At 41.9% G+C, this 144,179-nt stretch overlaps 1 protein-coding gene across 2 annotated transcripts; it reads right to left on the bottom strand.

Moving 5' to 3' along the window:
• Positions 1-57,428: 57,428 nt before the first annotated feature.
• Positions 57,429-108,437, bottom strand: LOC138788791 (protein Wnt-7a). 2 transcript variants are annotated; one of them, XM_069967072.1, is made up of 4 exons: positions 107,841-108,437; positions 96,152-96,378; positions 82,059-82,330; positions 57,429-58,471 (listed from the first exon to the last, which is right to left on the bottom strand). In XM_069967072.1, the coding sequence occupies exons 1-4, from the start codon at positions 107,909-107,911 to the stop codon at positions 57,992-57,994; spliced, it is 1,050 nt and encodes a 349-aa protein (XP_069823173.1). In that variant the 5' UTR covers positions 107,912-108,437; the 3' UTR covers positions 57,429-57,991. The 2 variants fall into 2 exon arrangements, with proteins under 2 accessions (XP_069823173.1, XP_069823174.1); XM_069967073.1 differs by lacking the exon at positions 107,841-108,437 and adding an exon at positions 104,150-104,216.
• Positions 108,438-144,179: the final 35,742 nt, after the last annotated feature.

Below are 144,179 nucleotides of genomic sequence, written 5' to 3'. Positions count from 1 at the left end.
ATGATATAAATTGAATGAAACAATGGGAATGCTACGTATATTTCATTTAAATTAACATTCAGGTATGTATTTTATTTCAGCCATGGACATAAAATGAGCATTTCTAGTAAAAACAATGCATCTCATTCATGGGACGCCAATTAGTCACTGGAAAAATACAACCCCTGTAATGTCATATCTCTTGTTTTTTAAATGTGTCACTGTGATTTAACATGGAACATATCGCCTGCCTGTATATGAAAACAGTACAACCAGCATGATAGCAAATAGCAGAATGATTCAGCTAATGGAATAACAGCATTTTCTATTTAGGAAAAATATAATCCAATGAAACACATAAATCATTTCAGCCCCTTGAAGAAAACAAAAGAAAACAATTTGTTTTGCACAAATGCATCATACATCGTGCAAGACTAAAATACACTACTTCTACACTTAAAATTACACTCACAAAATAGGATGTATACATGTGAGCCATGGAACTACATTTACTAAGTATTATAGCTAAAAGAAACTGGAATTCTTGCCCATAGCAGCAAACCATGGTGCAGCTTTTATTTCTCAAATACCTACAAATGTAGAAATTTAAAGCGACTCTGTACCCACAATCTGACCCCCCCCCCCCCCCCAAACCACTTGTACCTTCGGATAGCTGATTTTAATCCAAGACCTGTTCTGCCGTCCGTTCGGCAGGTGATGCAGTTATTGTCCTAAAAAAATACTTTTAAATTTGAAGCCCGTGCCAAACGGGAGTTTCTGTGCCCCAACTTTGCACCACCCCTCCCGTCCCTCCTCCCCACCCTATTCAGCATTAGGAATGCCACTGGAACATTTTTTACATGCTGAACACTCCACAGGTCCTTAATGATACAGCCCATGTGCCGGGCTGCCACAGGTGGGGAATAGGAGGCAATCTGCCTGGAGAATTCCTAATGATGAAGAGGGTGGGAAGGAGGGACAGAGAAGTTGTGCAAAGTTAGGGCACAGATACTCCCGTTTGGCACGGGGCTTTAAGTTTAAAAGTATTTTTTAGGAAAATACCTACATCACCTGCATCAACGGACCACAAGACAGATCTTGGATTAAAAGCAGTTATCCCAAGGTACAAGTGGTTGGGGGGGGCAGATTGTGGGTACAGAGTCTCTTTAAAAATACAAATAGGCAAAAAAGTTCAATTAGGTAGTGCCCACATGACCTACTGTATCAACATCTAGTCAACATTTTTATTTATTATAAGTAGTCTTGAGTGGACTGGCTAAACTGTTCGGGTTTGTCAACGTTCTCCGAACCCCAACTCTCTGCATTTGAATCCCAGCATCTGCTGCTTAACCCTATCAGTAAGCTATGCCATGCCAGTTATATTGGCCTATAGAGCCCTGTGCACCCTGTTCTTAACTGAGCCTTTTCCACAACTCTTGGTATACTTGGTCATGCACCACCCTTACCCTGCACTGTTCATAATATTATTTACTCCTTTCCACCCAACTGGTACTGCCTCTTCTCTCCTTCCATATCATTCATGCTGCATCAACCAATCCTTAGGTAATACAGGTGAAATGCTCATGACAGGATCTGCAGGTTTTGTACCTAGATTCTCCCAAAGTTTCATTCACCCACCATGTTGTAGCAAAGAATGAATAAAGTGATAGTCTACAAAGAGATCCTGTTTATGTTACATTAAAACATTTACATTTACAAGGATACTTAGAAACTTTGAGTTGTTACTGTCATTTAAAAATAAAATTGAGAAGTCATAGAGTAATGTCAAAGGTTTTGATGGGTTGAGGTACAGGTGCTGAGACCTCCACTGATTGTGAAAGCAGTCCTCATCTCTATCTTGGCTGCAGGCAGGAAATTGGCCCCACAGACTTCAGCCCCTATTCCATGGAATGATTATCGGCCGTATTCGGCCGTAACGAAATCGTTAATGTCGGCTGATCGATGCTGTCGTTTGTGTTTTAAACATGTTGAAAGACAAACGACTGTGATAGCAGCGATCTGCTACCATCGCTCCGTGGAATAGGAGCGGCGGCAGCAGACTGCCACTATCCTCTATGTGCTGCCCGGACAATCTAGTGATCACCCGGGCAGCCTCCCGTAGCTCTCCACGGCCCCTCTTGCACTCACCCGCTTGCTGCCGCCACATGTAATAGCGGTGGCAGCGAGTGGGGAACAAGGAGCAAACGAGCGCTAAGAGCTCCTCACAGTCGGCCCATGGAATAGGGCCTTTACTTTAGAAAAGAGAGGTGGGGAGAGAAGAGCTCAGCCACATTCTTCTGCTTGCTAAATGTAGCAATTGGTGGGTATCTCAGTACCCGGACCCCAAACAATTAAAGGTTTGGACAAATAATTTTTTTTTCTTTTACTGTTAGAGTTCACACTATGTATATTTGAGGCTGTATTTGGTCCTCATGTCAGGTCCTCATAGCAACCAAAACCAGGAGTGGATTGAAAACACAGAAAGGCTCTGTTCACATAATGTTGTAATTGAGTGGATGGCCGCCATATAACGGTAAATAACTTCCATTATTTCAATACAACAGCCATTGTTTTAAAATAACAGCACATATTTGCCATTAAATGACGGCCATCCACTCAATTACAACATTATGTGAACAGAGCCTTTCTGTGCTTTCAATCCACTCCTTGTTTTGTTTGCTATACAGCCTCAAATATACGTAGTGTGAACATAGCCTTACATTGTAAAGTGATATTCCAACACCTTAAGCGAATGTACCACTAGGTACATCACTTTGTGTTTTTTTTACATGAACAGAATGGCGCCGGCTAAGGGATGCCAGGGGCACATTCATTTTTTTGAGCCGCCTCCTTGTTCCCATGCACAGCACTGGTCTATTCCTGAGCACCGGACCAGCATGAAGCACTGGGGATGGGCCCACCGCCCCCAGTGCTGCAATCTTCCCTCCACTCTGGGATGCGGCTCCATTGATTCTATGGAGTTGCGTCACAGAGGGAGGGGGTTTCACCACACTGGGGGCTGGCGGGCCCACTCCCAGTGCTTCATGCTGGTCCCGGTTATCAGGAATAGACTGGCCCCAATGCATGGGAACCGAGCTTAGGTTCAAAAAAAGGACCGCACCACTGGCATCCCCGCACCAGCGCTACTCTGTTCATGTAAAAAAAACACAACGCAATGTACTTGGTGGTACATTGGCTTTAAAACTAACCCCCCAGTCTAGGGGACAAGCATCTGATTGTAGTGGGTCTGACCTTTTTGATATCTCCAGTGCTCTCATAGACCATGCATAAGGCATGTCCCGACCAACCACTCTATGCAGCAGGGAGAGTCAAGGCCTTATTATGGAGCTCATGACAGTCAAAGAGGTTTGACCTCAAATTATCAGACACTTCGATTATGCTATGGATAGGGTATACATTTTTAGGGCTGGAATACCCCTTTAACTACTTTGTGACTGCACAATTGTGGATTATACTGGTCATTCCATTTATAGCATTACAAACTGTGCAGAAAGGTTGTCGACTACCTCATCGGTAGATGTGATCTATTTGTCATTGAACTCCAGTAGAAAGTTAGCTATAAAATTAGAAACATTCAGCTATTTTTGGACCTCCCTGTAAGAGAAATGACGCCATGAGAGTGAACATAAATATGAGGAAAAGCCTTGATTGTAGATTCCAATTACAATCACATAAATGCCCCGATTAAGGTTCTTTCATGCAATCAGCGCTTTCTATCTCCTTATGTAAGTCATCACATATTATAATTAGTTAGGGCGTCTTCTAGTGTATTACCCCAAGCTGATATGCAGTGAGGACGGGATCTTGGCTCAACCATAGAGTTTAATCATTGGTTTTATTTAGTCATTTGAAAGAAACAAAATAACTTTGGCCAAAAATCTATTTTCTTGCATGAACAAGTGGAAAAAGTATTTGCATGATTAACAACAAACCACACACAACGCGCATTTTATGAACATATTACACAATTTCAATCTAATAATGTCCGTGAAATGTATGAGCTTCTTTGCCTACTGTAGTGAAGAAATGAAATGAAGGACAATGACAAAATCTTTGATAAGGTATCTTCAGGCTGGATTCACACTTGGTAAAAAAAAATGCCATATTTGCTGCATGATTTTTTGGGGATAAAAAACTCGGCAGCAAGATCTTAGCTTAGGAAAATAATATAAATAGCAATATCCAAAAGTTCTGGCTATTTTTTGGTAAGAAATAGTAGTCTTTTTGGTCCCCTATACTTTGAAAGGTGATAAAATGTCGATCTTTTCTTTTTTGTTTTTGTTGTGTGTTGGCACTAAACAGAAAAAAATTTACACAATAAGAGTAAATAAAATGTGGCACTCACCAAAAAGAAAAAAAACTTTAATCCATATACTGTAAGTTGTGGGTGGAGGCTGAACTTGGCAACAGGTCATATCACGCACCTCTGTGTGCTTTCTCTCGGCCCCTAATGTCATCTATGAGACTCCCACCTTAAAAGGATACAAACGCAAGAGTCACCTGACTCCCATATCCAATCATAGATAAGTGCTGTGCAAATAAAAATACCAAATGAAAAACCTCTTTAAAAACAATGTATCATCTTATGCTAAGTACTTTTCATCTAAGCTACAAACATATCAGATCTCTCATTTAGTCCGGGAGGACCCAACGCATCAACCCAAAGTATAACCTCTGTTTCCATATTCAGTAAGCGGGCATGACAATCATCACCTCCTGGTACGTTACCCACATGTCCCGTACTGATCCCCCATGCACACTACAAATAGTTGGATCTATTTCTATCTAGAGAACTTTGCCTGTCCACACTGACCTTAAATGCACAGAAAAACATTTTTATGTTAACATTTGTTTTTACCAATCTAGGAATGGTCACATCCACATAACACAGAGTAAGCCATGTGAATGAGAGCCTATAGCGTAACATGTTAGCAAGAGTTCCATGAGTGATGGCTTTACAGCACCTGTGATTTGGTAGTGCTGAGGGGATTGCTTTTTTTGTTGTTGCTTAATAGAAAGAAAAAACTTTTTTAGGAGACAAGGAAACACCAAAAAATTTAATTTTTGTTCCATTTGTGGGGTAGCAGGCTACTATTATTAGGCTGAAAAGGGGCAAAATCAATGGCCCATCCCACGCTCATTCTACTACAGTCATGGCCAAAAGTTTTGAGAATGCCCTTTGGTTTTTATGTGTGTTTGTCAGATATTTTTATCACATACAGAAATATAATTGCAATCATATTATGAGTAACAAAAGCTTATATTGACAGTTAGAATGAGTTAATGCAGCAAGTCAATATTTGTAGTGTTGACCCTTCTTCTTCAGGACCTCTGCAATTCTCCCTAGGATACTTTCAATCAACTTCTGGACCAAATCCTGACTGATAGCAGTCCATTCTTGCACAATCAATGCTTGCATTTTGTCAGAATTTGTTGTTTTTTTGTTTGTCCACCCGTCTCTTGATGATTGACCACAAGTTCTCAATGGTATTAAGATCTGGGGAGTTTCCAGGCCAAATCTCTATGTTTTGTTCCCTAAGCCATTTAGTTATCACCTTTGCTTTATGGCAAGGTGCTCCATCATGCTTGAAAAGGCATTATTGATCGTCAAACTGCTTTTGGACGGTTGGGAGAAGTTGTTCTTGTAGGACATTCTGGTACCATTCTTTATTCATGACTGTGTTTTTAGGCAAGACTGTGAGAGAGCCGATTCCCTTGGCTAAGATGCAACCCCACACATGAATGGTTTCCGGATGCTTTACAGTTAGAATGAGACAAGACTGGTGGTAGCACTCACCTCGTCTTCTCCGAATAAGCTGTTTTCTAGATGTCCCAAACAATCGGAAAGGGGATTCATCAGAGAAAATGACTTTACCCCAGTCCTCAGCAGTCCACTCCCTGTACCTTTTGCAGAATATCAGTCTGTCCCTGATGTTTTTTCTGGAGAGAAGTGGCTTCTTTGCTGCCCTCCTTGAGACCAGGCCTTGCTCCAAGAGTCTCCGCCTCACAGTGTGTGCAGATGCACTCACACCTGCCTGCTGCCATTCCTGAGCAAGCTCTGCACTGCTGTTAGCCCGATCCCGCAGCTGAAACACTTTTAAGAGACGGTCCTGGCACTTGCTGGTCTTTCTTGGGCACCCTGGAGCCTTTTTGGCAACAATAGAACCTCTCTCCTTGAAGTTCTTGATGATGCGACAGATTTTTGACGGAGGTGCAATCTCTTCCCTGTTAGGCCATTTTTGTGCAGTGCAATGATGCCTGCACGTGTTTCTTTAGAGATAACCATGGTTAACAAAAGAGAAACAATGATGCCAAGCACCAACCTCCTTTTAAAGGGGTAGTGCGGCAGTAAAGAATTATTGACAGAATAACACACATTACAAAGTTATACAACTTTGTAATGTATGTTATGTCTGTGAATGGCCCCCTTCCCGTGTCCCATTACCCCCACCCGTGTACCCGGAAGTGTGGTGCACTATACATACCTGCCGACTCGTCTCCGATCTTCAGTCTGCGATGTTGTCTTCGGACGGCCGGGCTGAATCCCTCCGAGCGTCCTGAGTGCCGGCCGCCCTCTTCAGCGTCATCAGATGCTCAGCCGCGATTGGCTGAGCACAGTTATGCTCAGCCAATCGGGGCTGAGCAGCCGATGAAGCGGCATAGGGCGGCCAGCACTCAGGACGCTCGGAGGAATTCGGCCCGGCCGTCCGAAGACGACATCGCAGACTGAAAATCGGAGACGAGTCGGCAGGTATGTATAGTGCACCACACTTCCGGGTACACGGGTGGGGGTAATGGGACACGGGAAGGGGGCCATTCACAGACATAACATACATTACAAAGTTGTATAACTTTGTAATGTGTGTTATTCTGTCAATAATTCTTTACCGCCGCACTACCCCTTTAAAGTGTCCAGTGGTGTCATTCTTACTTAACCCTTAGAGGACTGGGCCAATTTCAATTTTTGCATTTTCATTTTTCCCTCCTTGTGCTTAAAAGGCCGTAGCACTTGCATTTTTTCACCTAGAAACCCACATGAGCCCTTATTTTTGCACCACTAATTGTACTTTGCAATGACAGGCTGAATTTTTTCATAAAGTACTCTGCGAAACCAAAAAAAAATTCAATGTGTGGTGAAATTTGAAAAAAAAAAATCGCCGTTACGATTACAACGATATGTAACATGTATAACTTTTATTGTATCTGATGGCCTGTAAAAAATTCAAACCATTGTTAACAAATATATGTTCCTTAAAATCGCTCTATTCCCAGGCTTATAGCGCTTTTATCCTTTGGTCTATGGGGCTGTGTGAGGTGTCAGTTTGTGCGCCATGATGTGTTCTTTCTATCGTTACCTTGATTGGGCATATGCGACTTTTTGATCGATTTTTATTACAATTTTTCTGGATTTGATGCGACCCAAAATGTGCAATTTTGCACTTTGGGATTTTTTGTCACTTACGCCATTTACCGTGCGAGATCAGTAATGTGATTAATTAATAGTTTGGGCGATTAGGCACGCGGCGATACCAAACATGTTTATTTATTTATTTATTTTTATTTATAACATGGGAAAAGGGGGGTGATTCAAACTTTTATTAGGGGAGGGGGCTTTTTATTATTAACAACACTTTTTTTTTTCTTTTACACTTATACTAGAACCCCCCCTGGGGGATTTCTACGGGTACGTCCAGGGTCGCCTAGGGGTTAATCATGACAGATTGATTTCCAGCCCTGTCCTCATCAACACCCACACCTGTGTTAATGGAGCAATCACTGAAAGGATGTTAGCTGGTCCTTTTAAGGCAGGGCTGAAATAATGTAATATGAATGGAACCTGAATATGTCACCCACCATAGCTCATATTATCCTGTAGTTTTCCCCAGAGAAATGTAAAGGGATTGTCACATGACAGCAAAGCAGTGACAATTACCTGGGCATCCAGAAACAGAACAGGAAATTACTAGTGAACAGTAGTGACCATCAGTCATCCAGTGTAAGGACCTTGCTACATCACAGCTATGTTGCAGTGAATATGGCATTGGATGACTCTGGAATTTTCTCAAATAAAGCCTTAGGTTTGAGATCACTGGTAAGTAACCAACCCGGGGTAGGAAAAAAAAAAAGTAACCAACCCGGCCAGTTGCAGGGAGTGTGCTGACGGCATCCCTGACAACCTCCCGCAGCCGAGCGGCACAGGTGCTCGGCTTTGTATATATAGTTGGAGTCTCAGCCCCAATGACGCCCTGGGACTGGGACCCCAGCCTTCATAATTATACGCCCCATGTGTCTTTCCTTGCCTGCAATAAAGCCTTCTTGTGAGAGTGACTAAGCTGGCATTTATCCTGATTGTATTTCCTGGTTTCCTCATTCTGGTTTTGGCTCCCTGACTTTACCCCTGACTTCTGATTTTTTTTACCACACTGAGTGTTTCTTACCAACCCTGCCAGCTGACCTTGAGATATTGTGTTTGTTTGTTTGTCTTGTCCGCGTTTTGTGTTTCCAACTGCTCAGGATAGGGACTGTCGCCCAGTTATCTGCTGCTACTTAGGGCAGTTTTGGTAAGCAGGCAGGAACAGCGGGGCGGGTGAAGGTGCGAGGGTTTCACCTGTCCATTGTCTTTCAGTCCCATTCTAGTAATAACCCAAAATGTTCTAATTAGAGATGAGCAAACTTTCCAAAAGTTCGGTTTGAACAAACACAAATTATCGGCATTTAAATTCCTTTGCCTGGAGAAGGAGGATGCAGGCAGTATCCATGTTTTCCAGGCAGTTGTCGGGCTGCGTCAAACTTCTCCAGGCGGGGGTATTCAAATGCCGATTATTCGGGTTTGTGCAAACCAGAACTTTTAGCAAATCTGTATAATACATTTGAGATAATTTAGAGGTGATGCACCTTTAAATTTTTAAGAGTCACCTACTGTGCAGTGATTTGCTAGAACAATGATAAAGGGCAAATCACAGAAATCTTATGCTGACATCTGCAACCGTGGTGGTTTTAGCCGCAACTCAAGATGGCAAATAAGCTCCTTTACTCGTGGTTACAATTTGACGGATGAGTTGATGTATTGAAATACACAGCCAAGAGAGAAGATTGAAGTATAAACCTGTAACAGGTTAATTGCTGTTTGAGTGATCCGATCCATGCTTGACCCTATGCTGTTACATGGGATTTACTCCTCCACACTGGTTAAAAGAACGATTCAGGGACCTCTGTCCCGCTGCTTGTGTTACACATGTGTATTCTAAGTGTGTCTTGTAATCCTGTCCATTCGGCAGGAAAAAAAGACACAATTTTGATAGCAACAATCACACAAGTATCACTTGACAATTCTGTGGCACATTTTCTTTGGTAAAATAGCAGCAACAACAATGGCTCCTAGTAATAGCAAAATGACTCCTGTCCCTCGGGGACAGGTAAAGAATGCTATCTGGTCATATGATCTCATTTCTTTTAAGCTTTACACTAACCGCTGACATATCACATAAATGTCCCTTTTATTAGCTGCCAGAGATTGTCTGCCGTTTTGGGAATAACTTCCAGAACTCATGTCCACCTCCGAGCAAAGTGCTTCACTTATTCTATGTGAATTTTCCCTCTGTCTGTCGCCCCAGAACCCACTATTATAAACCAAGCTGTTCCAGTTCAATCAGGTAGCCTCAATTACACTGTCTATAAAAGGCCTTTGTTCAATTGGATGACTATGAAGAGTATTTAGCCCTGGCACAGAGCAGGCCAGGTTTTTATTTTTGCCAAACCAGTACCCCTCAGGTAGGTGATGTCCGGCAGGTACCACTTCTTGTTGCCTCATGCCTGTGCTGGCTTCTGCACTCCTCTCAAATCTGAGTGATATAAAAGACAAGTAATCTATTCAGTCTTGAGTGTCTCCTAATAATGACTTGGCCGGGATTCACAGTTATTTTAAAATTGTTATAATTGTCTTCCTGTCTTATCCCAAATGAATTAAAATAGTTGCTAAATTAAATACTGTAGATGTTGTGTTCCAGTTTTTTTTATAATAGACATGAATGTAAAAAGAAAAAAAAAAGTTAGAAAATATGAAAGTTTAAAAAATAAAAAGTAAAAGTAAAACATAACCACTTTAAAGTTTATACTGTACATATACATGATATAGTTCAAGGCACTCTTTACTGATATTTTACTGAGTATACATATAGTATTGTAACAAGGCAATGGGTGTGGACCCTCTGTGCTACCTGACCTGTTTGGCTTTGGGCCACTCTCAGGAGCCAAGTACCCATTATTAGTGTGGAGCGGACTTGCCGAATTGTTTGGTTTTGCACACAGGGTGCACAGTATATTACAGTATAGCCCGAAAAAAGATATATTGAAAACTGACTGGCACATAAACAATTAAAAAATTATCAAAAATATATACTTTATTAAATTTACAAATTCTACAAATATATAAAAAAGCAATATAAGCCCTAACCCATAAAAACATTAAAAACCCTTATACAGGAGTTGTTGTATGAAGCAACAACTACCACACCGTCCTGATACAATAATAGTGGTCTATACCCCTGAGGAAGTCCCGTAGGTGGAATCCATGGGGTTCCACACACCCCGCCCTCTCCCTGTCAGCTCTATATTGTGATATCTATGCCTCCCCATAGTATTCACATTAATTATTAGTAAAAGTAATTTTGTTTCCGCATTCTGTTATTTTTTTTGGAGAACATTGCCAAACCAAAACAGTTTGGCAAGTCCACTCAACATTACCCTTTAGGTTTTCCCCCTTTATCCCATCATGAGGGTAACAGACCATTATCCAATACTGGCCCTATCAAGGGTATCAGCTGGCCCAGCAGTGCAGAAAACACTAGAGTGATGCACCAGGAGGTTAGGCAATGCAAAGTCCAGGTGTAAATCTTAGGCAGGCAGCAAGTCAACATACTGTAGTCAGGAAAACAGACAAAACATGTGAAGCACAGGTGAGTAGGTACAGAACACGGAGGTCAGACAAAAGCAGTAGGTGACAAGAATAACAGAGTATATATTAGGGGTGCGCATGCTGAGGCTTCAAAAATAATCTTTAGCATAAAAATGATCAAGAAAGACTTAAAGGGGTTGTCCAACAATGAAACCTATTTGTTATCTAATGGTGCGTTTACACGAAACGATAATTGGCCCGATCGTACGATTAACGATGTCGGAGTAACGATTTTTTTTCATAACGATCAGCGTTTATACAGTACGATATAACGTACGGAAAATTCGTTTTGCAATCGTTTTGCGATCGCTTAAGCCTATCTCACACATTGGTTAAATCGGCGAACAACGATCTGCGAATTTTTTGCGAATGACAAACAACGATTTGATAACATGTTGAAAGATCAAAATGAACGATTTCTCGTTCGTCGTTTGATCGTTTGCTGCGTTTACACGTACGATTATTGTTCGAATTTGATTATTATCGTGCAAATTCGCACGATAATCGTTACGTGTAAACGCACCTTAACAAATATGCATTTATTGGTAAGTGACATATATTGGTAAATAAGACTTTACTACCTTTTGGGGGGTATCTTTCATGCTTTTCTTCTGCTTTGGATGCAAACTGTCTGCTTTGTCTGTCTTCGGCCCAATGCCCCAATGGGACATGTTATAGTCAAGAAAGTGTAGTGGGAGGGAGATAGAATTGGCTGAATTCCTGCTTAGAGGAAGTCCATTGCAGGTTGGACACCAGACAGAATATTGAGCTGTTGTCTTTTTAACAATCACTGTTTTTACCAGCCTGCTACAGTAGTTCACATTACTTTTTCCTTTTGCTCTTCCTAAACTGCTAGTACAATGCTTTGGTCACAACATCCCACAATGTGAAGACTGCTGTAATTACAGGACTTTATAACCTAACATCTACAGATACACAGAAAGCTTGAAACTCACTATTTAGATGTTCAAGTTGTTTTAGCAATGCTTGTGTAGTTATCTAGTGAAAGGCTATGTTCACACAATGTTCGTTTTACAGGTGTCTTTTTGTTCGACCTTCTTTTGGCATCAAAGTGACAGCTATCCAAAACGACGCACAAAAAACAATGTTATGTGAACATAGCCAAAGGATTTAATAATTCAAGACTCCTTTTACTCTTCAGCATAAAAAAAAGTTGAATGAAGCTACCAAACGAGAGTGCTTCATGCTAAAGGGGTATGCCAGAGACTTAAGATTTTTTTATTAATACATTGCTTTACTTTGTAATATAACTTTATTATAATAAATAATTTTTATTTTTTTTTTACTTTACCACTCAACTTCCATGAACAGGCAATGGTAAGGGGCAACACAGGACCCTCTGCTGCCACCAACATTCATGGCAGGAACTGCAGGACTGTTCTGATCAAGTGCTGCCGTACAGCACTAGTGATACAGAGCAGGGTAATTGGATTTTACAGGTACCAAGTACTGTATATTATTATGAGAATATACAGTACAAGGGGTGAGAGATGTGCCCATCACTATAGCAGAGTGCATCAGGCCCTCCAAAGCAATCAGTAATTACTATCCCCTAAGACAGCCCTGCAGTTCCTGATACAAATGTTGGTGGCAGCATGTTGGTGGTAAAGAAAAAAGTATATACTTATTTTATTAAAGTTAGATTACAGAGTAAAGCAATGTATAAATAGTAAAAAAAAAAATAATACTCCGGAGTACCTCTTTACCACTAAATTGGAAAACTCACCTTCAAGTGAATTTAACGTCAATATGACAGGTGGGTTTCTGTAGATAACATTGTTGGTGGTTATATTGTCCTCTCATTTTTGAAATTTTAATTTATTAAAATCCTCATTTAGATTTCATGTCCCGATTAATTTTACTATAATTAAAGGAAGTCAAATTGTGTAATGGCGTTTAGCGATAGTGATCTAAAATACTTAAGTGTAGGATTGGTAGATAACAGGTAGGATAACCTTGGGAATAGAATTCCTTGCAAGTTATTATCCACAACAGGAAACTGTACCACCAAAGGCTATAATTAAATTGAGAGCCAATTATAGAAAATCAGGACAGATCCCATTTGATATTCAAATGTTTGAAGTAATTTAAACATATAGTTCTCTTATATGTATAGTTAGTTAATTTCCACCCAACTTCCCTTTAGAAGAGTCTGTTCACATCAAAATGATGTTTTCCCTTATTACAGAAGCCATGGCTTCAATGGATTATAATAAATAATTTCACTGATTGTATTGATTTATAAAAGATAAATTGGTCTCCAGTAGATATTCCTCCTTTTTGTGCTATTTTTGAAAAAAAAAAAAAAAAAATCATACAACATATATAGCACTGCTAACCAAAAGAAATTGAGACTAGTTTCCATATATTATACTGTCTGCTACACACCACTCACTTCATTGACTCCATAACCTGCAGATTATAATCGAACACAGACATAGAATGCAAGGAAGTCAGGACTGGAAACACTTTGCAGGTATTTCAGGTTTCAGGTTCATTTCAGGTTTCGCCTCAGACAGCAGAAAACCTTGAACCGGCCTTGACTCCACTCATCATCTATGAAGAGAGCCAAGCACTGTAGTCAGGTATCATAAACATCCCTCTACTGGCAGTCGAGTATGTGTGCCACCTATCCATTCAGATGGTAACTTTAAGGGTCAGGTTCTTAAAATCAGAGAGGTCCCAGAAATCTGACCCTCTACAATCAGACATGTTTACTTATTTAAAGAAACATTTCCAGAAATATCCTACCTCCCCATTTGTAAATTGGTCAGCAATAACATTGTTAAAAACTTACTAAGCCCTTTGTGCAAATATTTTTTACAATCCATTTATATATTTCTACCCTCCACACAGAAGGCACACTGGAATTCAGAGAGTTCCATGGGAGGCTGAGTTATTGCCTGTTCAGCCAATCAGTGACTGGGGCAGTGGGCAATCACTCAGTCGGGCCGTGACATTGCTGCTGGAACTGCCGACTACGTAACGTACCCAGCTGAAGATGACAGCCAGTTTCCAGCTGAAGATGACAGCTGGCGGTAGTGAATGGGACCCCAGAGCAGCGCAACGAAGGCACAGGGATGGGTGAGATCACTTGTATGTTATTTTCTCACCCACCCCTGCCTGCTGATTTTAGTGTTTGTGGGACTTCCACTTTAAGGCCTATGTTGGCCTGACCACTAAGGGGTTAAACCCTTTTAAATCCAAAAGTCAACTTCACACATAATAGTTTACATGCTATGTAACCATATACATCAATCTGTAGAAGAGAAATATGTTCCCGTCCATCCTAACACTTCTGGCAAAAACAAAAGATTACGTCCACTTTCAGCACATTGACTTGTCACTATACGCGGCCGATCTTGTATCATGGAAGTGAAAATCCATGTGATGGCATCCAATTAGTCTCCTTTTTTGCCGTCTTTGCTTTGAAAACTTGGAAATACATGGAAGACGAATGTTCTCTGCTCAAGTAGTATGGGTAAAAAAATAGGTTTCTATTATTTTGTTTTCAACATGTTGTAATCAAATATGGGGCTCTCATGCCAACACTCATTTCTCAAATGTAACATTTTTCTGTTCAAAGAGGCTGTTCACAAACAGGGATTTGTATTACTATTGTACAACTTGCTACTTGTATGTTGTTCCAGAGATTCAGAAATCTCGGGTTCTAGGTAGAAAAGTTAAATACAGTATACCGCTTCCATCGGGACAATTCTAGTCCATATGTCCTAGAAGGACTGTATTGAGGTCATAGTGGGAAAAGGGGTTGCACTTTTTTTGTTTCTGCCATTGGGAAATGACAGTAGTCAGTATTCAGTACAGTAGTCGCCCTTTGGAGGCTACTTACACAGATATAAAGTCGTGGGGAATACAACAACACTTCTCCGCCATAATTACAATCCTATAGCCTATAGCCTGTCATTGCATTTAGCCTTTTATAGCCTTTTTTATTTCCTTTTATAGGTTTTTAGCCTTTTAATAGGCTTTTAGACTATTGGGCATTAGTTTGAATGATGGGAGGTTGGATTCACCTATTAAAATTGTAATATTCATATGATCATACAGTATTGTAATGCAGGACACACAGAAACAACTGTCTGCACGTTATTTATGGAACCACAATAATAATCTGGATTTTTACTGCCATCTTTATATTATTTGTTGATTATGAATGGGGAATTTAGTTGCTATTAATACACAATCATCCGCTCACTTACAATGAGATGTTTATTTGGAAAGTTTCATCATTGGATATACAGTTTAACATTTAACCCCAGTACCAATTAATTCTATGTTCTACAATCAAAATATTATTGCCATTGATAAATGATAAGTATTTGCATACCTTACTGCATGTGATGTCCATTATCATTTCATTTAGATCAGGATCCCGTATTTTCCACGTGCGCTGCTCTGTAGGAGACAGACATGTGTCGTGTTTTTGGAAGTGCCCACCATGGAAAGAGCCGACTGCCCTTCCTGTTTTAGCATCACATATAAATGAGTCATTGTCTCCACGTTTGACACACTCTGTATCGTGCAGATAATCCAGCTACGGAAAAATACATGACATGTGATCAATCTGCATAATCTCACCTAGTAGTAGTATAAATAATGTGACTCTAATTATACCTCAGTTACCAACACTGGACACATGCCGTAAAAGTAAAAAAAAAAAAAAAAAAAACACATGCAGGGAATATTACAATGAAGAAATATAAACTATCACTACCAGGCTATGTTCAAAAACTGCCAAAATGATGGCCGTTTTTATTGGACAGCCATCATTTAACAGCAAATAACGGCTGTTGAAATATAAATAATAGCCTTTGTTTTAAAATAACGGCCATTATTTGCCATGAAATGACAGCCGTCTAATAAAATGGCTATTAGCTATGGTATGCAATGTAGTATAGTTAGTTTCTTTACCAATAACTTTATGACTATGAGTTATCAGGATATGAGTAGGATATCAAGCCTCCTATACAATATGTGACTATGTGTTTTTGTTGTATTGTTGTTTTGTTTTAAAGTGTAGCTATAAAGTTATATGAAAAATGATTACAGTGCAGAATTGTGCACAATAAGCACTTTTTCAATGAACCTTTATTTACAAATCAGCATCTAACTACCCAAATAAAGCAACAATTGTCCATAATCCTAGGCATTCATAACTTTGCATTAGGATTTGTAGTCTCCTGCTCCATCTCCATAGTATCTGTAGACAGTCCAATACTGTAGAATCAAATTAAACTGGATCTTACACTGGCTATGAGTCCTCCTAATACACAGTTACAAGTGACTGGGAGCTGGGTTTTATTGTGGCAAAATTTTAAGTTCTTGTTGAGCTAATGATTTATTGCCCAATATCTGTTACTGGTTGCACAGGATTTAGACCATGGAGACCCACTTATTAGTCACCTAGAGGAGAGTCATTTTCTTTGTGACCTAAGGAAAAGTATCCTTGTTATATGTGCACCGGTTCAGACCTCAGTGGGCTTCTCCACTAAAGATGCGCTCGATCGTGATGCCTGTGATCCCGGGTGCATAGTTGTGATCCAGTGAATATGCGGCCAGGATATTCCAGGGAATTCCAGACTGATTCCCTGGAATATCCTGGCCGCATATTCCCGGGATCGCAACTATGCACCCGGGATCACAGGCATCATGATCGAGCAGACTGCTTTCAGACCAAAAGTCCGAAAGGTTCGCTCATCTCTATTCTCTGACAGTAAAATACAGCTGAGACAGTACTTTTGACCATGATTTAGTGTGTATATTTCCTACCAGTGTGAACGCTGTCTGATTTCCGCACTTATATACCAAGATTATAGTAATCAGAGAACTTCTAAGAGAATCTTACATTAGTACACCATATAGAAAAATATCTGTATCAAAGGCACAGGGCCAAAAAGAGAAAGGGTTTTAGCTATGAACTACACCATTAATAATAAAGAGCTGAACCACTCAATAAATACCAAACAATGGAATGCTTTATTATTTAAAAACATAAAAATATAAATGTTCAAATGTCCAAAATGCACATATAACAGAGCAAGGGCCTGCAATATATGTTTTTTCCTGTATTTCAGAATTGATATGTTTACTTATGTATCTTTGCTGCTCCACTATTGCACCTATACGAGAGCAGTGCTTTTTCCACCTCTAGCCCCCCCCCCCTTTGTGTGTTAGCAGTTGCAGACCATCATTCATGACATTTGAACATTTATATTTTTATATTTTCAAATATTAACGTTTTCAGTTGTTTAGTATTTATTGAGTAGTTCAGCTTTTTATTATTGGTGGTGTGATTCCAGCACTTGTTGTGTGGTGATTGACAGGTCCCATCACATCCATATTGTTTGTTAGCTCTAACTCGGTTGCAGACGGTTTAGACTAGAGTAGTGATGGACAGCTACCTTCTTCACTTATGTCCCTTCCCTGCTAGTCTGTGTTGTGTGTGATTTGAAGGTCAAAGTACTTGTCCAACCACGCCCTGGACCGGAACTCTGGCATCACCAAAGAAGTCCACTTTTGCCTGACTATTCTTTTTTGTATTTGTCTGTCTTGTCTCACTCCATATTCCCTAGTGAAGGGACTGTTGCCCAGTTGTCGTCGATAGTCTGGGATCCAGCTGGTAAGTAGCCAGGCACAATCTTAGGAGGCCTAGCACTAGGGCTCACACTGTATGGCCCTGTATTCCATTCAGGTCCTGGGTACCTTAAAACCCTTGTCTTGATAAAGATTAAACCCTTCAAGACTGAGCCCTTTGATGCACAAAAGTCCGAGTCAAATTAATACAATGTTCCTCCCCGCCTTCTAAGAGCCATAGCGCTTTTATTTTTCTACCTACAGGTGTAGTAGAAAAATTTTGATTGCTCTTTATTAATTTTTTTGTTATATATATGTCATGATGGTGCCTGAAAAGCCATCGGTGCCACCCTCTGTTGCGAAGATTCGACCTCTGCGCCAAAGACTGCGCTTTTGGCCATGATCCGTTCCTGGTTTTACTGTGTTCTCTGCTTGTGTCTTCTGTGTTCCGGTCCATGTTTTCTTAGTCCTCCCTGCACTTTTCTTGCTGTGGTCTGTTCACTGATTGTTTCTGCCTGTGTTCTGATTGACGGCTGACCTGGCCATTTAGCTGTCAGCACCTAGGTTTCTATCCACTATTTAATCCAGCCCTAGGCCTCAGTCCAGTGCCTGTGAAAGAGCTTTTAGCCTGGATCAAGCGTTTCTCTGTTTGCTAGCTTCTGGTATTTTGACCTTGTATTTTGTTTCCTGACTTTGCATACGGATCCTGATTTTGTACCTTAGCTGACCGGTTGTTGCTGACCCTTTTCTGCTGACCATTCTTTGTTAGGTTTGTTTGCCTTGTTCTGTCCTGTGTTGCACTTTATTCAGTGTAGGGAACGCCGCCCAGTTGCTCGCCGCCATCTTAGAGCGGATTGAGGCAAGTAGGTAGGGAGAGCTGGGGCAGTGCCAGTGCAGGGCTGCACTTGTCTTATTGTTTTCCCAGAACCCTACCTGACAATATAATTTAATAAAATCAGCAATCCTGGTGCGTTTTTTGTTTCCGTTTACACCATTCACTGTGCAGGAACAATAATGTTATTTTTTAATAAATTGGACAATTCCACACGCTACAAAATGTAATATGTAGGGATGGTCCGAACCTGCCGAGGTTTGGGTTCATACGAACCTGAACTCTCGGCAATGATTCCCGCTGTCTGCCCGCTCCATGCAGCGGGTGGATACAGCCGGAGGACCGCCTAGAAAACTAGGATACAGCCATAGCCATAGGCTGTATCCCAGTTTTCCAGGCGGTCCTCCGGCTGTACCCACGCTCACCACGGAGGTGGAAGACAGCGGGAATCATTGCCGAGAGTTCAGGTTCGTACGAACCCGAACCTCGGCAGCTTTGGACCATCCCTAGTAATATGTTTATTTATTTATATTTATATTTTTATAATGGGCAACGGGGTATTTTAAAATTTAATTGGGGAGGGGGGTTATAAGGGTTTTTTTTTACTTTAAAAAACTTTTTTATTACACTTTTTTTTACACTTTTATTCACTGTAAAATATGCAATCATTAGATTGCATATACTGATCTATGCTATGCCGTAGCATAGCATAGTTCAGTGTTATCGGCGATCTATGTATAGAGCCTGCCTCAGAGCAAACTCTACACATAGATCGCGGATCCGACAGGACTGAGGTAAGGAGCTTACCCCCGCCTGTTGGCACATGCGATCGGTCCCGATCACTCAGTGACAGATGCTTGATCTGTCACTGAGCACCTTAAACGCTGCGATCAATGTAGATTGCGGTGTTTAAAGGGTTAATGAGACTCAGCTTTGGGATCGCAGCTGACTCTCATTACCTGCGGCCCCAGAGACTGATGTGAGCGGGATCGCTCTCTCTGCAGCGCTCCCACTCACATCAATACCCCGTCAGTATACTGGCGGGAAGGGGTTAAGGTTACATACAAACGACTGACCTTTGGGCATACTTACCATAGAAACAGCTAATGAGGCTGTTGGGGCTCTTGAAGAAAGTGTGCCAGAGCTTGGTTGGTCCCATTCTATTTGCTACTGGTAGGAAATTGTGTAGGACTTCTCTCCCCAGGTAACAGCACTGTCAGCAAATAAAAGAATGTGAGTATTGACTTATGGCTCATGAAAAACAATGGGAAATAAACACCAGACCATCCTCTTAAGGGAAGCAAAATTAGATGATAACATAAGAGACCCATTTTGCTCCTTGTTATTGGCCCCTTTTCTTCTCTGTACTCCATATCATCTTTGGTAAAATAGAACTTTAGCTCCTCCATTGCATAGACAGCCATGATATATGATATTACTATATTATGGCATATTTTGCTGATATGTGATCCTGACAAAAATAAAGAAAAATAGTCCTGCTGTGTTGCGATGTCAATTAGTGGCCTAAAAGTTCTTAGACTTGTCCAGAATAAGGTAAAAATATTAAATTAATATCCTTTTTTTTAATTACTTACATAAGTCATATAATCGAAATGATTGAAACCTTTAAAGGGGTAGTCCACCAAAAAAATAATTCTTTCAAATCAACTGCTGCCATGAAGTGCCAGAGATTTGTAATTTTCTTCTATTAAAAAATCTCAAGCCTTCCAGTACTTATCAGCTGCTGTATGCCCAACAGGAAGTTGTATTATTTCCAGTCTGGAGAGCAGGAGAGGTTTTCTATAGGGATTTGCTCCTGCTTTGGACAGTTCCTGACATGGACAGTGGAGGCAACAGAGAGCACTGGGTCAGACAGGAAAAAAAACACCACTTCCTGCTGAACACACAGCAGCTGATAAGTACTGGAAGACTTAAGATTTTTTAATAGAAGAGAATTACAAATCTCTGGCACTTTATGGCACCAGTTTATTTGAAAGAAAACATTTTTTGGTGGACTACCCCTTTAAATATGTTACAGGACTAAATAAGGTTACAGAAGAAAGTGTTTTAAACCTCCCTGGGATAAACATATATCTATCCTAAGATAATAAGAAGAGAAATACTAAAAGGGCAGACTAGATGGACCCAGCGGTCTTTTTCTGACAACAATCTTCAATGTTTGTACAGTATGTTACCTATAATGTAGAGTGGCTTGCAAGAGAACACTGCACTCACCAGGGACAACAAACATTAACCCCTTAACGACAAAGGGCGTATACTTACGCCCTGTTGCCGTTAAGGACGTTCAGAGCCGGGCCGCGCGGCGACCCCGCTCTGAACTGCGGCGGTCCCGGGTGCCGCTTGTAGCCCGGGACCGCAGGTATTAGCGGGCATGGTCCGATCGCCGTGCCCGCTAATACAGTAATCAGATGCAGCTGTCAAACATGACAGCTGCATCCGATTACCGGATTCAGCCGTTCCCTGGTGTCTAGTGGAGGAGATCGCTCCTCCGGGATGTTATCCCGGAGGAGCAATCTCCGTTTCTGAAGCCGGCCGGGGACCGCTCCAAGATGGCGCTGTCCCCGGCTCGGCACTCATTTACTTCCGGCTGCAGCAGCCGGAAGTAAACGAGTGCCTATCTCATGGATCTCTATGAGAGATCAAAGCACTTATACTAGAAGTCCCCCAGGGGGGCTTCTAGTATAAGTGTAAAAGTAAAAAAAAAAGTGTCATTATTAATAAAAAGCCCCCTCCCCTAATAAAAGTCAGAATCACCCCCCTTTTCCCAGGTTATAAATAAAAGTAAATAAATAAATAAACATGTTTGGTATCGCCGCGTGCGTAATCGCCTGAACTATTAATTAATCACATTCCTGATCTCGCACGGTAAACTGCGTCAGCGAAAAAAAATCCCAAAGTGCAAAATTGCGCATTTTTGGTCGCATCAAATCCAGAAAATTTGTAATAAAAAGCGATCAAAAAGTCGTATATGCGCAATCAAGGTACCGATAGAAAGAACACATCATGGCGCAAAAAATGACACCTCACACAGCCCCATAGACCAAAGGATAAAAGTGCTATAAGCCTGGGAATGGAGCGATTTTATGTGACATATATTTGTTGACAATGGTTTGAATTTTTTACAGGCCATCAGATACAAGAAAAGTTATACATGTTACATACCGTTGTAATCGTAACGACTTGAGGAACATATATAACAAGTCAGTTTTACCCCAGCGCGAATGGCGTAAAAACACATTTCCCCCAAATAAACAAAATGCGTTTTTTTTTTTTAAATTTCACCACACTTTGAATTTTTTTCTGGTTTCGCAGTGTACTTTATGCAAAAATTCAGCCTGTCATTGCAAAGTACAATTAGTGACGCAAAAAATAAGGGCTCATGTGGGTCTCTTGGTGGAAAAAATGCAACTGCTATGGCCTTTTAAACACAAGGAGGAAAAAACTAAAACGCAAAAATCGAAATTGGCTCTGTCTTTAAGGGGTTAAACAAGCTCATCTTAGCATGTTCCTTACCTCCAAAAAAAAAAAAGAAACAATAAACTATTTGGTTTTTTCAGTTGTGGTCTGATAAGAAAAAAATGATTAAGTTTGTATGCTATAATTATACCTGCCACAGAATATGTCTCATAAAACAGGCATAATCTGCCGGTATAAGAACATCCAATTATGATCTATTGATGGGATGAAGAGAGGCATTTGTTAAAAGTGCAACTGATACATGCAGAATCTTTGGAGAGGAAAAAAAAAATCAAATAAAAAGTGGATTTTCATAATCTCTCCATGGAATAAAACTGACTACTGAAAATAATACATCATAGTGAGAATTTCATTAAGCTTCGGCCTGGCAACATAACAACAAACATTTTTGATGAAAAGTAGAAATCCCGGGGATGATGCTTCAGTCTTAAATCTGTATTTTAGTAATGTTGTAATACAGATACCATTTACAACCTCGAGTTTAGCTCAGGACAAGTCACATTCTTAAAAGAGTTGCACACTTTTAATAAAGAAACTAAGCAAGCGATATAATTTTTTTTATATACCCTTTTTTTTCTTACTGTATATACCCGAGTATCATGCTGCCTAAACCACAAGCCATCATGTTAGTTTTCAATGGCTTCTGCCCGCCCCACCATCTTTCTCCCTATACCCATGTAAAAATTTATCAATCATGGCCATGGGGTGGGGAGAAACCGCCAGAGAACTCAATGACTTTGGACAGCCGAATGTGATGAATAGAGATGAATGAACAGCGGAAAATCTTAGGTTCTATAGAACTCGAACCTTGTCGAACCTTCCGCATTTGATTCCCGATGCCTTCACAGTCCTTGGGGAATGAGGAGACCACCCGGGTACCGCCTGGAATTCCAGCATACAGACTATTACCTAGGCTGAAGCCCGAAATTCCAGGTGGTACCCGGGCTGTCTCCTCCTTCTACATGGACCGGGAAGGCATCATCAATGCGGAAGTTTCGACAAGGTTCGAGTTCTATAGAACCTAAGATTTTCCACTCTTCGATCATCTCTAGTGATGAAGGGTTCTCTTTAAGATTCATTTGTTGTGTGTTAAAAATGCCCAGAAAAAAGTTCCCTCTTTTGCATTTGATTATACCTTGAATACCTATTATAAGAGATTCTTCTAAGATTCTTCTTATTTAACTATATATTTTAATTTACTCCATATGATAAAACTAGTTAAAGACTTGTCCACAAAGTTCTTTTTCTTAAAAGAGGTAGACTAAGTTGACACTATGGGATTTTTCGGCCATCATTGCCGATGGCCATCAAAAAGATCTCCAATATTTGCTTGTGAACTTAGCTGTCTGTGGATGGATACCTTGCTTGGGTATTTCCCAGGTCAGGTGATGTTTGACTGTGGCTTGTTGGAAGGTGATTTCCTTGACTGGAGATCCCCCCCCCCCCCCCCCCCCCACACACACACACACACACACACACAGACACACACACACCCTTGGCTTGGTTGTTCTTTCAAGGTTGAAGGTCTGGCTAGTTCACTGACGTTGAGAAACGTGATTGTGTCTTTGCAGTATTTTTGCATATTTGCATACAATACATATCTATAGGCTCCAGCCTGACACAGAGGCTGGTCATACCGGAGGTCACCATTTCAGGATTTCACCCGCAATGAGTCACAATGAAGATCCATCATGTAAGAGTGGCTCCAATTCTGATAGAATCGGGACATGTATAACATCATTATAAAAATAATTCTATTATTTACATAGTGCTGCTGATTCTGTAGCGGTCAATAAAGAGGAAATGTTTGGCTGAACTAATTTTCCATGGCAATAGCAGCTGATCACTAGAGGTTCTGGGAGTCTCAACGTTGGTAATCAGTTGATTCCTATGTACTGTATCTGTATTAACCCCTTCAAGACACAGCCCATTGATGTTTCTCCCCGGCCTTTAAAGAGCCATAGCGCTTTTATTTTTCCACCTATAGGGCTGGTTGGGGGGGGGGGGGTCAATATTTGCACCATGATCCCTAGTTTTTATTAATATCATACTGATGTACCGGAAAATTTTGATCGCTTTTTATAATTTTTTTTCTGATATATAATTTTAAAACATTAGCAATCCTGTTTTGTTTTTTCCCCGTATACGCTGTTCACCGTGCAGGAGCAATAATGTTACATTTTAATAGATCCGACAATTCCACATGCTACGATATATAATATGTTTCTTTTTTATATATATATATTTTTATTTTTATAATGAGCAAGGGGGTATTTAAAATTTTTATTGGGAGGGAGGTTTATAAGGGTTTTGTAATGCTTTTAAAAAGCATTACACTTTCTTTTTTTCACTTTCAAACATGCAATCAATAGATTGCATATACTGATCTATGCTATACCATAGCATAGCATAGATTAGTGTTATAGGCGATCTATGCATAGAGCCTGCCTCAGAGCAGACTCTATGCATGGATGGCCGATCCGACAGGACAGAGGTAAGTGACTTACCCCCGCCTTTCGGTACTAGCGATCAGGACCCCCGCAGCTTGTCCTATCACTGAGTACCTTAAATGCCATGATCACTATAAATCGCAGTGTTTAAGGGGTGAATGACAAGCAGCTGCAGGATCGCTCCTGCTTGTCATTATGCTGGAATCCCTGGACACTGATGTGTGCAGGGCCGCTCTCACTGCAGCAGTCCCACACACATCAGTCAGCCCCTCAGTCAGGAACGTATATGTACATTCCTATTGCACGGGGTATGTGCAGTAGGAACGTATATATACGGATTGCTGATGTGAAGAGGTTAAAAGAGGGAGTGGTCTTTATAAGACAAGCCTTTAAAGGCTATAGACTAACATTCAGCACAGCCAAATGTTCCTGTGTTCTCTATGGGATGGGGTAACCTGCAGCCAAAGCGCTCTGACTGCAGCTTATTTCTCCCAAAACAAAGGGTGGGGTCGGGCAGTGATTTTCCATTATGCCCAACCCCTATCACCACCGACATCATCTGTTAGTGGTGGTTTGGGAGAGCCCCATACACCTTATACCGAGTGATCGGTATGGCTGATGAAAGTCTAAGATGTATGGGGACCTTTAGAGAAGCAATTTTTCTCACCTGAAGAAACTTCAAAACCGGTTTATGACTACATCAAAGTTGACCAGGCCATAGGAGAGCTTAGGCAGAAGAGCCATAATCAGCAGTAATGAATCAATTAAGCGTAGAACCTCATCTATAAAACCCCCACAGAGACACTGAGGTTTTTTTTCTGCATTTGGATGAAGAGACAGTTACTCTGTTATCTCCTCTTTGTTTTATTTTATTTTTGTTTTTTTCTATTCTTTATAGTCTGTAAATTCAGTACAAGATGCCTCTAGTAGCCATCTTTGCTGTACCGCGCTGGTTCTATACTATGCAGTGTTGCTAGTAAGAAACTTGGTGGGTATTAGTGTTCCCATTAGCCTAGCAGTGTTGTAGGCAAAGGATTTTTACAGTGAGGTTGGATCTTGTATCAAATTACCTTCCCACTGTCTGTGCTTCCTCATACATGCCGCGCGGGACCCGACAGTCCGTACCACTTGACCGGATGTAGGTACGGAGGACGGGAGGAGCGAGGAGTCGCTGCTATGCCACAGTGCTTCACTGGTAAGTCTGGAACAGTTGTGGGGGTGTAGCAAGATGGCGCTGAACCCGGAAGTGGTGCCGGATGTGACGTCAGACACTGTCTGTGCTTCTTCATACATGCCGCGCGGGACCCGACAGTCCGTACCACTTGACCGGATGTGACATTGCGCTAACCTCGGCCGAATGTGACGTTGCGCAAGCCTTGGCTGGCCGGATGTGTTGTTACGCAGGCCTCGGCCGCCTGGATGGGACGTTATGCGCAAGGTACGGAGGACGGGAGGAGCGAGGAGTCGCTGCTATGCCACAGTGCTTCACTGGTACAGTAAGTCCGGAACAGTTGCGGGGGTGTAGCAAGATGGCGCTGAACCCGGAAGTGGTGCCGGATGTGACGTCAGACGCCATTCAACCCGCGGCCATTTAAACCGGCTGCCCTGCTGCTCAGTGCAAGCACTCTGCCGGGCAGCCAGGGTTTCTGTTTGTAACAGTGGGTATCACTCCAGCAGGGGTTTTGTTGTTATTCCCAGGAGCCACAAGTGTAAACATAGACTGTGTAGTTCCTGCTCTCAGCCTTTACCAGATGACCTAGAGGGAGAGTTATGCACTGGATGTTCTGAGGAGTCAGCTGATCCATTTAAAGCACAAGCACAGTCCTTATTCTCTTGGTTCCAGGGGCAGCTGTCTACAATAATGTCTAATGCTCAGCCTCCTAAGAAAAAGAGAAAAGTGAATGCCAGGGAGAACTCTCCTGCTAGATCCTCTACCTCTGCTAGGCAAGCCGCCTCAAGCTCTTCTGATTCTGATTCTGATACTCCAGAAGATCTATTCTTATTCCATAAAGAAGACTTGTGGAGCCTGCTTAAATCTGACTATGGAGTCAGATAAGAGTATTAAAGGTAAAACGTCTAAAGATGCATTATACTACTTCCCAACGTCTGAGAAAAAAGTCTTTCCAGGCAAGAAAGAACCAGCAAAGTCCTTTCAGCACAAAAGTCAGTCGTCACCAAAGTTCAAAAAGAACTATAAATTCAGTAGATTTCGAAGTTACAAACCTAACCTAAAACAAAATTTGAGCTCCTTCAAAAGCAAGTCCAACACCAAAAAATCAGAAGCATGACACCAGGCCTCTCCCAGGTGTTGGAGCAAGATTCCAGAGATTTTTTTCCAGCATGTTCAAGCTCGGTGAACGATGCATGGGTTCTCTCTACAATTCAACGTTGTTACGCTATAGAACTAGAGACCATTCCGGGGGACAAGTTTTTCCTCAACACAAGAGAAGATACTCACCTTCTTCCCCTGGTAAACGACTTCATTCAAAAAGGGGCATTGAAGTGGGTCACTCACCTTCACCCCTCCGGTGGAGTGTACTCAAGAATATTTTCGCTCCCGAAACCAAACAACAAAAGGAGATAAGTGATCAATCTGACTTATCTGAACAGACACCTAGTAAACAAGAAATTCAAGATGGAAAACATCAAGGCTGTAGTTCCCATCTTGTCCCAGTTCGATTAAATGGTGACTCTAGACTTAACAGATGCCTATCTACATAACCTACATACTCACTGCCCACAGGAAGTACCTGAGGTTGGTTTTATAAGTCGGAGACCTGGAGACTTCAGTTCACTTGTCTTCCTTTCGGCCTCAGTTCTGCTCCGAGAGTTTTTACAAAGATAGCCATCGTCCTTACAGCTGTGCTACGCATGCAAGGCATATATATATAATGCCATACCTCGACGATTGGCTCCTGAAAGCCTCCTCCAGGTAAGAGCTATTGCTGCACCTCCAGATCACAACCAATCTCCTGCAATCTCAAGGTTTCATAATACATTTTCAGAAATCACGTCTGCCCCCGTCTCAGACTAATCAGTTCCTGGGTTTTGTGATCAATTCCTCATCAATGACTATTACTCTGTCACGAGAGAGAATAAAGAAAATCAAGAAAGAGGTATCCTAGCTGATTGCCAATCCTCAACTTTCTATCCGTTCGGCCATGAAAATACCGGGTTCTCTAACATCGACAATAGACGCAGTCCCAAGGGCAAGAGCACACGTCAGGCCGCTACAACACGAAATTCTGCACGGGTGGAACAGAGACCCATCCTCACTGGACAGACCTCTTATGATTTCTCCCCAAACCTGTCTGGGTCTCCAGTGGTGGCTGAAACCTGTTCATCTGACCAGGGGAGTATCTCTGCTTTAGACTCCGAAAGTTGTACTCATTACGGATGCATCTTCCTTCGGTTGGGGTGCCCATGCGTTGAGCAAATGGTCACCTTCGGAGAAGTGGATGCCTTCCAACCTCAGGGAGCTCAGAGCGGTCAAGCTGGCCATGTTTCACTTCAAAGATCTGCTCTACAAGAAAGACATCCTGATACAGTCAGACAATATGCCAACTGTTTACTATGTCAACAAACAGGGGGGCACAAGATCTCCTTCCCTCATCAAGGAATGCAAGGAGATATGTCAGTGGGCAGAGGCCAATGTAAGATCCCTGACAGCTGTGAACATCAAAGGATCTCTAAACCACAAGGCGGACATTTTATGCAGACAGACCCTTCTACCAGGAGAATGGTGTCTGGACATGGACATTTTCAATCAGGTCACTCTAAAGTTTGGGCTTCCCGAGTTGGATGTCTTCGCCACAAAGGAGAATAAAAGACTGAAGAACTTCTGCTCCCTCTGCCCCAATCATCATTTATGGGCAACGGACGGTCTGTCGATCTCCTGGGGGAACAGGTTCATTTACGCCTTTCCTCCTCCAGCCTTGATTCAGAAGACCTTGGGCAAAATCAGGAAGGAGAAAGTGTCAGCCATTGTGATTCTGCCATTCTGGCCACACAGGTCCTGGTCCACCCCGGCGATATCGATGGGCAACAACCAGCTGTGGGAGCTTCCCAAGGTTTCCCATCTTCTCTCTCAGAAGGACGTACATCACCCAGACCTCAAGAGGCTCAACTTGTTTGCTTGGAAAATGAATTGAGGCAAGAAGGCTTCTTGGAAACTGTAATTACTATCCTATCTAATGCAAATAAGGCATCTACAAATAGATCCTACAATAGGATTTGGAAAATCTTTAAATCCTTCGCCTCTTTCTCAGAAATAGATCTTCCATTTATTCTACAGTTTCTCCAGAATGGTCTGGAAAAAGGACTGAAATTGAATACCTTGAAAGTACATTTTATGGCAATCAATCACTTTCTTCAAGGAAAATTCACCAAACATCCTCTAGTGAAGAAGTTCTTTAGAGCAATAAATTAATTTACATCCTTACAACCATAACCATCCTGGGACCTGCAGATTGTACTAAAACACCTAGCCTTGCCACCTTTCGAACCTCTTGCTTCTGCAACATTGAAACATCTTTCTTGGAAAACCTGTTTTCTGGTCGCAATAACTCTGCGAGAAGGATGAGCGAATTACAAGCATTATCCTCTAGAGATGCATTTCTCAGAGATCTAGGAGATTCCTTGGCTCTAAGAACTCTTCCAGGCTTCGTACCCAAAGTGGCATCACCATTCAATATGCACCAAGAAATCATTCTTCCTTCCCTATCGTCGGATGAAGATCCATCTATACATCAGCTGGATGTCAGAAGGGTCGTACTATGTTATCTGTATCAAGTAAGGCCCTTTAGGGTCTAGGAAAATCTATTCATACAATTTTTCGGTAAAAATAAGGGTGAAAAGGCTGCGAAACCTACAATCTCCAGATGGCTGAAGGATGTCATTTCTTTTTGCTACCAACAAGAAGGGTTAGTACCTCCTTTGCAAGTTAAAGCTCATTCTACCTGATCCATGTCTACTTCGTGGGCAGAGTTCTCTAGAATACCATTGGAAGAAATATGTCAAGCTGCAACCTGGTCTTCGCCCTCGACATTCGTCAAGCATTAGCGACTCAGTATGTTAGAATCCTCAGCATTAGGCAAAAAAGTGCTAAGTGCCGCTTTTGCTAAATGAACCCCCCCCCCCCCCATATGTTAGCAATGCTGTTTAGATCCCATACTGTGCTGCCGAAGGACGTCCAGATAAAAAATTGCCCCACCTGTCATTTTCATTTCCTGGAGTCCGTAGGCAGCACAGGATCCCACCCTAATAAATATTTTTGTATTGCTGCATACTAACACAGTGTCTCTGTGTCTATGTGGGGGTTTTATAGAGGAGGTTCTACGCTTAATTGATTCTTTACTGCTCATTATGTCTCTTCTGCCTCATTGTAGGGGATGGACTTTAACCCATACTGTGCTGCCTACGGACTCCAGGAAATTATATTACAAGTGGAAAAATTTTTATAATTTTTGCTCCTCATTTATGATGATGGTCTTGCTCCAATCTCTCTTCTCGAAAGCAAAAGGAAGGCAGGAGCAGAGCAGGACTAGAAGCAGATAAAACAGGAGCTGCAGAGGGATGTGTGGGAGACCAGGGTTAGGTAAATATATATTTTTTAACTTTTTTCTATGGCCTCAGAAATTTATGAATTTCTTTTAACTCTGTCAAAATATCCCTTTAAATGGTCTGTATACTGAACATTATAACAGAATATAAGAATATGTTTACATGTGTCAGATTTGTTGCAGAAATGTGTGACCGAAAATTTACTGCATACATCGAAAATGGGTTGTTTATGTATTATGTGAAGGAATTTTCCTAAATCTCACTGAGATATATACAGGACCCTTGGTGTGCAGAGATGGTCATATTCAGGCTCCCATACTTCAAAGGAACTGTAAGGCCTTATGCACACGTTCAGTATTTTTTTCATGTCCGTAGATTCCTATCCACCTGTACAATCAGCTAAAAATTACGGATTGGGCATCTGTAGTGCATCCGTAGTGCATCCATATTTCCGTAAACCGTTTTTTAGAAACACAGCCTTTCAACAGGTGAATAATGACTCATCCTTATTTTTTTTACAGGAATGCAGATGCCAAAAGGTTACAATCTCTAGAAAATAGCAGATCCCATTAATCCACAAAAAAAGTCTGGGTTCGCACTAGGACATGTCCTTTTTTCAGGATTGGATTGGATCCTTGTAATCTACTGATCATGTGAATAGCTCAGTCAATAGACATCAATGTGCACTAACTCGAGGATGGAAATACGGATCCATAGATTACATGATGTGTTAATAAGGCCTTAGGCTACTCTGTCCATTACAGAAGCAACAGTATCATAAATGATGCAAGGTAGGTAAGGGGCTCTCTTCCAGTTTTTGCATTCAGGCCCAAGAGCTTCAAGGTACAAGGTACATTCTACAAAAATTGATGATTCTACCAGAAAATACTGGTAATACAGGAAACAACAACATCCTAAGTAACTAAAGCAGAGGTATTTCTAATGGTCACACAACAAACAAAATCTATTTAAAAACCAAATCACTGTATAATTTAGAAAAATAGATCTATTGTCTACAATAAAACCAAAGTTAGAAACTTTCTCTTTGGCCTTTTCTAAGGAAAGTACAATGTCAGACTTACAGCCAACAAAGACAGAATAAAAAAGAATTAATGGAATAAATCTAAAAAGAATGAGTCAAACTGAAATCCACCCATCCAGTGTACTGAGGCATTCCAACCTTCACCCTGTGACCAGTTTATCTCAAGGATATTCGCTAGCACAATGCATGGACTTCGTACAAAACCATAGGGGCATTTTTTATTTGTTTTTTTCCCTATAACGCGTAGATTGTGGCCGGGCTACCCTTCTAATTTCTGTTTCGGAACTCAATCAAGATAATTTAACTGGACATGTGAATTAATCCAGTGTGTTAATGGGGAAAGTCCTTTGGAGTAACCTGGTTTGTTCATATGGAGCGCAATAGCAACAATAGCCACTAAAAAAGCTCTATAAACTCAGTACTACTATATACATTATGCCAGTGAATCCTTTGTATACATATCACATAATCTGTATCCCTTTTATGTAAGAGTACATAACTGTGCAATAAAATTAATATCCTTCACCACTGCCCCATATTTAATCTCCTCTTCTCCTTCGATCCCATTTATTCCCAAACTGCAAAACTTTTTAATATAGAAAGAACAGAAAAGAATAAAAAAAAAAGAAAAAAGAAAAGAAAATTAAAGGGAATATTTTGCCTAGATTTTCTTCTACTGAGACAGATACTGGAACATGTTCTTTTTTTATAAACTATTTATTCTGACTGTAATTTTTTTTTTTTTATTTATTTTTTTGTACATTGTTTTTGTGGCAGCTATTTTGCCTGAGTTGTTTATTACATTATTTAGTTACTTGCTTTATGGTAGGCCACACAGACGACAATACACAGGACCTTTCCCCTTGAGATGGATATGAAACATTATTGAGCATCACAGAGCTCTGTGATATTTGCAGGGGACTGCTACCAACCCTTATGTTCTGGGAGAGATAACCCACCCCTTACCATAGAAAACACAGGATTGCTCAACCGTACTGAACATTCCTATGTATAGGGAGGACAGGGGGGTAGGATGGGAGGCATAACTGATGGCTGATTGATAGGTCGGCCATAAATTATTGAGGTTGTATGGCCACTTTTAGACTTTTAACATAAAACCCCCTGATTTAACCCCTTCCCTCCCATGTAACCGTACTTCATAGCAGTGCTAGGGGGTTTCAGGGAGGTGGCGCTCTGCTAATTAACCACAACTGACAGCGGTATTTAAACAGCTATAAAATGCCATAGCTGGTGGTCTAGTAGCCAGATCGACCCCCCCCCCCCCCCCTTTCCTCCTGAGTGATCACGAAGGGGCAATCCATGCTTCTGGCCGGGTCTCACCTCAACAATCTACAAGTTACAGAAAAAAAAATTCGTTATTAAAAAATTCCATCCCATTATAAAAGTTTTACATTTTATAAATAAAAATATATTTGACATTCCTGATCTTGTACGGTAAACGGTGTAAGCACAAAAAATGTAGGTGAAAAAATGCAAGCGCTATGCCTTTGGAACACGAGGAGGAAAAAAACAAACGTGCAAAAATGAAAATTAACCCTGTCCTGAAGGGGTTAAACAAATGGTAATTTTCTGATGACACATTCCCTTTAACCATACAAAATAAACAGCTGACTTGTTGTTCCCAAAGAATGCACACTTACAATTATAATTGTAAGATTCAAAACTTTTTTGAAATTGGAAATTCCCTTGAGTCTCCTGCAATGATTTGGAGTGATTAATGAGCTTGGGAGTGAAGCCCACTGCCGCACACTTGTTACGACTATATCTAGAGATAAGTGGGGTCTCTGACCAATCAAAACTTTTAACATGGCTGTGTGACATGTCAAAAGTTTTTTTTTCTTTTAAATAACAGGGCACTTAAAATCTCTATGTATAAAATCTGCAGTAAATTGTAAATCTGCAGGTAAAAACTCCATGGACTATGGGGGAGATTTATCAAACAAGATGTAAAGTAAAACTGGCTCAGTTGCCCCTAGCAACCAATCAGATTCCACCTTTCATTCCTTACAGACTCTTTGGAAAATGAAAGGTGGAATCTGATTGGTTGCTAGGGGCAACTGAGCCAGTTTCACTTTACACCATGTTTGATAAATCTCCCCCTATGTGTGCATTTTCTGCAGATTCAAATTCATCTCCTGAGAATAGAGAACAGAATGTTACGAGAGAGCTAAGTTGCCCAGGTTCTAGGTTGGCAAACCTAGCAGAAATAAGCGCTCTCCAATAAAAGCCCATCTTATATTTTGTTACTATGGTAAAACTATAAACAAATGTAGTTTGCTGTGGAAGCGGCAGGGAGTCTTTGGCTCTATGGTCCCAAAACGCGTTCTCATCAGTAACAGGACTAATCCCATTCTTGGTCTTTTCCTAATAGGAGTGTGTTGCCATGGAGACAGACATTACATTGTATCTTTTAGAGATGGTAATTCTCACTGAGTATACACAAACTGTTGTATTTACGCGGGAGGCGTTGCTGTCATTCTCCTCACACTTCCTCCATGTCTATGGTTTATACTAGTCACCAGGTTTTCAGTCTGATGAATTATCAGAAGCAGATAATGTGTTTGCTCATATTTTCCCATTCTATGTAAGACAAACAGGGCTGACAAGTCCAGTATAATATGTTATAAGATTTCCCAACAATGCAGCTACCGAGAGCTCATAACAACATCCAGATTTATGGCTAGCCCTGCAGTCAGTATATATCTCTATATATTGTTCTCCTTTGCTGTAAACAGAATAGCAGCTGTTATTTTGACTAGGCAGCAATGGCTGTTCTTACCTCCTTGTATAAAAGGGTTATTCCAAGATGAAAAATTAACTGTGGCATAGTCAGTGGCATAGATGTAGGAGTCATTGGCAGTACAGATACGACCGGGCCTATAAATCAGGAAGACTCCCTTAACCTCTTTAAAAGGGGGGGGGGGGCTATTTCAAATCAACTGGTGTCAGAAAGTGGTGTCAGAGATTTGTAATTTTCTTCTAGTTAAAAATCTCAAGTACTTATTGGCTGCTGTATGTTCTGCAGGAAGTGGTGTATTCTTTCCAGTCTGACACAGTGCTCTTTGCTGCCACCTCTGTCCATGACAGAAACTGTCCAGAGCAGTAGCAAATGCCCATAGAAAACATCTCCTGCTCTCCAGACTGGAAAGAATACACCACTTCCTGCAGGACATATGTCAGCTGAAAAGTATTGGAAGTAAATTACAAATTTATATAACTTTCAGGCACCATTTGATTTTAAAAAAAAATAAATAATTTTTGTTGGAGTACCCCTTTAACCTCTTAACGACATCAGGCGTTAAAGCCCACCCTGCGGGGGCGTATACTTAAGCCAGATGTTCCCCCGATCACTGTGTGTTCACACACAGCGGTCGGGGAAGATGGCCTGCTATAAAATATCATTCAATGATCAGTTGCTTTGGGTTAAAAAGATTTTTATTTTATTTTTTTCCAAATTTTTTTTCTTTTTTTGCGCCCTAACGCCGCTGAGTGCTGATCAGAGGGCGGAATCCGCCCGTGCATAGAATGGAGTGTGACACGAGAGGAGACGCGCGCCTCCATCAGTCCGCCGGTGGGTGCCAGCTGCGGAATGCACAAAGGGTTTTCCTTCGCCATTCCGCAGTGTGCACGTACCCTTAGAGTGTATGAAGGAAGGGACACCCGAATCCTGCCTCCAGATGTCCCTCACCATCCTCGGAGTTAGTGGGAAGATCATTTGGGAAGTGATCTTCCCACTGCTGGATAAAGGTTACCACCTGTACGGGGATAACTTTTATACCAGCACCCCCCTCTTCCGGTCCATCGCTGCCCAAGCTACTGTAGCTTGCGGCACGATCCGAAAATATCAGAAGCAGTAATAGAGCCCTAATATTTAGCAGCCATGGAGTGGACCCAGCGTTTCTGGATATGAGGGACCCCGTATCGCACCAGGACAACATTTTCCAGGTGATGTCCCCCACACTGGAGAAAGGGAGACCCCAGAAGAAGTGCAGAGTGAGGCGTAACAGGGGGATCAGGAAGGACACCATTTTCCAGTGTGCCACCTGTCCTGATCACCCCGGCCTCTGCATACTGGATCGCTTCAAGGCGTACCACACGTCTTTGGAGTTCTACATTTTCTAAATTCTGTCCCTTATTCCTATTTCAGGGGTCACGTTGATGCAGGGATTATTCTGATTGCCAATATGGAGTCGGGAAGAAATTTTTCCCGTGATGAGGCTACTGTCGTCTGCCTCACGACGGTTTTTTGCCTTCCTCTGGATCAACACAGGTTGAATTTGATGGACACCTGTCATTTTCAACCTTATAAACTAAAAATTGGCCTAATACCCCCAAATAAATTAGAATTGTCCCTTTTCCCCAGCTAAATAGGTATGGCCGCCATTCCCATTAGAGGATGCCATGATGCAATTACAAAGCCTCTGTGCGGCCAGGACAGTAGAAACCCCCCACAAGTGACACCATTCTGAAAACTACACCCCATAAGTAATCTAACAGGGGGGGGGGCAGCGGGGATATGGCCCCCTGGTGACGGCCACATTTGTGGTGTGAAAATGAAAAAAATTGTATTTTTTATATTCACGGCATATGTTCCACATATGTGCCCGTCACCAGTGGGATCCATATGCTCACTGTACCCCTTGTTGGATTCCTTATGGGGTGTAGTTTCCAGAATTGGGTCACTTGTGGGGGGTTTCTACTGCCCTGGCAGCACAGGAGCTTTTTAATTGCGACATGGCCCTCATCCTCCATTATAGCCTCTAAATGGCGCTCTGTCCCTTTGGTGGCTTGCCCTCTGCCCATATGGCACATTATGTCCACATGTGAGGTATTTTCGTACTCAGGGGAAATTACCCTACACGTTTTGTGTTCACTTTCTTTTGTAACCCCTTGTGGAAAAGGAAAAAAATCAAGGCTAGACCAACATTTAGTGTAAAAAATGTTTAATTTTTACACTAAATCATTCATCTTGTCTTGATTTTTTTCATTTTCACAAGGGGTTAAAAGATAAAAAAAAACACTAAATGTGTAGAGCAATTTCCCCTGAGTACGGAAATACCCCACATGTGGACATAAAGCGCCATGTGGGTGCAGGGTAAGCCTCCAAAGGGAAGAAGCGCCATTTGGCTTTTGGAGGCTGGATTTGGCTGGAATAGATTTCGAGGGCCTTGTTGCATTTAAAAGGCCCCTGTGTTGCCAAGACAGTTGAAACCCCCCACAAGTGACCCCATTATGGAAACTACACCCCTCAGGGAATGTAACAAGGGCTGTAGTGAGCATATGGACCCCACTGGTGACAGGCACAAATGTGGAACAATATGGCGTGAAAATGAAATATTACATTTTTTACACTATAATGTTGGTTTAGCCTTAAATTTGTCATTTTCACAAGAGGTTAAAAGAGAAAAAAACACACAAAATGTGTAGAACAATTCCCCCTGAGTCCATAAATACCCCACATGTGGACATAAAGCGCCATGTGGGCGCAGAGCAAGCCTCCAAAGGGAAGGAGCGGCATTTGGATTTTGGAGGCTGGATGTGGCCAGAATGGATGATGAACGCCATGTCGCATTTACAGAGCCCTCGTGCTGCCAAAACACTGGAAACTCCCCACAAGTGACCACATTCTGGAAACTACACCCCTCAAGGAATCTAACAAGGGGTGCAATGAGGATATGGACCCCTTGATGACGTGCACATTTGTGCCGTGAAAGTGAAAAAATTAAAATTTTCACTTTCACGTCACATTGTTCCACATTTGTGCGTGTCACCAGTGGGGTCCATATGCATACTGAACCCCTTGTTAGATTCCTTGAGGGGTGTAGTTTCCAGAATGGGGTCACTTGTGGGGGGTTTCCAGTGTTTTGGCAGCACGAGGGCTCTGTAAATGCGACATGGTTCTTGAAATCCATTCCAGTTAAATGCAGCTTGCAAAGGTCAATTGGCGCTCCTTCCCTTTGGAGGCTCGTCCTGCGCCCGCTTGGCACTTTATATCCACATGTGGGGTATTTCTGTACTCGGGAGAAACTGTGATACACGTTTGGTGTTTTTTTTTTCTTTTATCCCCTTGTAAAAATGAAAAATGAAGGCTAGAACAACATTTTAGTGTAAAGAATCGAATTTTTCCTTTTTTACACCACATTGTTCTGAAAATCTGTGAAGCACCTGTGGGGTCCAAATGCTCACCGCACCCCTTGTTACATTTCTTGCAGTTTTCTAAATGGTGTCCCTTTAGGGGTGTTCTTTAGGTTTTGGCACCCCAGAGCCTCTGCCAACCTGAAGTGGTACAGTCAAAAATGACCAAATATAACGGAGGCGTTAAAATTAACTAGGCGCTCCCTTATATCTGAGGCTTGTGGTTGCGTCAAATAGCGCAATAGGGCCACATATGGGGTATTTCTATAAACTGCAGAAACGAGGCAATCAGTATTGGGGTGAATTTCTATGCTAATAGGTTTATCATTATGAAAGATATTGGATTACAATAAAATTTCTGTACAGAAAATAAAAATTTTAAAATTTCTTACACACTTAGCTTTTATTTCTGTGACTCTCCTAAAGGGTTAAAAAAAACTTTCTGGATGTGCTTTTGCAGAGTTTGGGGGGTGAAGTTTCTGATATGGGATGCTTTGTGTGGCTTTCTAACATACAGTCCCCTCAAATACACTTTACTAACCTGAACAGGTCCCTAAAAATATCTGATTTTGAAATTTTACAGAAAATTTGGAAAATTGCTGCTAATGTTTTAAGCTTCCTATTGTCTAAAAATTTTTTAATATAGTTTAATAAAAGCCGCCAACATAAAGTAGACATGTTGCTAATGCTATTTAATATATAATTTATGTGGCATAACCATTTTCTGTATAAGCAGAAAGGTTTCAAATTTGGAAAAATGCATTTTTTCACAATTTTTCACATTATTTTGGTGTTTTTCATGAAGATTCGTTATGAGTTTCGACTCCATTTTACCAGAAATGTAAAGTACCATATGTCACGAGAAAACAATCTCAGAATCGGCCGGATAGGTAAAAGCATCCCGAAGTTATTAATGAATAAAGTGACACTGGTCATATTCATAAAATTTGTCTCTGTCCTTAAGGCCATTTCAGGCTCTGTCCTTAAGGGGTTAAGCTTGACTGCTTAGGCCTGACTTGCTAAAATTCAGCTGCAATGTTCAGCAGTATACAGAAGGTTAGTGTAGAGGCACTGATGTGACCGGGCAGAGATTAGTGTTAAGCTGATCAGTCAAAATGTTCGAGTTTTGCAACTGGAACGCTCAGCATCTGATTACTGCAGAAATTGGATGGTGTCCTAAGGCTGCTAGGAAAACATGGATACAACCTATGGTCATGTCCATGTTTTCCTGGCAGCCCTAGGGCGGCATCCAATGTCTGCAGCCACTGGTAATCAAATGCAGAGCGTTCCAGTTGCCAAACTAAAACATTTTGACAGATTAGCTCAACACTAGCAGAGATATCACGCAGGTCAGAGAAGCCATTAAAATAAAAAAAAGACTGTACTGACAGGAGTAGAGAAGATAAGAATTGTGTGTATACTCATTGTAAACCCATTCCTCTAAATTTGTAAACTGCCTATGCTGCTTACCAACAAGGGTTAAAAATAAATTATTTTTAACTCTTTATTATATAGGTTTTACTAATTATAGCTATGTGTGGTGTCCCACCATTGGTGTCCCTTGTCTGACACCTTTCGCAAAAGCCTTATAATCAAAAGTGGGGTGGTGATGAAGATGTTTATGAGTTTCACCACAAGATGTCAGTTTTCTATGCATAAACTTGTATGTATGTATTGCACAGCTGTAGTCACTATAGGGTTACTGATTCTTTGTATTCTGTGATTCTGTGGACCAGTGGAGATACTTCTTTTCTTCTGCCTATCAATGTACCTCTTTCTTTGCACACTCTCTTCTCCACCACTCACAGGGACTGTTATATACTCTGTAGGAAGTAGTCACTTGGGGAGAGGAAGTGTAGCGTCAGTTTTCGTCTGATTCTCTGAGGAGTAGGACACACACAGAACAGGCATCCCTACTGATGTTGGCCAGGGCCTAACAGTCCAGTTACCAGAGACTTTCAGTTCATATAGTCTACCTATAACCCTTAAGGACCGTGCTAACTTTCGTTTTTTGCGTTTTAGTTTTTTCCTCCATGTGCTTAAAAGCCCATAGCACTTGCATTTCTACACCTACAGACCCACATGAGCCCTTATTTTTTGTGTCACTAATTGTACTTCGCAATGACAGGCTAAATTTTTCCATAAAATATGCTGCGAAACCAGAAAAAAATTATATGTGCAGTGAAATTGAAAAAAAAAACACAATTATTTTTCTTTGGGGGGGCTTCATTTTTACACCGTGTGTCCTATGGAAAAACTTAGTTGTTATATATGTTCCTCAAGTCATTACGATATGTAACATGTATAACTTTTATTGTATCTGATGGCCTGTAAAAAATTAAAACCATTGTTAACAAATATACGTTCCTTAAAATCGCTGTAATCCCAGGCTTATAGCGCTTTTATCCTTTGGTCTATGGGGCTACGTGAGGTGTCATTTTTTGCGTCATGATGTGATCTTTCTATCGGTACCTTGATTGCGCATATGCGACTTTTTGATCGCTTTTTATTACAATTTTTCTGGATTTGATGCGACCAAAAATGCGCAATTTTGCACTTTGGGATTTTTTTGCTTTTACGCCGTTTATCGTGTGCGATCAGGAATGTGATTAATTAATAGTTCGGGCGATTACACACGCGGTGATAAAAAACATGTTTATTTATTTATTTATTTTTATTTGTAAAATGGGAAAAGGGGGGTGATTCAGACTTTTATTAGGGGAGGGGATTTTTTGTTAATAAAAGCACTTTTTTAACTTTCACTTACAGTAATATGAAGCCCCCTGGGGGACTTCTATATACACAGTACTGATCCCCCCCCCCCCCCTCGCTTAATAACTTGTCTTTTTATTTACTAGACTGACCAGGGCTAGGGCATGAAACCCCCTGACTACTTTAGCAGTTGGGGTAATGTTACCAGTATCATGTCACTCATCACTTCTCCCCACCGCTTCTGTTCTGGTGACCAAATAAAAAAAATGTTTTTATTATTTATTTATTTTTGAACTTTGAATTCTAATTTGATTTTGAGTTTGAATTAAAACTCGAGTTTGAATACGAATTAGTTTAAATTTTGAGTTTGAAGTTTGATTTTTTTTTTATTTATTCAAGTTTGTATCCAGCAATAACATGGTATGAAATGGACAATACAATCATCCACTAAAAATAGCCGGATTATGGCTAGACTTAGCCTCACACCCTCATGCAGTTGTGCATGAGAGGCAAAATCATTGGAGGTAGGGACGAAGAAAGAAGAATACAGTCTTCTTAAGAGGCCCAGGAATTTGAATGAATACACTTTTAATCCTTTAAAGAGAAGGCCCTCTAAGAGAGGGCAAGTGCGGTAGTAGTGAGTGGACTTTTTCCACCATTTTCACTTTGTGTTCCTTTTAGCTGTGGCGTGTATTTTGGAGATACAGTAGATGACCTGACAGCCCTGCAAAATAGCACTTGAATTGAAGTCGATTTGATTTGAAAATTGAAATTGAAGATTTAAAAAACATAAAGTGGCCTTTACCAAGCTGATGACTTCTGCCTTTAAAACAGCTACAAAATGAAAGGACGGCAGAGGACACCTGCAAGTCATCCACCAATTATATGGTTTGAAATGGACAACACAAGGATCCTAAATTAGGATCCACCATTTTCACTGTCTGTTCTTTTTAGCTGTGGCATGTATCTTGGAGATACAATAGATGATGACCTGACAGCCCTGCAAAATAGCACTTAACTTGAAGTCGATTTTATTGGAAAATTTAAATTGAAGATTAACAAAACAGGCCATAAAGTGGCCTTTACCAAGCTGCTGACTACTGCCTTTGAAACAGCTACAAAATGAAAGGACGGCAGAGGACACCCGCAAGTCATCCACCATTTACATGGTTCGAAATGGACAACACAAGGATCCTAAATTAGGATCCAACATTTTCACTGTCTGTCCCTTTTAGCTGTGGCGTGTATCTTGGAGATACAATAGATGACCTGACCGCCCTGCAAAATAGCACTTGACATGAAGTCGATTTGATTTGAAATTTGAAATCGAAGATTAAAAAAACTTCCTATAAAGTGGCCTTTACCGGCCTTTAGATGAGGCAGGCGTGGAACCTCCTAAAAATTATGCCTGACAGCATGGCGGTGAGAACTCAGTGAACAAGGTAGATAAGGCAGGTGTTGAACCTCCTAAAAATGATGCATGACACAGCATTGCGGTGAGAACTCAGTGAACAAGGTAGATAAGGCAGCCTTTCAGCTTCTGCACCAGCGCCTGTTGATATTGATTCACTCTCACACTCCGTTCCTCGGCAGGAATGAGAGTGGAAAAGTTCTGCTTGTACCAATCGTCCAGGAGGGTGAACAGCCAGTAATCGGTGTTGTCAAAAAATTTAACCCGAGGGTCACGGGAAAGACAGCCTAACATGAAGTCAGCCATGTGCACCAGGGTCCCCACACGCAAAAATTCCCTCTTCTCAATTTCCCCCTCCTCCACCAATTCCTCCTCTTCAGGCCATACACGCTCAACAGCTAAGGATTGAGCATGGGTACTCTGGGTGGTGGATAAGTTACTGGACACATTATCCGCTATCCACGTCATCACCTGTTTACACTGCTGCGGTTTCAATAGCAGTGTAACCTGAGACCTCGTAAGTTGCGAGAATAAGCTAGGGAGTGAATGTCTGTTGTGTGCAACTGCTCCCTCCTCAAGGGGTTCTGTGTCACCCTGCCCAGAACCACAGCCTCTGCCCACTGAATGGCTTGGAACCCCACACCCTTGTCCTCGACCCTTACTCCTGGGGTTCACCATTTTATGGACACTGCACAGTCAAGACTGAGATAGCTGAACTACAGATCTCAACAAGCCAATAAAATACATAACTCAGACTACTTTTGGATGTAGTCGTATAGAGTCTGTGTGTAAATGGTGCTATATGGTGTATGCTACCTACACAGAACAATGAGCAGTGAGGTTGGATATGGCTGCACTTAAAAAGGAAGCAATCCTGCAGACTGGCTGCAGATGACAAAAGATACTTGTCACACTAGTTTTTGGAGGTTGTTGTATAGTCTGTGTGTAAGTGGTGCTTTATAGTGTATGCCACCTGTTACACAGGACAATGAGCAGTGAGGTTTTATGCAGTTGAACTACAAATCATAGCAATACAATGTACAACAGCAGCAGCACCATCCACAAAAAAAAATTATAGTACTGAGGACTTCTTTGGGTCTTCTTTCTGCCAGCAGTCGATCACCCCAGTGTGCAGCTAAGATCGTGGTAGCTGCACTGCAAGTCCCAGCCAGCAGTCTGGAGTCCTCCAAAAAAATTAAGATTTTAAGCCCTTACAATGGCTGTTGGGTTCTTTTTCTAGTATGCCTGCCTACAGGAACGCTAATTCCCTTCCTAACACTGTTTCTGGCAGCAGTCGATCCCCACAGTGTGCAGCTAAGATCGTGGTAGCTGCACTGCAAGCCCGATCCAGCAGTCAGGAGTACTGCAAAAAAAAAAAATAAAGATTTTAAACCCTTACAAGGGCTTTTGGGTTCTTTCTCTAGTATGACTGCCTACAGGAACGCTAATTCCCTCCCTAATGCTCTCCCTGACAAGCAGCAGCTCTGTCCCTATTCTCTTCCAGCATGCATGTGAGCAGAGCACCGCCGACCCCGATTCTTATATGCCTGGGTCATCTGATCTGGCCAACCCATCACTGCTATCAACATGGGTCCCACGCCATCGCACGATGTACCAAAGAGTCTCCTGCATGTTGATTGGCTGAGAAATTGCACCCAAACTTACAGGAAAAGGATGATGCCATTTTCGCGAGTGTCGCGAGAAGCTCGTCCTAGCATCGAGTACCTTCGAGTACCTTAATACTTGAACGAGTACCAAGCTCGGACAAGCATGCTCGCTCATCACTAGTAAGGACCTTATTGCACCAAGCAAATACTGGCTATGTTTGGCTGATTACTGGCCACTCCGGACTATAATCATTTGGTGTAATACAGGGGAGCTTTGGTTGTCTAGGCATGATGGGAGTTGTAATTTTGCAACAGCTGGAGGGCCAAGGTTCCCTACCCCTGGTGTAATAGGTCATGTTAAAAGGCAACGATCAACTGAAATTAAATGAAGCACAAAGTTTCCAGCACTACTGTACTTCAGTGCTAATATTCTATAACATTATCTAATTTATTTTCATTGTGAGGGGGAAAAAAGACTATAGCATGTAATATATTTACAGAGCAGGGGTTTATCTGCCTCCCCACGTCCATGATGTAATCTCTCCTCTGCCTCGCTTCCACTCCCTGCTGTTATATATTACATATCCTACTGTATATGTTTTACCTCAAGGGTTTGTATGTAATTCAACATAATAATAGCACAGGCAAATCTTTTGAAGGTATTATTTCTACCTGATGAACTTAAAGGGAATGTATCATCTGTGAACGATCTATTCTTTGGATTAAGTTTTTTTTAAGTTGAACTAATTTTTCATATTTTTCATTTTCACTTTTTTCACTTTTCCATCTATATTTTAAAATCTTCCCAAAATTAATCCAGCCGCAAACACTTATAAAAGGATTACAGAGAAAAGGTGAAACTTACATAAAAACAAAGGAGGGTCAACCATATACATTGACGGATGGTCACAGTTTGGTGATTGACATCTGGTTTCTCCTCTCAGTCTTGCTGGATTCTGGACCTTTTTTCCAATCACGCTCTGATCGAGCCCCTGACCTCATGTATATACTTCCTCAGTATGTTAACCCTTTGCCAGCTATTAGTCTTCCTTAGAAGCATTCCAGCGTAACTCCTGTGTCTTTATTCTGTCTTGCTATACCTGGTTTTCTGACTTGGGCTTATTGTTTCATTGACCTTACTACATGAATTTTGATATTGTAGCACGTTTCTCATCTGATTTTGACCTTGTCCGTTTCCTTGTGTTTCTTCAATTTATCTCTGTTCCATGTTTCACTTTGTTGCAGATGAAGGACTGTCTCCATGGTTGTCCGCACTCGCTTAGGATTATTAAAGGCAAGTAGGCAGGGACAGTGGGCGGGGACGAGTTCAGGGTTCACTATCTGTGTCTACCCTGTCCCATCCCAGGCCAAACTCTACCTGCGACCATGACCCCTATTACTTAAAGGGGTTTCCTGGCAAAATTAACTATCCTCAGAATAGCTCATTAGTCAATGATCTTTGGGGTGCCAACAACCACGCAGTTCAACAGATTGGCACACGCCCTACAAAGTGAACAGTGTTTGCCTCCACTCACTCATGTAGCAATGGCGAGCTGTACCTGGAGCTCAGCTCCTGTTGACTTAAGTGGAGCCTGAGCTGCAGCTACATGTCACCCGGCCCTATACTTTTAATGACAAACACGCAGCATCTGCATCGCAGGGAGTGGGGGGGATCGGGCGGCCGGGGCTGCAGATGAGTGATCATGGCTGCAGGGGGGCAGCTGGCTGGAGCATATACTTCACCTGATCAGGTAAAGTATCAGCTCCGGCGGCCGGGGGGTTAAGGGGGCGGGTTACAGACAAACTCCCTGCTGCGTATTTGTCTGTCATTGAAAGTATAGGGCCTGGATCCACAGGTGAGTCTCGCTGCAAAAACGCAGCAAGGAACTCACTGCGGATCCGGCAAGTGGGTTTGTACCCTAAAAGTTACGAGTTGCCTTTATTTTAGTGGGAAAGTTTAAAGCACCCAGGTGGCCTGGAATTGACCAACAGATTGAACAACTAGCTCTATGCTGTTTTGGGTGTTAATAGGTAAAACACATTCTAAAGACAGTATCCCCCATATGAGAATGGTCCACTGGTCTATGGCAAATCACCTTAGACCTTGTTAGACGTTCTATGGGTACAACTGCTTAGCAGTAAAAGAGGCTTATGTTTTTAGTAATAAGGGGACATCATTTGTATCTGAATATGTCAAAACCATGTAAAGGCTAAATGGACTACAATCATTGTCAGATTATAATGTGGGTGGTTTGGGTGGCCGCCCGAGGCTCCTGGGGGGGACCCAAGGCCATCCAAACCTACAACATCAAATGATGGAAAAAAAAATTAACCTCCAAAATGCTCCCTAGTTGCTGCAGCTCTCCAGATGTGCACTGTCCTCGTCTGTCTTCTGGCACAGGCAGCACCAAGTGGTGTCGGTGCTCCATCAATTGCAAAGCGCTAAAAAGCGGGTGGGATTTTCAGCACAGACACAATCTGTAACATAAATGCACAAGCCTGCAGAATAAAGAAATGGCTGCACATCGCACCCATGGTTGATACGAAAGCTTGTTCAGCTACATTAAAAACCAACATCAGAAGTTAGTATATAACTTGATCAAACCATATCGCCTCATGTACCACGTGCAGGTCTTCTGATACACATGAGTCCCTACTCTAGCCATGGTGCAGCGTTCGGTGGTGCCACCACCACAAAGCCAGTGCCCATGGGGGGAGGGGGGAGCAGACCAGCAGTCCAGCGACCCCAGTGCCGCAGAACCAATCCCCCAGAGCCAGAGCCGCACTGCTCCGCAGGCACAGCCATCAGAGGCAATGGCTGGCAGCCAACACCTAGTGTGAACCGATCTAAAAGCACACTCCACGTGCTCCCAGCCAAACTGGAAAAGAGGAGGTACTTACCATGCACATCACTTCCTGATAATTGGTCACATATGGGTCTTACTGGGAGGAGTGCAAAAACCACAAAGAAAGGGGACAGAATACGAAAATGCAAAAACCTGGAGAACATCGCACCCAGGCACATCGCACATCGCACCCATGTTTGATACTAAAGCTTGTTTAGCTACATTAAAAACCAAAATCAGAAGTTAGTATATAATTTCATCAAACTATATTGCCTCTTGTACCACGTGTAGGTCTTCTGATCCACCTGAGTCCCTACTCTAGTCACGGTGCAGCGTTCGCCGGCGACCACCACCGCCGCAAAGCCACATTGGTTTTGTGACACTGGGGTCACTGGACCGCTGGGCTGCTCCCCCGTGGACACTGGCTTTGCGGTGGAGGTGGTCGTATCAGAAGACCTGCATGTAGTACATGAGGCAATATGCGTTGATCAAATTATATACTAACTACTGATGATGGTTTTTAATGTAGCTGAACAAGCTTTAGTATCAACTATGGGTGCGATGTGCAGCCACCTACTATACTGGGGGTCATGGACTTAAGGGTTGACTACACAGGGGACCATATACTGAAGGGGGGACTACAGTAAGGGCCATATACTGATGCAAGGACTACACTGGGGACTGTCTACTATAGGGGCACTACACAGGAGGCCATCTACTATTGGGAGAACTACACAGGGGGATATCTACTCTATAGAGATTGCACAGGAGGAACACTGATACGAGCATGCTCATCGCTCTAGGGTCCAGCAGGTCAATGTGCCTGTGCACATTGCAGGTTGGGTGGACAAGGCGTATTTTAGCTGCCACTGACTACAATAAATCCTACCTGTACCCATGGCTTGGCTAAAAGTTTTTTTTCCAAAATATGCGTTATGCATTATAGGCCACACCAATGGAAAGTTCTTCCGCTTGATCAAAATTCTAATCATACATCACTCTCCTGAAAAAACTATTCCATACCTTACATTCTAGATGGGACGCCCTTAGACTAGATCTAAAGAAGACTCTACAAGAAAATCAGCTGATGCAAAGGGACAGATCAGGCCATAAAAGAATGTGTCAGTCTACTCTAGGACAAGCTGTTCTGGCAAGGTATTACAATGGAGAACAGAAGTGGAATCCTGGAAAGGTCACAACACAAATCACTCCTCTTTCTTACACAGTGAAGGTCTCTCCTGGCAGAACCTGGAGATGTCATATAAATCAGTTAAAAGAATTGTAGATAACTGCTGTAGAAAACAAGTCCAATGCATGTCAGAGTTGTAGGGAGATGAGGAACCTCATGGCCAAGATCCCTCCCACCCCCAGACCTCTTGGAGGGATTTCCAGTATGGGCTCTGCACATTGGTACAAGACAACTATCAAACAAACAAGGAGAGTAAACACACAGTAACAAAAGTAATAAAATATATAAAGATGTATGCCATGAATATGGCCCAGATATTTGACCACAGTTATAAAAGTTCTTCACATTGCGAGTGCACTTAAAATTGTGAGAGAGAGGTGGGTCAAACTACCTGGTCAGCCTGGCTCTGGCCGCCATCACCACACATACCTTTGGTTGCAACCCGGTCTTTTCTCTATTCATGCAATTAGTATACCCTGTTGATAAAGGTCTTGTTGACGTCCAGCAGTAACATGGTACATATATGGTAAAAACATGCTTTGAACGGTGTACTACCTGTGTTGATAACTGTTTAAAAACTTTAAATGCAAAAATAAAATCCCCAAAAAAATGATGGCTATCTAATGTGTGCAGTTGATATCTCTCCTTCTTAAAGGCAAAAATAGGCAGATCACTGAGGAGTTAAAGTAGCATTTGATTCCCGTATCTGAGCACTTGCAGTATCCTTAGATACTGCTCCCTACATTCTTATATCCGCTGCCTGTATCTCAGGTCACCCTAGCAGTTGTCAAACTTGAGTAAAAACAAGACACCACTTTGAAGCACTTAATCCTAAGTGAGTTAGTTAAATGGCACATAAAATCACAGCTCTCCTCTACTCTTAACAAGAAACCAACAATATTTCATGAAGTTTTATTTCCCGAGAAACAACATTAATTACCTCTATAACAAGAGCAAGATCCCGGCATTAAATAACCATGATCTGTTGAAAGGGGATTTGCTTCTCCATGCCGGCCATACATCACGTTACTTCCTCTCCTCAATAGAAAGTGTCTCTGAGTGATTGTGACATCATGTGCTAAACATTTCTCTTTTTTAATGTAAATTCTTTTCAGACATTGCTCCCCATTGCCCAGGTTTGACTTTATTTTACGGTTCAGTCAGAGGAAAATCCTAAATGTTGTTTGGTTTCACATAGCTCACATTGTGTGTCGGATAGCCAGGATTCTCTCAGCAGCTCAGCAGCATTTTCCAATGAACAGTCGCCGTTGTTGTAGCAACTGGTAGCTGATTTGTAGATAAAGGATATGTCAGGGTGGCAATGCAAAGAAAGAGCCATCTATCACCATGTTCCTACCACTCACTCTGCCCAAGCAAGTGACGGTGCCACTCTGGTATTCCTTCATTACAGATAGAATTTTTTTTTTCAATGTCCCCAGAAAGGGAAGCGATATGCTCCTACTTGTGTTACATATTTCTGTGACTGCCAAAGGTTGATCATAGCCAAAAAAAAAAAAAGAATGAGAAAAAAATTTGGATGTGTGAACAAGTTCACAGAGGAAGCAGAAGGCACTTTATCATTTCTAAAAAAAAAAAAAAAAGTTTTACATTAGCGAGATTAGATAAAAGTGGGTTTGTTTTATATCAAATCGTGTTGTAACAAAGGCTCGAGGATGTCTGACCCAAGGAGGTGAAGAGATTTGCCAAGACAATGTGCCACCGTCGAGTTCAGAAGTGTTTTCCTTATGTAACTAAGGTGATATGAAATGTTACCGGGAAACTAGATCAAATGATCGATGAAGGGAAATGAGTATGATATGTAATGGACACCTTTGTTATAAGAGTCCCTGACAACAAGCTGGTCGTAGGTGGTCCTATTGTGGGAAAAATTACATGGTACCCATTAAAGTCAATAGGCTGTCAACGTAATGGACAGATGTGCCGGCTGCCGAGTCCTCCTCAAACAATAGAGGGATCCCTACTATCCCTAACAGATGATCCCTACTATCCCTAACAGATGATGTCCAGGGACAGAAGGATCAGTCATGTTCAATTTCAACTGCCCCATCCTTATGTCTTGGACAGATAAAACATTGTCAGAGGAGTCTGGCAGTGGCTTTCTCTCTTTATTTTGAACACATGAACGCACAGCTGAGCCAAGCATTCATGCGTATGGAGGGATCAGGAGGGATAGCTGTTGACTGAACGAGCTTATGAGTGAATGCAGCAGAGATGTATGGAGCGATGCAGCCGCTCTTGGTTAAAACAGTTGATTCCGAGGGGTTTTAGGAGCTAGAAATGGAGGAGAGATCAACAGATTGCTGAGTTAGCTTGTAGAGGTGGTCACTGTGAATCTTCTTTATGGCTATGTTCACACAACGTAAGAGACCGGCTGGTCTCCGAAAAGATCATCCCGGCCGGTACTGCTGTACTGGCCAGATGATCTTTAGAGCCGCAGAGTTCGGATGTCAGTTTTCTACGGCGCCGCAAGAGATCACGGCCGGAGTGTATATTATGTGTATACTCTCCGGACGGGATCCCATAGAAAGCAAAGCAGCGCTTATTTTTGGAAATCGGCAACAACGGCCGTACTTTAACGAAAATATATTTTGTGTGAACATAGCCTTTATGTGTATTTTAAATTCATAAGATTAAAGGTCCGGAGTTCTTGATCAATGTAGTTGTGTTAAACAGTGGCTATGCTGAACAGTGGCTATGCATGCTTAGCCAGCGACCCTTCATCATAGAGGAGCACTATCCTGTAGATATATTTATATACTGTATATCTGTTTTCAGATGGTTTATATCATGTTTTCCCCTTAGATTATGTAAAGAAAAAAACGACAAGGCATACGTGTTCAATGAAGCTGTGCTTACCATTGGCGGCTGTCACACATAGACTTGTATAGGATCTGTTTTATACCCTGTGAGCTTTTACATAATGTATCTATTAAACCAGGGGTGTCAAACTCAAGTACACAATAGGCCAAAATAAAATAAAAAAATGGACAAAGTCGTGGGCCAACCTTAATAAATATTGAAGCGCGAATGCAGCGGTGCTGGCACTGTCAGAGCAGCGTGCGTTGTTCCCGGCCTGTGTCTCCCAGCCCTGTGCACTATTATAAATGACATGTTAATTGCTGTGACATGATTAAACCCCAACCCATATAATAGCCAATCCCCCAAAATTGCCCCTCATATTAGCCAGCCCTCCTAGTGTCCCATATAGTAGCCATCCCTCCCAAATAGTCACATATAGTAGCCAGCCCTCCCCAGTAGTCTCATATAGTAGCCAGCCCTCCCCCATAGTCTCTTATATAGTAGCCATCCCTCCCCAATAATCACATATAGTAGCCAGCCCTCCCCAATAGCCTCATATAGTAGCCAGCCCTCCCAATAGTCTCATATAGTATCCAGCCCTCCCCCATAGTCTCATATAGTAGCCAGCCCTCACAATAGTCTCTTATATAGTAGCTAGTCCTCCCCCATAGTTTCTTAAATAGTAACCAGCCCTCCCCAATAGTTTATTATATAGTAGCCAGTCCTCCCCCATAGTCTCTTATGTAGTAGCCAGCCCTCCACAGTAGTCTCTTATATAGTAGCCAGCCCTCTCCCATAGTCTCTTATATAGTAGCCAGTCCTCCCCCATAGTCTTATATAGTAGCCAGTCCTCCCCCATAGTCTCTTATCAAGTAGCGAGCCCTCCTCCATAGTCTCTTATATAGTAGCCAGCCTTCCAAATAGTCTCTTATATAGTAGCCAGTCCTCCCCCATAGTCTCTTATATAGTAGTCAGCCCTCTCCAATAGTCTCATATAGTAGCCAGCCCTCCTCCATAGTCTTTTATATAGTATCAAGCCCCCCCCCCCATAGTGTCTTATATAGTATCCAGCCCTGCCCCATAGTCTTTTATAGTAGCCAGCCCTCCCCAGTAGTCTTATATAGTAGCCAGCCCTCCCCAGTAGTCTTATAAAGTAGCCAGCCCTCCCTAGTAGTCTTATATAGTAGGCATGGCGGGCCAGATGTAATTAAAACTCTGAATTGCCTGGCGGGCCAAAAGTAATGGCACCAAGGGCCAAATTTGACCCGCGGGCCAGAGTTTGACATGACTGTATTAAACAGATGCCCCCATAGACTATAAGTGACAGATGCCACTGTTAGACTTTTGTTGAACATATCCACCATAGGTTATAATTAGAGATGAGCAAATCTTTTAAATATTCAGATTGCTACAGTTTTCAAAGGGTTTGTTCATCATTGTGTTCCTGTTTCTCTGATACAAGGCTTGGGCTACATGGTAACATTTGGTCACCTGAGTGGCTCCACTGCATTACTGTGAAAGCTAATATGTGTGTGTTATATATTTTGTTTTCCTTTACTTCTTTTAAACAATAGTTTGGCTCCTGTGGTATACTGTACATCTGATTTATTTTAAAGTATACCTATTGTGGTGATTTTAGTACTCTTGCCACTGTTATTAGGCCTCTGAGAGCCCCAAGTTACACAGCTATTTCTTATTTTCTACATTTCAGGGGGATGGACCAGAGCTAGGCTGTTTCCCAGTAATGCACACACAGGTTCTTCCTTTCCTTGACTCCTCTAGCCAATCACACAAGCTAGCCAAGCACAAAACATCACATACTTCACCTGGCTAAGCCACGACTTAGTGCTGGTGAAAGTGCACTGGGCATACTTGCCCTCTGCTGGAATAGCTAATTGTACAACAATATGCTACTATACACTACTACATATACAAAGAGAAAGGGTTCCGGATGTATTGGGTTTGCCATGTTCTATGGGATAACAAATAAAATAAACACCAATGCTCCCTGTACAAAAAAGGGAGCATTATTACAGTGGGTAGGGGGCTGTACACAACAGGGCATTATTACTATGGGTTATGGGGGGTGCATAGCAGAGGGCAGGTGGGGGGATGCATAGCAAGGAGATTATTACTATGGATGGGGGGGTGCATATCAGGGCCATTATTACTAGGGTACTGTACACAACAGAGGGTCATTATTACTATAGCTGGGAAGTGTATATTATTATTATTATTATTATTATTATTTCTATATGGGGGTCATAGAAGTGGATATTATTACTATAAGGGGATCCTACATATGGGGGCAACCCACATATCTACTCACTTTACTGCACATGACACCAAACAGAATTACTACTGTATGGGACTCTATAGGTAGGAAGAAAGGAAGAAAGTTAAAGGAAAGTGCGGAGCCTAAGATGTTTGTCTGACAGGTTCTGAAGAGACGAATTGTAGATGGAAGAAATCATCATGAAGGCCTAGGCTAGATGGAGAGGAAAAGGGAAAGTGACGCCTCAGATAAAAAAAGACATCACCTTTGAGGCTGATTTACCCTCCCCCTCCCCACCCCAAGGACACACACACCTGCCTCACCGCTGTCCCCGTGTACCAGTCTGACCCTCGAGAACCATTTCAATTTCTCATGTGGCCCTATGGGAAAATTAATTGCCCACCCCTGATCTAGAGGATTGCAGCTTGCAGGTATACCGTCCCGGCTTTCTCAGACCTTCCCCCACCTTCATAGACCATATGGTATTCCCCATCCATACTACCTGTAATTTGTCTTGCCTTGCTGTTAGTAGAGACACATTTCCCATTTCTCCAAGTATCTCCTGTGATGGGTTGCAAAATTATGAACCATAATAGAAGACTTTTGTTATTGGGCCCGTCTCTTCTATATATGCCACATAAGACAATATAATATTAGCAGGTGCTCATTTTCAATAAACCCATTAGTAGAAGTTAATTTCCAATATATACCCTTCCGTGACATCCCATTCTAAAATATCCATCTACCTCTATGCCCCCACCTTAGTATATTCTGAATTAAATTCACTCTCTTGTGCAGGCTCTCAACCAGCCAAACCTACTCTCAACATTAGAGATGAGGGAAATGTAAAGATGTTAAGTATCGCCAGTTGCCAAACTTCAGCAACAAGTTTGGTAAGGAAGGACCAATCCACTTCAATCTGAATCTGAATTTGACCAATAGCCCTAAACTTTATCTATAAAACCATCTAAGAGCTCTGAAAGCCCTGTATAACACTGTTGGGTCACATAGGAGTGTACCAAAGTACTTGTGAGCTGATGTTAAAGTTACGGCAACATGTATGGCTGTGTTTAAATGGATGGTACCCATTGGTAACCAACAGCTTGACTAAGAACAGACAGCATTAGTGGACTTATTATACTTTTTAAAATTATGCAAGTATCAGAAGACTCTTTCTAAGCAATTATAAAATTATCCTATTTCGAGTTGTAGAAACAGGATTGGTGTCCTAGAAGGTGAAGAAAAAATGGTACACTTAAATTAGACAAAAAAGACAACATCTTCTATGTCTGGCTTTTTCACAACAATGAGTGCACCACGAAAAACTGGCACACTTAAAGGGGTAATGCGGCGCTAAAAAATTATTCACAGAATAACACACATTACAAAAGTTATACAACTTTGTAATGTATGTTATGTCTGTGAATAGCCCCTTTCCCCGTGTCCCACCACCCCCACCCGTGTCCCCGGAAGTGTTGGTGCATTATACATTACCTGATCCGTGTCGAGGGCCGTCCGCCATTTTGTGCCAAACGTCATCTTCGGACGGACGGCCAAATCCCTGCCACCCGTCTACCCTACGCCGCGTCACAACTGTGCTCAGCCGCGATTGGCTGAGCACAGTTATGCTCAGCCAATCGCGGCTGAGCGGCTGATGACGCGGCCGTGTCATCAGCTGCTCAGTCGCGATTGGCTGAGCACAGTTATGCTCAGCCAATCACGGCTGAGCATCGGATGACGCTGCAGAGGGCGGCCGGCATTCAGAACACGGGTACACGGGTGGGGGTGGTGGGACACGGGGAAGGGGGCCATTCACAGGCATAACATACATTACAAAGTTGTATAACTTTGTAATGTGTGTTATTCTGTGAATAATTCTTTACCGCCGCACTACCCCTTTAACTTTGCATTAAAACAGACTGACCAAGATTCATCCACCTGTCTAAAATAAAAACTTTTACCCAAAGCAACCAATACTAGCTCAGTTTTTATATTTTAACAGAGTTGTGATATTTTGCTATGGGTAAATATAGACAGTTTTGATGTAAGGCTGACAAATCTGGATGACAAATCTGAGCCACTGTGCAAAAAAAGTGACACAAAAATCTCTATGCACAGCTTTTTTATAACAATTAGTGTACCATAAAAAATGGTCACAATTAACCTGCAATAAAAAAGAGCACTAGTACAGCAGATTCTGAATGCTCGATTACTGAATAAACTACAATTATTGTGTTTGTGTGGTCCTATCCCTATCAGTGTTTTTGACTGATCTCTGTCCCTTAGAGATCTTCTCTTAACTATCTGTAAAATGGCTGCTAAAGCAATGTGCATAGGCTGTTATAGTGGTTCTGACGTCACACCAATACTCCCTCCAGAGTGGCTAGGATAGTTGTTTGGAAGGTATTATGAGCTACCGTGGTCATGTGATCCTTCCTCCTCCTTTATGCCAAATGATGAATGCCATTTTAGCAGAATCAGCTAAAACATATAGCCAGAGTTTGAAGTCCACTTCTAACCAAACTTTTAGCAAATTTCAGACTGAACCCCGGTGCAGTTTACGGAGTCATAGGCTGTATCCATGTTTTCCTAGCAGCCCTAGGGCGGCATACAACACCTCCAGATGGTGGTAGTCAAAAGCCAAGCATTCAGGTTTGGAGAATGTTGCCGAACTGAACAGTTTAGCAAGTCTGCTCAGCACTAGGCTTGATCGAACATCGGGAAAAGCTAGGTTCGACCAAACGCGACCTAGGTAATAGGCTGTATCGCGGAATTCCAGGCTGTCCCCAGGATGTCTCCTCCTTCCGCACGGACTGTGAAGACATCAGCAATCAAACGCAGAAGGTCTGGCTAGGTTCGAGTTTGATTGAACCTAGCTTTTCCCGATGTTTGATAAAGCCTACTCAGCACTACTCATCTCTACATAACACCGCAGCACCAATTATTTTTTTTATTCTTGTCATGTTTTTTTCTTCCTTTAAAAAATTTAAGTATTGACAAATAACAACAACAAAAATTTCAGATCCATGATTTTATTGCGACTAGTATGAATTGAGGAGCTGATATAGCCATTGAGTTCACACTGCATATTACTGAGCAATGAAGAAAATAAAAATAAAAAAAATTCCTGGAATATGCCATCTTAGCTGAATGCTCAAAGATGAAAACATACTGCAAAATTAGAGTTGTGATCATTTAATATCCAAAGACACATACTGCGCTGTGTCAACATGAGTGATGCTATTTCCAGTAGTAAAACTCTGAATATAGTGAACTACAGAGAATTTTTTTTATTACCCTCTTACCAGACCTACAGCATTGTGCATTATATATCAGTAGTTAATAAAACCAGAAAATTCTTTATAAAAATATTTTTCATCTTGTTTATCAGTTCAGTAGTCTGACAATAAATTAATCTCACCTAAAAAAAAAAAACTATTCTGATATCTTATACAATGATGTACATTGGTCTAACACTGTTTACAAAAATAATAATAAAAAAAAAATACATAAAGACTAAACGCTGTGCTAATTGTTAACAGTGTATAGGACTTTTTTACTTATATATATATATTTTACATTTTATTTTACTGTTAACATTTAGCATCCCACAGTTTTTGAGGAGACAAAGCAGGCAAAGGTTCAGAGCAATCGGAAAAAAAAAGTAAGCAAGCTTTGTGTGTTATCTGTGAGAATCAGGCTGTGTATGTGAAGCTAGTTTGTACAGTCATAGTCTACAGTCTGTCAGTGATAAAATCAAATTTGACAGTAACACAATATAGAGATTTAATAGGCAGCATACGCAGCACATTTGCTAATAATAACCGTAGAGTTTAATGACTGATGCATGTGGGAAGCAAAATCAGATTTTTCTTTTTCCTCTTCCGAATGGGATAAGCGAGCAAATATTTAATACTAATCACATATTTAAGCCATGTGATAAATTGACGGCTCCGTGACCTCTATCACTTATGTGTATTCTGCAAATTGTTCATCGGAATACACACGACATCTATTCATTGTTAATGCCCTCACCGAATTACGCAGATTTTTTTATTATTATTATTTAAATCCAACTGAAAAAAAAAAGGAAACTGGATGTTAGCAGACTGAAATACTGAGTGTTTTCTGATGAAGAAAAAAAAAACTAAGATTATAGAATGATACAGGCAGGCATAATATAAATAAAATATTCATATAAAAATAGTCTCTTACAAAATATATTCTTTTTTTTCCGCATGGTCCATTTCCATAAGATTTAAATTTTGTTCAAATTTAAATCCAAATTTATTAATTTAGAAAAAAAAATCTGAAAAAAAAAAAATAAAAATAAACAGACACTTAAATATCGATAGTGATTATTCCAGACAGCTAGCAGCAAACAGCATGAAAGTTTTTTTTTTTAAGAAAAGATGTCTGCTTTCTCCATAAAACAGGAAAACAAACAAGACTATCCCTTGTACGCAGCTATAACTGGGATCTGAGTTATACATATTATTTACACCTCCAGTTTTTTTCCCAATACATAGATCTCATTTTCTAAATAATTAAAACAATTTTTTTTGGGGGGGTGTTTTTTTTTTGTTTTGTTTTGTTTGTTCGGTTCCAAATGGCAGTAGGTTTTTTCTTTTATGTTAAATAAATTAATATTAGTTTACTCTACAATATATTGTTAAATAACATCACTAATATGTAAAGTCCCTGTGCCAACAAAAAAATTATAATTAAAATATATTTATATGTATATATAACAGCGCCTTATTAACCAAAAAAAAAAAAAAATCATATAAGGCTAGGTTCACACTGCGTTTTTGCAATGTTTTTTGTTTAATCCGTTTTAAGCAAAAAAAAAGGATGAGAAAAACGGATGCATTTGTGTGCCCGTGTCCGTTAAAAAAAACTGATCCGTTTTTTTTCCCAATGGAAGTCAATGGATGATGGATCAAAACGGATGCACACTAATGCATCCGTTTTTTCCATCCGTTTTTGGCAAAAGACGGATAAAAAAAGGGATTGCAAAAATGCTGTGTGAACCTAGCCTAACAAAAAAAAAATCGAAAAATATTTTTAAAAAATGATGGTGAAAAAAATTTTGGGGCATCAACAACCTTAGGCTGGGTTCACACACTGTATACTTCAGGCAGTATTTGGTCCTCAAGTCAGGTCCTCATAGCAACCAAAACCAGGAGTGGATTGAAAACACAGAAAGGCTCTGTTCACACAATGTTGAAATTGAGTGGATGGCCGTCATATAACGGTAAATAACTGCCATTATTTCAATATAACAGCCGTTGTTTTAAAATAACAGCAAAAATTTGCCATTAAATGACGGCCATCCACTCAATTACAACATTATGTGAACATAGCCTTTCTGTGTTTTCAATCCACTCCTGGTTTTGGTTGCTATACAGCCTCACAAATACAGCCTCAAATATACATAGTGTGAACCCAGCTAATCTGTATAGTCCACACTCTAAGCACGAAGTCACACGAGTTCACTGTTAACCTATCCATTTAACTTTGTTAACATGGGGGCTAGTTTTATAACATCCCTCTGGTTCCAGTCATGTAGTTTACAATACACATTTAATTATTTTTAGTTGTGAACCATAATTGGCTTGATTCTTTACCAGATTTACATCTATTCAGAAAAATAAGGGTAGAAAAAACAGCGTACAGGCTCCGACTACTTCTTTGATGTGTTCTTTGATGGAGTGGATCTTTGAAGGTGTTAAGGAGAAGACCTCCAACGTATGGAGAGTACCTTAAAGATGAGCTAATCTTATGTTCTTTTCATATCTGTAGACATATCTACAATTAAGAATTTAGACATTATAGGCTGTCATTGTGTGAGTGGTGTCAAAAAATACCCAAATAAAAGACAACAATGGTCCAATCACTTTGCATCTTACAAGGCAATGGGATTCTAGGCCACAGTCTTGTAGTTAGAGGCTTGAGATCATGTGCAAATGTACGATATTAGTTCCCGGGTCTAAAACATGTCCTCATCCAGGTAACGTTCTCATTTACAAGTGAACACCTCTGTTCTTTCGCTGCATGTGTTACATTTCACATAGCAGCACCAGTGGAATTTACAGTTACACTGCCACACACGAGAGTACTGGTGGGTATTGTACCCTCTCCCACAGCACATTAAGTCACAGCCACTTGTGTGTTGGGCCGTCTTGTTGCACATTCGACCCTGTGTGCCCACACTTCCTGTTATGGGGTCTTCATCACAATAATTTGGAGACTTTTCTATATACACTAAGTCTGTGTCCATTGGTTTACGAAATGACAGTGGCTTCTTGATTTTGAGGAACATGGGTCGTTTATTTCTGCTTGCTCGAACCGGCTCAACTTGAACAGCTTCACTGTATTTGTCCTTTAAGGCAAATCCTATTTCACGGAACTTTGGCAGTGTGGTCCAGCATGTTTTTGTTGTACAAGATCCTGATACTCCATGGCACTTGCACTCTAGTTTCATGTTGTCCTCTAAGATCTGCAAAAAGAAAAATATTATATTAAAAAAAGACAAAAATAAAGAAACTCAAAAGTGTACAAATCATAAGCAATACGTGGTGTAAGCTAGAGAACTTCTTGACTTACCCCTGAAGAAAAAGAGAATAAAAAGGGGTTCCAGCCAGGACAAGCTCCTTGCATGTGGGAATACTTGGGTCAACTCATGACCACCTTGTGCCCACCATACAAGTAGACCAACCACTCATATGCAAAATAGGGACAATATCATGGGGAAATTCATGTATAATTTAATCCCAAAACCTTTGTTTTAAGGCTCCTTTGCTAAAGACTGGATTCTTTACTATTGGAACAGTGGGATGAAAGAAATTTAGAAACAAGTTCAACATTTTGACTGGTTGTAAGGAAATTCTAAAGACAAGTTGAATAATACCAATATGCTATTCCACACAACAAACTAAAATGACAACCCCTCAACGAAGGCCAATAGGTCATATTAAAATAGGTTTCCTACCCTCATAAGAAGAAAAAAAATTGGCAAATATAATGAAAGCCTTGAGGGCAGTGTAAACAAAACCATAAACAGAGCAAAGCTCTTATGTACACCACTGATACAACACAATTTTCCCACTTCATCCAACCATAAAAATGCCATAGAGTGGGGGAAATATGTATTTAAAAGACTGCTGACTTTCCACATTTTCCTACCTACAAAGAATAGAGAGAGGTGTGTAATTTTTATTGTAGGTACACTTCACCTGTGAGGGACACATTTATAAAAAAAAAAAAAATCCAGAAACTCACATTGTTTGGTTTTTAAATAAATAACGTGTATTATTACATGAAATAAGTATTTGATTATCTACCAACCAACAAGAAGGTTTGCGAGGAGAACTAGGAGAGACTGCCCAGACGATTCTTTGATTGCCCCAACATTAAAGGGAGAAGTATTTTTTGATATGTGATTACTTATAGAAAGTTAGACAAATTCCTAATGGACATTAATTATGGAAAATGCACATATACTGCTATTTCCCTTAATTTAGTAGATCATGGAGACTTCAAATTCTCTCAAATACTGTGATGTCACGAATCAGGTGTAATTCCAATGGAGTGTCCAACAGGGGGCGCACTATATGTAAAAGCCTTTAGATGTATTGAAGTCAATGGAGTATGTAATGTAATGTGAAAACTACACTTTATTGGTAGACTGTGCATGGGATAATGGACTATGTGTATGGGATAATTGGGGGAGCAAGGACACTTGCTCCCCAAATGGAAGGCACCGAGCAGGGAGGGAGAGAGAAGCCGGTGCATCTATACACCTCCTCCCTCCCTCCCTGCTCAGTGCTGTGGGACAGATACACACTACTACTACTGCCATTATCTGCTCATAGTATCCCAAGCACTAAGCCCCCCTCAGCCGACATCGCCCCCACTGACCCTGCACTCGCCACACAGGTGCCGTCGCCGCACACTACCCTCCCGGATCTGGCCCCCATCACCAACCCCCCCAGCCTCCCCCACCGCCACACAGCTGCTGCCGCCGCCCCCGCTGGGTACTTCCTGGTCCCCAGCCTCCCCAACTGCCACCATAGCCGCCGTTAACAACCTGGCCCCCATCACCAGCCCCCAGCCTACTGTACAGCCGCTACATTCACCACCAACCTGGCCCCCATCACCAGCCCCCAGCCTTCCACACAGCCGCCGCCGGTAACAACCTGGTCCCCTTCACCAGCCCCTAGCCGCCCCCGCGTCCTGCCGACTCGTTCCTGGATATCACCCTCAGCAGCTCTCATCATCCGGGACTGAGTCGGCAGGACGCGGGGGCGGCAGTGAGTTGGAAGTCCGGTACCGGCAGGGAAGTGAGTAGGACGTTTCACAGTGGGGAGGCTGGGGGTTGGTGACAGGGACCAGGTTGTTACCAGCAGCGGCTGTGCGGCAGGCTGGGGGCTGGTGATGGGGGCCAGGTTTTTACCGGCGGCAGCAGTGGGGGAGGCTGAGGACCAGGAGGTCACCAGCGGGGGCGGTGGCAGCAGCTGTGTGGCGGTGGGGGAGGCAGGGTTGGTTAGTGATGGGGGCCAGATCCGGGAGGATAGTGTGCAGCAGTGGGCGACGGCAGCTGTGTGGCGAGTGTGGAGTTGGTGGGGGCGATGTCGGCTAAGGGGGGGGGGCTTGGTGCTGGGGATCTCCCTATTACTACTACTCCCATCATCTGCTCATACTATGAGCAGATGATGTGAGGAGTAGTAGTGTGTATCTGTCCCACAGCACTGAGCAGGGAGGGAGGGAGGAGGTATATAGATGCATCGGCTACTCTCTCCCTCCCTGCTGGGTGCCTTCCATTTGGGGAGCAAGTGTCCTTGCTCCCCCAATTATCCCATACACATAGTCCATTATCCCATACACAGTCTACCAATAAAGTGTAGTTTTCACATTACATTACATACTCCATAGACTTCAATACAGTCCAAAGGCTTTTAGATATAGTGCTCCCCCTTCTGGAAACTTCATGGGAATTACACCTGATTCGTGACGTCATGGTATATGAGAGAAGTTTTCATGATCTACTAAATTAAGGGAAATAGCAGTATATGTGCATTTCCCATAATTAATGTACATTAGGAATTTGTCTAACTTTCCATAAGTAATAACATACCAAAAAATACTTTTGGCCGGAGTTGTCCTTTAACCCCTTAAGGACAGAGCCAATTTCCATTTTTTGCATTTTTTATTTTCCTTCTTGTGCTTAAAAGGCTATAGCACTTGCATTTTTTCACCTAGAGACCACCATGAGCCCTTCTTTTTTGCACCACTAATTGTACTTTGCAGTGACAGGATTAATTTTTGCATAAAGTACGCTGCAAAACCAGAAAACAATTAAATGTGTGGTGAAAACACTTTTTTTTTATTTGGGAAGGTTTTATGTTTACGCCGTTTGCCCTAGGGTGAAACTGACTTGTTATAGATCAATGAGATAGGCATTCTATTACTCTCGGCTGCTGCAGCCGAGAGCATTAGAATGGCGAGCCGGGATCAGCCAGTGATGGGGAAAATAAGCATTTTAAATGCAGCTGGCAACTTTGACAGCTGCATTTAAAAGGCTAATTAGCAGGCACGGCGATCGGACTGTGCCTGCTAATTGCCGCGGTCCCAGGCTGCAGATAGCACCCAGGATCACGGCAGTTCACAGCGCAGCCCTTCTCTGTACATGTACGCCCTGTGTCATGAAAACAATAACATCCACCTACCACTTACCTCCATAGACTTGCTAAAGTACCCGAGTTGGATACAGCAACAAGTCAGGGTCTGAACAACCAGACCTTAACCAATCACAAATGTTGACATTAGTGATGAGCTAATCTACTGTAGTAACAAATGCTTTGTTGCGTTTCATTATCGGCATTCAGACTGCTCCTTTTGAACTTTGCTCCATGTACCCGGAAAAGCTGGGCAGTCCAGAATTCAAAAGGAGCAGTCTGAATACTGATGGCCGAGCGCAACAAAACCTCCTGTTGGCTTGCACTCCACCCATCTCCTGTGAGTGTTTTCAACAGAGATTAGTTGTATCCTTCATGTATCCATCATGAACCATCTCTCTGAGATTCACCGAAATGTGGTTAGATGCCACACTATGATCAAATTGTTTGCTAAGAACCTAATTTTTTTTAAAAAAATATGTTTTTTATTGTGTGTACGCTGCAGTAAAGTGCAGTATTGTGTGCCCCTGCAGTATGTAAATTAACCCCCTGCTGGCTGAAGCATACATCACCTGCTTCCCGCTCCGGCTTGCTTCAGGGGTTCTCAGATGCACGTCCCACTCAACCAACCATTGGCTGCGGCGGGGCATCGTGGGACAACCAGATGCCGAGAACCACCGAAGCAAACCGGAGCAGGGAGCAGGTAATGTATGCTCCGGCCGGCAGGGGTTAACTTACTTGGGATGTCAATTGGGATGTTAACTTGGGATGTCGATCCCACTGCGAGTATGTATTCTCATAGGGATGAACTTGCACTGGATCCGCAGCAGACTTCGCTGCGGATCGGGTGTGTGTGAGGGCATCCTTAAGGGGGGGGGGGGGTGCTCTAACTGACCGAAAAATGTTACAGTTATTAGAGTTAATAGGAGTAGGTAGAGGAGAGGCTCCGTGAAGATTTTTACAGCAGGAATGACTGACTGTTCATACTTAAACTACATGGCATGAAGTGTTATTGAATTATTCCTTTTTATATTCTACAAATCTTCAGAATATACACATATATATATATATATATATATATATATATATATCTCATCTATTTCTTTTTTTTTTAACAATTGTAACATTAGGTTTATTCTGTCTGCCAGGCTTAATGCAACAGCCTAAAATAATAGAAAACAAAGAAAAAGCAAATCTTAGTGCTGCCCAGCCAGAATCCAGCTACGTATCCAGTGGAGCTGCTAATTGAAAGTGTCAATATATATTGTCTATCCATCCATGTGTGCCTAATACGCCCCCTCCAAACAGTGTAAATTTCCTATCAACGTATTTCATTAGCAGCCAAGCTGCAGACAATGGTGATGCTCTGATGGAATAAACAGTTTGATTGGAAAAAGCTGAGTGTGCTGGTCAAGTGGATCAACAAGCGAAAAAGTCCGCTGTTCATGGAGCTCCTATGCAATATCACACAATATGCCAGCTGACTCAGGAGCTTGAGAGCTCAGAGCATTCTGGGTGTCGCATACCTGGCAAAGGACCATTATACAGATTTGGTGTCCTTTCTAAACCAATAGCTAGTGACATTTTGCCTAACCTTCTTGTCATGAACCCAGACAGGTTATGTTGTAGCATCCTGTAATATATTAGACACAAGGCACCGGTCCAAAATATAACACATTTAGACGGCTTATATAAATGAAACTACAGTGTATATCAAAAGAGCAGCATATTCATATAACAAGGAAGGTAAAACACCATACAATCATATTCTAAACTATACTATATTATTTTAGAGTATACTAAACTACTTAAAGCTCTAATTTACTATACTATACAATATTATTCTAAACTATTCTATATCATTTTCTAAACTACTTTAGACTTTAGTATGCTATACAATGTTATTCTAAACTGCACTGTATTTTACTTATCATATAATATTATATACAAAAGTTTTTTAGATACTTCTATACAATTCTATGCTTTTCTATACTATAAAATGTTATTATAGGCAATGCTATACAGTATAAAGCTATGTCCCCATGTCGTATCGGACTGGCCGTTCCGTGACCCAGACGGCCCAGACGGCCATTACCGGCCGGATGATCTTTCTGGCCGCAGGGTCCGGATGCGGGCGCATCAGCGCCCGCCCGCATCAGAATCTCCCACAGCACACAATGAAGTAAGCGGCCAGAGCCGCTTGATTCATTGTGTGAACTGTCAGGGTTTCCTACAGCCGTAATTCGTTGAATTGCAGCCGCAGAAAACTGACATGTCAGTTATTTGCGGTGCCACACGGGATCCCAGCTGGAGCGTATACGATGTGTAAACGCTCTGGCCGGGATCCCATAGAGGAATAGGCAATGTTCAACACTGCATAAAGTACGGCCGTTGTTGCCGATATCAACAGCGGCCGTACTTTTACATAGTGTGAACATAGCCTTACACTATACAGTATTATAAGGTGGATTACAGGGGCTATCTAAGCAAGGTAATTGTCTACTTGGGGAACTACCTCTCTACTGATGGGGACATACCTATCTACAGGGGGAACTACCTGTTTACTTGGGGGGAGGGGGCCTAATAGGGGAACAAACCACTTAAGGTTGTAACTTATGGGGAAATTACCTGCCTACTGGGGGGGACACGCATGCCCAATGAGGAAACTACCTACCTAAGCACAAACCTAAGGAACTACCTGTTTTCCTGGGAGAGACCTACCTGCCTAATGGGAGAACTAGCTACTCAATTAACACCTTCGTGCTGCAGCTAGCTAATTTTTCAAAATCTGACCTGTCTCACTTTATGCGCTTATAGCTCAGTGATGCTTTAATGTATGCTAGCGTTTCTGAGATTGTTTTTTCGTCACATATGGCACTTTATGTTAGTGGCAAAATTTGGTCACTACTGTGTTTTTTGTGAAAAACATCAAAATATCATGAAAAATGTAAAAAATTTGCATTTTATGAACTTTGAAATTCTCTGCTTCTAAAAAAAGAAAGTCGTAGCACATAAATTAATTACTAAGTCACATTACCAATATGTCCTCTTTATTCTGGCATAATTTGGGAAACATATTTTACTTTTTTAGGCTATGTTCACACTATGCAAAATAACGGCCACTGTTTTCAACAGCCGGACTTTTGCGACCAAAACTATGGCCGTAGAATTACGATCGTGCGGGCTAGTCGTGAAACTACAGCCATTGTTTAATTTTGATTCCTTGCATGTTTATAAGCGGGATGAAACAGGTCATTTACTTTAAATACTGCGCCCAGCCCGAGAAACCACTCAGAAATTTTTTTACATCAAAATCAAGTTTAATTCGGCAGATATAAGTTTAACTTTCGCGGCCGCTTTGAAATCCACAGCCGTTGTTGCAGTATTACCGGCCTGAAATAATTGACATGTTCATTTTTCACAGGGCCGTATAAACAACGGCCATTATATGATACGTAGTGTGCATTCAAAGGCCGTAGTTACATTGCATTGCAGTTGTTAAAGGGAACCTCAAAACAACGGCCGTAGTTTTGCGGCGCGGACAATGGCCGTTATTTTACGTAGTGTGAACATTGCCTTAGGGTGTTATGGGGCTTAGAAGTTTATCAGCAAATTGTCACTTTTCTTAAAAGTTTCCAAAACTGATTTTTTAGGGACCAGTTCTTTTTTTAAATGGATTTAGAAGACGTGTATACTGAAAACCCCCATATGTGACCCCATTTTGGAAACAACACACCTTAAAGAATTAATCTAGGGGTATAATGAGCCTTTTGACCCTACAGGGGCTTGAGGAAAGTATTCACTATTAGGGGGCTATGTTCACACTACGTATATGTCCGGCCGCATATTTTCCGCGGCCGGAAATATACGTATGAAACTCCGGCCGGGACTTTACGCAAGTTGCGGCCGGATACGTACGGAACGCAAACTTACGCCCGTAGTGTACTTACGCTTCCTGAGCGCTCTTCGTAGCGATCTGACAGCAGTCTTTTACTTGGAAATCTTCACCTAGCCCCGGACACCCCACAGAACCTTTTGGATCGGCACAAAAAGCTTTCAAAATGAAGAAATCACCACTACGTACGGGACCGCATGTTACGCTACGGGCGTAAGTTACGGCATTTCCGTCCCGAAATAATGGTCTGGTTCATTTTTTACGGCGCCGCATACGATCTGGGCGTAAGTTCGTACGTAGTGTGAACTGTGCGGCCGTAGATCGTATACTTTACATTGTACGCAAACTACGTAAGTTTCCGGCTGCTTATTCACGGAACGCGCTACAACCGGAAACTTACGTAGTGTGAACCAAGCCTTAGGCCGTAAAAAAATTGAAAATTTACATTTTCCAATAATATATACGTTTAGATTAAAGTTTCTCATTTTCAAAATAAACATGAGAGAAAAAGCACCCAAAATTTGTAACGCAGGTTCTCTTGAGTACAACGGTACCGCATATGTAGGCGTAAACCACTGTATGGGCACACAGTGGTGCTCAGAAGGAAGGGAGCGCCAATTAGCTTTTCCAATGCAGATTTTGCTGAAGTTTTTGAGCGCCAGGTGCGTTTGCAGTGCCCCTGTAGTGTCCGCAGAGAGAAAAACCCCCATAAGTCACGCCATTTTGGAAAGTACACCCCTCAAAGAATTCATCTTGGGGTAGGATGAGCATTTTGACCCCACAGGTATAAGAGGAAAGTATTCAAAATTAGACAGTAAAAATGAAAAACTCGAATTTTTCCAATAATATGTTTGTTTAGTTTGAAATTTCTCAATTTCACGAGGAACAAGAGAAAAAAAGTACCCCAAAATTTGTTACGCAGGTTCTCCTGAGTAAAAAGGTACCTCATATGTGGGCGTAAACCACTGTATGGGCACACAACGGGGCTCAGAAGGAAAGGAGCGCCAATTAGCTTTTTTAATGCAGATTTTGCTGAAGAAGTTTTTGAGCGCCAGGTGCGTTTGCAGTGCCCCTGTGGTGCCAGCGGAGTAAAATCTCGCCATAAGTCACCCCATTTTGGAAAGTGCACCCCTCAGAGAATTCATTTTGGGGCCCTCAGCCATCTTTTTCCTAAACATGACAATTACCTTTTTAATGTATCAGTACTATGCAGTGTACAAGCAATGTTGCCACAATAATAATACCATACAGTGCCCCAATAACACCACCCCATACTGCCAAAAAAGTTCTCCAGACCTAGTCCTTAATAGTGATGAGCGAACATGTTAGTACGAACATGACGCTAATTGTTTATGTTTGCCGATCACAAGCAATTTGTTAGATGATCGGAATGGTTATAACTATCATTTTCAAACATAATCGAACATGCAAACGTTTATATTGCAATGTACGTAACTGCGCAATTTATGCTTTGCACCTGATAATCTGTATGCGTTTGCGTAACTCTAGACCAAGACGTACACAACGCCGTAATTTACACTTTGCACCTGATAATCTGTACGCGTATGCGTAACTCTAGACCGAGACGTACACAACGCTGTAATTTACACTTTGCACCTGATAATCTGTACGCGTATGCGTAACTCTAGACCAAGATGTACGCAACGCCGTAATTTACACTTTGCACCTGATAATCTGTACGCACGCGAAACAAACGCTTCTACTGTACGTTCGTTATTTGTACGTGAATGTTCAGCGAAAACGAACTGATCACAATCATTTTTTTTTTTATATTCGTGTTCGGGATCCGAACTGAACATCGGGATATTCGCTCATCACTAGTCCTCAAGCCATGCATCAAATTTATGTTATCTTATAATCGGAGGCCCCTCAATAGTGGCATTTGCCCCCTTTGTCCTAGGGAGTCTGGGGGACCCTAATGAATAGTTTCAAGTGGAATGTCTGGTATTGACAAGTGACTAGACATGTTATGCAGTAAGCATATATACAAATGGGAATATATACAAATTGACACTAAAACTGTTTTATTGTGTTTTTGAATTAAACCCTCAATAAAAGGGGCAGAAAAGTTTTCTTCGGCTCGGCTAATTCCTTGATAATTACCTTCAGCTTCTTGACCTGAGCAGAGGGAGTTCAGTGGCTTCCAATAAACTGTCCTGTACAACATTTCCAACTATGCAACCATACAGCAACTCAGCCTGAAGCAGCAAGCATGAACTTACATGTATACATTCAGATCATACTATTTTGAACTTGTCATTTACTGTACGTCTTATGAAAGGAACAAGGAGTCATAAATCTTTCCGACTGACAAGTGCTTCTGTTTATCAATTTCTCTACCTTCCCTTGGTATGTTAATAGACTATCTATAGAAAGCAAATGAATAGCAATAGTTTTTAGTGGAATGATGGAATGGAAAAATTTGGATCATCAGTATTTTTTTAAGGAACGTTGACTGCTGATTTAGGGTTGATGTAAAATATCCAGTTACATTACTGTGCGAGGATGGTGTATGTATGCTGACATGTGAGGCAGTATCTGGGGAGAAAGATGCCCTCAAAGGGTTTTATTCAGAGGTTAACTCAGTCTTGTGTAATACGGCTTTAAGTAATGGTTCAAATGGCACCAGAGACAAGGAGTGTATATATAAAGTTACGGGCAACCATCAGCCATCCTATGGCACAACCTGGCCTATCCTGGCTTCACACTGCCTTAAAATGCTGAAAAAAGGCCAGAAAAAAAACACAAAAAAATGTAAATGCATGCAAAAATTGGCATACGCTGCACTGGTGCTTTGTCAGGTTTTTTTTTTCTTGGCATGAAAGACACCAAACAAATAGTGTGTGCGACGGCGCCCTTATAGAGAGACTACAGTAGGTCTGTTTACCTTTTCTAGAGACTATAACTGTTATGCTTGGATACTACTTAAAGGGGTTATCCAACGTTAGAAAAATATGTTCACTTTCTTTCAGAAACAGCATGTCAAGTACGAGACTGGAGGACAAAAGACAGGTGAGGCCCTAGCAGTGACATCCGCCCACTGACTCACCTGCTTACTGCAACTGCCCTAAGTGGCAGCGGATAACTGGGCGACAGTTCCTTGCCTGAAAGGTGTAAACACAGAACGTGGACAAGACAAACAAACACAATAAAGCAAGGAAGCAAGGTCGGTAACAGACGGTCAGCGCACTACAAAGTTGTAAGTCAAAAGGGGAAGCCAAAAACCAGAATCAGGACACCAGGAATTCAATCAGGATAAACGCTAGGTGAGGTTAGAGTCCCAGCCCCAGACCTCCATGCAAAGCTGACAGGCGGTGCCGGCCACCAGTCAGTTAATAAAAACACATTACACCTGAGCCGATTGACTGGGGGCAGTGAAGCCTTGGGCGCGGCAAGAACAAATGCGATGCCACATCCCTAGCAACCAGCCAGGCCAGACGCCAGGGACGTCGTAGGCGCGTTCCTCGCAACCGGCTGTATGCTTCGACATACCTTTGTCGTCAACACTTGCAGGAGGCCCACCATATGCTCCCGTGGTGCTGGGAGCCAAGTGTGACGGACGGCTTCTGACACAGCATGACTTTTGTCTTTAATTCAGGTGCGGTATGCAATTAGGCTCCATTCTCTTCAATTAAGCTTCATTCACTCTGAATAAAACTGGCCATGTTGTTCTAATGCTGGATAACCCCAATAAAGGCTATGTTCCTACTAAGTACTGCTAAGCTCAGAAAACGACCGTTGTCAAACAACGGCCAGAATTAATGATTATGATCATTAGTTCAGGTTGTTATTTGACAACAACTGCCCTTTTCTGAGATTATCAGTACTTAGTAGGGACATAGCCCATGGCGGTATCCATTTCCCAGGACTCCCTAGGGCTGCATTCAGCCAACAACATTCAAATGCCAAACAATCAGACTCAAAGCATGCTGTAGCTGTGCTAATCTATAGTTATTACCACCAATAAGTTATCCCATATGAACAGAATAGTGGATGACAAGCTGATTGGTGGAAGTCGGACCAGTCTCAAGAATAGGGACAAAATTGTTCTAAAAGGGGTTGTCCGGCGCTAAAAAATTATTCACAGAATAACACACATTACAAAGTTATACAACTTTGTAATGTATGTTATGTCTGTGAATGGCCCCCTTCCCCATGTCCCACCACCCCCACCCGTGTACCCGGAAGTGTGGTGCGCTATACATACCTGTCACGTGCCGACCACGGTCTCCGCGGTCACGTCATCAGCTGCTCAGCTGCGATTGGCTGAGCACAGTTATACTCAGCCAATCGCGGCTGAGCTTCGGATGACGCTGCAGAGGGCGGCCGGCACTCGGGAAGATCCGCCGCCCGCCCGAAGAAGACGTCACTGCTGAGGATCGGAGACCGTGGTCGGCACGTGACAGGTATGTATATCCCAACAGTCATCACAAAGCTTATGCATTATTCACAATCCATTTTGTTAGAGCGGTATGTAACAATTGACTGATCATAGGAGGAACCCATGATAGATGTCACTGGATGCTGGATGCATTACCACAGGAGGAATGAAGCATGAAACACTGACATTAACAAGCTGTCCATGAAATGTATAGGCATGTTGTGGCCTTCAAGAGGCACACTTTATACCTGCTTACTGCCTTGGCTAATTTATAGATAATGATTAGAGATGAGCGAACCGGGTTCGGGTTTGAGTCGATCCGAACGATCGGCATTTGATTAGCGGTGGCTGCTGAACTTGGATAAAGCTCTAAGGTTGTCTGGAAAACATGGATACAGCCAATGACTATATCCATGTTTTCCACATAGCCTTAGGGCTTTATCCAACTTCAGCAGCCACCGCTAATCAAATGCCGAAAGTTTGGGTTCGGATCGACTCGAGCATGCTCAAGGTTCGCTCATCTCTAATAATGATATAGATAACTCCTTCTATTAAAAGGGTACTCTGGGTGGGGGGGCAAGTAAACTGGTGCCAGAAAGTTTTAAAAAAATTGTAAATTACCTTTATTACCTTCCAGTACTTATCAGTTGATGTAGGTCCCAGAGGAAGTCACATAGTTCTTTCCAATTGGACACAGTGTTCCTTACTGCCACCTCTGTCTATTTCAGGAACTGTTCAGAGCAGGAGAAAACTCATACCGCAAATTTCTCCTGCTCCGGACCTTTCCTGACATGGACAGAGGTGGCAGCAGAGAGCACTGTGTCAGATTAGAAATAATAGAGATGAGCGAATTTACAGTAATAACAAAGGGAATAGCTACGTTATCTCGGAAATCTGTGCATCAGCCAGCTGCCTTTTAACTCACTAATGGCTGCTGGGCAAAGTTGGATCCAGTCCTGGGAAACAAAGTGCAGAGATAACAAAGTGCTTCAATACATTATTACTGTAAATTCGCTCATCTCTAGTAAAGAACTATAAGGACTATACTACTTTCTCCAGTACATAAAGTGGATTTAATGGGGACATTGACCAAAATGGGCCCAGGCATACGGCAGGCACAGAAACGGGGAATATTAATCCCTTTTCCAGTGGAGTAGGCCAGCCAGATCCCCAGATCCCCTGATGGGTGCGGCAAGGCAAGGAAGAGGCCTCCTGCATCTGATTTATCAACGATTTACTCCTGCTTACAAGTGTATATAATAGCACAAACCTATACCTGCCTCTAAGCAGTTGTAGATCAGTTGTGCAATGCAGGAAAGGCCAGACTTACTAAGAGCAGTTCGCCTTTTAGTAAATCTATCAGGAAAACGTGTGTGTGTGTGGGGGGGGGGGGGGGGAATATTTAAGACTGGCATACTTGTACTGGATTTTTTACAGTAGAGTAATTCAAAAATCTGTATAACTTTTTTGGAACCAGTTAATCTGAAAACAAATAAATAAATAACATTTATCTAGAGTACTCCTTTAACCAGACAACCTATAGGCCAAAACTTGCTACATCTATTACATATATAAGAGATTAAAGAGCAATTTCAAAAACACCTTAAAATAACAAGATCTCTCTTTATCCTCAACAAATGATGTCTTTATATAATCCAAATCTGCAAAAGAGGAGTGAAATAATGTCTATCTGTAACATGGTATGTGATAACCTGAAACAGATAAAAGAAGCCACGAAGCAGAGTTTATCTCCCGATTTGTGTTCTCTTTAAGTCCTATTCATATTTTAAAACATTAATGTCTTGTTATCTGCTGCAGTTGAGAAGACGCAGAACCTGTATGTCAAGTCTAACCTTCCTATGTAATACAACTGAGATGTTCTACTATCCCCGTAATCTCTCCTAGAGATCTCTTCACACAGAAACGAAATATTGAGTAAACTCAGGAGCGTCAGCAATTTGTCAAGAACGGCACATATTCATCCCATTACATCTGTGGAGGAGTGGAGGCCGAAGTGTGAACAAGATACCTGTAGTAAAAGGGCATTGCTAGGAGACAATCGCTGTTTACTATGTGATCTCTATCCCTGTAGGAGCGTAAGGAACATAAAATAAATATTCTAAAATAAGAAATAAGAACTGTATGTATTCCAAAGACATCCGATGATCTGGACTAACTGGAGAAACTACTAGAAAAAGCATTCATCCTATACTCACCCTATTTATACGTCTCTTATAGTCAATCTTAAGAGATCTACTTATTGTCATGAACATTATGACTGGTATGTTATGATTTAATATACTATTATTACTGTATAGCAGTATAACAGGCTTTGTCCAGTATGATGTGTTGTTGTTTTTTTCACAATTCTGTACCATACACCTTGTTTCAAGCAGCTCGTGTTTCAATTAAAGGAGCACTCCAGATTTTATTAATTTATTTTGCCCACATAATCATAGCTACCTAACAGTGTAATCTGTTTCATTTCAGCTTACTTGCATCTACACATGTAAAACCCTTAAAGGAGAAGTCCGGCGAAAAATTTTATTAAAGTATTGTATAGTCCCCCAAAAGTTATACAAATCACCAGTATACACTTATTACAGGAAATGCTTATAAAGTGCTTTTTTCCCTGCACTTACTACTGCATCAAGGCTTCACTTCCTGGATAACATGGTGATGTCACGACTAGAGATGAGCGAACCAGCCGAGGTTCGGGTTCGTATGAACCTGAACTCTCGGCTTCTGAATCCCGCTGTCTGCCCGCTCCGTGCAGAGCATGAATACAACCTTGAAGACCGCCTGGAAAACTGGGATACAGCCATAGCCATAGGCTGTATCCCAGTTTTCCAGGCGGTCCTCAGGCTGTATCCACCCTCTCCACAGAGCGGGCAAAAAAGCGGGAATCAGAAGCTGAGAGTTCAGGTTCATACAAACCCGAACCTCGGCCGGTTCGCTCATCCCTAGTCACGACACGACTCCCAGAGCTGTGCGGGCTGTGGCTGCTGGAGAGGATGATGGCAGGGGGACACTGAAGGACACAAGGCACTGGAGGAACACTGAGCATCCCCCCTGCCATAATCCTCTCCAGCAGCCACAGCCTGCACAGCTCTGAGAGTGGGGTCGTGACATCATCATTTTATCCAGGAAGTGAAGAGTAGAGCAACTTAATTAATTCCTCCAGGTGGCATTTAGAACCCTCCCCTCCACACCAAATGTCTCCCTCTTTGTTTCTTTATATACATATCCATGCTTAGGAACCTGCTTGCTATATAATTTCTTAATTTCTCTCCGTTCTAATGGGCCAGAAGAGCAGGGATATAGTAGATGAGTTATTAGAATGATTAGCCCCAATTATAAAACTCCTCTGACTCTCCCCAGACACTGTCTGCCCATATTATCTGTGTGTGCAGATTCTCTATTGTGTCCTATAGGAGCCAGCCTGATACTGCTCTCCCTATACTGCCTTCCCTATGTACAGTAAGTGCAGACAGGGAGAAATCTATCACAATAAAACAGAAGCGACATCAGAATGGAATACATTGTTAGGGGGCAGAGATTCATTAATACTTGCCAACACAAAACAAGCGACAATACTATGCATGAAGATGCACACTCAATATATATATTGTAAAGATGAAGAAGAACAAAAGACAACACCAAAAAGGGTTAAATCATGGTCTACAATTCACAAATCAAGATTCACTGCTAATTGCGCTGCGCGGGAGAAAGGAATTAACCATAATCCCTAGAGCCTGTCCAATCAGCTCCAGGCCCCTTTGTGATGTCAGCACCTCCCCCTCTATATAGGGAGGTTTGTTAATCGAGACGGCCAGTCGGTTATGTGTGGAGAAGAGAGCAGGATGGCAGCAGGCAGTTAGAGTAGAGCAGGGAGAGACTAACAGAGCGATATAGGAACAGAGAGGAGAGGAATGGCGGAAATTGGATGATTGGCTGACTGACATTTTATTTAAATTGTGATTTTCCGATTTTTGACACTTTTACAAGAACATGCGTTAACAAATTATTGGCTTAACAGCTATTGTGTGGTTAGCAATTTAACTATTGCTATGCCCATCATACTGTACTTTCTGTTGTTATGTATTATAGTTGCACTAGCTAAGAGGAGTCATGAGATTCCTCCCCCTCTGTCTATAAAAAGTGATCTTGGGAAATGTAGGCTGCATTAGTATAGCAGCAAAGAATTAAGAGAGAAAAAGGGAGTTAAGATGGCAGACACAGGGGCGGATTAACTTTACCATAGGCGCCGGGCTGTTCACCAAGCCTGGGCCCCCCAGCCCACTGTAACTATGGTAGCACCAGCATAGTTCATAGTACAGGACAGATAATGTTATGATGCCCTGATTTGTGCAAAATTGAAGTAAAAAAGCAGAAAATGTTTGCAAATCATGGCAGAAATGTAGCCAGGAGACAATACACCACTGAAAGTATAAGTCTGTTTGGGTGGCCATGGATGCCCCAGGAGCTCAGGGCCCCGGGCACCGCCGGAAACTGACCTATTATAATACGCTACTGGGCAGATATCCAATAAATTCCACATCAATTAGTAATGGCATGTAAAAGGCACACACCAGAGGTTATACATTATTATTATTATTATTGTTATTTAAAGTGAGTCTGTCACTTGGTTTATGCTGCCTAAAATGAGGGCAGAATAAACTAGTGACAGAAATGACGAACAGAATGGTGTATAACTTACAACATTCTGTTAAGCCGTTCTTCGGATACACATGAAAATGGGCTTCATGCCCCTTCACTCCTTTAACCCTCCAGTTGCTGGTTGACAGCTATCTGCCTATGCACAGAACATATACAGTACAGATAAACTGCTACCAATCAGCGGCAGGTGGATAGAGGGAGCTGGTGCTCATGAATATCAAGAACTACCAAGCACATGTACATAATGGAGAGGACTAGTGTGCAATGCTCAGAGTCCTCAATATTTCGAAAAACATCTCTGATCCAGCTGCACAGACTAATGTAAAAGATATATTATTATGTTCAGCTTCTCTGTCACTAGTTATGTTACCCTTAGATAAGACAGCATAAACTTACTGACAGAGTCTCTTCAACCCCTTCATGACCAAAGCTTATTGATGCCCGGATGGCCAGGTCAAATTGAAGCAATGTTCCTCCTCGTCTTCTAAGAGCCATAGCACTTTTATTTTTCCACCTACAGGGCTGGTTGGGGTGTCAATTTTTGTACCATGATCTCTAGTTTTTATTGGCATCCTATTAATTTACTTAATTTACGCTTTTCACCATGCGGGAACATAATTGTTATATTTTAATAGATCAGACAATTCTGCATGTAACAATATGTAATACATTTATTTTTTATATTTTTATGTGTATAATGGGAAAGGGGGTAATATAAATGTTTACTGGGGCTTTTTTACTAGGGTTTTTTGTTTAAATAAAAAAATATATATATTTTACATTGTCCCTTAGGGGACTTATATAAGTAATGCTCTGATTGCATATACTGATGAACGCTATGCCTTAGCATAGCACTGATCAGTATTATCGTCGATCCTTGCAAAGAGTCTGAGAGTCTTGCAAAGAGCCGACTCTTGCAAAGATTGCCCCCCCCCCCCTGCAGCCATGCTGCCGGAGTCCCGATCCGTCAGTGACAGGTGCTTGTCCTGTCACTGACTACTTTAAACGCCCCAATCGCTGTGCATTGCTGCGTTTAAGGGGGTTAATGGCAGGTAGCTGTGGGACTACAGCTGTCTGTCCTTAGCTCCAGTACTGGCCACACTGATATGTGCGGGACTGCTTGAATTGGAGTGGTCCTGCACACACTTAAAGCCCCTTCACTACAGGAACGTATATATTCGTTCCTACTGCACAGGGCATGTGCAGTAGGAATATATATATATATATATATATATATATATATATATATATATGTGCATTGTGGACATGAAGGGGTTAATAATAGAGTCCAATTTGCTCTATACAAGGAAAGCGTTGTTTAGTAGACATTGCTACAGACCACAGACATATCCATAGACGCAGACTTGCTGACGAAAATTAATTTAAGGAAAACAAAGATACATCTAAATATTATTTGCAGAAAAAAAAATTAAAATTAATAAAAATGAAATGCTTGGTAGAAATCTGCCTTCAAGAGTCTTCAAATACTCTAGGTAAACCCTCTCCATCTCTCTGGTAGCTTTATTACTTAAAGAATGACCTGATGTGCAATATTATTACATTTCTTTTAATGATTGACTTATCCGTACTTCAAGGGAAATTCAGTGACCTGGAAATGTTTTTCTATCAATCTGGTTTGCTACCTTCAGTAACATTCAAGAAGAATAATATATATGTAAAACAATATGCGAAATCCTTCCCCAATGCAGGGTGCATATTGAAATACAATTTTCAAACCATTTTAATTAGGCATAAGGAGGTGCCGTACATGCCCATAGCAGTGTATGGGTCTGCATCCTATAATACAGGTGTGTGTCTGGACTTTTAGGGGGTAAGGCTGCCTTTTTGCTAACTATTTAACAAATCCATTATTGGGGGGGGGGGGGGGTCGGATTTGCGGAATTGTATTTTTTTCCCCAATTTCATCATAATAAATAATATTTTGGGGGGTTTGTCATTAATTTTATGGTAGATTGAAAGGCGCTATTACAAAGTACACCTGTTTCTGGAAAAAACAAGCTCTCAGATGGCCCTGTTGATGGAGGAAGCTCTAGGAGGAAAAAACAAAAACACAAAACTGAAAATTTGTGTGGTCCTTAAGGTCATTTTGGGCTTTGTCGTTAAGGGGTTAAACACATTCTTGTTAAAAGAGAACCTATCAGAGGTCTCATAGTGCTCAAACCACCGGCCGCATAAAACAGGTTGTGATCGGGTTGTTCCCAGAGCTGCTCTACTGGCCTTGGGTCTCTTTCTGTGCACAGGTAAAGAAAAGTTGATGGGGGGGGCAGCCACCAGGGACTGCCCTGATTACTAGTAACCCTGTTCCTGGTGGTTTTAAAAACTATGGGGGACATATATTTAAGTTAAAAAGAGTCGGGCTCCAGAGCCCATTATCAGTCTCTTTTTTTTTTTACACTTTAGAGCGAAGAGAGGACGTGCTACAGCGCGTCTTCTCCTCGCTCGTTCTCCCAATCAGTCAGGGTCTGAACACACAAACCCAGATCAATCAAAACTTTTGACATGTCTCTATGACATATCAAAAGTTTTTTTTATAACAACAGGTACACTTTAAATCAATGCTGTTAAGATGCAAATGTGACCAAAAGTGGATCAAATAAATCATAAAAAGGAATAACTTAAGATATAAATATAAAACTACCCACATTAGGCCAAAACACTGGCACAAGCCCAATGATAAATTTCTAGGTATTTAAAAATAACCATAAACATCTAAAAATCAAATATATATATACATACAGTACATATAACAGCAAGTGCTGTTAGCAATGAGAAATCCATGTTGTACATAAGAGTTGGCCTTGATGTGACACATTCTTCCTAGTGTGTGAGCTCATGCTGGACGACTGTGCTAAGTGCAAAGAATACAAGAGCAACACGTGGGCTGGGATTCTCTTCCTGCCTCTCTAGAACTTTTCTCGGCCAAATGACTCTGCCACAAGGAATGAAAAATTAGCCTCTCTCAGCTGCCATTGTTGAAACCTTGACTTCATTCTTCAGGAAATGCTGCGTCTGACCCATAGATAAAGGCAACTCCCTAATTCTAAATCATTTCATTTTACAAACCCAGCAGGAAAGAAATACTCTATCATCATCAGACATGGCCGAATACAAATGGACATTGTTATATAATGTGCTGATGCAAAACTAACACTTAATAGGTGAAAATTAATAATAGTATACATTGTGTAGAGCACCACTAGCATCAGTTTATACAGAGACAGTATATCTATGCCTACTGTAATATTCTATATTATTATCCTTAAAGGGGTTGTCCAGGCAGAATAAAATATGCTGGGCGGCAGGGGGTGCTGCAAATAGAATAAACAAGTCCACCTGACCCATTGCAGTCCCACACTAGGTCAGGTCTGTGGCACTTGTTTATTATGCTAGCAGCACCCCCTATGCTTTTATTGTGTCCAGACAAGCCCTTTAACTCACAAAAGGACTTTGACACTCACAAAGAAGACAAAACTTTTTTTCTCAAAAACTCTTGTCTTTAGGCCATATCTAATATTGCAGTACCCATTGTATTGCCCTTTAGGATAAGTGTTTACGTGTTTTATTTATACTGTGCCTCATATATTTTTGTTTAGGAATTGCAAAGGTGGAGAGAAGTTTCCCATACACAAAAAACTAGAGAACTTTCTGGAAGGGATGAGGAGCATAGCCTAGCCCAGGCCTTTTTTCAGGGGTTAGTCAGTAGTAGTGTAGAGTGAGGAGGAGAAGAGTGAGTTTATTGTTGAGCTCAGACCTGGTTTAACAACTCAGCATTTTTGTGCATTTCGAGGCTCTGCTGGGAATTGCAGTAAAGGAATTGTGCAACCTGCAGTTTAGAATCGTACTGGATAAGAACAAGCAATTTTCTGTTTACGTCTAGGGACCTGACTACAAAGCTATAGAGAAAAGCAAGAAATGACGGAACTCTGCTCCAGCCTCAGCATAGCTTCACAGGAACTTGTTAAAAACTTTGTTCCTCCATGTTCAACTAGAAGTGATCTTCTACTTGCCAATAAGTCAAAATAAGTTTTATGGTTTCAAGTTACTCAAGGTCTTATTCAAGATCTCCAGTCTTACATTTGCACCTCACCATGAAGGACAACTCCACTTACACGAGCCAGGAGACCACTACCACCTATCCAAGTGCAACCCCCCATCACTAGGCCAGTCCAGGGAGTGTGGAAGGTCTGGAAAAAAGACCCCAGTTATCATGACCAGGACCTTACATTTACAGGACGTCTACCTGTATCATGTAGCCAACCCACTGGTCCTCTAGACCACACGCTCTCCTGTATGACTGCACTATGAGTGCTATAAATATTCCAGTTGATAACAAGATAAAAAAAAAACCTAAGGCCGTATTACATGGGGCGATCTCCAGGAGCAAGTGAGCGCCAACCTGTCAGGTCAGCCCTCGCTGGCTCCATGTACCCCGCTCGCTGCCGGCACTATAATACGTGCGGACAGTGAGCAGGTAAGTGTGGGGCACGCATGGAGCTGCAGGAGGGGCTCCACGGACAATCTTTTGATCGCCAGGGGAGCCCAAAGGAGATAGCGGCGGTCTGCTGCTGCCGCTCCTATTGCACAGGACGATGGAAGCAGATCTTTTCTCTCCACATCGTTTGTCTTTCAACATGTTGAAAGACAATGAAAGACAACGATCAGCCAACATTGTTCTTGTCGGCTGATTGTTGCCTTTTATGAAACAAAGCAATTATCGTCCATAATGGCCGATAATCGCTTCGTGTAATAGGGCCTTAAGTCAATGTACGTAAGGTAAGACTTGGTAATTGAGGTTACTATAAGAGGAGCCTGGAAGCTTTTCTTAAAAATATAATATTACAAGACATAGGTAATAGATTTACAGAGACCAAGGAATTATTTTGATTGCCATTCTTAGAGTCTGGAAGGAATTTTCCCCTAGTATAAGGCAATTGGCATCTCCCATCTAAGAGGTTTTTGCCTTCTTCTGGATCACACAATAGAGTTATAGCATATTAATACCTTAGGTCTTGGTAATGCAACCCGAGAAAATGCTGTTTTATGCTCTGGTTGCCCCATTACAAGAGTCAAAAAGGTTCTCCCTCTTCTGTGAATGGAGATCTATCCTGGCCCTGCCTCTCATATACGAGTGACAGCTGTAGTGTCCAATTAGGACATTATTCAGAATATTTATAAAAATCAATAGTTGTAGAGTTTACGGTTGGAAGACCAACAAAGATTTCAAATTTCATACAGTATGTCAGCATCTACAGATTATTTCGGGGTAACATTTTAATTTTAGTGTTATTCAGCATTTTAAAAACTAGAGCCAATTCGGCAACACCAATGTTAATTAAATATACCATTCTCAAAGTACTTTAAGGTCATTCAAACCTTATCAGCAGCTAAAAATAAATGTGTTGGGCTGGGTAAGGTTATTGTGAAACATGGTCATAGGGCCCTTCAAGCACTGGAAATAAGTTTGATAGATGGCTAATAGAGTTAAATGGATGGATTATATGAAACCATCAAGAATATGCTGGATACAAGACAAAAAAAATTTTCTAAGTAATCCAGGACATATATTTGTATTCCTGGCAGCAAGGGCTTTGTCATACAATATTGTGACTGCAACTAATATGCATCCACAATTTGGCATGACCTGTGTAGACTGATCCCCACATTTTGGGGTGGCTCAAACACAATCTGCCTCCTGACAATGGTTTGTACAGACAACCCCTAACTATTACCAGATGTTGTAAATTTTATTTAACATATCAAAATGTGCAGCATTTAGATTTATTCTGAATTTTGTGAAGTTGCCCAGAATTAAAAAAAAAAAAACTTTAAAAAAATTGTAAAACTACATTTTAAAATCTGTGGGGGGTTTTTAGGCTTCTAAAAACACACATAAAGTAGTCTAACAAACAATTGAACTAAGGCCCTTAGCATGTTGCGTCCCAGCTGTTGTCGGCTGTAGAGAGTAATACAACAAACATTGGGGCTTCATATACAAAATATATTTTTAATATTTACATCATAGGGAAGGATCAAGGTACTACAGAAAAAATATATAAAATAAAGGCATGACAATTAAAGAGGACCTGTAGCCAAAACTAAATGTTATTATCTATAAATAACCTTGAGTGCCCTTGTTCTTCCATTAGGAGGAGGAATCCTCTATCCAAGTATCATTTTGGTAGTTCTCTGTTAGCAAAGACTTCAGAAGAGAAGGATTTAGGGGTTGAAGTGATTTCTAACAGCCTTAAAATGAGTCACCAGTGCAACTAGATGGTAGGGAAAAGCTAATCATATGCTGACCTGTATAGCTAGAGATATAACCAGTAAGAAGAGGGTTATTGTGATCCCCTGTATAGCACTATAGTTAGACCACATCTGGAATACTGTGTCCAGATTTGGAGACCTCACCTACATAAAGACATTGATAAAATAGAACGAGTCAAAAAATGGACTACAAAAATTATGGATGGTCTGAAGCATAAAACATATCTAAGGCTATGTTCACACTACGTAAAAGTATGGCCGTTGTTGCCATCGACAACAACAACTGTACTTTGTGCGGTGTGGACATAGCCTTATATTCTGTGGGATCCCGGCCGGAGCGTATATACATTGTATACGCTCCGGCCGGGATCCCGGCCTTACTACATCACCAAGACTAAATACTGGGTACAAAATGGCTGTATTTGCTGGGGATTAGTTTAATAACTAATAAGCTTAATAATTAGACAAAGAGAACTATGCAGGTTCCTGGAGATGAACGAAAATGTAAGGTAAAAAAATGTATGTACTGTACCTGGTGGTACATTCACTATAACATCCATTTCAAGGCTTTACAGAGGGGAGCACAGGAAAGTTGGTTCTTTAACTTGACCTTAAAAACGACTGAGTTTGAAGAACATGGTCTTTTTTATTTTACCCATAAATCTTTTTATATTTTATTCTGGACTCAAAACTGGCCCTATCTGCCATAGCTGGTAAAGAGATGGCCATTGGAACCTTGACATTGTTAAGCCAAAAGAAAATGAGCACCTAGCCGCATCATCCAACTGGAAAAATTTAATGTGATGGGACACATAAATCCATATGCCCTAAGATGCCTATACACCTTCAAGAACAATATCTCCCATCCTCCCCCTACACCTTCAGCATAGGAGAGGGAGTGGTAAAGTGCCGCCAGACTGCTCTGACACCAGCTCATTCCCCCGAAAACAAAAGAATCTAGCAGTAAAAGCCCATTACACCCAGCCCTTCTCTCCACTGACATAATCTGTGGGTGGAAAGTCAGGAGACCCCCCATACACAGCAAGTTCAGATGGCTTTAGTATAAGGTGTATGTGCACCTTTAAACGATAAGAAGAGTGAAAGGTAAATCAACTATATACTAAATGATGAGCACTAAGACCCATACCTTACGTCCAGCCTCATTGTTGTGCAAATTCATGAGAGTCCGTGCATTCTGCTTGATCTCTCTTGAGTCCACAAATTCCTTGGAGAACACTAATCCATAACGGATGTCAGCAGAACAGCCTCCCCATTTCCAGCCTTCATCTTTGTGGAATTGTCCTTGTTTTTCCTTATCACACCCACAGTCACTCATGTTTCCTTGAGTACAAGCAGACGTAATGGCATGGGCCACGCCAGCCGCAATGATGGCATATGTGAATGCTGCCTCCCTGCTGCCTGTGGAGCAAGAAAGGGCATATTAAACACAAGTAAGCAATAATGGGTACAATGTAGTCATAATGTCGTAATTTGTTGTGTAGTCAAAAAAATAGTTAAAAAAAAAAAAATATATATATATATATATATATATATATATATATATTAAAGATTACATAAAATAAATTACACAGCATATAATGGAAATTAACCTTAAGCCATGAACATATAGTAAACTGCAAATGGAACTTTGAGGAATTTTTGTCTGTGTGGGGTGCCTAAGAAATTATTTTTGAGGATGAGCCTAAATATACCCTTCTAGAGTACAGAATACTGTATATTACAGTTTTTCTTTCTAACCGAGTAATATATATCTTTCATTTTAGAATGTTCGGTGGAATCTCCAATACTATTGCTGAATGATTCTGACTATCACAATTCTCTAACTTCGTATGTTTTGTTTGTTTCAGCTGCTGGACAGATCACTACAAGAACTCTCAACCAGATTATTGGAAATACCCAGGAATCCAAACATGGCAGACTAAACCCCTGGATCTACATCCCATATCCAGAAATCTTGTACTAAAAAATTTATATTAGATTTTTCAAGAAAGATATCCAGGCCATACTTAAACTTGTTAATTGAACCATCACAACATCCTGTGCCAGGGTGTTTCAAAGTCTCACTGCTTTTACAGTAAAAAGAAAATAATAAATCCCCATCTATGATAATGGTGAAATCATCTAAACATAGAGGATGACCCCCTGTCATGTATATAACCAGCCCCCAAGCATTGTGCTTCCACTGTCTCAGAGAGGGTAGTAAGGAGGGGGTGGACGAGGAAGTGACTGGTCTGACTGGTGAGCTGACTGGACCCAGCGTTTCAGAGGAGTAGGGATCTACAGCACCGGTTGCAGGAGGGAGTGGTGTGGCCAGATGGACATGGTGTGTCATAGCTAGGGATGAGTGAACCGGCCGAGGTTCGGGTTCGTATGAACCTGAACTATTGGCTTCTAATCCCTGCTGTCTGCCCACTCCTTAGAGAGGGTGGATACAACCTTGAGGACCGCCTGGAAAACTGGGATACAGCCATAGCGATAGGCTGTATCCCAGTTTTTTAGGAAGTCCTCAGGCTGTATCCACCCTCTCCACGGAGTGGGTAAACAGCGGGAATCAGAAGCCGATAGTTCAGGTTCATACGAACCCGAACCTCGGCCGGTTTGCTCATCCCTAGTCATAGCAAGTGGCTCCACAAGTGTTCCACCGAGCATCGGCTCCACAAAAGACAGAGGTCTTCTGCAGTGTGGCATTATTATGATGAAAGTCTCAAAGACAAATTTGCCTTTTAAAAAATGTGCCGTGTGAAGATCAACAGGGGAGCCACCACCATCAGGCTGACCACCACCAGCATGCACCCCCACGTTAGCAAAGCACCCAAATAGCTGGGATGAAGGCCGTTCTCTTTAATGAGCACCTTCAGGTCACAACACTGCCTTGCACCCGCGCCCCTGCCCACAATTTTTGAGAGGGTAACAACAGGATCTTATCCACAATTTTAACAGGGTCACAACAGGCTCTTGCCAACAATTATAATGAGGATCACAGCCAGCCCTTATCCACAGTAATAATAAGGTCACAACAGGCTCTTACTCACAATTATAAGGTGTGTCATAATAGACTCTGTCCCCCAAATATGAGGAGGTTTGTCACCAGGCTCTCGCACAAAATTTTTGCCGAGTGTGCATGAGGCCTTCCTTTATATGTAATGAAGGGTGTATGGGATTCCCCCTTCCCTTTCAGTTTTTGTCTGCCCTTGTACTTGGAGCATTGCCTTGATGAGTCTATGATTCCGTCCTTCAAAATTTAACAGAATCAACCATTCAAGCATTTGAAAATATTGAGTTAAAAGCATTCGAGCATTTTACTTCTAGCTCATCTCTACTGTCTTGTTTCCCCACCCCACCCCCATCAGTGAGTGATCAACAGTGCACGTGCCCACAGACAGGGCTCTAGATGCCCCCTTGGGCACATGTGCCATAGGTTCGCCACCATGGCTCTAACTCTAAGTGCCTCTGATTGAAGCATTACTTCTAGGGGAGAATTTTACAGCACTTGCAGAATAATGCAGCAGGGGAGTTTGGTTATCAGTGATCCTGTCAAAATTTATTGGCAGGTACAGCTGACACACATCTAATGTGTATGGGGGCCTTCCAACACTGGACTATACATGTCAGTCCCCAAGTGAGCCTGTTACCTTTGAAGGTATGTGGTCTCTGACAGCGCAGGAGGACAGGCAACACACATTATTCATAGAGAAGGAGGAGGAGGAAGATGTGGTGAGGCATACCAGAGTGCTAAACCACAACTCCTCTTTGACTCTTCTTTAGAGTAGGACAATTGATACTGCGCACCATTGCCTCCACGGACACATTACTCAAAGGTAACATGCTCACTAGGGGACTGCCAACTCCAGCACACTCAGCTCAGCAGGGCCATTTTTAGCTCCGGGCAGAACAGACAACCGCCCAGAGTGCTAACAACTGGGGGCCATCGTAGAAAGCCACCACATTCAGCAGTGATTGATCAGAGCAGATCAGTGCAGTGACCTTGGACAGAAGAGGCAGAGGAGACATGCCCTTATGAGGTGGACACCCCCTTTACACGAGCAGCGACAGCTGAAGATGGAGGGGATGGAGTGGCAGGCGGCACCCCCAAGCACGCTCACATTGGATCTGCGCCAAACAGCTCTAGGATCCGGCTCACCATAGCCCCGCCCCCCCAGACCACAGTCAGCAGTAATAGCTAGCACCAACACCGCTCTCCCACCCCCTCCCGACCACACTCAGTAGTGATCAATAGCGCACTTGCCACCGTACACACGCAGGCCCTAGTAGTAAGTTTTATAACAGCCAGACATATGTATATGGTCCATGACATTTTGCCATGCTTATTGTACAGCTATGCATATAATCCACTAACAATATTTTCACTCCTAAAATTACTTTCCAGGCACTGAATTTTCTGGATCCCAAGGAATAGAGAATATCCTTAGGGAAGCTTTGTGTATTTGACCTAGTAGCGTAATTTGGTGTGGGGCAGGGGGGACGGACGCTCCCAGGCCCACACGGGCAGGGGGCCCACTGAAGATTTCGCCCGTGAATGCTGTCATCAAAAGCTATTGCTTTTGCAGACAGACTTCACAAATGTCTATTGGCTGTAGGTGGCCCCTAGCCAGCAACCAGAGCAATAATCTACTATGTTAGGGTATAGATGGTGACCTTTTTACTATATGCGAGCATAGAGGGACCCTGCGAATTATATGAGGGCTAAAATTGGGTCTAAATACTACATGGAGGCATAATTTGGCTGCTCTCATATACCCTGTACACCATGATTATCGGGGCTGATTTCTCCTACATATTTAATCTATTGTCATGTATTGTTTTTATGGATTAGTAAAGTAATTATTCCATTATTATTTTCTGCATATAGGTTATTTAGTATAGTTGCCTTGAACTGCATGGGACTATTTATTGTTATTACCCAGCATTTGTACTATCCATTTACTCTATTGGTATTGCAGGTATCCCCTTCAGGTGTTGCTGATTTGGTCATTGACCATAAGCTATGGTGTAGTCCTCTTGCTGCCCTATAGATATTACACAGATAGATATGAGATAAAAAGATAGAAGAATAGATGAATGAATGGCTAATTAGAAAACAAAAACAGCGCCATAGCTTCCTCTATGTTGTGTGTGGTATTACAACTTGGTTCCATTCTCTTTTAGTGGAACTGAGCTGCACTACCACATCCAAGCTTTGGAGGAGAGTGGCGCTGTTTCTGGAAAAAGGCAGCTAAGTTTTTGCAATGCTGGATAACCCCTTTAATTTTTACATGGTTACATACTGTATGTGAAATGTAGAAAGTCCTTTCCACTGTTCTCAATCCTTGTTCACTATGAATAATGTAGTAGAATATTCCCTTTATTATTCGGAAAGCATCGTCATCTACTGAGGTTCCCTATGGGTAACATAATCGGTTGGGGGCCCACTGAGACTTACTTGCCCCCCCCCCCCCCCTGGAAAAAGGCAGCTAAGTTTTTGCAATGCTGGATAACCCCTTTAATTTTTACATGGTTACATATGTGAAATGTAGAAAGTCCTTTCCACTGTTCTCAGTCCTTGTTCACTATGAATAATGTAGTAGAATATTCCCTTTATTATTCGGAAAGCATCGTCATCTACTAAGGTTCCCTATAGGTAACATAATTGGTTGGGGGCCCACTGAGACTCACTTGCCCCCCCCCCCCTTCCCGGCTGAACCCCTAGCTACGCCCCTGATTTGACCATAACTGTGTCTGGTATTGTTTTCAAATAAATGGGGCTGACACTGGCCATGGATAAGAGTGGTGTCGTTCTGGAATCAGCAATGTTTTCTAAGGCATTGTTCTCTTATTTTTTTATATTTAATAAAACAGCGCATTGAGTGTTATAGTTTTAGAAGTACACAATATTTCCGGCATTCCTTAATATGATTTTCGAATAATCTTAACTTTAAAAGGTATGTATGGAAATTCCACTTTCCACTTGTACCAGATGTTTTCCACATGGGCTAAGGAGAGCCTTATCTTAGTTTTCCAAGAAAAGGGGGTTTTTTTAGATCTTTTGAACAAAAAGTGTGTAGTGATTGTTCATTCAGAGAAAGCCCCAACATTAGATCAATACACTTTCTGGATTTGTAAAGGATAAAGAGGAAAAAGACAGTGAGGCAGATGTATTAATCTTTTGTCATATTTGCTGTAAACTTGTTTTTCACCAGATTTTCCTTTTTTTCAATTATTGGTTAGTTTACATTTTATATGCAGATCATAGTGCTAAATGTTGCATTAAAGAGTCTCTGTCAGCAGGTTTGTGCTGTTCTATCTCAGGGTAGCATAAACTAGTGACAGAGAAGCTGAACATTGTTCTGTGCAGCTGATTTGGAGATCTCCTTCTGAATAACATGGACAATAAGTAGTCCTCTCCATTATGTGCATGAGCCCAGTAGTCCTGGATATTCATGAAAATCTGAAAACTCTGCCCACCAGCTGCTGATTGGCAGTTATGCTGTATATAGGCACTCAGCTGTCAATCAACAGTTGAAGGGTGGGGGGAGGGGTGTGGCAAGAAGCCTATTCTCCTGCATATTAGGAGAATGGCTGAACAAAATGATGTAAGTAATACACCGATCTGTTTAGCATTTCTGTAATTAGTTTATGCTGCTCTCATTTAAGGTGGCATAAACCTAGTGTCAGATTCCCTTCAAAGCCACACCCCTTTGCAGTTGTGACCTTGACAAAGCATATCCTAAATGTGCATAGGGTGAGTAGATGTGGTGGGTTGGAACTTGCACTTTATGATCTCAGGTGGACTAGTTTTTGCCATTGCTGCCATCTATTTCCATTATTTCTATGTACTATGCTCCTTGATATATAGTTATATAACTTTTTGCCCAGTACTAAGTGTGTATAATACATCAATTCTTGATTTCATGATGTAACATATATTTTGTATCCATCCATCCACAATCTGTTTTGTTGATTGCTCCTTTTCCTACCTATTTTATATATATGTTGTAAATTTTATTGATTCTATGAAATAAAGTATAAACTTTTTATTGTCTAAATTATTCTTGAGTAACTTTTCAGAATATAGGTTTTGATGTTATTTTTGGTGTATGGACGCATGGTTTTGGGGCACTTGTGTTGGGATTTCTAAATTATTTCAACTCTCAAAAGATCTCTGCTATCTGTCAGTGACTGGGAATGTTCATATCTATATCTAGAGGCTGCAAAAGTACAGACTAAAGGCCCTTTCACACAGTCCGGTTATTGCAAAAATGTGTGTTCCTAGGGATTCTTGTTCCCGTTACTAGACCCTTGTAAAAAGCCCAGCAATTAGCTGATAAACGAGTAAACATTTGTTTGCTGGATCTTTTGGGCATTTATTTAAATTATCACTATTGGACGCACATTCTTCTATGTAAATAGATGTAAATAATAAATGAAAATCGTCCTTAAAGTAGCTGTGTGGTGACCGGTGTCCCACGGCGCAGCTTCATTTTGGTCCAGCAGGGCTGTTCAAATCCAGCGCACATTCACGTCACTCACTTTTGTGACCCCTCTTCTGTCTTGTGTGAATGAAGGCCGGAAGTCACGCTCTCCTATAGAGAATGCATTGGAAAGCGTGACTTCCGGCCTTAAATCACAGAAGACAGAAGAGGGGTAACAGGTGCAGGTGACGTGAATGCGCACTGGATTTGAACGGCGCCGCGGGACCGGAACAAAGCCGCACCATGGGACATTGATCACTACTATTGACTATACACGCCAGCACGCAGCAAGGGGGGGGTGGGGGCAATTAAAAAAAAATTGTGAACTGCTTCATTAAGGCCCTCTTATTATTGACAACGAGAATTCCTCGGAACGCTTTATTAGCTAACAATCAAGCCTTAAAGAGAGGCAGAGATCAGCGGATGAGCGAGCAAAGGCCCACTCGTTGGCTGATTAGACCTTTTGCGCAGCCGTAAAATTCATTGTTATTGCCCACACATGTCTCTTTGTAAACGGATGTGCAGCCGATAACAATGTATTTGAATGGCCGCCTGAACAATACAGCAATCGTTCGTGTGGCCCAGCTGCACAATTGATCGTGCCTTATAAAGGCACCACATCTCACTGATCACCGCTCGTTTGCAGCTGTACATGGTCAAGAATCATGCCACGTAGGAGGACCTTTGATGACCTTTGATGACCTTTAAGAGGACCTTTAATGAATGGAAGGCTCAGCAAACAATCACTGAGATTGGTGCTGATTATCTGCAGCCCACTGGCCATCTATAAGGGACTTCTGTTGTCATCCCACAATTGAGTTGGCACAACTTTATTGAGAGTAAGCTATCAGTAAGCTATATACTCCAGCGACACTCACAAACAATCTCCACTGTCCTGAAAGTTTGCTACAATGTGTCAGTGCACGTAAAATGTATCCTATATTAACCTATATTCCAGGCTTTTCTCCTAGCAAAGCGTAGCCTAAACCTGATAAAACTTTCTACCTTTTAACTATCAGAAATGTTAGATCTATAGGGTCAAGAATATTTCCATTTAATAAAAAAATTATTATAATGAACCCCATACCTGAAAACCATATTCCCAGGAAACAACCATGTTTATGCATAGATGAATGACAATTCCTTCCTATTTGCATCTTATATGGACATAATACATAAAACATACATTTTAAACATGCAGCTTTGGTTTTACATTCTGACATCCACTTGCAGAAACCATAATGTGGAGCATATGAAATAAAGAAATATGAATGGAATATGCAATTTCTTTACAGTTCAATCCAGCACATCAGCAAATGTTTGCAATTTTTGTAATGTTCAATTTAATACTATTTCAACATAAATACCAAAAAGAAAAGAAGATTATAACAGTGAATTGGAGAAGTCAATTAGTAGCGTTCATTTGCAAAATAACAAATTCAGAATAGAACATTCTGCCGTTTTCATTCTGGCCACTAGGCCTAAAACTAAACTAAGATTTTCTGTACAGATCACTTTCCAGCCGTATCCTCCTTCTAATCATCACAGGCAGTGTTATAGTTAAGGTGACATCTATTAATAACAGCTGAATTTCCCATCTCAGCCACCTCCCTGCAGAATGAGGTCACAGGTCACATAGCATGCCAAGAAAAGTTCCCATTCAGGTCAGTTTGTCAGCTTCAAGCTATTGTTGCCTATGTCTATGTGGCGTGCTGTAAAGCATATCTCTAAAAGTTGTTAACAACAGCACAGGCAAAATGGCTTCCCCAACATTAGCAGTACATTACAAAAATGATAATCAGAAAAAACGAAACAGAGATAGAAATAGATTTAAAAAAAAAAGAACTTTTTGATATCTAGTTCTAAATCTACGCCCCCCATTCACTTTAAGAGAGAGTTTTCTTACCCAGCAGTCCTAGGGATGTCAGTAAAACATGGGTAGAGCCTATGGCTATGTTCACACAACATATCATTTCGTGAAAGTACAGCCATTGTTGAAATCGGCAACAACGGACGTACTTTCTATGAAAATATACGTTGCCTTGTCTTCTTTGAATAGTATAGACTTCTTACATAGTATACGCTCTGGCCAGGATCTCTTGCGGCGCCGTAGAAAACTGACATGTCAGGGAATAGCGACCGCAGAAAACCCTGTCAGTGCACACTATGGAGCGAGCGGCTCCGGTCGCCCGCTCCATAGTGTGCAGTGGGGAGTTCTGATGCAGGCACGCACGGATTTGCCCGCATCAGAACTCCGCGACTACAAAGATCTCTTACGCAGTTTGAACATACCCTATGGCTGTATCCATATTTTTCATGACTCCCTAGGGCTGCATCCAACTTCCCCAGCCACCAGGAGTCGAGTGCCGATTAAGCTAAACATTTGGCAAGTTCACTTAACACTATTAAAGAACACTGCCTTTAGGACTCCTTAGTTCTAACAACAGTCTAGCCAAGAAAAACAATACTCTACTAGCCATAACCTGCCCTGTTTTGATGAGAGGCAAGATTCCCGAAACAACTGTCTACAGATAGGTAGGGGGGATTCTTGCTTTGGTAAAATCCCTAGGCTTTTTAGTGGGTCAAACAATAACTTACAGGATAGTTACTCCTAATAGGTAACTCTAGACAGATTTTTGCATTGCCTGTTCAGTCAAAAAGTTTAGTTGGTTATTATAGCAGAGAACATGTTAAAAAAAAAAAGCAAGAACAAACTAAAAATAACAGGAATACACCAGCGTCTGAGCCTGGGATACATGGAAGCCAACAGAAATTGGGGATGCCACCATTTGTTCTGCACTATTGCAGATTGTGAGTAATAGACACTTAGGCCCCTCTTCTATAAGCTTTGAAGATATCTGCTCCAAGCCAAAGTATTCAGCTTCTTTTAAATGAAAAGATCACAATTTTCTTTAGCCCGGAGAAGACATCTTTATATAATAACATGCAAGCCCCACCCTCCCCCCATTCTTAAAGGTCTTCTTGTTCAAAATGATAATAAGGTGAATACTGAACTAGATAGAGGCGTCATGTTTTCAGATTAGCCTTTAGTTGAAGTTCTCAAATTTGAAAATTCACTTTCAAGTGATTTTCTTTTCCCTTTTGAAGCCTGGCTTTATTTAGAATCTATAGAACATCAACTAACCCCCGGGTCACCAGCGACCTAATCAGCTAACCCTGTCTTTTCCTCTCAAAAAAAGCTTGAATGTTGGATAAAACTCAAATTAAAAGTTCAAACTATTAACAACAATTTTTTTTAAATTAAGAAATAATAATACATTTAATTTATTATGTTTTTAATTAGTGTTATTTAATAGATTATTTCTGTTACTCTAATCCTACTATTAATTTTAAATAAAAGAAATATTTCTATACTGATCCTGACAAAAAAAAAACTGTATACCGCTATAACATACATAGCCTTTTTTTTATGAATTCAGTGAATTGATTTATTCATGTCAGAAAAGTTCAGTATATACTAGTAACAGTGATACCAGTAGGTATGTAACTAGGAACATATGTTGTAAACCGACCAACTGTTCTTCCTAAAGTAAAAAATAAAATAAAATCAACAAAAAAACATGAAATTGTATGTAAGTTCTATAAATTATGTAAAATTATTTTATTTTTTATTTTAAAAGATAAAGGTACATTGCTATACCTATTGCTATTAAAGTCACGCAGACAACACGGCCCCATAACATCTTTAACATGTTAAACTAATAAGCATTGATAATAAACGTTGGTAAAACCATGGGAGCTAACATAGGATCAAGGGTTGGGTGACAATAGAACCCTGGAACGGTTTTCTATAGAGATGGATGAATTGAGACATTCAGAGCCTTATTACCACAGAAGAAAATGCGTGAAAAATTGCCAAGAAAAAGAAGCTAAATATGTCCCTGTGTTGTTGTATTTATATTCAGAAAGTATAAAAATGCAGAATAAAATATGGAGGGAGGGATAATAAGGAGCAGCAAGCGGGATATCAATGCTGATGAATGGCAGTAAGCAGGATTTCACTTAATATATTGCTATATTTTAGAATACTGCAGATATGATAGATACATAGATAGATAGATAGATAGATAGATAGATAGGAGATAGATAGATAGATAGATAGATAGATAGGAGATAGATGGATAGATAGATAGATAGATAGATAGATAGATAGATAGATAGATAAAAATATAGATAGATAGATAGATAGATAGATAGATAGATAGATAAAAAGATAGATAGATAGATAGATAAAAAGATAGATAGATAGATAGATAGATAAATAGATAGATAGATAGATAGATAGATAGATAGATAGATAGATAGATAGATAGATAGACCTTGATTTCCTTGGCAACTATGCAATGCTTCAGTTCTCCGGTAGGGGTGCTGCCACAAGTTACTATTCATAGGTGTGTGGGGGGGGGGGGGGGGTGGGGGGGGGGTCACAGTAAGGCTATGTTTACATTAAGTGAAAGACCGGCCGTTCTGTGACTCCGGCCGGTCTCTGCCCGGATCATCCCCACCGGTATTTAAGTACTGGCCAGAGGATCTTTCCAGCCGCAGGGTTCTGATGCGGGCACGCACAATGAAGCACACATGGAGCCGCTCGCTTCATTGTGTGAACTGACAGGGTTTCCTACGGCCGCAATATATTGAATTGCGGCCGCAGAAAACTGACATGTCAGTTATTTGTGGCGCCGCAAGGGATCCCGGCTGCAGCGTATACGATGTGTGTACGCTCCGGCCGGGATGCCATAGAGGAATAGGCAGTGTTCAACACTGCATAAAGTACAGCCGTTGTTGCCGATGGCAACAACGGCCGTACTTTTACGTAGTGTGAACATAGCCTAATGGTGCATCTTGAGGCTGAATTTGCAGTGCCATCTATACAAAGAAGTTGCGCCACTTAAAAGTTATGCCACTTTTGTGATTAGTGGGTGGCGTTTAGCATTAGGCGGTGAAGAACAACTGGTTTGATTTGAAGCTGGTAGCTGAAAGTGTAGCTGAAATGTATACAAGCTCATAGTTGTCAGATATTTCAATTGTTGGGGCTTGTACAGCCCAGAAGTCTGGCAAAACTTTTTATTAAAGTATTATATTGCCATCCAAAAGTTATACAAATCACATCATCATTACTTCCCTTCATCCTCTGTGCCCTTATGTCATATTAAGAGTTTAATCCATATGCAAATATGTTGTTTCATGAATATTAGCAGAGCGACCACCGGGGAGGGATGCGGCTGGTGTGTATCGGTGCACTGGGGGCAGGAAGCCCCACTCCCAGTGTCCCAAAACAACATATTTGATTATGGATTTAATTCTTAATATCACACAAATGGCGCTGAGAATTAAGGTAAGAATTTTACCTTCATCCTCGCCGTAAGCTATAGAGAGTTATCATTAGGTTAGATGTTTCTAACCTGCAATACACAGCACTGTTCGGCTATGTTCACACACAGTAAAATAAAAGCCAAATATGACAGTAATATGGGTATAAAATGTGGATTGATTTTGAATCTAATAATATGCTTCATTAAGGTCTATGGAAAATGTTAATCTGTGCGGACATTGTAAAAAGCAAATATTTTTTCTACAATGTGTACAGAGCTGGCTGCTTTTCCATAGACTTTCAAGGGGTAGTGCGGCGTGAGAAAATATTATTTTACTGAAAGAGTAGTAGATACTTGGAACAAACGTCCAGCAGATGTGGTTGGTAAATCTACAATAACAGAATTTAAACCTGCCTGGGATAAACAAACCTAAGATAATAAGAAAGGAAAAACTAAAAGGGCAGATTAGATGGACCCAGTGGTCTTCTTCTGCCGACAATCTTCTATGTTTCTATGCTTCTCTTTTTCTACTTAATAACACACATTACAAAGTTATATAACTTTGTAATGTGTGTTAATAAGCTGTCTGGCCCCGACCCCGTTAAATAAAGTATACTTACCAAAACACTGTCAACCCCGTCCTCTTCTCCCGGGTCGATGTCGTCACAGCAGGGGGCGGTCCTGGTCTCCTTCCTCTTTGCTTTCTTCCACACCAGTGAATTGGAGAGGAAAAAGGCTGCTGGTTTACATGCGCAGCAGCAGTTTTTTCATTGGCTTGAGCGCATCACATGGCTTCCAGCTTGCTCAGCTTCCAGCTTGCTTCCAGCTTGCTTGCGCTCCAGCCAATAAAAAGGCTGCCGATGCGCATGCCCACCAGCAACCTTTTCTCTCCCATTCACTCGACCCAGACCCGGAAGTGAGGACGGCGGCCGAAGATGGCGGGGACGCGGCTGGCGGGAAATTCGAACAGCGATAGTCACCGGTGGGATGGTAAGTATATTTTCTGTATATGTCTATGTGTTTCGTTTTTTTTTTTTGGGGGGGGGGGGGCGCCGCAGTACCCCGTTAACGTAGTGCATACGTGTTTTCAAACTATATTACTGTCGTATTTGGGTTTGTTTGTTTTTTTACAGTGTGTGAACATAGCCACATATTAATGTTTGCCAGAATTATTTGGCCAATATACAGTATGTGATTGTTATATCAACTTCATCTGCTAGGATTCTAATATATAAGCTTTGAACATTTTAGATAATGACCATTGTTGGAGATGTAAAACCCATACAGGGACACTTTCTCATATTTGGCTCACTTGTCCTAAATTAAACAATTATTGGTCTATAGTTACTCAACATATACGCAACATATGTGGTTGTGATATCCCTTTAGATGCTACCCTTATACTCTTATGGGTTCCATCACCTACATTTACTCCAGCCCGTAACCATCTCCCTACATTTTTACTAACAGCAGCTAAATTGCTAATCCCTCTCCATTGGAGAGATGAATCACCCCCGACATTTAAAGAATGGATTGAAAAGACTCAACAAATAGCTCGCTTAGAGGAGCTATGCAGTTGGGAAAATGGTACCCATGATAAATTCCTTTCCATTTGGACCCCTTGGCTTACCTTCTATAACGGCTATCTGGCCTCTCCCTCTACCGAATCTTAGAAGTTGCCATAATTCTAATACAAGCATGTCACAAATATATCTACAACCTTGTTCTGTAACTCTTAGCAACATTTCACAATAGCGTCTTATTAATCTACAGTGTTATTTTGTTCCGTTTCATTGTGTTTAGTTTTTCTATGTTTTACATATTGTTTCCTTTTTACAATATGATGTTATTGTTATAGGAATTTACTATTATGTATAGTTCCTACCTCATACTGAGCAACTGTCTTCTCTAGCAGTTATCTGCACAAAATTTGTTAAAAAATCTATATGACTCATAGAGCTTGTTATTATGCCATTTTCACTTTCAAGGTCCTGCGAGACCTTTATGTTTCAACCCGCTCTTTGTTGTTCTATGTTTCATCTTCTTCAATAAAAATTTGATTGGAAAAAAAAAGAACAAATATATACTGTAATTAAATAAATAAACAAACAAACAAAAAAAATGTAACAAATAAATCATAATAAATAAATAATAATAAATAAATGCATTGATATATTCAGTTTTCACGAATCTACAGAAAGTCTGGAGAAAAGAAAGGAAGACAAACCTATTGCATTGCAAACTTCTCACTGATGAAAATTCCTGACAATACAAAGAACAGACTTTGCTAAATGACCTGTAGAGATTCTGCGTTGATCTATCCACAGTGTGTGTGACCCATTTTTTAAGCTGATGGACTAAAACAGATAAAATGATTGAAGTGTCAACTGTACAGTATCAAGTCATTGGTAACATACCCACTTTCAGCTCTTTCCCAAACACTGTCCTTTCTCCCAGGGCAGAACAGTTCCACCGTCCATGTCTGAACTGAAACTGACACTCATTGATCCCCATCTGTGCTCCTTCTCCGATCACAATGATAGCATCAGGTCTGTTGAGACAGATAGTCCTCTGTCTGGGTGCCAGGCCTGGAATCTTACTGCAAATCACGCTGGCCCCCAGTGCCACCACAGAAGAGAAGCCTCTATTATAGGAGACAGGAGAAGAAGTAACATTAGTACCGTCAGTTACATGGTCTGAAGAAATCAATCAGAGCTCTGTCCCCACACAATGTTATCTCCTTGTCTGAAAACAAACACTCACTATGTGTAATGTACAGGTATGTCGAATGCACCACTGCTTTATAAAAGGAATTATATTGCTTGGCTTATTATTTTTTTTATTTAAATACTTATATTACTATCAACTATCTAAGGCTATGTTCACAGAATGTCAAAAATTGAGAAAAGGTGCCCGATTTTGCAATTTAAAATAAAGTCCGTCCGCGATTTAACTGTCCGCAATGGTAATGCATTGAAGTCAATGGGAAGAATGGCGTCCAATGCACACAATGTATGAATAACGGACGTTTTTACCGCAGATGTCAAAATAATGAACATGATCATTATTTTCGCACGTCTTTTGCAAACAGCGGACATTTTTTATTAGTAGTTCACACACAGTTTTTCTTCTTCCACCGTTCTTACTATTAAATTCAATGGACTTTTCAATTAAGCCACTCCCAAAGGCCAATTAGTATTCCCAAACTAGAATAATGTGCAAACACCAGTTATGGCACTAACGGGAGGCCAGACAGCTAAATGACGTCTGTTATTTTAGACTCAAAATAACGGACGTCATTTTAAACGGAGCAGAAAAAACGTTGTGTGAACATAGCCTTATAATCACTATAAGTTTTTAATGTGAGATATTACTTAAAAAAACAGTGCCCAAATATTGTACCAATATCAGCGTTGCTTACTTTAGGGCACACTGCCATATTACAGATCCGGCCATGTTTACACAACGTATGTTTAGCATAAATCACGACCGTTGTTGCAATTCACCTGGTGGTACACTCACTTTAAAGCATACCTGTCGACAAGTGTTTTGAAAAATAAATAAATGCAGGCTTGCTTGGGCAGTGTCTGTGATCCTTCCTAGACCTTTCCTTTGGCAGCAATTAGCCCCATTCCTCTGCTCACATTATCTGCACTTCTCCTAAACTCTAAGAGCATGTACAGGAAGGGATGTCACCTGCCCTCACAGCCTGCCAGGTAAGGGCAGTAGAGGAGTGCAGTAAGGAAGGCTCCAGGAGAGAGACAATGACTGTAGCACACAGGGTACTATCTTCATATCAGTCCCATAATATTTTATAAGGGGTTGCCGAGCACATTAAAAAGATTACCACCTAAAACAGTAGTCCTATCCCGAGGAATGCACCATAACCACTGATGTAATTTTTAGCATAACTACTACTCCCATAATGACCAAAATATCGGGTAATGATTGGAATTGTAGCTGTTCAGCAGCCCTAGCCTGCAATACACTAATTTACACATAAAATGACCTGTCATCACTGTAATAAAACACTTTGCCAACTTGTCAAACTCTGTCAAACAAGACCATTCATGTACACTTGACACTGACACACTAGCCATGCCAGAAGGACAATCGCATAGTAAGCATTCGCCCACAGCTCACATTAGAGCATGCCACACACACACCCTCATCCCAAGCTGCACATGTCCCTGTCATGCAAGGCAATTACCATGCAAGTAGGACACTCACTTACATCTGAAATAATGGTAGACTAGCACACACACCACAGAAACTCATCTCATTTCAGTGAGTGTGCAAAAGACTGGGACTGCACTGGTCACTTCATTTGTTTGGTCTCTTTTTTGAAACAGGAAAGACCAAATATTGTTAAGTAGACACCTGCATGTTTAAGGCTGATTTAAAGGGAATCTGTCAGCACCCGGGCCCTAGCCAAGGTGGCAGGACCCTAGTGAGTATGGTGTATTTTGGTAATTTGTCCGTGCAGTGGATTATGCACAATCCTACTGTAATAAAGTCTGTAATGAAAGAATAATCAATGCTGCCCAGCCTCCTGCTCGCTCAGCTGTCAGTCAGTGTCCTTGATTGCAGATCAGTCCTTAGAGTGGTGGTCTAGGGGTAACTCACCTGTCCATTGAAATTGAGTGGATGGCCGCCATTTAATGGCAAATAATTGCAGTTATTTTAAAACAATGACCATTATTTGCTATTAAATGGCAGCCATCCACTCAATTTCAAAAATGTGTGAACATAGCCATTTTGTGTTTTCAATCCACTCCCGGTCTGAATACTGAGCAAAAATATTGTGAACATAACCCTTAAAATGGTACAATAAAGAGAAAAAATAAATAAATAAAGATCTATATTTCACTTCCTTCAGGGGAATTGAATCAAAGGTGAGTTTCCCCTAGCCCATAGCAACAACACATTTGGGCTCAGAGATTCAACTATATCTGAGTGTTTCTTTCATACATAAACTGCCTGCAAAGGACTGATCTGCAATCAGAGACACTGGCTGACAGCTGAGCGAGCAGGAGGTTATTGATTATTCATGAAGAGGAGGGAGGAGGAAGAAGTGGTGAAGCATGCCAGAGTGTGGCACAAACAACACTTTGACACTTCATTACAGTAGGAGACCTGATAATCCACTGCAAGAACCAATTACCAAAAAGTACCACGTTTAGTAGGGAACTGCCAGCTACAGCACACTGTCAGCACCTTAGGTAAGGCCTGGGTCCTGTCAGATTCCTTTAAAGCATAGAACATTAAAAAAAAAAAAAAAAAAAGAATGTATATTGAATGAATGCAAAGCTACTTGCAATCAAAACTCCAATTTAATTAATTTAAAAAAAAATTGTGAAAGTGCCTCTTTAAACTGGATGTACCGCCTTCTATATACCAAGGGTTGAGAATTCAAGCTGTTAGCAATAGCGAGCCACACTATTTATTGGATGATAAAGGGTTATCACTTGGCCATCCAATACCAATAAGAAGTTGCCCAATCAACTGATGGTAGCGGGTATGGTTACTAGAACCCCTGGAATATTACCATTACCAATACCAGCCAGAGATGTAGTATTAGATAATTCAGCTAATTCAGATATATTGTTGACCATGTAACAGATAGTATGGCCAAGCCAAGACTCCCAGGGGAGAGGCAACTCTTTCCAGTAGCTCCTTACTCTGTTCAAAAGAGGTGGTTCCCAACCAGAAGACCTCTATCTATGACATCCACATGCCAAATAGGATGGGACAATATAATTTATTTAGGTTGCCGTCACAAGTTTTTTTTAAAACTGACACTGTACTTTTTGAGCCACAGCCAGAAGTGGATCCAGTAGGAAGCAAAAGTATAAGTTTTCCCGTTATATTTCTCATTCCTTTTGAATACACTCATAGTATTCCCATGACCTTTGCATTAGCAAAATGATTTTCTTTCAGAGTTTGGCCCCTTGGTGTCCCTGTAATTGTGAGAGTGGTTGCCTAGTTTCCTGACCAACGATTGTCCCTGAAAACATGTATAACTTCAGTGGGAGACACAGCAAAGCCCAGATGATTCTGCTAGGCACTGCTGCGTCCTCGTACCGATCCCAGCCACAGAGTCCCCGCTTCAATTATCGGCAGATGAGTAAACCCCTTTAAGGAATCCCCAGAATCACACGTTTTAAAGACACGTGTAAAGAAACCCCATTTTCAATGCCCTATTAAGAAAATTATGAAGCAAATAGAGGGGAAACCCTAATTCAGGCTCCCCATCTATTAGCCACAGAGAAGAGGCCCTAGTGTGCATTACACAGAAAGTCCTTTGATTTTCATAACTGTGGAATTCCTACTGCTTCCTGTGGTGGCGCTACAAAGCAATTTAATGCTTGTTGTTGGGTTTCTACACAGAGAAGGAAAAGGTACTAAATAACTTCTGATCACACATAACCCACATCTTACTGCTGTACCGACATGTTGTGACATGACTTACTCATTGACCTTAGAAAACACTACAGCAGCCGAGATAAATGCTAAATGCATGTACCAGAGCAATGAGAAGCAGTGCTGTCTATCACTACGAGGGATGGCATTTACTAAGTTGCAAGAAGGAAAATGGATTTTGTGATTGTTAGTGAATAGAAAGATGGTGCTGCCTTACAGTACAAAAAAAGGGTCAATACTGAATATTGCATGTGAGCTACATCAAAAACAGCAAGATGTAGTGCGCCATTGTGTACAGATACTGAAGATGAGCTCCTGATGCATAGAAAACAACCGTATTGTATGCAGGGACAATAGAAATGATAGAGCGGGCAGAACAAGAGAAGTTATCCCCTGCAGCTGTCTAAATACGAAACTATGAAGAGACAGCGAGAATCACATTTCTACACTACACACAATGAAAGTCTAAAAGGGCGGAAAAATTTTAAACGGGAACAAACAAAAAAAATCATTGTTACAAATAGTAGGCTACATATTAAAGGGGGACACCGATAGAAATGGAAATACCCTGTAATTTTATGTTAGGAAGTCCTGAAGACAACACAAAAAGGAAACATTGTAAAGGCCCTATTACACTAAACGATTATTGGCCTTATTCGTCTGATTACCGGCCATTCAGGCTGATAATTGTTAAGTGTAATAGCACATGTTCAAAGGCAACGATCAACCGACATGCACAACATGTCGAAAGACCACAATGTATGCAGCGATCGCCACTGACTTCAACAGCCCACCCGAACAATCTAAGGATCGTTCGGGCAGCCCCTCCTTCTGCTTCCCACTCTCTGTCTGTGTTGGTATGTGCCTGTCAGCTCAGCGCTCCCCCGAAACATCGGGCCATGTAATAAGGCCTTTGAGCCATATGAGGACCATGTGCATGAGCCCTACATAGACTTTTATGCCTATTGTATTACCCCACATTTTTGTACCCCATACTAGTCTGCATGAAAAAAGACGTGTGCCATGTTCCATTCGACCCCTATCATAGTGTCCAGTGCTGCAAAGAGTAATGCTTCATAGCAAAGTGCCACTAACACCTCGCCATTATACAGACCCCCTACTCATGGTTTTGCTGTTGATCTTTTAAAAAGACACATTGGAGCTTTAACTTTTTTCAATTTTTTTTTTTAAATGTTGCATGGTAGGCTGAAAAATTTACGGACTTTGTGTGGTAAAGAGTCAGGACCATAAAAAAGCCGGAGAACATAGATGTAGAGAAAAGGCCCATAGTAGGCCATGGGTGAGGAGTGACATGCACAATGTCTGTACTGGGGGTGATGTGTATAGGTCCCACCTCTGGGGGATAGGTATGTAAACTGTAAGCATAGCATTATAGTGACCATTGAGGGCTATAGGTATTATTTATCAGTACCTTCCTTATGAATCAACCATGCTTAATAATAAATTGTCCTACTTAGTTAACCTTTTGTCTTCCACTGAATGCCGCAAGAACAATGACAAGTTCCATTAGATGCACACATAGAGCAGCCGGGGATTATCTAGATTTGCTGCTCACAACTTGTTTTCCATGTTCCAAATTTGTTACTAAAGAAGCTTCCCCTTTCCTAAAGTAGCTGGTGGTAATCACCCTGATGACGTAGGAAGGAAAGAGTGTGGACATTTTGTGGACATTTGAACCTCGCCTTTCCCTATCAGTTTATGTGTGAGTGTTTTTTCTGCTTTTTTTTTTCTTTGCTATAATTATAACACAGATTAAAAGCCGGAGGCTCGTGCCAAAACGTGACAAACACTTCCTGAGTTATGAATTAAAGACTGTACGAGAGAGTTCAGCACGGCCTACAGTATGGCCAGCTCTCTAGCTATGACACTCGGGCCTCTCAGTAATAGGGATGTATAAAGTTTTTTTTTTTATATAGTGTTTAATACATTACATGGACAAACTTGAAGTGTAAGCTTATGAGGCTATGTTGACTGTCGAAATATTATAGATGTCAAATATTGTCCTCACATAGCCATGGATCAGCTTATGCCCCTAGTTGCCCATGGATGTAAAGACTTGCTCTTCCAACACACAAGTGGATAGCTTGGTATTATTGGTATTACTGTTCACTTTCTGGCTAGAATGTTTGCCTTGTATTGGTCCACATAGGAAATCCAGCTGAGAAATACACACAACACTATTATGTATTTCTAGTTTGCTAATGTAGATAACTAATACCTTGTTTCTCAGAAAATAAGACCTACCCTGATAATAGGACCTAGCTTAATTTTGCGGGCTTTTTTTGAGTAGACTTAAAATATAAGCCCTACTCCAAAATTAAGTCCTAGTTACAGTCAGCTGACCAGATCCTGACACTTGGTGGCTAAGCATCAGCCAATCATTGCCTGATTTTTTATGCTCCGCCCCCCAGCCTGCTCAACACAAGTTGCAGGGGAGGCGGGAGTGGTGAGCAGATGCACAGTAGGGGACATTAATTATGGGGGACGGAGGGTACCAACTACAGAGGAGAGATGTATAAGTATGCGGACTACATGCAGGGGGGTATGTATATAGTATGGGGAAAAAAAACTATGGAGGGACGAGGGAGGTATACAGTATGGGGAGCACCTGCTGAGGGGGAGATATATACAGTATGGGGGGAGAACTATGGAGTGGGTAGGGAGGTATACAGTATAGGGAGCCTTACTGCGGAGGGGGTATGTATACACTATGGAGGAAGTACTACATAGGAGGGAGGGAGGTATACAGTATGGGGGGGAAACTACTGATGGGGGAGGTATAGTGGAACCTACAGTATACAAACAGTGGGACATACAGTAGGGCGCATAGCTACAGTGTATAGTGGGGCTACAGTGTAGGGGCATAACTGTGTTTCTGAAGAAAAAAAATAAGAGCTACCCCGAAAATAAGCCGAAAAAAAATAGGATCCTGTCTTATTTTCAGAGAAACACGCTAGCATTTGGCCATAGTACAAAATGTGTAGCAGAGACTCCATCTACCAGGTGCCATTTATAATACTAGTGTGCCCTTAGGTGATAGAGGGGCCTTCTTATGTAATATTCCTAACTACTGGGGAAAGCGTGTGGATAGAACAGCTACCCCTCCGTTCCCTATATGCACACCACCACTAGCTTGGATAGTGATATTACTCCTGCTGGGGTTTATCACCGTTATGAGTTCCCCAGTAATTCTGACCAAAGTCACAGCTATTTTTTAATAAAGAGAATAATTTGACAACAACCAAGTGTCTCATAAATAAAACTATTCATTCTGACTGTCTACTGAAAATCTAGGACAATGTGATGAATGCGCTACGCAGTGATGTATTATTCATTACTCATCAGATCAGCTAATACGTTTCATAATTCCACAATCAATAAAAATGTCAGAATGTCATGTTGGTACCACAGACATAATAGTTATTATTACGAGGGCAGATCTAGAAAGGACCATCCTGACCATCCCTACCTGTAAGAAGAGTCCCGTGAAAATTCTATAATTTGATCATAAAGATTGACCATGCTGGGGTACATAGCATTCAACTTTAATTTCTGGTGAAACTTGGTAGTAAAGGTTCCCATACACCTTACACTTTAATTGGCTGTACCCGCTACTCGTGGTGGGGGTGGCTGTCAGTATAAGAGTATGGGGTTCTTTCAAGCGACCATTTAACAGATAGGAAAATCATAGATCCAAAATCACAGCCAACCCCTTTGTTCTGTGAGAAATAAGCCTCAGTCAGAGTGAACGTTCCTGTGTCTGGGGAGGACAAGTGGCGTACGGGAGAGATAACTGACAGCTGAAGATTTATGGCCAAATTTAGGTCTTACACGTACCGCAAAGTTGTCCCTGACTGCGATTCGCAATCACAGATCAACTTAGTGCTCAAAGACTTCTATTGTGCTTACTAACTCAAAATCAATGAAAATGGGTTTTCTAAACTGGACAACCCCTTTAAGGTCTCACTTACAATCTGTACAGAGTCATTTTGGCTTCATACCAGCGTGTCTCCATGCAGCACCATGTTACAGAGACATTGGGGGAGATTTATCAAACCTTATGCAAATGACCAGTGGAGCAGTTGCCCATGGCAACCAGATTGAAGCTTTCATTTTTCAAGGGCCTTTTTAAAAATGAAAGCGTGAGTATTTTGGTTGCTATGGGCAACGGTTCCACTGTTCCTTTATACAAAATGTGCTAAACCTGCCACAATCCCTCATCCATACTACTATTCTTGTAGATAAAATATTAAACATTCGGAGTTACAGTATGGCTCCATAGACCATGGGTATACTGGGACTCTACATAACTTAGATATCTTTTCCAGGTGCTTCCTCTAATGTCTTATGTGTTCATCATAGAGTACAATAAAGTCCTGCAGCCGTAATACGGACCCTAAAATGCAGCTGTCTAACAATATTCTGAAATGTGCCTTAAAGGTGTGTTTCCATCTCTGCTTGTGTCTCTTATTAATAGCTGAATGCTTGGGGTCCTACTGCTGGGACCCCCAAGATCACGAGCACTCACAACACCTGCGTAGCACCATGGCCTGCTTTCCATTCATTGTCAATAGGGCCACTAAATGCTTCTGAGTGCTGAAGTGTTTGGTGGCTCCATAGAGAATGAATGGAGTGGTGGCCATACAGGCACAGTGATCGCCTCACTCATTAGAGGGTGTTTGCATGCCCGTTCTCGGGATTGATGGGGGTTCTGGTAGTTGTACCCCCAATTATCAGCTTGTTATCCCATATCCTATAAAAAGGGTATAACAAGCTGAGGTGGAAATATCTGTTTAACCTGCATAAAACCATGAATACGCTGATTTGCTTACCCAGTATATAGAGATAAGCGAACCTGGAGCATGCTCGAGTCCATCCGAACCCGAACGTTTGGTATTTGATTAGCGGTGGCTGCTGAACTTGGATAAAGCCCTAAGGCTATGTGGAAAACATGGATATAGTCATTGGCTGTATCCATGTTTTCCAGACAACCTTAGAGCTTTACCAACTTCAGCAGCCCCAGCTAATCAAATACCGAACGTTCGGGTTCGGATCGACTCGAACCCAAACCCGGTTCGCTCATCTCTACCAGTATAACCATTAGTTACATTATATTTTACTCTCTGTTCAGACATCAAACAAGAAGCAATCCTGTGATGTAAGCAGTGGAAAGCAGTGCATTGTGGGAGCTCAGCTGACAGCTACAACAGAATGGAGCCTACTTATTCTCTCTTCTAGAGAAAACCAGCACAATTTTGAGCAAACAGCAATGTATGTGAACAGAGAAAATGTAAAAATTCTAAAAAAAAAAAAAAAAAAAAAAAAGGAAATGTATGGTCAAAGAAAATTTTATATGGATTCAAACTGTAAAAATTTCTTCAAAGAAGAATTACTCTTTAAGAGTACAAACACACACAGCAGATACGCAGCAGATACGCAGCAGATTTGATGCTGTGTTCAGTTATTTAGATCTAATCTGCTGCGTATCGCAGCAGTAAATACGCAGCGTATATGCCGTGTGTGTTTGTACCCTAAATCATTTTTAATTGGGCACTAACAGTTTTAATATATTGAAGGGGGAAAGTCAAAAGTTTTAACTGGTTGGGGTCAGGGTGTTAAGTCTAATGTAAGTCTATTGGACGCATGTCAGAGAGTGCAGAGAGAAGCACCCAACAATGCACTTCTTCCTGCTTGTTCTGGCAACTGGTCAGGGTTAAACTTCTGACATGTTTATAGTATTTGAAAACACGTTAAGAGATCTAAACCATTGATGTCCAACCTGTCCAGCTGTTGTAACGCTACAACTCTTCCCATACCCTGATAGTGACAAAGACTTGAGAGCCTCAGGTTAGGGATCACAAAAATACACTAAAGAAGGCATGGGGAACCTTCGGCCCTCCAGCTGTTGCAAAACTACAATTCCCATCATGCCTGGACAGCCAAAGTGCTTCAGCTGTCCAGGCATGATGGGAATTGTAGTTTGGCAACAGCTGGAGGACCGAAGGTTCCCCATCCCTTCGCTATAGTATAGAAAGTCCCGTGTAAGCCATGAAAGACCTATCAGAAATCTGAATGGAGAGAGGAGATACAAGCAGAGCGCTCTAGAACTGTGATATGTTCAGTGTGAGTCAGAGGAAACTTTCCTTGATGGATCTATGAAGTTCATTCAGATCTATTATATATGTCATTAATTAACCGAGAAAGTGACACCAGGGCGGTCAATGATTTACTCCACTTAGGATACAATTATAGACTGACAGACACTTCCATTCATAACGCTGGTGGTTTGTGCAGGAGTGATGCAACCTCTGTTATACTCGCCATAGATGTAATGATTTTTCCCAACAAAAACATGAAGAGTCAAAAAAATAATGAAGAGTCCAACGAGAATGGCTCCAGGCTCCCAGGCCGCAATGCAAAATCTGGGACCCCACCTAGCAAGTGCCATTTATAATACCGGTGTCTACCTAAGTCACCAAGTGCCCTATATCTATACCCATCCTCAAAGTCAAGTATCTAATGAAAATCCAAAGACACAAAAATAGGGGGGAGGGGAAATTTATAATTTGCACCATTTTCATGCAACTTTTCTAGCCTGAACTATTTTTTTTTACCTGTGGATTTCTACACCACCCACCAAGTAAAGTGAAATTGCAAAAAGAAAAAAGTGACGTTAAAAAAGTTGCAAATAATAAATATGACTGAAAATCTCACTCCAGATAAGCCATGCCACCAACATCTATCAGAAAGTGAGACTGCTGCAAATGTATAATGAATATGCCAAGGTGAAGAACGTGACAATGTAGTGCAAATGTCTCCAAAATATAACGCATAACCTTAGTCTTCTTGTAAACTGCTACACCAACATGATGCGATATCCCCCCTATATATTGTCAGGGGATGTTAAGAATGATAGGTCATCCTTGGTCACATCTACAGTATATAAGTATAGAGCTTATATCTATTTATTACTCTCATACATTGTATCTGCAGAATAGGCTCTGGACCATGGTGGGTCCCCTAATCATATGCTTCCCTAGGGACAGGAAACCCCCTGGATCAGCTGATCTCCCCAGGAGAGTTTCTTCTTCAGTTCTTGATTTCCCAGAAGTGACAAAAATCATTGTACTGTCCATTGAGATCAAAAGTTTCTGCATTATTTTCTGGTCCTGCAGAGCTGTAACTCACTGGGGCACATGGGGGACATACATCTACCATCTATCAGCCTGATCTGACATAATATGACACATGAAAGGAGGCTGCTAAAACTTTGAGCTCACTATGTACAAATAACACAGAATCAATAGGATAGAAGACAAATAGTTGTGTCTGTGAGTATAAATGTATACAAATATGTCAGATATATAAGTGCAAAGACAGCTAGAATCATAGAAAGAAGTTTGAACTTTGTCGGTGGGTGCAGAACTACAACTACCATCATATCCTGACAGATGCCGGGTGTTGTAGTTTTGCAACGACCGGAGAGCCACAAATTAGACACCATCACTATAAAGTGTGCATCCCATTGCAAAATCCCCATAAACTAGTGCAAAACTTTCATCCATGAATGAATGGACCATGCAGCCAGCAGCAGCAGCTGAGATGTCACTGGTCAGCATCTTAATGGTCAGTCCCAGTTGTCACCAGTGTCACACCACTTACCCTATCTTAATGTAGACAATCCCCAGACTGAGAAAGATATGAAAAATCCAGCGTCTCGTCTTCCTGTTCATATTCCTTGCTTAGGGGGGCTTCACTTAGTGATCAGTGCTGACAGTTTGGGGGGATCTCCTAGACCAGATAGGGGAGCTCCAGGTCAAAGTATCAAAGACACAGCACAGCAAACCAAACCCACTTTAGTGATGTGATCAGGCAGTTTTAGTGTTTGTAAATCCCAAGAGAAGCTGAGCCAGGATCAGTCAGTGAGTGCTGCCCACCCCCCTCTTCTCTGCCTCCTCTGCTCAGGGGGTCCTGGGGATTTGTATGCAGGTCACACTTGGAGTATGTAATGATGGGAGTGTGCAATACACCCACTAGTGATAATGCAGCACCATCAGCCAGCACATGTCTTCTTGCACTGTCTTCTCACTCTCTGGGGGTGTGGATTTGAAGTGTGCAGGGTAAAAAAAATAAAATAATAATAAAATAAAAAAAAAAGCAGAAGATGAAGATAACTGCAGAACATTCACCTGTTGCCTGAAGCTCTGCAGCAGCTGTGTCCCTGGGCAAGGGCAACAAGCATGGTGCTTCCTTAGCCTGGGTTCTCTTCATGTGATAGTCAACAGGTAGACTGTGCCTGAGGAATACCTGGAGCTAGGAGGACACTGGGATCCTGTTTCATTGTGCACATTCCTCTGGTGTTGTGAATCTCAGCCAGTGCTGTCAGGGAGGGATGCAGATGGGTGTGTGTAGATATTGGTGTTCCTCTACTGTAGTATGGACAATGCTGCAGGGGGGGGGGGGGTTATATCTGTTTACCACTCATACAACTGTCCCTCCCTCTGCTCCTTTGACTTAAACTTTTTTTTTTTTTTGTAATTTTCTGTGGCTTCCTTCATAAAGTTATGTTATGTTGCCCTGGGATATTCTGACAGTGCCTACTGCACCTTCTCCCCCCTCCTCCTCCTCCTTTGTGAGTCAGTGACAAGGCAGCAGATGAGGAGGGAGCCTGCACCCGCCACCCTCATCTATTGAGATCTTATCAAAATTTATTAAAGAAAAGCTAGACAGCACCCACAAAGAAATAGACCATTGTTGTCTGAAACAGATGCCTCCCTCACTTAGTTCTGATTGATTGACTTAAAGACCATAGGAAAGACTCCTGCTCCTGGCATGGATAGTAATTCAGGTGCAGGGGGACAGGGCTAGTCATCCCTATAGGTGAACTTGGAGGAGGGGGGTGGGGGGTGAATTACCTAGGGCTGTATTCATCGTAAAGAAAGCAGGATTGCGCTTTACAGCCATTGCCCTTCAAATAAAGACAGTAGTAAATGTAGGTGTTATGTCGTCTTCTCCTGTCAAATTGTTTAAAAGAAAAGTTATTCTGTTTTTTTTTTTTGTTGTTTTTTTTTATAAAAAGTTATTTATGGAAAAAGCTGGATGACAACCAAGGAGAAATCCTCTTTTTTTATATTTTCTGCTACACTAGGCAGATATTCCTTTCAGAGATCTGAGAAAGCTGGGTGACAACCCTCATGGGGACTATGGTGGTGGCTGCAGTGGTGGTCGGGAATACAAAGATAAATAATAAAAAAGATAAATACAACCCTATAGCAGCTTGAGAGGAGAGGGTGACAAAGAAAATGACCATAGCTGACGATGTTAGGTGACATGAAAAAAAGTTTAAGCATATCTATATCACTTTCCATAGTGGTAACATAACAGAGAAAAAAAAGACATTTTAAAGGGATTCTTTGCATTTTGCTGGGGGGGCGGGCATAAAAAATAAGTCATACTCACAAAGCCCCCACAACGCCTATTCTGATGGCTCCATGCTCTCACTTGTCACTGCTGCTTCATGGTTCCTTTGATTCTCTATGCAAGAACTACCTATTCAGCCAGTTACTGACTGAGATGGAACACAGACGAAGGCCATTGGTTAGTTGAGGCTGTTACAGGAACTAGGAAGCAGTGAGGAACAGGGGGTCCGGGGGATCAGGGCAGGTGAGTATGTTTTTTTTGTGTGTGTGTTTAGTGCTCCCGCACCACACAATCCCTTCAAATATTTATGAGTAGGGCTAAAAAAGTGGAAAGGGCGCCATAGGGTGATAAGTAGGAGAGACATCAATAGATGTCTCTCCTACTTGACAAAGGGGCAATTTATGCCTCGAAACGCGTTGTTTATGAGACCATTAAAATTCATCGTTTTACTTCATTAAACCTGAAGCCGTGAAGCGCCGTCATTCTGGCTCCTGTGGTCCCCGCCTACCCCGAGGATCCGACACTTCATCTACCCTTCAAATATTTATGGGTTTTATGCAAATTAGATGCCAAGAGTCCCCTGGATGTTTATTAACCAGACCTGTGTCCTGAGCTTTTTAGCACCAACCCTCCTCTCCCCTCTTGAGTGACATCTGGCAGTCCCATGAGATACAGAACACACTACAGCTGAGGGGTCTAACTAGTATATAACCCATAAGTGAGCAACACTTCAAGAGAATCATAGGCACTTATACTAAGGGAGTCTTTACCTGTGGCATGCTGCCTGTGGTTTGATGATAAGTTCCCTTTAAGAATTTGTTCCCTTTGAGACAAGGGGGGACATTTATTAAAGTTACAGCCGGGGCATACGCCAGGGATAAGGCACAGATTTGCCCCTTCTCCCTGGCATACCTCTACCATATCTCCTGCTCGCCCGATGGGCAGGCAGAGCGGGCTCGGGGGGGGGGGGCGCAGCAAGTCGGGGAGGAGGGGTGTCCTCCTACTACGCCCAATTTATCATAATTTACACCTGCTCACAGGCATATATCATGGTGAGAATCTACACCTGCTCCAGAGCAGGTGTATATTTCTGTGCCAGTCTTATAATAGGCGCAGATCGGGCCGGATTCACTAAGGGCGTGCGCCTCTTAGTGAATCTGGTGGGCGGGACCTAATGTAAGATCAGCGTACGAGTACGTCAGCCTTCATAAATTCCCTTCTAGATGTATTTATAGACAGGTATGAACATATCCTATCAATGTTAGTAAATGCACAATGCCCAATTTACACAAGAAAATGGTGGCAAACTAACTAACTAACTGTTTTCGCTATTTAGCAATTAGAATGTAAATGCTAAAATGAGTTAACCGGAACACATTGCGTATTTTCATGCTGAAAGATTCCTACATACTGTATATAAGCCACTTGACTTGGTGTATTCTTTCCAGTATGACACAGTGCTCTCTGCTGCCACCTCTGTCCATGTCAGGAACTGACCAGAGCATGAGAAGTTTTCTATGGGGATTTGCTACTACTCTGGACAGTTCCTGACATAGAGGTGGAAGCAGAGAGCACTGTGTCAGACTGGACATACGGCAGCAGCTAAGTACTGGAAGACTTAAGATTTTTAAACAGAAGTATCTTACAAATCTGTACAACTTTCTGTTACCGGATAATTAATTTTTTTTCTCCTTAAAGGAGAAGTCTGGTGAAAATTTTCATTAAAGTATTGTATTGCCCCCCAAAAGTTATACAAATCACCAATATACACTTATTGCGGGAAATGCTTATAAAGGTTTTTTTTTCTCTGCACTTACTACTGCATCAAGGCTTCACTTCCTGGATAACATGGTGATGTCACTTCCTGGATAACATGGTGATGTCATGATCCGACTCCCAGAGCTGTGCGGGCTGTGGCTGCTGGAGAGGATGATGGCAGAGGGATGCTCAGTGTCCCTCCAGTGCACTGTGTCCCTCAGTGTCCCCCTGCCATCATACTCTCCAGCAGCCACAGCCACACAGCTCTGGGAGTCGGGTCGTGACATCACCATTTTATTCAGGAAGTGAAGCCTTGATGCAGTAGTAAGTGACGGGGGGAAAAAGCAATATATGTGCATTTCCCAATACTGTACAATACTTTTATTAAAATTTTCGTCAGACTTCTCCTTTAACAATCTGCTGTATTTTATTTTCCCAATATGGCAATATGTTGATTTAATTTATAGTCGTTATCAAATTAGTTCTAATCCTATAGGGCCGCCTCATCTGCTGATCATACAGAGGTGCTGCCCCCAGAAGCTTTGCACTTGAATTACATATGGATATTATTCTACTTGTAATACACTATGTCTTCATCCCATAGTGCCTCCTGGTGCCATCTTCTCCCCAGGTCAGCGATGCACATGCTCCCGGCCATCTACATGATATTAAAGAAAATGTGATAATCAGACGAGGCCGCCTTCTTCCACTGCTCCATGGTCCAGCTCTGCTTCTCAGGATGTGCCCATTTTATTCTCTTTGGGTGGTGGGCAGGGGTCAGCATGGGTACAGACTTGTCTGTGGCTACACAGCCTCATATACAGAAAGCTGTGATGCCCTCTGTGTTCTAAAACCTTTTTATCATTGATAGCATTATCTTATTCAGCAATTTGTAATTATATGACCACAGTCTGCCCAGATCACTATATTTGCCCTTCTTTTCTTCTTCCAGCACATTACCTTCAAGAACTGGCTGTATACATGTTCCTAATATATTCCAGGCCCTGACAGGCGTCACTGTCACTAGATCATCAATGTTATATATTTCACCTGTCACTGGTTTTAATACTATGGGTGTTTATTTAATAGACATATATTTTACAAAAGTTTTTTATTTTTATTTTTTTTTTCACACATGTAGTAGAGTCTGGGTTGTCAGTGTAGTAAAGCTACTGTATGTTTGTCATTTAACCATAGGACTACAAGTACTGTAGAAAATACTCATGCATAGTCACAGCACAGAGGCTTGCTAGAACAGTTTATTGCTGTTGCTCATTTAGTGCGCCCTCTTGTGGAAAACAGCTGGTAGTACAACTTGTCAAACAATGGAAAGTTCAGAATAATTACCAGCAATAAAAGTCTTCAAACCCAGAGAAAATACAGTTGCAGAATAAATTGTGTCTGTACCTGGTCTTGCAGCACATACATGCGTAATGGATTTTACGATTTCATAGAACAGAATTAATTCAAAGAGAAGATATATATATATATACATATATATATATATATATATATATATATATATATATATAGGGAAAGCTGGGTGAGATATGGAGGAATCCAGGAAAGTTAAAACCCATCGCAAACTACTTGCTATGGGACTGTTTTTAGTTGGTGTAAAAGGGCCTGGATTTTTATGGAATGACAGGCAGGTTGGTAGTGGGGCCTGTCATTCCCTTCCTGGCCAGTCCAGGTTTTTTGTATCTGGCACAAGTCAGCCCAGGTGCTGGAGGCTACTGATCACAGGTCTCATAAGTGGAGGCACAGAGTCTATAGAGCTGTGGTTGTGCATGGAGGTCTCTCCTGGCAGTGGAGAGGGTAAGAGCTGCTAAAGCTTCTGCTGGGACTTTGAGCCACACTGGTATTGTACCAACTTGTGTTCTTCTATGTTGGGTGACTGGTAGCAAGTAACTTGTATAGCTAGGATTTGCTGTGTTAGTTAGAGCTCAGATGAGCAGGATTTACTCTATTTTGTGCCTGTATGTAAGGCTGAATTTCTTTTGGTTTGAATAAACAAACAGGGGCATCTCTGTTTTGGACAAGTTTGTGTCACTGTCTCTGACTGCCAATCCTGCTGTCTGCCCGGCTCTGCAGAGCTAATCTCCCACAATATATATATATATATATATATATATATATATATATATATATATATATATATATATATATATATATATATATATATAATAATTTTAGAGATGAGTGAACACGATTCGATCGAGAAGATATTCGATCGAATATTGCGGTATTCGAAAGATTCAAATTTAATCGAGTAGTGTGACGAATACGCGGAAACATTTGAAAGCCCTACCATCGCAGTTGGCGCTTTTTTTAATCCAATCACCATGCAAGGAGGGACCCTGGGAGTAAGCACGCAGTGCGAAAACAGTGTCTACCCTCATTGGATGACTGAACCACATGACCTCGAATATTTAATAATTGACTTTCGCCTCTCGACCGCAGATGAGCTTTCAACCTAGTCAGGGAAAGATCTTGCAGCAGGGAGAGAGAGGTTTTAGTTATGCAGGATTATTACAGAACCCAAAAGTCCTTTTCAGGGCTAAGATCAAGCGAAAAAGCCATCTCTGAATCCAAAGCATTTCTCAGTGCTAAGAAATAGATGATATAACAGCAGCAGCACCATCAGCAGCTGTATTTATTCCAGTGCCATGTGTGTACAAGCGACTTATAGTGTCCCTGGTTTAGCCCACTAAGGGCATGTAAACGTTATACATATTGTGCCAGTTGCCCATTAAAAGGCACGTGATACCTATTGTGCCAGTTGCCCAGTAAAAGGTAAGTGATACCTATTGTGCCAGTTGCCTAATCTCTGCTCTGCTGCGGCCTAGCGTTTGTACAGTGTAATGCGTGATACACGCGAATAACGTGATGCTCTATGGACGTACATTGGAATCATGTATGTAATGCTGTGCACAACTACGGAGATAGGCATTATACTGCAATTTTGGGTGTTGGGTGCACCCAGGCATGCTCCCTCTGATGTCGCAGTGCTATTCTGGAGGTGTTGGCATCGTTTAGGGAGGTCTTATGGGGGACTTGGTGACCTCCAAGTCGTCGAATTTGGATTTCCAAGTGCCTCATATTTTTTTCTCATAGACTATAATGGGATTGAATATTCATTTGAATAGTCGAATCTCGAGCCTATTTGATTTGAATTCTCAAAAGTCGAATATTTCACTACTAATATATATTATATATTATATATATATATATATATATATATATATATATATATATATATATATATATATATATATATATATATATATATATATATTTTAAAAAATGCTAAGTGATTGAAAAGATCTAAATCAGATCAACAATTGCTGAGACCACCATTTGCCTTTAATACAGCAGTTCTTTTTGGTACTCAGCTGGCAGTTTATTCCAGACATCTTGGAGAACTGAGCCCAAATCTTCTGTGGATGTGGTTGCTTACAGCCTTCTGTCTCTTCATGTATTCCAGGACAGACTTGATGAGGATGAGATCAGGTCTCTGTCGGGGCCTTATCACTTCCAGGACTTGTTCTTCTTCACACTAATGATTCTTTTTAATGACATTGGCTGGAGGTTTTAGGTTCTTGTCCTGCTGGAGAATACATATGTGGAGCCAAACACCTTCCTGATGGAAGACGTCTTACTCTGCAGAATTTTAATCACATGCACTAGAAGTGGAAACTACTGTGACTGTAAAACTGCCAACACTAACCTGTGCCCTGCAAAGAGTTAACCACCTGGTACCTAGAGGTGATGAAACATGTCAAGGATACCATTCCTGGTGCATTAGCCTTGGAATATATGTTTCCTCTGTGATTACCATTATATACCAGGAATGGTCCTATGAAAATGTGGCATGTCAGACCGATCTTAGGGCCGTATTACACGGGACGATTATAGTGTGAAAAATCGTTATATCGTTCGAAATTAAACGATAATCGTTCTGTGTAATTGCAGGCAGTGATCGAAAAATCGTTCATTGATCGTTGATTTAGATCTGAACCTCAAATAATCGTTTGCTGTATTTCCACATTTGTTCGCTCGAGTTCTGCTTTTTTTTCACTAATCCTTCAGGGTAATTGCACATTGTCCATTGTTTTGCTGGGATCAGAAGGAATAAATATTCGTAGTATTGTTCGCACTAATGATCATAGTAACGATCATAACTAACGACCATCATTCTGTATAATATGGTGAACGATTTTAGGTTAACGATAAGCGATCACGTTTGCGATCGTTTATCGTTAGAAATCGCTCCGTGTAATAGGACCCTTAGGGGGCCTTTACACAGAAAGATTTATCTGACAGATTTTTGAAGCCAAAACCAGAAACAGCCTTTAAACAGAGAACAGGTCATAAAGGAAAGACTGAGATTTCTCCTCATTTCAAATCTATTCCTGGTTTTAGGTTAAAAAATCTGTCTGTGTAAAGGCCCCCTTAGCTAGAAACCGCTAAGGTGCCTAAGTCTATAGGACTTATGAACTAGAATCCTATCCCGTACATCCATCAACAAGCATACCAGATTGCCCTGCTATACTGTGATATGACTGGGCCTCATGCGTGAACTTGGAGAAGCAGGGGGTTCGCTGTGTTCCATTGAGGTGTCGGTCATTTTCCTTTCAAATATGATGGATTCTCTGACAAGAACATCCGACTCAGCTGTGAAAAAATTGATTGATAGACAACAGCTTGTATTGTCAAGTGATTTTAAGGGGAAATCTTCTGTAAGTTATATAGGAAATGATATAACAGCATTGTGTAAAACATTAACTATTTAAAGACACGCAGACAAGTGCTGACAAATTTTGGCTGCAGGTCTGAGAAGTAAGTGCCCTGTAGAACCTTATGGGGGCTATAAATGCTGATAATTACAGGTTATTATAGGAGGAATGTAAAGGTAAGGACTTGTCTTCGGTCTCCATTGTCCTTGTGCAGGATAATTAGGGTTCAGCCTAGTTCTTCTTTTGAAGCCTTGAGGGAAGATCTGCTATATAACTGCACCTACGGGTCAGCCTTGCAGGTGTTACATAGCTGCCAACACAACTGCATGTGCTTTGGTAACTCCAATATATAGGATAATATAAATGTGAAAAGAAAAAGCTACAAATCACTTAGAAAGGGTAGGTAAAAAAGGCTTCACTGTGAGCCCCAGGAGACAAGGACCAATGTGAGCAATGACAATCTTTGTACAGTGCTGTAGAATATGTTGGTGCACCCTGTTTTACCCATAATAAAAATGTATTTAATTTTATGTTTAGTACATTATATGGGCAGCCATATTGCCTAAGGCTGGGTTCACACTGCGTTTTTAGCATACGTTTAACGGATCCATTTTTTTACGGACATAAAAAAGTGTCAGCAACGTTTTTGCGTCCGTCAAAAAAACAGATCCGTTTTGATCCGTTTTTTTTAATAGTGGAAGTCAATAGAAAAACGGATCAAAACGGATGCACACAAATTTCAAAAAACTGATTGCAAAAACGCAGTGTGAACCCAGCCTAAGCTTTTGCTCTGTTAATCAGCACTTAGATACATGTTTTACAACAGTACAGTGAGTGGCTTAATGGGATTCCATGGGAAAGTCTTCTAGGCATGCTCTGTGATCTGTTCAGAGGTCGTTATGAACACTATGGGGGGGGATTTATGATGACCGGTGTACAAGTACACCGGTCTTATATTAGGCCCGACCCCCTTTTCCCCGGCAGGATTCACTAAGAAGCGCACGCCTCTCAATGAATCTGTCCGGGCACCCGAACCTGCTTCCGGCGTACTAAATCTACACCTGCTTTCAGCAGGTGTAGATTTGGATCATGATTTACGCCTGCGAGCAGCTCCCCCAGCCCACCTATCGGGAGAGTGGAGCGTACTGGAGGTGTACGCCAGGGAGAATAGGGAAATCTGCACCTTCTCCCTGGCGTACGCCTCGGGCATACACTTTGTAAATGTCTCCCTATATGTCCGACAGTAGATGTGTGCCATGTGTCTAATGTATTAATTGGGTCAATGTGTGAGTAGCATAAAAAGCATGTGGCAAGTATGTTAGTGACACATGTGGTATGTAGTGTGTATGTTAGTGGCACATGTGGTATGTAGTGGGTATGTCAGTGATACATGTGGTATGTAGTGGGTATGTCAGTGATACATGTGGTATGTAGTGGGTATGTTAGTGGCACATGCAGTATGTAGTGGGTATGTTAGTGGCAGATGCTGTATGTAGTGGGTATGTTATTGGCAGATGTGGTATGTAGTGGGTATGTTAGTGATACATGTAGTATGTAGTGGGTATGTTAGTGGCACATGTAGTATGTAGTGAGTATGTTAGTGGCACATGTATGTAGTGGGTATGTTATTTGCACATGCTGTATGTAGTGAGTATGTTAGTGACACATGTAGTATGTAGTGGGTATGTTAGTGGCACATGTGGTATGTACAGTGCTGGCAAAAGTATTGGTACCCCTGCAATTCTATCAGATAATACTCAATTTCTTCCAGAAAATGATTGCAATCACAAATGCTTTGGTATTAATCTCTTCATTTAATTTGTCTTCAATGGAAAACCACAAAAAGTCAAATTGTCAAAAAGCCAAACTGGATATAATTCCACACCAAACATAAAAAGGGTTGGACAAAAGTATTGGCACCCTTAGAAAAATCATGTGATGCTTCTCTAATTTGTGTAATTATCAGCACCTGTTACTTACCTGTGGCACATAACAGGTGGTGGCAATAACTAAATCACACTTGCAGCCAGTTGAAATGGATTAAAGTTGACTCTGTCCTGTGTCCTTGTGTGTACCACATTGTGCATGGAGCAAAGAAAGAAGACCAAAGAACTGTCTGAGGACTTGAGAAACAAAATTTTTGAGGAAGCATGAGCAATCTCAAGGCTACAAGTCCATCTCCAAAGAGTAGAGATAAGCGAACCTCTAGCATGCTCGAGTCCATCTGAACCCGATCGTTTGGCGTTTGATTAGCGGTGGCTGCTGAAGCTGGATAAAGCCCTATGTTTTCTATCTACAGGGCCATGTGGGGGCTTGTTTTTTTTCAGGAATAGTTGTACTGTGTAATGGCGTCTTTCATTTTACCATAACATGTATGATGGAACCCCAAAATATTATTTTTGAAGATATAAATTGGTGAAATTGGAAAAAAGAATGCAATATGGTAACATTTGGGGGGTTCCTGTGTCTACGTAATGTACTATACAGTAAAAGCGACATGATACCATCATTCTATAGGTCAGTCAATCATATGCAGGTTTACACAGATTCACTTATGTCATATATAATATATTTTTTATTAAATGCTTTTTTTTGCAATCAATTATTAATAAAATGGTCCTTTTGTGACGCTTATACCGGTTTTAGTTTTTCACCTATGGGGTGTCATTTTTTTGCGCCATGATCTCTTCTTTTTATGAATACCATAATTGTGTAGCTCGGACATTTTGATCACTTTTTATAATTTTTTTTTTATATATATAATGTAACAAAAAATTGGCAATTCTGGCATTTTTTCCCTCTTTTCGTTTATACTGTTCGCCATCCGCAATATCGATTTTTATATTTTAATCGGACAATTACGCATGCTTCGGTATATAATGTTTTATTTTTATATGTTTTATTTATATAATGGGAAAGGGCGGTGATTTTAACTTTTATTGGGGGAGGGGCTTTGGGGTATTTTTAAAAACTTTTTTAACACATTTTAAGTCCCCCTGGGGGACTTTTATCTGCAATACTTAAGGCCCTATTCCACCAACAGATCTGACAACGGATTATCTGCCAAAGATTTGAAGCCAAACCCAGGAGTGGATTTGAAAAGAGGAGAAATCCAGTCTTTCCTTTATGACCTGTTCTCTGATTATAGTCTGTTCCTGGGTTTGGCTTCAAATCTTTGGCAGATAATCTGTCGTCAGGTCTGTTGGTGGAATAGGGCCTTTAGATTGCATACACAGATCATGGCTATGTCATAGCCATAGCATTGATCAGTGTAATAGGCGCTCTGCTTATTGAGCCTACCTGTGGCAGACACAAGCAACAGAGCGCCGATCAGACCGCACCGAGGAAGGTAAGAGACCTCCAGCAGTCCTTTAAAACAGTCCGTTAAAACAGTTATACTGCAGGGGTCCCGATCTTTAGGTGACAGGGGCTGCCCCTGTCACTTTCACTTAAACGCAGTGATTGCAGCATTTAAGGGGTTAATGGAAGGCTGCAGCATGATCGCTGAGAGAATGAGAGATCGCTATGAGAGAAAACCTGGCTGAATATGTTCAGATCTCCCTCAGCGCCACCACAGGGGAATTACAGTATTACAATGTGTCCACTAAAACCAGGATGCAGGGCAGGTCCTCCTGAGAGAGAGAGAGAGAACTTCTTTGTAGTCACTGACTGCACTGGTCAAGAAATGAGAACCCTAAACAGAGGAGGAGTGTTGGTTCAGATTTTGCTAAAAAAAAGTATATGACAATGGGGTTTCTATAGAAGAGGACCCCTTTAGTAACCTAATCTCACTCATTTATGGTATATGTGATAGGGTCATGAAAGGAAGTGAGCTAACGTCCTTATCTTATCTACTCAATAAGACAAAAGATACTTCTGATATGGTGACTAGTAATTTTTGTAGTTATAATATATGATGAAGATTTTAATTTCCCACCTCCAGGTTACTGTACATAAAGATGATATGACCTTTTATAGGTTGGGTTCTACAGTTTGTATATTTACAGTCTATAATGGACGTCCCATTTGGTAGAGTCCTTTGATAAATGACTAGAATATGTGTAAGTACAGCACAAGTCTTATAGACTTAGTCATATCCACTTGATCAAAGGTAAGATAAATTGGCAGTGCACAGCCAAGACAATGAAAATCAATATCTCATTTGACACATACATCACACCATGTAATTTTAGAAAAGAACTGCCATAAATAGTCCAATCCTGTTCTATTTTTAGTACACATCGGAAAAAAATAAAAAAAGATCATTGCCAGCTATCGTATATACTCACACAGAAACAATAAGAATAAACAAGGCCGTATCACATAGTATATTATCTATAAAAGGTGCCAAGATATGAGCATTCTCTTTAGGCCATGTTCACACAACGTATGTTTAGCATAAATCCGGCCGCACACTTCATGGTGTGCAATGGTGAATTGGGATGTGAGCACACACGGGCGCGCCCGCATCAGAATTCACCAGAAATGAGGCAGTACAGGCCGGGATGATCTTCAGTAACATCCGCCATTCTGTGACCCGGCCGGGTCACAGAACTGCTGGTGTTAGGCGCAGTGGGAACATGGCCTTAATATACAGGTATAAGTTTTACTGTCTATAGAGTAACTGTTAGTTTGGTGTTTAGGTATCTAAAAAAAAAAAGTTCTACATTCCAGAACGTTCAGGAGAGGGGAAGAAAGGCTGGCAATATCCTCTAGACCAGGGGCGTAGCTAGGACTCACGGGGCCCCATAGCAAAAAACTTTAAGGACCCCCCTTCCTCTACGCACAACACAAAGCACTGCGCCAATGGCTGCTTGCTATGACTGTCCACAGTTTTTACCTATAAAGGGCCCATTGGGAGTCCTTATGGTTAAATACATAGGTGCAGGAAAAGACTACCTTCTGGTTAACCCCTTATGTACTGCAGTGTGTAAGTGACCCAAAGTTCAGAAGACAAGGAGATATCTGCTTTAAGGCCCTATTTCGAAAAACGATTATTGGTCGTATTCGGACGATATCGGCTATTACAGCCGATAATTGTCCCGTGGAATAGAAGGCAGCGATCAGCCGACATTGTTCATGTCGACTGATCGTTGCGTCGTTTGTCTTTCAAACATGTTGAAAGACAAACGACTCATACAGCAACGATATGCTGCGGTCGCTCCGTGGAATAGTCCCGTCGCCGTGTGGAATAGTGGCGGTAGCAAGCGGGGAACGAAGAGCAAACAAGGGCTAATAGTGCTCGTTTGCGCCTCTCAGTCGGCCCGTGGAATAGGGGCTTTACTGCTCGTGCACTGATTACCGCTGACCTCTGCACATTTTCCTTTCCTACTTAATTGCAGCTAGAGAACAGAGGTTATCAGTGCAGTGAAGCAGAGATCTCCTTGTCTTCTGCTTGTTGCCCCCCCCCCCCTGAATGGGCCCCATAGCAACTACCTACCCTGCCTCTATGGCAGCTACACCACTGGTCCCAGGGGTACAACAGGGTGAGAGTGTAGGGTTACCATGTATATTCCAGCCCTCGATTAAGACCTAAATTAAGGCTGGTAATTATTCTGGCCATTTCTCTTTTTTTTTATAATTAGATTAGAATAAGAAATAATTTCACAATTGGGATAGTGGAAAATAAAAAAAAACACTATACTCACCTTAATCCCCTGCTGCTATTGTTCTCACACAGAGATTTCCTTGTCTTCTGCTTGTTGGGCCCCCCTTCTGCATGGGCCCCATAGCAACTGCCTACCCTGCCTCTATGGTAGCTACACCACTTGTCCCAGGGGTACAACAGCGTAAAAGTAAAGGTTACTATGTATATTCCAGCCCTCGATTTAAGACCTAAATTAAGGCTGGTAAGTATTCTGGCCATTTCTCTTTTTTATAATTAGATTAGAAAAAGAAATAATTCCACAATTGGGATAGTGGAAAATAAAAAAAATACTATACTCACCTTAATTCCCTGCTGCTACTGTTCTCACATTGTTTAATTCCACTGTACAGCACTTCCTGGACTTGGTGTCAGCACAATTAGTGGAATGTATAGGACACTGCTGTGGCCCCTGATTGGCTAAGGTGGCAATTCTTTGAGCTGGCACCAAACCCAGGAAGAGCTGCACAAAGGGATTAGTCTCCCTGAGAACCGTGGCAGCAGATGAGCAAGGAGGGTGAGTATAGGATTTCTCCACTGGCTTGAGTCTTATAATACTGGCTGAAATAGAGAGCAGAGTAGAGAAGAACTACATAGAATGTTTCTCTCTCTCTCTCTCTCTCTCTCTCTCTAGATAGACATCTCTCTCTCTCTCTCTCTCTCTCTCTCTCTCTCTCTCTCTCTCTCTCTCTCTCTCTCTAGATAGACAGCTCATTGTTTTGAATGAGCATCATGTTATACTCACTTTGTCCTGCAGAGGCACTGCAGGAGCACAGCAGATTATAGTTAAACGAGTTATCCAGCGCTACAAAAACATGGCCATTTTTCCCCCACTCTCTATCTCCAGTTCAGGTGTGGTTTGCAGTTAAGCTCCATTTACTTCAATGTAACCGAGTTTCAAACCCCACCCAATCTGGAGACAAGAAAGGGTGGAAAAGTGGCCATGTTTTTGTAGCACTGAATAACCCCTTTGAAAGGATATTCCAGCTTTTTTTTTTTTTCTTTCAAATCAACTGATTGTAAAAACTTAATTAAATTAATGTAATTTACTTCTATTTAGAAATCTTAATTCTTCCAGTACTTATCAGCTGCTGTATGTCTTGCAGGAAGTGGTGTATTATTTTCTATCTGACACAGTGCTCTCGGCTGCCACCTCTGTCCATGTCAAGAATTGTCCAGAGCAGTTGCAAATCCCCATAGAAAACCTTTACTGCTTTTAACAGTCCCTTTTACAGACAGAGGTGGCAGCAGAGAGCAGACTGGAAAGAATACACCACTTAATGCAAGGCATACAGCAGCTGATAAGTGCTGGAGATTTTTAAATAGAAGCAAATTACAATTCTGTATAACTTTCTAACACCAGTTTGTTTGAAAGAAGAAAAAAAAAATCACCCCTTTAATCACAAGTGGACACAGCAGTGGGAATCTCTGTATTCAGCTTATATCTGGGGGACCCTTCTAATAAAAATGGATTTTCAAACACAGGTAAGACTGGGTTCACATTACGTTTTTGCAATCTATTTTTTTATCGGTTTTTTTTTGTGGTTAAAAACGAATTAAAAACTGAAGAGAAAAACGGATGCAACTGTGTTTGTGTGCGTAAAAAAAAAACGGATCCGTTTTGATCCGTTTTTTTATCATGGAAGTCAATAGAAAAACGGATCAGTTTTTTTTAACATACACAAAAATGTAATCAACCTCATTTTTGTGTCCGTTAAAAAAAAAAAGGATCAATTTTGATCCATTTTTTTTTTTTTTTTTTATAATGGAAGTCAATGCAAAAACAGGTCAAAACGGATGCACACAATTGCATCTGTTTTTTTTTATCAGTTTTTTTGGAAAAAATTATTGCAAAAACGTAGTGTTAGTATTTTATGTTTTTTTGTTGTTTTTTTGCAAAATAAAAATGTATCCTGACCTATTGAAAACCATAGTAACCATACAACTGAACCCAGCTTCATCAATAAGCCTCATTTACCAGGGATCATCAAGATGCCGCTGGACATTGGCCAAAATGCTTCTAGTCTGGCTCACTTTCTTGCTGAATGGCTTGGCAGTAATCATACCCACAAACCTTCCCGTCAGACAATGGGCAGAGCTGAAACAGTTTACTCAGCTTATTTTCTCCCCAGTAACCATCCATTGTGTTGTTGGTACTAGGAGAATCGAAAACAAATCGAACTAATCCTCAATAAGAGAGCCTTCATTTATAGGTCTAAATGGCAGCGGATGTGTAGAATTACCTCCTAATAACAGAAAACCACCCGTTTAGATTATATTGCAGCTCGCTGAATTATCTAACGGGGGTTGTTGATAAATACTCTCATTCCGATGTGCTATGACCATGAAAGAACCAAGGCAGATAATACTATTCGCTCGCTACAAGCATGTTATATCACTTCCTCTTCAGGCTAAATAGTCTGGGCAAATCCTCTGACAAAACTGTACATCAACAAAATTTGTCCTGCTCTGTAGCAGATTTCAATGTAGCATGTCTTTCTAAATGCCTGGTGTGGAGAACCTTGTAGATACCTTAAGGGGTAGTCCAGCGAAAATCTTTTTCTTTTAAATCAACTGATTTCAGAAAGTTATATAGATTTGTAATTTACTTCTTTTCAAAAATCTGATGTCTTCCCATACTTATCAGCTGTTGTATGTCCTGCAAGAAGTATTTTTGTCTTTCCAGTCTGACACAGTGCTCTCTGCTGACATCTCTGTGCTGACATCTCTGTCCGAGACAGGAACTGTCCAGAGCAGCAGCAAATCCCTGTAGAAAAGCTCTCCTGCTCTGGACAGTTCCTGTCTTGGACAGAGATGTCAGATGAAAGACAGAAAAGAAGAAAACACTTCCTTCAGGACATACAGCAGCTGATAAGTACTGGAGGACTTGAGGTTTTTAAATAGAAGTAAATTACAAATCCATATACTGTGGCAGCGGAAGAGTAGAGAGCTGAAAAGAAAAAGTATCTCTTATGCTCTGAAGAGCCCACCGTGATGCAAGACCTAAAGGGGTACTCCGGGCCGGGGGGTATTTTGGTGGAGGTCACGGGTGGAAGGGGGTGGAAATTGAAGCCGGAGGTCGCTTACCTCCCCCGTTCCAGCGCCGGTGCCTGGATCGCCCTGTCCGGGACTCCAGTCCCATGGCTGCTTCCTGGTGAGAGCTGCCGCATGAGATATGACGTTTCTAGGCAGCTCTGCCAATCAGCGGCCGTAGCAGAGTCCAGGCCGCTGAATGGCAGAGCTGTCTTGAGACACACGTTTCTTCTTGTAGTTTAGGACATAAAAACTCATCTTTCCATATTTCTTTCATCCATATCTTAGTTATTCCTATTATGTCATATTTTTTCTCAGTTTTATTTGTTAAGGTTCTAGCAATTCATCAGCATGTAATTTTAAAGTTTTTTTTTTAATCTGTCCATTCCATCCCAGTCATATTAAGGCCTAGAGCAATGTCCTCACTATCTTGCCTATTCTATGTATTCTAAAAACTGTACCCATCTAAAAGTCTCCACACACTTAAGAAAAAGAAAAAAGTCAGTCTAAAGGCCCTTTTCCATGGACCGATTATCAGCCATATTCACCCGATAATCATCCCATGGAATACTGCATAGCAGGGTCCACAGCACTGTACTCTGACCCAGGAAGTCTCCATCAACTTTAAAATCATAGCAGATCCACCTCAGGCTGGGGCTTGGACAGGGCTTTGGAGGTAATCTCTCCATAGCTGTAACCCTGCTCTCCCTGGACAGAGAGTGCTGCTTTACTGTGCTCACCCTATACCCTGCCCACTCCTTTCTGCAGTCTCTGTCAGCCCTTGTGTTTCATATCCTTACCATTCCTGCTATACTGTGCCTGCACTCACAATCAGCTATACACACTGCTGTAATCTGCCTGCACTCACACTGATGTATAGAAAGGTTTGTCACTGTCTGTCTGTCTGTCACTGTCCTCCTGCACAGCTCTGTGATTCTCACTTCCTGATTGGTCCATACTGAACACACCCCTTCCCCATTGCTGTCATGTGACCACACAGACCTCTGACAGCAGTCCTGCTTCTCTGTTCTAGCCTGTTGTACTACGCTACTGCATTATGGGGATCTGCAGCTCCATCCTGTATCTACAAACTGCTGCTGTTTTTCAGGTTTATGCCTTTACTATACATTATACTCCACATGCTGATTGCTATACTGTACAGTAACTTATAATATCACATATTCAGCTGTTTCTAAAAGTTTGTTTAATATGTCTTACATGTTGTTCAGAATAAAAAAAATCATTATTTTTTTTGGGGGGGGGGGTGGAACCAATTGTCTGCATTTCAATGGTTTCTTATCTGCAAATTTGCTTTGGTTTAAGAGTGATTTAGATTACAAGCACAGTCCCGGAAAGAATTATGCTCGTAATACAAGGCACCACTATATATATGTTAGATTAAATGTCTGCAGAGTAACAAAGCATTTCTGTTGCATCTTTCTACCTTGACATTATGTTTTAGTCAGTTTGATCCTGTCATGCAAGACAACAATGCTTTGACTTCCTATAAACCTGACCTGGATTTGACTCGACCTCAGACAGGAAGAGTGAGCAGTCCCTATATAGATTATTGAAGATAATGCTCTAGACTTTACAAACATGTCAAACACAGAGCTGGAACTAACCTGTCCATAAACGTGTCTCATTGTCTACGCCTTCATGTCTACGCCTTCACCTCAGTGTTATTAAAGGAACATTGCACTGGAAAAGTCATTTGTTGGATGAAGAATATTCACAACAGTGATAAAGAATAGGAGAATACATGGGGTTTATCCCCTCCCCGTGAACCTCTTCATATAGGAAACCCAGTTTCCAAGTAAGAGCCACATGAAGCAATACCTTCTAGGATGTATTTCTGTGGTCAGACACAGTTCCTGGCAGGTGTCCCTTCCTTTTTTTTTTTTTTTTTTTTTTTTTTTTTACAACTGTTCGTAAACAGTGCTGCCTCCTGAATTTAATTCTATCTCCCATCTTCATTTAGCTTTTATTAGCAGCAGCAAAAGTAGTTCAGTGCTTCAAACCCTTCCTTGCTGTTTCTTTCATTTGTGCTCATACATACCCTTGTTAGACCAGCGCATTAGCCCTTCTCCCTCCTGATATCATATATATAAATGTACTACAAATCCCCTTCAGACACCACAGGTGTTGGCCCCTTTCCACCAGCATTGTCAAAACTAAAAACTACAGATTTAAAGTGCATGTACCATCAGTACAGCCGCATCATGGAGGGGCGGAGTGTTCCTCACACTGGGGGAAGGCTGGCCCGCCTCCAATGCTTCACCCCTGGCCGGTGCCCGGGAATAGAACGGTGCTGTACATGGGAACCGGGCCATGATTTGAAAAAAGGACTGCGGCGCCTGCTTTCCTGCGCCAGTGCCGTTCTATCCATGTGAGGAATTTAAAGAGAATATACTGATGGTACATTCGCTTTAACTGGAAATAATACTGAAAATTCCATATACAATATATACATAATGGCCAGGTATAATGCTGCTCCTCATGTATGTTCACATGGCAATTTATTCTGTAAAGTCACCTAAAATGACAGGTATGCTTTAAAGGGAATCTGTCATGTGAGGTATAGAGCTGCAGTAGTTTGGGGCTTACTGTACCTTTGCTTACTGTAATTGCTGTCTGTAAACCTATAACCTTTCTCTTTTGCAATTCTGCTGAAAATTAAGAGACGGACCAGGCTGCAGCAGCTGTCTTTCAAGTGTATGAGCATCCTTTAGAGCCAATAACCCCTTACCTTGCACATGCACTGCACTGCACATGCACTGTTGCTAACTAGAGATGAGCGAACCGGGTTCGGGTTCGAGTCCATCCGAACCCGATCGTTCGGCATTTGATTAGCTGGGGCTGCTGAACTTGGATAAAGCTTTAAGGTTATCTGGAAAACATGGATACAGCCAATGACTATATCCATGTTTTCCTCATAGCCTTAGGGCTTTATCCAAATTAATCAAATGCCGAAAGTTCGTGTTCGGATGGACTCCAGCATGCTCGAGGTTCGCTCATCTCTATTGCTACAGTAACTATTATAGACAGCATAGGGCATAGTTGGAAAAAAAACATACAAGAGCAGGAACTCTTGTTCAAGTTATTGGTTCAAAAAAAAAAAGGACCTTCTGTCCAACCATTTTTGTTCCAGTGCTTCTAAAATTAAACTTGAACTAATCTACCAAATGAAAATGTCTCCATGGTAACAGACTACAAAAAAACCCAGTGTAGTCTAATCCAGCAGTCACATTCTTTTCTATCTATTTAATAATCCTTTTAATTTACCAAATGTATGTTAGTACGATGTAGTGAACAGATAAAAGTAGGATGGAGTGGCAGTGGTGGTTAACAGATTGGGAGAAGTGATGAGCTAACTTGCCGAACATTCGAGTTTGTCAGAACCCAAATGCTCAGCATTTGACTCCCGGTGTCCCTTGTTTTCCAGGACTCTCTATAGTTGCATCCAATGTCTCCAGATCCAGATTGGGTTTGGATGAACATTCGCAAAGTTTGCTCATCAGTACTCGTGAGAGCTAGGTATGCAGCCTAACCCTCGATTCACACGTTGTAAGAGTGCGGCTGTATTTGCGGCTGTAATTGTGCGGCGGTATTTTTGGTGGTTCGTGTGTATGCTGGGAAGTATAGGATATGCGGCTGCACAGTGCACACTATGTATGAATCTACGGCCCTATCGTAAACGGACCCGTAAAAAATGAACAAGACCATTATTTGCGGCTGGACATGCGGCCGAGGATTGACAGGCGGTCCGTACGGAGTACTTCAAAAATAGCCGGCAATGATGCCGAATGCCGATGCCTCTAATAGTTACTATATTAAATTAATCAAAGACATTTTATTTGTAATCAAGACACTTTCGTTGATCAATAATTTATTTCTAACGAATCCATCATTTTGCAATTAAATATACTGTTAAAAAAAATAGATATATAAATAAATGTATATTTATCTATATATTTATTTTTTGACAGTATATTTAATTGCACAATGATGGATTCGTTAGAATTAAATTATTGACAAACGAAACTGAATTTATTTCCAAGAAAATGTGTTTTATTCATTAAATATTAATTAGTACAGGAAGCTCTATAAGCCGGTAATTCATATGCCGGCAATAGAGCATTCTGTACTAATCATCACTTTACTTTAATGAAAACATCAAATGTTTCTTCTAATTATGTTATGACAATAACATTATTAGAAGAAACATTTAGAATTATATGTGCGCTCAGCTGATTGGCTGTTCGGCTGAGCGCACATATAATGAGCCGGTCCGCAGTACAGTGACTTCATTGTGCTGCGGACCAGCGAAGAGGACACATCGGGGTGAGTATAGAGCTCTGCCCACCCCCTCCCCGGCACTGCACCCCTCCCAGCAAGGAAGGGGGGGTCAGTTAACCCCTTCCTTGCTGGGATGGGTGCAGTCTGACATCAGTCTGGCCCCCAGGGGGTTAAGGGGGATGCAATACATCCTCCCTTAACCCCTTGGGGGTCAGACTGTAAGCAGCGATCTGTAAAGATGCTGCATACTGTAAGGTGCACAACACCGCTCACAATGATGGGTGTTGTGCTCCTGTTTGTGTGTTTTTTGTGTGTTTCTCCCTTTTTGTTTTTCAGATATCGGTATCCTGTGGATTACGTCGGATTCCGTGGACTACGTCGATGACCAGCGGTTGTTCTTTGAATTTTTTAAATAAAATGGTCAATGAGGGGTGTGGGGGTGTTTTTATTTGAATAAAAAAATTTGTAAACTTGTGTCTTGTCTTTATTTCTTTACTTTATAGACTTAGTAGTGGAAGCCGTCTAATAGACGGAATCCATTACTAAGTCGGGGCCTAGTGTTAGCCGGTATAAAATGGCTAACACTAACCCCCTATTATTACCCCAGTACCCAATGCCACCAGGGGTACTGGGAAGAGCCGGGTGCCAGTGGTCCCGGAGCGTCAAAATTGGCGCTCCTGGACCGGGCGGCAGCAGGCTGGTAAGATTTAGGCTGGGGAGGGCCTAAACCAATGGCTCTTCCCACCCTGGTGTTACCAGGCTGCTGTCGTTTGGTTTTTAACCCGGCTTGTTATAAAAATAGGGGGGACCCTATGCGTTTTTTTTTAATTATTTATTTATTTAAAAAAAAATTCGCATAGGGTCCCCCCTATTTTTATAACCAGCCGGGTTAAAAACCAAACGACAGCAGCCTGGTAACACCAGGGTGGGAAGAGCCATTGGTTTAGGCCCTCCCCAGCCTAAATATTACCAGCCTGCTGCCGCCCGGTCCAGGAGCGCCAATATTGACGCTCCGGGACCACTGGCACCCGGCTCTTCCCAGTACCCCTGGTGGCATTGGGTACTGGGGTAATAATAGGGGGTTAGTGTTAGCCATTTTATACCGGCTAACACTAGGCCCCAACTTAGTAATGGATTCCGTCTATTAGACGGCTTCCACTACTAAGTCTATAAAGTAAAGAAATAAAGACAAGACACAAGTTTACAAATTTTTTTATTCAAATAAAAACACCCCCACACCCCTCATTGACCATTTTATTTAAAAAATTCAAAGAACAACCGCTGGTCATCGACGTAGTCCACGGAATCCGACGTAATCCACAGGATACCGATATCTGAAAAACAAAAAGGGAGAAACACACAAAAAACACAAACAGGAGCACAACACCCATCATTGTGAGCGGTGTTGTGCACCTTACAGTATGCAGCATCTTTACAGATCGCTGCTTACAGTCTGGCCCCCAAGGGGTTAAGGGAGGATGTATTGCATCCCCCTTAACCCCCTGGGGGCCAGACTGATGTCAGACTGCACCCATCCCAGCAAGGAAGGGGTTAACTGACCCCCCCTTCCTTGCTGGGAGGGGTGCAGTGCCGGGGAGGGGGTGGGGAGAGCTCTATACTCACCCCGATGTGTCCTCTTCGCTGGTCCGCAGCACAATGAAGTCACTGTACTGCGGACCGGCTCATTATATGTGCGCTCAGCCGAACAGCCAATCAGCTGAGCGCACATATAATTCTAAATGTTTCTTCTAATGTTATTGTCATAACATAATTAGAAGAAACATTTGATGTTTTCATTAAAGTAAAGTGATGATTAGTACAGAATGCTCTATTGCCGGCATATGAATTACCGGCTAATAGAGCTTTCTGTACTAATTAATATTTCATGAATAAAACACATTTTCGTTTAAATAAATACAGTTTCTTTGTTCAATAATTTAATTCTAACGAATCCATCATTGTGCAATTAAATATACTGTCAAAAAATAAATATATATATAAATATACATTTATTTATATATATATTTATTTTAACAGTATATTTAATTGCAAAATGATGGAATCGTTTACATTTAATTATTGAACAATAAAAGGGACTTTATTAGACAGAAAATGTGTTTTATTAATTCAATATATTAACCATGAGAGACATCGGCTATACTGCAGAGGATCGCAAACCCCGGTAATAGCGATTCATGTAAACTGTGTTCCCTGCTTTCCCAGATGCATCCAGAGGTGTTTCCATCACTTTCTTAACATTTTATTTGTTATTTTTAGTTGAACCAGATTTCCAAGTAAATGACCGTATGTTTTGAGCCGCATGTCTATTTTTTCCCACGGCCGGAGTTTCACCCGCACATTTACAGCCGCATAAAAAATACAGCCGCACAGTTACAGCGTGTGAATCCAGCCTAAAGGTGAGTTCACACGTACAGGGGCAGGGCAGCACACTGATTGTCTTAGCGCCCTGAGACGCCAGGAACCCCCGAAGCAAGCCAAAGCGGGGACCCGGTAATGTATGTACTCGGGCCGCGGGGAGTTAAGGGGGCTGACTTTTCCATACTCGCAGCAGGATGACAATCCCGCTGTGAGTATGTCATCTCATTGAAATGACTGGAAAGGTAACCGCAGTGGATTTCGCTGTGAACTTGCAGCGTGAAATCCGCTGCGGATACAGTAGGGTATATGAGCAATTCTCGCGGATTCCACAAGGAATTGAAGAGGAAAGATTTCTGCTTGAAATTCCTCTTGCAGAATAGGAGCGGAATTCAAGCAGAATTTTGAGCTGAATTTATGGCCCATTGACTCCTATATGATTCCTCAAGCGGAATCCGCCCAAAGAATTGACATCTAAATTTTTTGGACAGAACGTGGATTTGGCGCAGAATCTTGACGGAAATGTGCATATACCCTTAGTCTGAGCAGCTCTGTGTGTTTACTGTGTATCAGACTCTCTACCTTGTCTGAGCAATAGATACTGTTAGTTTACTTGGATTTGGCTTAGTGTCTTTGCTGCCTATGCTGTCTGTTCCATCCCTGCTTCTCTAGCATCAGTCTCCTGCTGTGGGTCCCATGGGAAAAAAGAAACTCTCCATAATCATTTTCCAAAAATATCCATCAATATTTCTGCTTGACACAAGTTATTTTTGGCATTTGTGCCTATAAATAGTTGAAAGAAAATTGCAGACTACAGAAGCAGTAAGGATACAGAAGTACAATCCGTATAACATAACTCTATATTTACAAGCAAACCAATCCCTGTAAATGCCAACTTACAAATTGTTTTTGAGGGCATAAAGCTGGCTAATTTCAGGGGGAAAATTCCACATTTTATGTGCTGAAGTTCTGGAGTCATCTCTGCCGCACTGTATGGTCTTTGAGTGTTTGGGCACCAGTGGAACATACCAACAACAAGACATAATTCCTATTTATGGTGGCTGCAGTGTCAGTAAACATATTTGCTTGCTTGCAATATTCCAATGAGCCTTTTGATGACCTGCTCCGTCTGTTAGATTCAAAAGGCATAATTTTAGGTTATGCAGCTGGCAGGCATTCTGGCTGTTTTAACATAATCCCTAAAGTATAGCATAGAAACGGTTAGTGTAAATTTTTAACATGTATTTTGCAGCACTGTGAAATAGTATATAAGAGACAACTACAAAGCACCCTTAAATTAAAATCTGAAGGAATGTAAGCGAAGCCTTTCAAGACACGGTACAGAAATGAAACGCTGCTCCTCAAATCGGATTGATTTATTAATGATCGTGATGAGAACTAACTGTATTTTCACACTGCGGTTTTTATAAAGATGCCATGGAGGTATAGATTGGGGGACTGACTGGCTGATGGTGCAGGGGTTCAGGCCACTGACTATAGCAAAAATAGATTTATCATAAATTATTTAGCAGTTAAAGGGGTACTCTGGAGGAAAGAAGACAGGCCGCTCTGAAGCTGCAGCATGCAGGACCCGGAGGAACCCTGTAGCGTGGATAGGTAATGTATACCGTATAAGTTAGAGCTGCAAGGATATCATTAACGATGTCTGTGTAGCTCTTGCTAAGCAATCATCTGGCTGTGTAATAGGTCCAGTAAACAAACGCTGATCTACCAGAGCGGCGCTCGTTTACAGTATTCATCAGGCTCCAATTGGTCTGTGTAATAGGACCCTAAGCCTCCAGAAACAGATATATCTGCCACCAAGCAAGCAGCAGGATAGGGCTGAGAATAGGACGAGAGTGTGTTGTCAGCACATTCAGTCTATAGGTCTGAAATACTTCCCTGCAGATGTGGGGCTCAGATTCAACACTACTGCAGGATTGGCTTGATTCTAGCATTTTTTAAGATTTACTCTAGTTTTATACAAATGTAAACTACCCCTGGGTCTAATGACCTGAACTGTCAGCAACACAGGAATCTCAGGGTTTGCTGGTGGCCTATACAACACGGGGCTGAAAATGGTCAGAAGGTCAGATTTTTGTACATATCGCTAGAGGGACATTTAAATGAATCCAAAATACTTGAGAAACACAATAGTACAATGTACATGCATGTAGGACGGGCCAGGTGCCAGGCCAATTCTTCACAAGTGGGCATGACAAAGCATTCTTGGCCTTCTCCCTGGTGCCAGCTGTATACACTGCAATTTTATCAACCATGTTGGTCAAATGAAATGCATCCAAACCTCTAAAATGTGATTTATTTTTCCAGCTACTAAATGTCTGAATTCCAGATAAAAGGGGCAAGAAGTCTTTATGCAAAACCTGTGGGTCTTAATGAAGCGTTCATTGTTTTCGTAACAACTGGTCAAATTATCCCACGTTCCTTGGTGATTAAAGGCAGAGAAGTTTTTTTTTGGACTTGGCTCTGTTAGGGGAGATCTAATCACTCACTGCTCCAGCTTCTTCTAAGGGATGAGAGCTCACTCACCGAGCTGCATCCTTTTCATATATAATCCTATGCTCTTCTTGTAACGCCTGGAGTAGTGGATCCACTGGACCGGCACCAGCGATGGCACAAACCTCACCAGGGAGCGGAGTCTAAGGGGCCGCTGGTTTTCACCAGAGCCCGCCGCAAGGCGGGATGGACTTGCTGCGGCAGGCGACCCCCAGGTCGCTACCCCTGGCTTGGTTGCTGGTGTCGGCAGGCGAGGCGTGGCAGGAGATGGCACAGGCAATGGTCTGCAGGTGAGAGCGCACGTGACAGGCTGGACACGGGAACAGGTGGAGTGGCAGGGAAACAGGAACCAGGAACAGGGACTTGGGACCAGGTAACGGACAGGACTCAGGAACAGGGACTTGGGACCAGGTAACGGACAGGACTCAGGAACAGGGACTTGGGACCAGGTAACGGACAGGACACAGGAACAACAGGGAGCTGGGCCAAACGCTATGGGAAGCATGTAGAGGCTCCAACACAGGGGACAGGGCATGCTGGGATTTATAGGGGAGTGATTAAGTGCAACTACCAATTAGGAGCGCACTGCCCCTTTAAATCTGAGACAGCCGGCGCGCGCGCGCCCTAGGAGGCGGGGACGCGCGCGCCGGCCGGCACAGCGGGAGACAGGAGCGTGGAGAGGTGAGGCGCCCCCCGGGGCCGAGGTGATAGCAGCGCCGGGTCCCCGACTATGGACACCGGCTGCTGCATGGGGCAGGAAGCGGTCGCGGCGGCGGCCCGGAACGCGGGACGCCGCCGCGGCCGTGACAGTACCCCCCCCCTTTGGCCTCCCCCTCTTTCTTGCCTGCAGATGGCACAGGAAGCCACAAAGTCTTTGACATCATGAAACAGACTAGGCCACCAGTAGTGGCGAGAGATCCGTTGGCCGGTCTTACGGACTCCAGGGTGCCCGGCCTCCAACGAGGAATGACCCCACTTCAAAATACCTCTTCGAAGCGCAGGGTGAACATGAGTCTTTCCGGGGGGTACTCTCTGAGGCGAGGAGGTGACGACTGGTGCTAGGCGATCAGGCGGTAAAACATGGCAAGGGACTGTGGGTCTGTGGACGAGGACCTTCTGTAAGTTCTCCCGGTGGTGAGAGGACACGACCTTAGTCTTGGGTACGGAGAGAGGGTACACCTCGGCAGAGAAGGCATCCGCCGAGTCTTGGTCTTCTGCCGGTAGGTCGGGTAGAGGCTTGGCTGGGACAGGAAACGACATAGTACACTTGGTCTGAGGTGACCTAAGACACTGGTTGGAACAGTCCTGACCCCAACTGAGAATCTCCCCGGTTCTCCAGTCCAGTTGAGGGGCATGTTCTTGCAGCCACGGGAGTCCCAGGAGGACCGCGGGGGAAGAATGGGGCAGGACGTAGAAGGATATCTCTTCTTGATGTAAAGGACCCACCTGGAGGACTAAAGGTGCGGTCTGGTAGTACACACGGTCGGTAAGAATTTCGCCTGTGACCGAGGAGATAGACAGAGGCCTGGCTAGTCGGGTCACGGGTAGCCGCCATCTTTGGACCAATGTTGCCGCAATAAAACTGCCTGCTGACCCAGAATCGAGGAAGGCAGTAGTCTGATGATTTCGTCCTGAGAGAGTCCGGATGGAAACTGGCATAGACAGACTTGGAATGGTGGCATTCACACCTAGGGACACCTGTCCCACCGGACCTAGGTGCGAGCATTTTCCGGATGTTTGGGGGCGTAGGGGACATCCCAGCCGGAAGTGATCGGAACCACCGCAATAGAGACAGAGATTCTGCTCCAGGCGCCGGATTCTTTCATCAGGCGTCAGGTGAGCCCGTTCCACCTGCATAGGAATCTCAGGAGAGGGTTGGGACATCGAAAGGTCAGGATTCTGGAAAACCGGCGCCAGCTGGGGAAGGCGACGGGAACGGGTTAGTAAATGTTCATGCCGAACCTCCTCCTCCCTCTCCGAAAAACGAGTATCAACTCGGGTGGCCAGTAGAATGAGTTCGTTCAGGGAGGTAGGCAGGTCTCGGGCAGCGAGCACGTCTCTCACACGACTAGACAGGCCCTTCTTGAAGGTGGCCAATAGGGCGGCCTCGTTCCAGTCCAATTCGGCTGCCAGGGTGCGGAACTGGATGGCGTAGTCACCAACAGAGGAGCTGCCTTGAGAGAGGTTGAGGAGAGCAGTCTCGGCTGAAGAAGCACGGGCAGGTTCCTCAAAGACGGAGCGAAACTCGAATAGGAAGGCCCGGAGATTGGCAGCAACTGGATCATCACGGTCCCACAGTGGCGTGGCCCAGGCCAGGGCTCTACCTTCTAATAGGCTGATGATGAAAGCCACTTTAGAGCGCTCGGTGGAAAACTGACTACTCAAAAGTTCAATGTGCATGGTGCACTGAGTCAAGAATCCTCTGCACAACTTAGAGTCCCCAGAGTACTTGCTTGGGAGGGCCAGTCGGAGTGAAGAAGAAGCGTCAGGAGGTGGTGTGCGCTGGGCAGTAGTCTGCTGCTGTAAGGCGGCAGTGAGTTGCTGGATCTGCTGTGACTGCTTCTGGATTTGTTGCGCCTGCTGAGTGACCACTCTGGCGACATCACGGAGATCAGGCACCTCGCCGGGATCCATGGTTGGAGCCTACTGTAACGCCTGGAGTAGTGGATCCACTGGACCGGCACCAGCGATGGCACAAACCTCACCAGGGAGCGGAGTCTAAGGGGCCGCTGGTTTTCACCAGAGCCCGCCGCAAGGCGGGATGGACTTGCTGCGGCAGGCGACCCCCAGGTCGCTACCCCTGGCTTGGTTGCTGGTGTCGGCAGGCGAGGCGTGGCAGGAGATGGCACAGGCAATGGTCTGCAGGTGAGAGCGCACGTGACAGGCTGGACACGGGAACAGGTGGAGTGGCAGGGAAACAGGAACCAGGAACAGGGACTTGGGACCAGGTAACGGACAGGACTCAGGAACAGGGACTTGGGACCAGGTAACGGACAGGACTCAGGAACAGGGACTTGGGACCAGGTAACGGACAGGACACAGGAACAACAGGGAGCTGGGCCAAACGCTATGGGAAGCATGTAGAGGCTCCAACACAGGGGACAGGGCATGCTGGGATTTATAGGGGAGTGATTAGGTGCAACTACCAATTAGGAGCGCACTGCCCCTTTAAATCTGAGACAGCCGGCGCGCGCGCGCCCGAGGAGGCGGGGACGCGCGCGCCGGCCGGCACAGCGGGAGACAGGAGCGTGGAGAGGTGAGGCGCCCCCCGGGGCCGAGGTGATAGCAGCGCCGGGTCCCCGACTATGGACACCGGCTGCTGCATGGGGCAGGAAGCGGTCGCGGCGGCGGCCCGGAACCCGGGACGCCGCCGCGGCCGTGACACTTCTATGCTCTTCATCAGGTGGAAAGAGCTCTGTAGCTATAATGGAGAACGGTAGTAGGCACATCAATGGGAGCTTCATGATGGATCTCCTTCTGGTTTCTTTATGTGCTGTATTAGGTAAATGTAACTAACTGCCGCTCCTCTCCGGGTGCTAGAAAAGCTTGATCCAGTCTTGGTAAACTTTCCCCAGTTGCCCAGGACTGGATCCAGCTTTTCCCAGCACCCTGGGAGGAGCGACACAGTAAAAAGACAGCAGGCTGATGAGTGGATTACAGAGATTACTTTCATTGTAGATTATTACTATAAATTAAATTTGCACATATCTAGCCATCATGTTAAACCACATGGATGCAATATAAGATATAGAGAGTCTTCTTTTGTATTCTATGTATTTTCTAGTACCACACTTGTGCATGGGCTGTGTGCTGTTGAAGATATTTTCCACACTTAAGGTATTTCATAGCATACAGTATCAAGAAGATTTCCAGAAAAAAAGCATTTGGAGAATGATAGATTATCTTAAAGTGAATGTACCAGCGGTTCCTAGCTTTTCTGTTTTTACGATGAATACACTAGCACCAGGATGGGGATGCCGGTGGCAAGTCCTTTTTTTTTTTTTACTTGCAGCTCAATTCTAATGGAGCCGCGTCATAGGGGGAGGGGGCTTCCTCCCACTGGAGGTGGGCCACCTCCAGTGCGTTAGGCCGGGCTGGTGCTCAGTAATAGACCACATTCCCGGGTCGGCGATGGTCTATTCAAGGTAATAAAAGAAAAGCGATGAACCGGTGGTACATTTACTTTAAATTCAATTTTGCAAGGCACTTGGCCTTTTCTGGACTTTAACCCCTTAGCGTAACCATGACGTACCTGGTACGTCATGGTAGCGCAGGGGGAGTTCAGAGAGGGGTCCCGCCGGGACCCCGCTCTGAAAGGCACCGCTCCTGGCTGCAATCTGCCCTGGTGTCTAGTGGGTCGGATCTTCCCCCCGCAATGTGATCTCGGTGGGGAGATCCGGTCTTCTGGCCGGGCCGGCACTCAGCGTCGCAATGACGCTGATCCTGGCTCGGCAATAGATTGCTGTGGCCTGCAGCAGGCCATAGCAATCTATCACCGATGTGACTGATCTTTGCTGTGTATATACACAGCATTGATCTCTATGAGAGATCATTGCTGTGTATATACAAGTCCCCCAGGGAGACTTCAAGTTACAGTAAAAATAAAAGTAAAAAAGTGTTTTTATTAATAAAAAATCCCCTCCCCTAATAAGTCCAAATCACCCCCCTTTTCTCATTTTATAAATATAAATAAATAAACAAATAAACAAACATATTTAGTATTGCCGCGCGTGTAATCGCCCGAACTATTAATTGATCACATTCCTGATCTCGCACGGTAAACGGCGTAAGCGCCAAAAAATTCCAAAGTGCAAAATTGCACATTTTTGGTCGCATCAATAGCAAAAGCGCAAAAAACAAAAATTGGCATTGACCTTAAGGGGTTAATAAAGAAATCTACACATGTGCATAGCCACCTCCCCATTCAATAGCCTCCTTTCTGTGACCATCAACAATGGTCTAAGCTTGATGTAGAATCTCACACTCTCTCAACAGCTGAGGTCCCATCTCTGACCCCACATCTGTCAGACATAGTATATTCTCTAGATATGTTTTGAGAGAATCCCCTTTAACCCCTTTACCACATAAACAAATACATATATGTAATTAGGAGGTTGTGAATATGAAGCAGGTTCTGTGACTGACCTGGCTCCATATACAAAGGTTGCCAACTGTATATTACGACCGACATCCACCAGCAACTACTGGGATTGGACAACAGGCCAGACCCAATGGTATAACCCTCTAGATGCACAATAGTGATTGTAGCTTCTGGAGAGTTCCTCAATAGGTACTGTGCCTGTCATAGCTCTGTTCAGCACTCTTGCAACACAACTGTGGGGTGCTTATTGCTTACAATGGCAGCTGGATGCCTGTCGGCCTCTGTGCCTGCCATGAAAGTTCTTTTAGTACAGTCTGCCTCAGCATTACATTGATTAGTATAAGTGTCATTGCCCAGGACCCTAATATCCTTGGATGCTCCCAAACAATACTAATGAGACTAAAGCTCTCTGTAGGCTTTGTGAGGTGGTTATATTTGTGCATTGAAGGGCACCGCATGGTAGTGTTAGTTGGACAGCGTATGGTTTTGGTACAGTGTTGGCAGTAATACTTGAACACTGAATGCCATTGTTGTTTAGACATGGAAACATTTGGTGTAAATAAAAAATTATATGAATATATATTCCCCTAGAAAACTATCCATGTTTACTTTACTGTACTTGTTATAATTCCGGCCCATTAAGCAGCACTTAACTATCCATTAATTCTAATAGCTTATTAGCCACGGATAAAGCCTGTAAATAAGTTGTATCTCTCTAACTACTAGCTAAGTATCATGTACAGTTTACATTGTTACCTTGAAAGGGCAGTTATCAGAACTAATCCACCCTTCAAGGCTTTTCCTCAGGATGATTGTTTCAATGATTCATCTGTGAAGTCCCAGCCCTTCCTTATTCGCACAAAATATCCCACTCCCTGCTATATTTCTAGGTCAGACTCGTGCCACACATGTGACTTCCTTCTGGCTCCGGGACAAGAAGATGAAGGTCAGGGATCAAGCTTCCATCTCCTGGGCTGGGATTGCAGCGAGTGGGTCACTTCATCCACAACTGCTAGGATATTATCAGGAATTATTGTAACTGGTACGGTTGCATCTTCTCGCCCTGCTGGGTGTGCTCACTATCTGTTTTCAGGCGGTGTCCTTGTTCCAGAGTAGCAGGACTTTTTGTGGCCAGTGGGAACCTGTTATCACTAACACATCCTGTCATATTATCAGTCACATTAATTACTGCCTAACACTGCTCCATAAGCATTAATGAACTTGTCGAGGGCTGCAACCCCTAAGGAAACACAAATCACAGATGCTGAAGAAATCCTTGAGGATTTTGGCACTGATTGTACAGACTGTCCACAGATTAATGGGATGTATACTTACTGCTGTGTTCTGTTCCCAGAAAAATAGACTAGAAATATATAGACAAAAAAAATTAACTAAAGGTATAATACATATTTATGTCATTGCGTAAACATCCACAGTGCAGGGGGAAAATGTACATAAACCACTTATTTTATAAACTGTAGACCCTTTGGCAGTGATAACCTCCGCTGACCATTTCTTGTAGCTGCAAATAAGATTTAGGCTTTTGGACTATTTTCCTGCAAATGTGTTTCGGTTGAAACACAGTTACAGTACAAATATGGATGCTGATTGGTTTTCATGTGAACTGTAAAGCTGATCAGACACCACAATTCAGATAATCATTCCATCATTGTCAATAATATTTGAGCACTGTAAAGTATTGTTATATGTACAATCTATGAATGTATTATTTGGGCACTATATGGTACACTATAAAAGGGGCAATAACAGCAGCGTCTAACCCAAAATCTACATCTGGATGGGTTTCATTTACTGTTAGCAATCAGACATCTTGTATATGTTGACAAATAGATATTTTTTTTAAAAACCGCATTCTTGAAAAATTGTGTAAACATGAAATCGATTGTCCTTGCTATTTAGAAAACTCTTTTGCAATGTTAGACAGACATGTAATAAGTTGTGATCACTCTGGGTCTAAAGACCCTATTACACCAAATGATTATCGGACGTATATTGGCCGTTATGACAGATAATCATGTAGTATAATCGAAGACAACAATTAGCCAACATGAACGATGTCGGCTGATCGCTGCTGTCATTTGTCTTTCAACATGTTGCAGGACAAACGACAGGATAGCAATGATCTGTTGCTGTCGCTCCGTGGAATAGGAGCAGCGGCAGCAGACCACTGCTATATTCTATGGGCTGCCCGGACAATCTAGCGATCACCTGGGCAGCCCCCCCGCAGCTCCCGCGGCCTCCCCTGCACTTACCCGCTCGCTGCCGATGCATGTAATAGCGTCGTAAGTGTTGATATGGAAGGAGGAAGAAGGTACTGTAATGTCCATCTTCAGCTGCACTGAACGGGCTCCATAGACTTATAATGGTGCAGCTGGGTGGAGTTTTCTGCTTACCAGGGAGTGCCAAAATCTAGAGATCGGACAGGGGCTAAACATTCCGATTCCAAAAGTTCCAAACTTTCACGCCTGCATGTCAGCTCCGAATGGCTGTGTCATTGGACCTTTATCGATTGATCGCTCTTCCTATATGCATATAAGGAGAGGTCTATTAATCACTGCTGTCAGACATCCCCGATGACTCATAGCCCAATTCCCGACTGAAGTTACAACTATGATTTCTCTGAAACAACACCAGTGACAGATACCCATTAACGTAACCAAATAACAAGGGTGATGCCAGTAATCTATAAAGGGGAACTCCACATAGGAAAAATTTGTTTTATTAAAAGTACATTAAAAGTTATATAGTTGTGTCTATATAATGTATTACTGTATCTGTACAGTTCTGCCACACTGGTAGCTGATAGAAATCCAGGAAGTGAAGAAAAATGGCATCTATGCCAATTCACATTGTCTCCTGCTCCTTCTGCTATCCCACCTTAGGAGACAAATCTTCCATGCCTCTGTGTCACATTGTGTGTGTGTTTGCTGAGCACAGGCTGATGATGCAGACAGGGGGCAGGGTGTGATGTCACAGGAGGCTAGGCTGGATCCCCCAATCCCCTGAGTGTTTCACCATCTCTGACCGGCCAGAAGCAGCTGCAGCAAGGACTGTGGAATTTTTTTTAACCTATACCTGGAGTTCCCCTATAAGCTTAGTCTGAAATATTTTATAAAGAGGATACCTACCATATGCTAAAGGTATACATCTAACTACTCAATTTTTAAGTATTTTCCTATATCATTTGTAAGATGTAAAAATCTTTCCCCAATGTGGGAGTCTAGAAGTGACCACATCCTGCAAATCCTGTAAGAGATCTAGAAGGCCATTCTCATATAAATGAGTTATTTGTCTCTAATTGCTGCTGGGTGGAGTAGTTGCACAGTCCATTAATTCAGCACATTGATGTGTTAGGAATAATGATGTAGGGAGAAAATGGAGGCTTATCCAGGGAGGTGAACTGTAAAGACAAAAGAAGAGACTATGAGCTAGAAACGGGGACCCTGCATATGCTGAGCAATAGTTAGGAATGAATTAAATTTCACAGCCCAGGTTCAATAGATGACACCAGCGACGTCCCCTTCAAATATCAGGCCACAGGCTCGCCACTGTTCAGGCAACTCCATGAGGCCTTAACGCAATCCTTGGTAGCATCAAACTGGAATTCAGTGATAAAAAGAATAGTCCCTTTCATTGCAAGCACTTGGCAGGTTTGAAGCTTGTTCTTACTCAAGTCTCGTACACTAACAATATTTGTTTTATAGGGAGAGTGCGGTGCTGAAGGGAAGAGTCACTTGCTTCAAATAAAATCCCTTTTATGTTTTCAGAATCCTGTTAAAACACACTGTTCATTGAAGTACAAAGAAATTATCTTAGCGAGCCGAACGAAGCAGCCATCTATACAAGAGTGGTGCCTTTACATCGCTGGCCGGGCTTTAAATAGCTCTCTTAGGCCAACACGGATTTTGTCTTTTTGTCTGGTGTCTTTTATCATGAAAAGTATTCATTTTATTATTTCCAAATAAATTGCAGATAAATGAATCAACACCAGTGTTCAACTGGAACGGAGAAAAGCTAAATGGAATGTATTATGTTATACTAATTACAAATATACATAGTATTATATTGACTTTTTTCCTGATTTTAAATGATAATTTTATTTTTTTCTGATTTCAATTTATTTTAGAATTTTTCTTTACAAGATTATGGGGGTAGATATCTTGGCTGAGCTGTGAACATCAATTCCGGACAGCATCTATTTGCATCTACCCCTCCCTAGAAGAGGGAGCTGAAATGGCCTGGAACCCACCTGGCACCCAAGGCTTATGACTTCAACATGTTGCATTAAAATATGTATATACACACACACCACCGTTCAAACGTTTGGGGTCACCCAAACAATTTTGTGTTTTCCATGAAAAGTCACACTTATTCACCACCATACGTTGTGAAATGAATAGAAAATAGTCAAGACATTGACAAGGTTAGAAATAATGATTTGTATTTGAAATAACATTGTTTTTACATCAAACTTTGCTTTCGTCAAAGAATCCTCCTTTTGCAGCAATTCCAGCATTGCACACCTTTGGCATTCTAGCTATTAATCTGTTGAGGTAAGCTGGAGAAATTGTATCCCACGCTTCTAGAAGCAGCTCCCACAAGTTGGATGGGCACTTCTGGTGTACCATACGGCCAAGCTGCTCCCACAACAGCTCAATGGGGTTCAGATCTGGTGACTGCGCTGGCCACTCCATTACCGATAGAATACCAGCTGTCTGCTTCTGCTGTAAATAGTTCTTGCACAATTTGGAGGTGTGTTTAGGGTCATTGTCCTGTTGTAGGATGAAATTGGCTCCAATCAAGCGCTGTCCACTGGGTATGGCATGGCGTTGCAGAGTGATAGCCTTCCTTATTCAGAATCCCTTTTACCCTGTACAAATCTCCCACCTTACCAGCACCAAAGCAACCCCAGACCATCACATTACCTCCACCATGCTTAACAGATGGCGTCAGGCATTCTTCCAGCATCTTTTCATTTGTTCTGCGTCTCACAAACGTTCTTCTTTGTCATCCAAACACCTCGAACTTGGTTTCATCTGTCCACAACACTTTTTTCCAGACTTCCTCTGTCCAATGTCTGTGTTCTTTTGCCC

This window comes from Dendropsophus ebraccatus, chromosome 4 (genome assembly GCF_027789765.1).
Source record: "Dendropsophus ebraccatus isolate aDenEbr1 chromosome 4, aDenEbr1.pat, whole genome shotgun sequence".
In the NCBI taxonomy this organism is placed as follows: Eukaryota; Metazoa; Chordata; class Amphibia; order Anura; family Hylidae; genus Dendropsophus; species Dendropsophus ebraccatus.
Note: the sequence above shows the minus strand (reverse complement) of the source record. Positions and strands in the feature narration are given on the sequence as shown.

Coding starts and splice junctions, on each gene's coding strand:
- LOC138788791 (XM_069967072.1), bottom strand. CDS start 107,911: ATGAACAGGAAGACGAGACGCTGGATTTTTCATATCTTTCTCAGTCTG. Junction 82,331..96,151: donor TGGGAAAGAGCTGAAAGTGG/GTATGTTACCAA, acceptor CTTGCTCCACAG/GCAGCAGGGAGGCAGCATTC. Junction 58,472..82,058: donor ACAATGAGGCTGGACGTAAG/GTATGGGTCTTA, acceptor TTCTTTTTGCAG/ATCTTAGAGGACAACATGAA.